At 38.8% G+C, this 144179-nt stretch overlaps 3 protein-coding genes across 6 annotated transcripts; 1 reads left to right on the plus strand and 2 right to left on the minus strand.

Moving 5' to 3' along the window:
• Positions 1–10948: 10948 nt before the first annotated feature.
• On the minus strand, positions 10949–45925 carry ATG3 (autophagy related 3). The gene is made up of 12 exons (XM_006074016.3): positions 45793–45925; positions 42881–42922; positions 38985–39034; positions 36034–36104; positions 24606–24713; positions 21866–21915; positions 19714–19795; positions 15692–15726; positions 15299–15454; positions 14512–14639; positions 12734–12802; positions 10949–11219 (listed from the first exon to the last, which is right to left on the minus strand). Exons 1-12 carry the CDS (start codon positions 45862–45864, stop codon positions 11138–11140), a joined length of 945 nt encoding a protein of 314 aa, XP_006074078.1. The 5' UTR covers positions 45865–45925; the 3' UTR covers positions 10949–11137.
• A 545-nt stretch (positions 45926–46470) lies between these two features.
• On the plus strand, positions 46471–67318 carry SLC35A5 (solute carrier family 35 member A5). 4 transcript variants are annotated; one of them, XM_006074013.4, is made up of 7 exons: positions 46471–46611; positions 47444–47589; positions 52420–52518; positions 53851–53984; positions 56879–56946; positions 63225–64005; positions 65641–67318. In XM_006074013.4, the coding sequence occupies exons 2-7, from the start codon at positions 47463–47465 to the stop codon at positions 65707–65709; spliced, it is 1278 nt and encodes a 425-aa protein (XP_006074075.3). In that variant the 5' UTR covers positions 46471–46611; positions 47444–47462; the 3' UTR covers positions 65710–67318. The 4 variants fall into 4 exon arrangements, with proteins under 4 accessions (XP_006074075.3, XP_025139823.3, XP_006074076.3 ...); XM_025284038.3 differs by lacking the exon at positions 46471–46611 and adding an exon at positions 46712–46863 and having other exon boundaries at positions 53854–53984; XM_006074014.4 differs by lacking the exon at positions 46471–46611 and adding an exon at positions 46713–46863.
• Positions 67319–80105: 12787 nt separating this feature from the next.
• Positions 80106–115782, minus strand: CCDC80 (coiled-coil domain containing 80). The gene is made up of 8 exons (XM_006074017.4): positions 114964–115782; positions 112649–114549; positions 104549–104705; positions 93618–93754; positions 91734–91882; positions 83856–83959; positions 81331–81411; positions 80106–80611 (listed from the first exon to the last, which is right to left on the minus strand). Exons 2-8 carry the CDS (start codon positions 114536–114538, stop codon positions 80265–80267), a joined length of 2865 nt encoding a protein of 954 aa, XP_006074079.4. The 5' UTR covers positions 114539–114549; positions 114964–115782; the 3' UTR covers positions 80106–80264.
• Between the last annotated feature and the right edge of the window lie 28397 nt (positions 115783–144179).

Consider the following 144179-nt stretch of genomic DNA (forward strand, 5'->3'; position numbering starts at 1 on the left):
TGGATAACCCTATAGCTAACATATTCAATGAGAAAAAGCTGAAAGTTTTTCTTGTAAAATCAGGAACAGAACAAGGATGCCCATTATCCCCAGTGATAAAATTCAATAGCAAAAAAAAAAAAAAAAAAAAAAAAACAAAAAAACACCCACAATCCAATTAAAAAATGAGCAAAGTACTTGAACAGATATTTTTTCTAAAGAAGACATCCAAATGGCTAAAAGGTACATAAAAAGATACTCAGCATCACTAATTATCAGGGAAATGCAAATCAAAACCACAATGAGGTATCATCTCACATTTGTTAGGGTGGCTATTATGAAAAAGACCAGTGGTAACAAATAATGGCAAAGTTATGAAGAAAAGGAAACACTCATACATGTGTTGTTGGGGAATGTAAACTGGTACAGTCACTATGGAAAACTGTATGGAAATTCCTCAATAAATTAAATTGAACTACCACATGATCCAGCAATCCCATTTCTTGGTATATATCCAAAGGAAGTAAAATCATTATTTCAAGGAGTTATCTGTACTCACATGTTATTCACAATAGCCAAGATTGTGAACCCAGGTATCCTTCAAAGGATGCAGATAAAGAAAATGTGATGTATATATACACTGGGACATTATTCAGCCTTAAGAAAATAGGAAGTCCTGTCGTTTACAACAACATGGATTAAAAAGGGCATTTCACCAGAAATAAGCTAGATAGAAGACAAATACTTCATGTTACCCTTTATATTTAGAAACTTAAAAAAAAAAAAAAAAGGCTAGAAACAGAGTTAATATTGATCATGCCTATATAAGGAACAGTAATCCCAACAGTATGGTGTTTGGAGATCTTCCAGGTTGGCAAATATACCCACTCTGAGAGGATGATGCACCCCAACTCCACAGCAACAGAAGCTTCTGTACCGGGGCTTTTCCAGACCTCACTCCTCAGCTAGCTGCTCATGTGTGCTCTTCATCATATCCTTTAGAAACTGAGTAGAAAGTTGATTTCCAGGGGCTGAGAGAAAATGGGAGGGAACAGGCAGGTGAAAGGATGTTTATTTATTTATTTTTATATGTGTATGCTTTTTTTTTTTTAATATTGTATTGGTTTTGCCATACATCAAAATGAATCCGCCACAGGTATACATGTGTTCCTCATCCTGAGCCCTCCTCCCTCCTGCCTCCCCATACCATCTCCCCAGGTCGTCCCAGTGCACCAGCCCCAAGCATCCAGTATCATGCATCGAACCTGGACTGGCAACTCATTTCATATATGATATTATACATGTTTCAATGCCATTCTCCCAAATCATCCCACCCTCTCCCTCTCCCACAGAGTCCAAAAGACTGTTCTATACATCAGTGTCTCTTTTGCTGTCTCGTACACAGGGTTATTGTTACTATCTTTCCAAATTCCATATATATGCGTTAGTATACTGTATTGGTGTTTTTCTTCCTGGCTTACTTCACTCCGTATAATAGGCTCCAGTTTCATCCACCTCATTAGAACTGATTCAAATGTATTCTTTTTAATGGCTGAGTAATACTCCATTGTGTATATGTACCTCAGCTTTCTTGTCCATTCATCTGCTGATGGACATCTAGGTTGCTTCCATGTCCTGGCTATTATAAACAGTGCTGTGATGAACACTGGGGTACACGTGTCTCTTTCAATTCTGGTTTCCTCAATGTGTATGCCCAGCAGTGGGATTGCTGGGTCATAAAGCAGTTCTATTTCCAGTTTTTTAAGGAATCTCCACACTGTTCTCCATAGTGGCTGTACTAGTTTGCATTCCCTCCAACATTGTAAGAGGGTTCCCTTTTCTCCACACCCTCTTCCAGCATTTATTGCTGGTAGACTTTTGGATCACAGCCATTCTGACTGGCGTGAAATGGTACCTCATTGTGGTTTTGATTTGCATTTCTCTGATAATGAGTGATGTTGAGCATCTTTTCATGTGTTTGTTAGCCATCTGTATGTCTTCTTTGGAGAAATGTCTATTTAGTTCTTTGGCCCATTTTTTGATTGGGTCATTTATTTTTCTGGAATTGAGCTGTAGGAGTTGCTTGTATATTTTTGAGATTAGTTGTTTGTCTGTTGCTTCATTTGCTATTATTTTCTCCCATTCTGAAGGCTGTCTTTTCACCTTGCCTATAGTTTCCTTTGTTGTGCAGAAGCTTTTAAGTTTAATTAGGTCCCATTTGTTTATTTTTGCTTTTATTTCCAATATTCTGGGAGGTGGGTCATAGAGGATCCTGCTGTGGTGTATGTTGGAGAGTGTTTTGCCTGTTCTCCTCTAGGAGTTTTATAGTTTCTGGCTTTACATTCAGATCTTTAATCCATTTTGAGTTTATTTTTGTGTATGGTGTTAGAAAGTGTTCTAGTTTCATTCTTTTACAAGTGGTTGACCAGTTTTCCCAGCACCACTTGTTTAAGAGATTGTCTTTAATCCATTGTATATTCTTGCCTCCTTTGTCTAGGATAAGTTGTCCATATGTGCATGGACTTATCTGGGCTTTCTATTTTGTTCCATTGATCTATATTTCTGTCTTTGTGCCAGTACCATACTGTCTTGATGACTGTGGCTTTATAGTAGAGCCTGAAGTCAGGCAGGTTGATTCCTCCAGTTTCATTTTTCCTTCTCAAGATTGCTTTGGCTATTCGAGGTTTTTTGTATTTCCATACAAATTGTGAAATTATTTGTTCTAGCTCTGTGAAGAATACCATATATAGCTTGATAGGGATTGCATTGAATCTATAAATTGCTTTGGGTAGTATACTCATTTTCACTATATTGATTCTTCCAATCCATGAGCATGGTATATTTCTCCATCTATTAGTGTCCTCTTTGATTTCTTTCACCAGTGTTTTACAGTTTTCTATATATAGGTCTTTAGTTTCTTTAGGTAGATATATTCCAAAGTATTTTATTCTTTCCGTTGTAATGGTGAATAAAATTGTTTCCTTAATTTCTCTATTTTTTCATTATTAGTGTATAGGAATGCAAGGGATTTCTGTGTGTTAGTTTTATATCCTGAAACTTTACTATATTCATTGATTAGTTCTAGTAATTTTCTGGTGGAGTCTTTAGGGTTTTCTATGTAGAGGATCATGTCATCTGCAAACAGTGAGAGTTTTACTTCTTTTCCAATTTGGATTCCTTTTATTTCTTTTTCTGCTCTGATTGCTGTGGCCAAAACTTCCAAAACTATGTTGAATAGTAATGGTGAAAGTGGGCACCCTTGTCTTGTTCCTGACTTTAGAGGGAATGCTTTCAATTTTTCACCATTGAGGATAACGTGTGCTGTAGGTTTGTCATATATAGCTTTTATTATGTTGAGGTATGTTCCTTCTATTCCTGCTTTCTGGAGAGTTTTTATCATAAATGGATATTGAATTTTATCAAAGGCTTTCTCTGCATCTATTGAGATAACCATATGGTTTTTGTTTTTCAATTTGTTAATGTGGTGTATTACATTGATTGATTTGCGGATATTGAAGAATCCTTGCATCCCTGGGTTAAAGCCCACTTGGTCATAATGTATGATCTTTTTAATGTGTTGTTGGATTCTGATTGCTAGAATCTTGTTAAGGATTTTTTGCATCTATGTTCATCAGTGATATTGGCCTGTAGTTTTCTTTTTTTGTGTGGTATCTTTGTCAGGTTTTGGTATTAGGGTGATGATGACCTCATAGAATGAGTTTGGAAGTTTACCTTCCTCTGCAATTTTCTGGAAGAGTTTGAGCAGGATAGGTGTTAGCTCTTCTCTAAATTTTTGGTAGAATTCAGCTGTGAAGCCGTGTGGACCTGGGCTTTTGTTTGCTGGAAGATTTTTGATTACAGTTTCAATTTCCGTGTTTGTGATGGGTCTGTTAAGATTTTCTATTTCTTCCTGGTTGAGTTTTGGAAAGTTGTACTTTTCTAAGAATTTGTCCATTTCTTCCTCGTTGTCTATTTTATTGGCATATAATTGCTGATAGTAGTCTCTTATGATCCTTTGTATCTCTGTGTTGTCTGTTGTGATCTCTCCATTTTCATTTCTAAATTTATTGATTTGATTTTTCTCCCTTTGTTTCTTGATGAGTCTGGCTAATGGTTTGTCAATTTTATTTATCCTTTCAAAGAACCAGCTTTTGGCTTTGTTGATTTTTGCTATGGTCTCTTTTCTTTTGTATTTATTTCTGCCCTAATTTTTAAGATCTCTTTCCTTCTACTGACCCTGGGGTTCTTCATTTCTTCCTTTTCTAGTTGCTTTAGGCATAGAGTTAGGTTATTTATTTGACTTTTTTCTTGTTTCTTGAGGTATGCCTGTATTGCTATGAACTTTCCCCTTAGGACTGCTTTTACAGTGTCCCACAGGTTTTAGGTTGTTGTGTTTTCATTTTCATTCGTTTCTATGCAAATTTTGATTTCTTTTTTGATTTCTTCTGTGATTTGTTGGTTATTCAGCAGCGTGTTGTTCAGCCTCCATATGTTGGAATTTTTGAGTTTTTCTCCGTTAACTGAGATCTAATCTTACTGCATTGTGGTCAGAAAAGATGCTTGGAATGATTTCTATTTTTTTGAATTTACCAAGGCTAGATTTATGGCCCAGGATGTGATCTATCCTGGAGAAGGTTCCGTGTGTGCTTGAGAAAAAGGTGAAATTCATTGTTTTGGGATGAAATGTCCTATAGATATCAATTAGGTCTAACTGGTCTATTGTATCATTTAAAGTTTGTGTTTCCTTGTTAATTTTCTGTTTAGTTGATCTATCCATAGGTGTGAGTGGGGTATTAAAGTCTCCCACTATTATTGTGTTAATTTCTCCTTTCATACTTGTTAGCATTTCTTACATATTGCGGTGCTCCCGTGTTGGGTGCATATATATTTATAATTGTTATATCTTCTTCTTGGATTGATCCTTTGATCATTATGTAGTGACCTTGTCTCTTTTCACAGCCTTTGTTTTAAAGTCTATTTTATCTGATACGAGTATTGCTACTCCTGCTTTCTTTTGGTCTCTATTTACATGGAAAATCTTTTTCCAGCCCTTCACTTTCAGTCTGTATGTGTCCCCTGTTTTGAGGTGAGTCTCTTGTAGACAACATATATAGGGGTCTTGCTTTTGTATCCATTCAGCCATTCTTTGTCTTTTGGTTGGGGCATTCAACCCATTTACGTTTAAGATAATTATTGATAAGTATGATCCCATTGCCATTTATTGTTTTGGGTTCAAATTTATTCACCCTTTTTGTGTTTCCTGTCTAGAGAATATCCTTTAGTATTTGTTGGAGAGCTGGTTTGGTGGTGCAGAATTCTCTCAGCTTTTGCTTGTCTGTAAAGCTTTTGATTTCTCCTTCATATTTGAATGAGATCCTTGCTGGGTACAATAATCTGGGCTGTAGATTATTTTCTTTCATCACTTTAAGTATGTCTTGCCATTCCCTCCTGGCTTGAAGAGTTTCTATTGAAAGATCAGCTGTTATCCTTACAGGAATTCCCTTGTGTGTTATTTGTTTTTTCCCTTGCTGCTTTTAATATTTGTTCTTTGTGTTTGATCTTTGTTAATTTGATTAACATGTGTCTTGGGGTGTTTCACCTTGGGTTTTTCCTGTTTGGGACTCTCTGGGTTTCTTGGACTTGAGTGATTATTTCTTTCCCCATTTTCACCTATTATCTCCTCAAGTATTTTCTCATGGTCTTTCTTTTTGTCTTCTTCTTCTGGGACTCCTATGATTCGAATGTTGTAGCGTTTACTATTGTCCTGGAGGTCTCTGAGATTGTCCTCATTTCTTTTAATTCGTTTTTCTTTTTTCCTCTCTGATTCATTTATTTCTACCATTCTATCTTCTAATTCACTAATCCTATCTTCTGCCTGTTATTCTACTATTTGTTGCCTCCAGAGTGTTTTTGATCTCATTTATTGCATTATTCATTATATAGACTTTTTTATTTCTTCTAGGTCCTTGTTAAACCTTTCTTGCATCTTCTCAATCCTTGTCTCCAGGCTATTTATCTGTGATTCCATTTTAATTTCAAGATTTTGGATCAATTTCACTATCATTATTTGGAATTCTTTATCAGGTAGATTCCCTATCTCTTCCTCTTTGGTTTGGTGGGCATTTATCCTGTTCCTTTACCTGCTGGGTATTCCTCTGTCTCTTCATCTTATTTATATTGCTGAGTTTAGGGTGTCCTTTCTGTATTTGGGCAGTTTGTGGAGTTCTCTTTATTGTGGAGTTTCCTCGCTGTGTGTGGGTTTGTACAGGTGGCTTGTCAAGGTTTCTTGGTTAGGGAAGCTTGTGTTGGTGTTTTGGTGGGTGGAGCTGGATTTCTTCTCTCTCCTTTCGAAGGCAATGGGTTGCTTTTCTGGGTGCCTGATGTCCTCTGCCAGCATTCAGAAGTTGTTTTGTGGAATTTACTCAGCGTTTAAATGTTCTTTTGATGAATTTGTGGGGGGAAAAGTGGTCTCCCCGTCCTATTCCTCCGCCATCTTAGCTCCTCCTCCGAAAGGATATTTAAACTTTCAGTTATGAGTAAGGTATAAGGATCTAATTATAGTGTGGTAATTATAGTTGATAACACTGCACAACTGAAATTTAGGTAAGAAAATCGATTTTAAGCATCCTCATCAAAAAAAGTATGTGAAATGATGGATATGTTGTTTCAATTGTGAGAATACTTCACAAATTATTCATATATCAAATCATCACATAGTACACTTTAAAACAATTAAAAAATTAATCCATTCCCTTAATTCTGAAAGGTAGATATGAAGGACAGGGAAGACATCTAGTAACTGCAAGCAAACACTGAACAAACTGAATGCCTTGCTGTTTTTCAATAAACTAAGTGGTGAGGATCTCAAACATGAAGGATGCTAACCAGTATCATACACCTCCTTTCCCCATTAAAAAAGTGGTGAGGATCTCAAACATAAAGGATGCTAACCAGTATCATACACCTCCTTTCCCCATTAAAAAACAAAAACAAAAAACTAAGACAAAGACATGATTTTTGATAACTGCCATCTTCAGAATGCTTAAATGCTTAACCTTGTGCTCTTCTACTGCCCTCTGCTGGATGTGACCATTCTGTCATCAAAACTGCAAGTTCTAGAGTGGGGAGTTACTTATAATCACTATCATCACCACACTGGCAGCCCAGCAAAGAGGTCAAGCACTATGCTAAATGCTTTACATACATCATTTCCTTCAACCCTGCTAACAAGTCTATGGCTAGAAAATGCTATGCTCCCTTTGTAGGTGAGGAACCTGGATGTTCAGTGACAAGGGAACCAAACAACATCCCAGAACAGGACCATGGAATTAAAATATTGGCTTCAGAGACAGCTCTTAGCTACTTCCTGTTTTCTAAAATTCCATGGTATCAGCTGTACTGTGAGATAAATCTGGAAGGTATTATCTTTTACGACCAGTTGATAAAACTGTTAATAAAGCCTCTCAAAGTATCTTCCTCTAATTTTTCCCTCTTAAGCCCCAAAATTTATCAAAAAGGAAGTTCAAACTCAACTAAGAGCAACAGAGCGTGTTTCTTTCTGTAATCCATGAATCAATCTTCTACAATAAAACCTTGTGAGTTGCTGGTTTAATAGAGTTCCAGGCACCAGGACATGTCGTGGAAGTAGAAGACAGGACTCATTTTTTGAGCGATGTGAAATGTATCAGTGGGATGGGGTAGACAGAGGGCAAGAGGATGACCCAGTGTTTTGGCTCAGCAGCTGGGCAGGTAGTAGTGATGTCAAGTGGATAGAATTGAAAGTGAATGGGTTTTTATTGTTAGCATTTTGGTTATGGTAGGTGCTGTTTGGCAGTAAATATAAAACCAGGAGTTTTACTTTAGACGTATTTGAGATTAAATAGGAACAAAATAAAAATGAAACATAGAAGAAACTATAAAGGAAACAACTGAGACTTACTAATTTACAACTATGTTTAAGATCTAGCCAGGCTGTTTCATGTCTATCTATTATGTATTTAATGGCTGTACAGGACCTGGTATCTCAACCAATGATCATTTCCCAGATCACTTCCAACTCCTGTCACCAGAAACAAAACAGCAACAAGCATCCTCCTATATGTTCCCTATAATAATCAATATATGTTTATGTGTGTGTGTATATATATATATATATATATATATATATATACACACACACACACACACACACACACATAGGACTCTATCCTCAGTTCCTGACAATGTTCCTAAAATCCTTAAACTCCGAAGTGATAAGAGCACTAAGAACATCTGTTCTGTCAAGATAATTTTGAGTGGGCTCTTGGATTGGACTCATAACCAGAAAGACCAAGCCATGCTTAGAAGTGTAGAATTTTCAGTCCCACCTCCCCATCCTCCAGAGAGGGAAGAGGGCTAGAAACAGAGTTAATTATTGATCATGCCTATGTAAGGAACAATAATCCCAACAGTACGGTGTTTGGAGATCTTCCAGGTTGGCAAATACATTCACTCTGAGAGGGTGATGCACCCCAACCCCACAGCAACAGAAGCTTCTGAACCGGGACTTTTCCAGATCTCACTCTTCATCTAGCTGCTCATGTGTGCTCTTCATCATATCCTCTAGAAACTGATAAATGTTAAGTGTTTCCCTGAGTTCTGTTAGCCACTTCAGCAAAATTACTGAACCTGAGGAGACATACTTAATGTAACCACTTACTACCAGTTTCCTCTCTAAAATGGCTATACGACAAAGAAAACCACCGGCAAAACAGACAACCGACTAAATGGGAGAAAATATTTGCAAATAATGTGACTGATAAGGGGTTAATATTCAACATAAATTAATAACCTATGCAACTCATCATCAAAAATAAAATCTAATTTAAAACTGCACAGAACTGAATAGACATTTTTCCAAAGGAAAAGCAGATGGCCAACAGGCACATGAAAAGATGTAATATTGTATCTCACTACCATAAAAGAGGCAAGGAAAAAAATGCACAAACAGCTCAAAGAAATCTGGAGTTTACTTAATAGTATTGTATCAACATTAATTTCTTAGTTTTGCTAAGTGTATCACGGTTACGCAAGATATTAACATTAGAGGAAACTAGGTGAAGGATGTACAGGACTTGAAATTCTTCCAAAAATATAAAATTATTTCCAAAAAAAAGTTAGAAAAGAAAAAAAAACTATCATCATTTACTACTAAATATGCAAATCATTTAAGAATGACATGAAGCTAATATAAAAAATAAACTAGATGTGAGGGCTTATAAGACTGTCACACATCATCTGAATACCAATTCTAAGTTCATCAACAACTTCACTGTTCATCAAACCAACCCCATTTTTCTTGAATGCTAGAAACCTCAACTCATAAATAACACATTTATACCATTAACATTTACATTTTTATTTTGGGGTTGTCATTTCCTTCTCTGGGGGTATTCCCCACCCAGGGATTGAATCTGGGTCTCCTGCACTGCAGGTGGGATTCTTTACCAACTAAGCCACCAGGGAAACCCTATTTTATATACTAGGCACCCATACAAAGATTTCAATAGGAAAAAAAAGATCTGAAACTAATAAGGTTTGACCAACAAAATCATTTATGCCACCTAGTGGTGACTGAAATAAATGACTGTTAGCTTAAAATAAGATTTGAGAATATCTGTACTTACAATAAATAAGGCTTAACTGGGAGAAAACGTTGACAATGTGATAATACCTATTATTACATATCATTTAAAGGTATTAAAAAATAGGATATTTCAGTAAAATCAGTTGAGTGCTTAGTTGCTCAGTCATATCCGACTCTTTGCGACCCCATGGACTGCAGCCCACCAGGCTCCTCTGTCCATGGGGATTCCCCAAGCAAGAATACTGGAGTGGGTTGGCATGTTCTCCTCCAGGGGATCCTTCCAACCCAGGGATAAAATCCAGGTTTCCCACATTGCAAGCAGATTCTTTACCGTCTGAGCCACCAGGGAAGCCCAACATCAGCTGAAGATTAATTTAAAGAGTAACCTGGTGGCATACATGAGCAAGCAGGCTATTCAGTCATTATTTTCATTATGGAGATTTCCTTAAAACACAAAAACTGGGTTACAATTGGAAAAGGGGGGAAAAAAAAGGGGCACTGAAGGTAAAGAGAGTATTTTTGAATGATGAGGATAAAAAAAACAAACCTAGAAACTAAGGTTCCTTAAACGCAGTCAGCCACTCCTGGTATGTGCAGGGATGAAAAAAACAGGGACAAGGGCAATGAAGCGGTAACAAAGAGAATGTAAATGGAGTTCTCAAAGGGCCTGCGTTCTACTCCTTGGCTCTGTGAGTGTTCTTGCACACTTACCCTTTCTGAACTCCCAGACCCAGATCTATAAACTATACAACAAAGGGACTTCTTTAAACTTTAATATTAACTTAATTTTAATTAAATTCAATTGAAATGTTAATATTCTATCCCCTGGAGAAGGAAGTGGCAACCCATTCCAGTATTCTTGCCTGGGAAATCCCATGGACAGAGGAACCTGGTGGGCTATAGTCCATGGGGTCACAAAGAGTTGGATGGACAGAACTGAGCATGCACGTGTGCACTCGCACACACAGGCAATCACAATAAGAAAAATATTCTTGAATCAAGAATTACTCTGGAAGTATTAACTTAACAAAATAAGCACTTAATTTCCTGGCATAAAGTTAGTACTTCATCTATGTTAACTATTAGCAGATAGGAGACTTAGGGAGATAGAGGGAAAACAAAAGGAACAAAGAGCAAGAGAAAAGAAGGGAGAGGGAGTCTAGCATGCAGTATTTTCTAGTCCCAGCTCTCACACACAAATACACATTTAAATACCTTCCTCATAAATGTGAACCAAAAATACTCTTATCATCATTCTGTATGATATATTTCTACACTTAAAGAATTATTATTTAAGAAAATGCTATTACCACCTTTTTGATAAGAAGCAAGAAAAACAGTCTCTTTACACTCATACACTCATTTTTATTAAACAAATAAGGCTGGTAGTGGAACATTTTTTATTTAATGCATAAACATAAGTCTCTTTATTAGAGAAATTGTACATATTGGTGAATATGGTCAATGGTCACATCTATGGGTTAATTCCTTAAAAATCAGAACCAATAATTAGGGTAGATTCTATACTCTCTGTTACATCGTGAAGTGTCTTGTGTAGTCATATTCTATTGTTGGAATGACAGCTTGTACAAATTTCAAGAAAATTAGAAGATACCTAAAGGTTTTTAGCTAAGGAAAATAGATTGGTAAATTCCGATTTAAGCTAACATTGTAATTATCCATTTTATTAAGCAGTAACGCCTCAGAAAATTTATAGAAGACAGAATCTTAAATCAAGTATATTAAAAAAAAAAAAACATTCATTCATGCAAGCTGGTGTCTATTCAACACAAGGCTCTCTACAACTTTAAGAATGCTTGACTTATCCCGATTTAATATTTGCATGTTAAGACTTCTTAAAGAGTACAAGTTCTTATCAGCCCATATATTTTAATATATAAGTAAGGACATTGTTGCACATATTTAAATGAGTGGGAAATGGCTTTTTTACTGCCTATAAGTTTTTTAGAGTATGTTAGAAAATGAGACAGTGTGAAGAATATAAAAATACTGAAGCAAAAGAACAAAAAATAGGTAAAAATCCTCTATAAGGACTGATTCTTGGTTAGTATAGGTACCTGCCATAGAATCTGCTATACTGGACTGTCTAACAAATTTCTGAATTTTTTTCCTATGTTCCACTGCACTTAGAAACATTAAGAGCTTAATTTTTAATTGATGACTCAATTAGAATTACATAGAGTCTTCCAAGTTGCTATATAGCTTCAAAAATAGAAATGAATACTCATATTATGCATAATAGGCTTTCAACAGTAAATCTGGTTTGGACCAAAAACTCCTGGTTGTTTCAATATCACACCAGCTCAGTGTTTCTCTGAGGGACACACATTCTGTTGGCAATGCTCATGTTATCTATAGTTCCAAGACAGTGGCAACCCCTCAGTCTACATCTAACAGTGAGTGGCATGAACCACTCATTTAAGCTGTTTGGTATTTAAACCACTGACTTTGGTTGCTTATCACAAATCCAGGCTATGGGCACGTGTATTTCAGGATCCAGTAGTTCACTTAATTCCTCTTGTCAACCCCAGAAAAATAAACGGGTGCTCATATCTGGAGAAAAATGAGAATACTGTATTTGAAGACTACCTGAAATAGAATTCATGTGCTTTTTACTTTTCTTCACTTCAGAGATCTCAGACAAAACCCAACTTTACTTTTTACCTGATAGGAAACTACACTTTTGATAACATGCTAAATTAGGAATATATCTTGAGGAAAAGATATTCATGTGTTATCCTCTAAATTCATAGGTTACTCGTCTTTCATCAACAGACTAAGTGTTTTGAGTTTCTTTCCCATCAAGAGTTAACAGTTATGAATTGCATACTCTCAGCCATTGCCTTCTGAACAAACAAAGGTACTTGGCAACCTGCTACCTAGAAGCACATATTGCTCTGAGGCTCTGTAACAAAGAAGAGTGAACTGGTTCACACAGGGATACCTGCTCAACAACTGAACCAGGCCAGAACTATCACAGTGCAACATTTTCCAAATAAAGACTCCCACTAAGATTTCCACATATGAGGGGCTAAATTTCTCAAAAAGGGGGAAAAAAATCCCAGAAGCACTTTGCCTCTAGTCACATACACAGACAGGTAAGGATACATATGAACACCAAGTTCTCCCCCTCCTTCTGCAACAGTCTCAATGATTTTCTTCATCACCTCAGCATGCCTAAATGCAAAAGAATAAATATTAGTATAGGTCAACTGGATCAAAATAGGAAAAGCAAGTTTTTGTTTGTGAAAATTTTTACTGTCAGTGATTTTAATATATAACAGTAATTATGCAAAATATTCTCCTCCCTACTCTCCAACAAGCCAGACTGTTGAGTCATGCAGACAATTTTACTGGGGGAGGGGCTAATTTTAAAAAGCTATGGTAGTCACAAAGGAACACAATGGAACTAGTTAGCTTTCCTATGATGGGGGCGGAAGTGGGGTAGGGCAGAAAATCAGAGAAAGGGAAATCATACCAGGGCACAACTGCAGAGCAAGGGCTTTCTGCTCTGAGAAATAAACAAGAATCCAACCAGACAAATTCAAAAAAGTTACATGAAAACGGTTGGTAAAAAACAACAACAAAAAAGAAGTATTTATAATGCTGTGATTTTGACTGCTTAAATATTTAATAGAGAATAAGCCACAACTCAGTTAAAGAAAAGCCAGTTGGTCAAAGTTCATATATATATTTTTTTCAGATAAAAATTATATGATTCTATTTAGAAAAAAATATTTTGCCTTTATATAAAGGATCTTTATCTAAAGTTTTCCACAAATCTTTTCATGGCCAACTGGTAAATCTCCTATGCTACATAAAACGGGGATATCAGAGTAATTACCTGAGCAAATTAACTAAGTAAAGGGCATCATACAGAAGAAATGAACTTTTATATGTATCCTGGCTTAAATAACACTACTTCAATCTCTGAATGCAACCTTCATGACAGAGGCAATCAACTTAGAAGATGAGAGTAAATGTACTGGCCCTGAGAATATGAAGACATAATCTGAAGCAGCCAATGGCAAGGCCTAAAATGCCTTGATTATGTATATAGACTCAGTTTCACTTTTTTAGCCCTGTGAAAACACACTGATACAAAGAAATACCAAATTAGAAAATGTACTTGATTTGGTAGGGTTGGAAACTTAACTGAAAAGTAGAGGAGAATAGAAATTTTGCACACATTTCCCTTCACTAACCAATAAAAGGAGATTAATAGGTCACCTAGAAAAAGCACAAAGTTAACTTTATATCGGAGAAGGCAATGGCACCCCACTCCAGTACTCTTGCCTGGAAAATTCCATGGATGGAGGAGCCTAGTAGGCTGCAGTCCATGGGGTTGCTAAGAGTCAGATATGACTGAGCGACTTCACTTTCACTTTTCACTTTCACGCATTGGAGAAGGAAATGGCAACCCACTCCAGTGTTCTTGCCTGGAGAATCCAGGGACGGGGGAGCCTGGTGGGCTGCTGTCTATGGGGCTGCACAGAGTCGGACATGACTGAAGCGACTTAGCAGCAGCAGCAGCAGTAACTTTATATTCCACATTCACAGAAAGATATCACAACAGAGCAAACCATTAGTATTTTTTAATCTAAAAAGAATCTTCCAAAATATTCTTGAGCTAATAAAAGGAGTAAAATCACAAAAATCTACACTGTAACACAACACACAAAGAACAAAAAAATATTCTTAATGAAATGAAACTTAGAAGAAATTGATAAATTTTTTTTTGGTCTTATATATTACTTAAACACAAAAACATTTCTAAGGAAGACAACAGAATTTTATTTATGAAGTAAATTTTTTTCTGTTCAGACACTGTTTATACAGACTCTCAAGTGGTAAATCCATGAAGTGTACACACACACAACACACACCTGCATGGGTGAACTGAACACATAGGAGGTGGTGGGAGATGAGGGTGATTTTCAATGGTCACTGTTTTCTTCACATGATCTTGACTGATGTCTTCATACATGTGCTCAACTGTTAAAGGCTGTCGTTGCTGAAACCATAAAAAATGCTTTGAAATTACTGTTTAAGAACTTTTAGGCCTAAACTTTAGTCTTTAAAAATATACTTTAGCCCCACCTTCCACATCACTTGCAATTTCAAATTCTATACTATTTAGAATCACCAGATCATTTGGGGCAAAGTACCAAGTAGGCAGGAAAGAGAGTCTGTCCATCAAGGCTATGTGACATCAGCTATCATCTAATACAGAAAAAAGTCCACAAAAAGGCAAGTTCAGAGCTATCAAAACATTTTATAACTTTATAACATCTTTTAGGCCTATTTGTTTTCCATTTATAGTCATTGGAATGACAAGTTAAAACAAGTTAATTTTATTTTAGTTTTCCTTTATTACAAACCAACTTCAATTTTCCTCACATTTCGAAGGGGTAAGCTCTAGGGACCAAGGAATAAACGTTAACAGATTATTTCTGTTTAATCCTTAAACAGATGTGAATGTGTTGTTTCACATTGAATAATTCCTCGTTTCTTCAAAATAAGAATTGAATTCAACATTAATCACAAAATTACAAAACAAATGATTCCTAAAACTTTAAAGGCCAAAATATATACCCATGGACTTATTGACAAAAGAATTCAACCCTCAAATTTTAAATATTTACACTAAAATAAATTTTTCTTTAGTTTTACCTCATCATAGCCGAACAACCATAGTCGTGGTGTCTGGTAATATTTATCATAAGTGATGTAAAGGTCATAAGTTCTGGTTTGCAAAATAGCATCCTCACCTCCAGCATCAGTTTTAGCTTTACAAGCTTCTACTATTTTCCTTGTATCTAGAGTAGCCTGGTAATAGTGGAGAAAAATTTACAACCATTAAAATCACTATGTGGTGTTTTGGCAAATCTTCCCATCCTATGTATTTTTTATTCAACAGCAGATATAACAAAATTCAAAGCTAAAATGTTACATGCTATAAACAATGTACACATAAAAAACTCATTTGATAGATCAAGATATTAGGAACACTAATCCCCAAGTTCACTCATTAAAAATTAACTAAAGAAAACTCGATTTACAAACCTCATCTGTTTCCAACAATCCACTCTCTTCATATTCTGTTATAAAAAGCAACAAAAGATTAATCAAGTTCAAAATAATTTCCTAAACCAAATTACATATTACTTCAGAGAATGCAAAACCTGGGTTTTTGCTTTAGTTTCGACTGAAGATATTGAATAAATGAGAGCTAATTCTATATTTCTAAAGAAGCAGATACTCTACCTAACAGTGCCAGAGAAAGTCAGCATACTTGAGGCTTGATCTATTACTAATACCAAGTGGCATGATAATACTACCGAGTCCTTGGTGACTCCATAGGGTACGCAAGGATATTTATATAACTGCATAAGACATGCTCGTTAAGGTCATCAGTGACTTCTACTTGCTGAACCCAGTGGTAAATTCCTGGTTTTCATCTTCAGTTCAGTTCAGTTGCTCAGTCGTGTCCGACTCTTTGCGACCCCATGAATCGCAGCACGCCAGGCCTCCCTGTCCATCACCAACTCCCGGAATTCACTCAGACTCACATCCATCGAGTCAGTGATGCCATCCAGCCATCTCATCCTCTGTCGTCCCCTTCTCCTCCTACCCCCAATCCCTTCCAGCATCAGGGTGTTTTTCAATGAGTCAACTCTTCGCCTCTTAAGAACATCCGGCGTAATTTATTTCTTCTTCCTTGCAATGTTTTCCTTCCTCAGCCTTTAAGATACTACATTTTCCTTGCTTTCCTCCCACCTCACTAACTTTTCCTTCACTATCTCCTATGCTGGTCCTGTTCAACATCTACAGTAACCGAAAGCTCAGTTTTTGGAACTTGCCTCTTCTTCATCCACACCAACTTCCTTAAAGATTTCATCTAGTCCTAATGACTTTAAATGCTGACGACTCTTGAATTTATTCCCTTACTGCAAACACTGATACCCAACTGTTTGTTTATGACTCGAATGAATGACTAGGGGGCAGCACAAGTATCACATGTCAAAAACTGAGCTCCTGACTTCCCCTCCAAAGCCATTCATTCCCCATCTGAATAACATCATTCTACACACTCAGGTCAAAAACCCTGGAGTCACACGTGACCACTCATGTCACATTCATTCCAGCAACAAATACTCTTTTGGCCCTACCCTCAAAATATCTAGAATATTCAGTTTCTCATCACCTCCAGTTACCACCTGAGCCCTTGTCACAGTCGTTTCTTGCCTAGATTATCAAAATAGACGCCTAACTGTTGTCCCAAACCCATTCAGTCTTTATTCTCAACACTGCAGTCATAGCCATCTTAAAATCTCATTCTGTTGTTCCTTTACTTAAAAAAACCCCAACAGCTTCTCATCTCAGAGTTAAAGCCAGGGCCCTACACCATCTGGTTCCCAGGTTACCTCTCTAACTCCATGCCTTATTACCCTCTCCCTCGCGCCTCTCTAAAAATAGGAGTCTCCTTGCAGTATTTATATAAGTCATATGTGTTCCCACTTCAGGGCCTTTGTACTCTTCCTCAGATAATCAAACAGTTTGTCCGCTTACTTGTCAGGCTATACTCAAAAGGCATATCCTCAGTGAGGTTTCCCTTAACCAACCTATTTAAAAATTACAACACTCATCCTACTACAAGACTCCCTATCTCTGCCTGCCTTTACTTTTCTCCCTAACACTTATAACCATCTGAGACAGTTTATGTTTTGCTTTATCTGTTGTTTTTGTCTGTGTCCCCTAAATCAAATATTAGCTCTCTGAGATCATGTCTACTGCTCTATCTCCACCACCAAATGTAGTATATAGACACTGTCTTACTCAATAAATATTTGCTGAAAAATGGATGAAAATTAACTGTTATATTAGGTACCAATGACACTTTTTAAGCAAAATTCCATATATAGCAATTCTTTCTTTAATTCTATCCAAGGGAAATGTAACAAACATACTAGAAGGTGGTCAGATATTTAAGGCAATTCTATAGCTTGAACTCTAAAAACTGTTCAGTTCAGTTCAATTGTTTAGTCATGTCCGACTCTTTGCGACCACATGCACTGCAGTACACCAGGTTTCCCTGTCCATCACCAACCCCCGAAGCTTGCTCAAGCTCGTGTCCATCAAGTTAGTGACACCATCCAACCATTTCATCCTCTTGTCATCCCCTTCCTCCTCCTGTCTTCAATCTTGCTTAGCATCAGGGTCTTTTCTTACGAGTCAGTTCTTCACCTCAGGTGGCCAAAGTATTGAAGTACTAAAACAGTACTTTATTCATAACGTTTCCTGCTCCAACTTAACAACTGTATACCATTCAGAGACAGAATCCAGAAATGAGCATTTGTGCAAGAAGGTGGTCTGACAACTATGAGACTTCCATGTGGAAATCAATCTAAACAAGTAGATCTGGGTTGGGGTTTAGTCATGGATGTCTTGAGTGTAGACATGGTATATGAGTTTCCTGCGATCAATTGTGGTTACAAGTAAACTCATCTGGATTTCTTCAATGAATAGAAGTATGCATGGAAATAAGGATAAAATTCTCACTAGAATCCAGGAACAGATATACAGCTAGGTTTCATGGAAGCTCAAAAGTAATTTAGGAAACAAAACTGAAAGGTACTTATTCTTTTTGAAAGGTACTTTTAAGTCAAAGGATTCCCTGGTGGCTCAGATGGTAAAAGAATCTTCTGGTAATGTGGGAGACCTGGGTTTGATCCCTGGGTTGGGAAGATGCCCTGGAGGAGGGCATGTAACGCACTTCAGTATTCTTGCCTGGAGAATCCCCGTGGACAGAGAAGCCTGGCAGGCTACAGTCCAACCCATGAGGTCACAAAGAGTCAGACACAACTCAGCAACTAACACTTTCACTTTTTAAGTGAAACTCTGGTTCATTAGGCTAAGCTGCCACTGCTTCTTCAGCAGACACCACTTGCCATCTCTACAGATACTATCTTCTACTTCTGCATTCTATCTCACTAAATTCTAGGTACTGGGGGGATTTGGCCACTTTACAGCCTCCAAAATGCCTGCCCTGTCATTTTTCATATTCTCTTCTTTTTTCCAACTGCTAACCCTCTCTCTGTACATATATATATTCATATTTAAACCCTCATAGAAAATCTAATGCATTTTACACACCATTCTTCCTGCCAGACTACAGTCTCCAATTACAGAAGTTACAAGAGTAGATAAAAATCTACCTGGGAGTGTAGGGAGTGAGCAGAAAAAGAGAGTGAAACACCATAAAATAGCAACATTTAACAGCTAAGCAGAAGTAAAAGAGCCTGGGAAGAAGACTTAGAAGAAACAGTCAAGAAAGGAGGAGGAAAATCCCATGTCATGAAAACCAAGGGAGGAAAAGGTTAACAGAATCAAATATACAGAGAAGGTAAGTACTATAAAGACAGATTGGGCTTAATAGAGCGGTTGTCCTGGTGACAGCAATTTCTTCCATCTACTTTTAAATATCTGAACATTTCATATTAAAGATTATCATGCTAATAAAATATGAAGTTTTCAATAGCCATATACTTTTAGACCTGTATTACTGTGTTCTGTTAGTACAATGGGTTTCAATCTCTTGTAACAATGATTTACTAACACATTAAGTCTCAACTCTCAACTGGCAATCCTAGGAAGGCACTTCCAATTCTTAGGAAGCAGTGGGAGGATTCAAAAGGCCCCATTAAGAATAACTATCATACGGTTTAAGTAGTAAGATGCTATCAAAAAGGAAAAAGAAAATACTAAATTCCTAAACAAATTTTCTTCTGTTCTGAAAGAATTTAGGAATTAGCTTAAGAATCTGTATCTTATGGCTATCTCCAGCATTAAATATTTATGATCAAAATTGATCCAGCAGAAATAATGCTATCAAGGCCATGCTCTGCGTAAAGTCCAAGAGCAAGGTAAGTTCTGCGCTGATTAAATTTAAACTAAACAAATCCTCTCTAGGCTGTTAAATGTTAAAATTCAGAACTCAATAAAGTAGAATTCTTAATCCATACCAATTACATATATTCTACAATCAATACTCTATTGTGATTAAAACAAATCCATAACACAAATACCTTCCATATCTGCAGCTTCTCCTTCGTCTTCCTCTTCCTCCTCCTCACATAAAGCTGAGCAATCTTGGAGTTTTACACTGTCCTTTGAAATTAATTAAATTTAAAGTCATTTAAATATGTTCATGAGTTCAAATACTGAGCACCCACATGCCACCACAGTGCTAACCACTGCAAAAGCAAGCATGATGAGATATTTCTTATACTCAAAAAACTCCTACTTCATATGATAAACCCATAAACCAATCATTAAAAACCATGTGCTAACCACTGTGACTGAAAAATACAAAAAGTATAGAAGCACCAGGAGTCATTTAAAAATTGTTGCCGGTTGCACTTCTGACAAAACAATATTTCTAGCTAACCAATTCACTAGTATTAGAAAGTCAGTTCAAAGTTAACTCTTACACTTAAAGGAGAGGAAAAAAAAAATATATATATATATTTATAAATCACAATACATTTATATGTTAATATTATTATAAATCAAATACTATCGTATTCTCTAATTTGACATTCCTGGTTGAATTAAGCAATTACAATTATTATAACACATAAGATTTTAGTTCAATTTCTTAACTATATCTGCGTCAAAATAACATAATGCTAACCAAAGACAAGCCTAATATAATATACAATTATCACTTTCACAAAATTAATATTCTAAAAATCTGAAGTCAATGTAGTAGGTCAAAAAACTGGACGTTTAGTTTCACCTAGTTTATAATTTTAATAGTATGTATTCTAAGCACTAAATTATAAAAAAAAATCATGTAAATTCTGTATTAAATAGGAAATGACAGGGAAGATAAATTCTAGTTGTAAATTATTCCAAGTACTCAACCATTAGTAAGACATGAGAATGCTAAGTGGGATACTAAGTACCATATTAACCATTATTAAGTTTATTAAAAATTCCTGAGAGGGTTTATCATAAACCTATCAAAACAATGGATCCACACTCTGCCATTTATTATTCCCAAAGTCTGATCCATACACATTAATCGCTGGAATAAACAAGAGCTTCTGAAGCAGCAAAGCCATTTATGTAATTTCTCCTTAGTCAAATTCTCCAAAAAGCAGAACTTCAAAAGGATGAATTCTCAGACTAATGAACTGAACCGTAATCCCTAGCAAGCATTAAATTGTACACTGGGAAGAAACCTTGTTTGGGTTTTTAACACCTTCTGTTAAGCCCCAGTAACAAATCCCAAAAGATCCAAGTGACAAAAACACACAAAGACGATGATCTTAAACTAGGAACTGCTGCAGCTGTTTCAGAAAGACAAAAAGAACGGTTACTCTGTCAAATATTCTATCCTCTAAGAGAATGGACTATTTAACAAAATAGTTAAGAAAATATAAAAGTGAAAGTGTTTTGCATTATTTTATATTATTTCATACAACTATATAAAAATATGAAGACAACTATAATCATTCTTTAGAAATGAAAAGCTAATATAGATAGTCTAAATTACTGAAAAGTTTCAAGCAGAAAATTTCTACCCAATTGTATATTTTTACCCTTCCTTCAAATAATCTATACAATATAACCCAACTGATTTAGCTTTCACTCATTCAAAACGTCATGATTTTGGATGCTATAAAGCTTCCTTTAAATTTTCAAAATGAAAAACAGAACAAAAAATAAGAATCCCTCAAATTAGCAGTAAATTAAGAAACTTCAGAGGAAATGAATAAACTGCTTAAAACAATGTTTAAACTACAAATTTAAACACGATATTTATATCAGCAATCTATTACAGTAATCAGCAAGTAAGTACATCCCCTCAAAAACCTCCACTTAGAGAATGTGTGGGACTTCTGTTTAAAAATAAAAAGCCATTTCTTGTAAACTGGCCTAGAAAGCTTCCCAAATAGTAAAAATTTATAGATTTTAACCAGTTACAGTCTCAAAAAATGTTTTTCTTAACCATTTGACAGAGTAAAGAAAAGAGAAGCTCTGGGAAACAGTAGTGTTTTGGTATACTGATGCAGAAAAATGAGAGGAAATAAAATAGCTGGAATTTAAAAGAGTTGATAATAAATACTGATAGTAAGAGTTTGCATATGAATGATATGAATAACCTCAAAATAAATACAAAAGCGAATAACTAGGTCACTGAATTTAAAAACATAACTAATTAACCATTACCTTGCTTTCCAGTGTAATCTCCTTAACTGCTTCAGTTATTCCTGCAATACCTGTTTAAAATTCAGCAGAAAATAACTAAAATTAAGTTGTAAAGATCTTCAATTTACCTGATTTGAGCAATATAAACACTTTTAACATTATCTAAATTCTCAAAATTCTCTGAAATGAGAAAGCAATGTTAGTAGCACTTTTACAAATGAACTCTAATGGGAATAAATAATCACAAAGGTACTTCTCAAAATTAAATAACTTTTAAAATATCAGTTTAATATTTTACCATAAATTATCCTAGCCTATCTTTCCTCATTTAGTATCCTTCATTTATTTTATTTACTTCCCTTGTGTGAGCCTAGCAAAATAAATATTCTCACAAAGTAAAGAGACTTATAGGGGTCATATAACCTGCAATGAAATTTTCTCAATAAGATAATGGTTATGTTAAATATGTTATTTGCTTCAGAGATCTAGGGCATCCAAAGGAAGTAATATTCACATCAGATTTATATAAGATTTTCTATTTTACTGCTTCTGTATTTTATATAGTCCTCACAAACACTGTTTTGTATGGTAGTCACGGTAATGGTTTCTCCCTATAAAGAAATGAAGTCTCCAGAGAAAGAAACTTGTATAAATCTCACAGTTACATGAAGAACCTGGGTTTCAAATCCACACCTGCTCTTCGGTTCAGTGCTCTGTCCACTGTACCTCATTAAACAGCTACCTTGGAAACCACTTATCTTAATGAAGGTGACATTAAGAAGATGGCAGGATCATAAGTCAGCTAAATAATATTTCTAATTCAAGATGTCCATCAGTGTTTTCAAATGATTCAACAAGGATGGGAAACAGTAAAGAAAAAAAAAAAACAAAAAACCCTAAACACAAAATATGCTTTGCTCCTTTGTTTATCTTCTGAAGCTTTGATATATCTGTTCAATATATCCAATCCAAAGAGTTACTTTCAAATAGAAAATGTCAGTCACAATCCATAGCTCGAGCATAAAGCTTTTATATCAAATTAGTTTTTCTAGAAATTATTTTATAATAGGTATGATTATTAACATAATGGATTTCTATTACAACTCACTAAGACTACTTCACAGAAACCAACAAAATAAACCTCTTCAATCCATCTAAATATAATGCAGTAGCATCCCATTAAATCAGACTCTCCTAAAAGGAGGACACATTGGAAAAGAAAAAGAAAGCTGAAAGGATTCTAATGAAGGTAACACTGTTCCAGTTGTGATGGTTAATCTCTTATGTCAACTTGGTAGGTTATTGTATCCCATAGTTTGATCAAACAGCAGTCTAAATGTTACTTCTGAAGGTTATTTTTCAAATGTGCTTAACATTTAAATCAGTATACTTAAAGAGTAAAGCAGATCACTCTCCATAATGTAGGTGAGCCTCATTCAATCAGCAGATGGTTAAGAAAAAGAGACTTAGTCTCTTAATAGACTTTTTTTCTTAAGGAAAAAAGACCGTCTCTAGAGGAATTAATTCTACTTCCAGACTGGCCTCAGACTCTAGCTGTATCAACTGACCATTACCAGTCTTCAGACTGCTGGCCAGCCTGTCCTTTACATTTCAGAATTGCTAGCTTCCACAATCATGTAAAAGGACTTCCCTAATGGCTTAGTGGGTGAAGAATCTGCCTGCAATGCAGGACACCCCAGTTTGATTCCTGGGTCAGGATGATCCCCTGGAGAAGGGACAGGCTACCCACTCTAGTATTCTTGGGCTACCCTGGTAGCTCAGACCGTAAAGAATCCACCTGCAATGTGGAGACCTGGTTCAATCCCTGGGTTGGGAAGATTCCCTGGAGGAAGGGATATCCGGCAACCCACTCCAGTATTCTGGCCTGGAGAATCCTCATGGACAGAGGAGCCTAGCAGGCTACAGTCCATGGGGTCTCAAAGGATTGGACACAACTGACTAAGGACAGCACAGCACAATCATTCCAACACCTGCTTATCTCTGTGATGAATGCCTTTGTAAATATGCACCTGGATTCTGGGACAGGGATTAAGGAATACAACTAGACAACTGAGAGGCTCATTAACTTAACATCAGAAACAGTGCTATAACCAGTGGCTCTACTCTATCAACAGGCAATTTCTTACAGACGTGCCATCCACATCTTCCAGTAATGAAGACAAAAACAGAAAAATGGAAAGATTTTGGGAAGATGCAGGGGAAAAAACATACAAAAAGTCTAACAGCACTATTCAGTTGAGGAAAAGGGATGATTTTGAAATTATTTTAAGAAGTTGTTCAAACTGCTATTTTCTCTAGGCCTTGACATAACAATATTCAACTCATTAAGGAACAAGAAAGCTTCAAGGAACTCAGGTCCTGAATCTGTTTCTGAATCATTTAAGGAAACAGATGGCAGTGTCCTTTACTCAGAGCAGAGGAAAAACGAACTGAAAGAGGTACTTTTTCCTGTGCAGATTATTTAGCCCTCTGACTACTGCAGTGAATCTCAACTGAGACCAATAATTTTGCCTTCATGGTATATTTGGCAGTGCGTAGTGGCAAGTAGCACAGTACTATAAAATGTGGCACACTCCAAAGGCATTTTTTCCTAATTTGTTCTCCAGCTTCTTTTCAGGTAAAAATCTTCTGGTACAAAACTATACCTTGTGTTGCTTTATTTTTTAAATCAAGGCTGTTATAAAAGATTGCAAAAGAGTTTAAAACAAATTAAACACATGCCATTCTATTCTCCTCTTACCTGTATTATGATAAGTATCTACCCATCCCCCATCGCCATCATCTTCTTCAATGATAGCTTCCAATTCATCTGAATATTCCATCTGTTTACACCGCTTGTAGCATGGAACTATAAAGAAATGCCAAGAGCAGTTACTAGGATATATTCTGCTTCCTGTAAATCCATTTTTAAAAGAGAGTTTATTCCATAAAATATATTCCTACTATCAAAATATTAAGTGAATATATTTTATTTCTAATAAGAGTATTTAAGAGTTACACTCAATCAACAGACATATAATTATTTGATGACACTTATCTTTCCCTAAATAGCTTTGTGAGAAGACAAGTAGAAAGGCTCTACTGAGAGTGTTCAAAGTATGCTCTACCTTTATGATCTGTGATTAGCAAACCTGAAGTCAGAGATGACATTGTTCAACCTCAGGCTAATGAATAACATATCATTTTAGTACTTTACTCTCAGAACATGGAGGCACTACTTGTCATACTCAGAGGTGGTAGAGGTGACCTCTGGTTTACAACGTTAAAGTAACTTTCAATATGAGCTTCATAATTTGTATTTAAGCTCCAGCTATTAATAATGGATAAACCAGTGTAAAGTTCACTAATCTGCTAAACTTTACTCTCTTACACAAATTGGTGCCAAGTTCTTCATATAGCATATGCTTCGATCAACAGGTATTATTCATATAAGCCTAAAACTGAAAAATTATAAGGTAAAAACATTACAATGTGGGGTCAACAAAATGCTATTAATCTCTTGATTTTTTTTAAAAACAAGCAAGATAGACATGACCAATCTAATCAAAAACTATACTGTAGGAAATAAAAAACTGATGTTTTGTACATATTTTGCCTTTCCTATAATGAGTAGAACACAAATCAATGCATTGTTATATGTCATTAGACTGTGACTGTAACAACCTTTTGATGTTGTTTTCAAATTAGCTTCATAATAACCTCATTAATTTCATAAATACTTGTTTCAGAAACACGTTTGTGCCTACAGGTAATCTTTCAATGATACAATGGATAATAAAACCTCTAGCTTTGAGATTTTAGATATCAAAAGCAGTATCAATTATACCTTCCATGAAAAACTTAGGTTTAAAAAAGACTTGATATTAAGTAGCTGAAAAGATAGTAATTATGAAGTCCACTTAAAAGGTCCAACAAGGGTGTCTTTTCACCTTGCTTATAGTTTCCTTTGTTGTGCAGAAGCTTTTAATTTTAATTAGGTCCCATTTATTTATTTTTGCTTTTATTTCCAATATTCTGAGAGGTGGGTCATAGAGGATCCTGTTGTGATTTATGTCAGAGAGTGTTTTGCCTATGTTCTCCTCTAGGAGTTTGTTTTTTTTTTTTTTTTTTTTTTTTTAATTTTATTTTTAAACTTTACATAATTGTATTAGTTTTGCCAAATATCAAAATGAATCCGCCTCAGGTATACATGTGTTCCCCATCCTGAACCCTCCTCCCTCCTCCCTCCCCATTCCATCCCTCTGGGTCCTCCCAGTGCACCAGCCCCAAGCATCCAGTATCATGCATCGAACCTGGACTGGCAACTCGTTTCATACATGATATTTTACATGTTTCAATGCCATTCTCCCAAATCTTCCCACCCTCTCCCTCTCTCACAGAGTCCAAAAGACTGTTCTATACATCAGTGTCTCTTTTGCTGTCTCGTACACAGGGTTATTGTTACCATCTTTCTAAATTCCATATATATGCGTTAGTATACTGTATTGATGTTTTTCTTTCTGGCTTACTTCAATCCGTATAATAGGCTCCAGTTTCATCCACCTCATTAGAACTGATTCAAATGTATTCTTTTTAATGGCTGAGTAATACTCCATTGTGTATATGTACCACAGCTTTCTTATCCATTCATCTGCTGATGGACATCTAGGTTGCTTCCATGTCCTGGCTTTATAGTTTCTGAAGGTCTTTTGTTTAGATCTTTAATCCATTTTGAGTTTATTTTTGTGTATGGTGAAAAGACAGCCTTCAGAATGGGAGAAAATAATAGCAAATGAAGCAACAGACAAAGAATTAATCTCAAAAACATACAAGAAACTCCTGTAGCTCAATTCCAGAAAAATAAATAACCCAATCAAAAAATGGACCAAAGAACAAAACAGACATTTCTCCAAAGAAGACATACAGATGGCTAACAAACACAGGAAAAGACGTTCAACATCACTCAATATCAGAGAAATGCAACTCAAAACCACAATGAGGTACCATCTCATGCCGGTCACAATGGAAGCTATCCAAAAGTCTACAAGCAATAAATGCTGGAGAAGATGTGGAGAAAAGGGAGCCCTCTTACACTGTTGGCGGGAATGCAAACTAGTACAGCCACTATGGAGAACAGTGTGGAGATTCCTTAAAAAACTGGAAATAGAACTGCCTTATGATCCAGCAATCCCACTGCTGGGCATACATACTGAGGGAACCAGAATTGAAAGAGACACGTGTACCCCAATGTTCATCGCAGCACTGTTTATAATAGCCAGGACATGGAAGCAACCTAGATGTCCATCAGCAGACGAATGGATAAGAAAGCTGAGGTACATATACACAATGGAGTATTACTCAGCCATTAAAAAGAATACATTTGAATCAGTTCTAATGAGGTGGATGAAACTGGAGCCTATTAATACAGAGTGAAGTAAGCCAGAAAGAAAAACACCAATACAGTATACTAACACATATATATGGAAGTTAGAAAGATGGTAACAATAACCCTGTATGCGAGACAACAAAAGAGACACAGATGTATAAAACAGGCTTTTGGACTCTGTGAGAGAGGGAGAGGGTGGGATGATTTGGGGGAATGGCATGGAAACATGTATAATATCATATAAGAAATGAATCGCCAGTCCAGGTTCGATGCATGATACAGGATGCTCGGGGCTGATGCACTGGGATGACCCAGAGGGATGGGATGGGAAGGGAGGTGGGTTCAGGATGGGTAACACATGTATACCCGTGGCTGATTCACGTCAATGTATGGCAAAACAAATATAATATTGTAAAGTAATTAACCTCCAATTAAAATAAATACATTAAAAAAAAAAGGTCCAACAAGGGGACTTCCTTGGCAGTCCTGCTGATATGACTCTGCACTTCCACTGGAGGCAGCATGGATTCAATCTCTGGCCAGGGAACTAAGATCCTGTATGCCATCGCAGTCAGTGCAGCACAAAAACCAAAAAAAAAAAAAAAAAAACACAGCCCAAGAAGAAGTCCAATTTTGCTTAGAGCCATTCTCATCATCAATCTATACTTTTTGGCAAAAAGAAATAACAAAATGGAGATAAAATCAAGTATGGAAAAAAACAGTCTACCATAGAAAATCCACAGGAAAAAAAAACTTTACCATAGGGAAAGGCTACCCTCCAGTATTCTGGCCTGGAGAATTCCATGGACTGTCCATGAGGTCACAAAGAGTCGGACATGACTGAATGACTTTGACTTTCATATAACATTCAGAATGTCATTAAATTTCCAACTTTCTGTCAGAGAGAAGCTAGAAGTACAACTTTAAGCACAAATTACAATCAGTAAGGAGGAGGAACAAGATGGCAGAGTAGCAGGTGGACGTGGAATACATCTCTCTCCACGGATACATCAGGAATATAGCTTCAGACACAGAAGTGCTTTTCTTCCAAGGAGCAAAAGCCTTTTAATTTCATGGCTGCAGTCATCATCTGCAGTGATTTTGGAGCCATTTAGGCTGTCACAAATCAGCTGTTTCCCCCTCAGCCTTAAATGTTTCTCCTGTGACTCAGACACCCCAATGTGGGGATCAGACCTCTGCTTCAGTTCCCCCACTGAGGGCAGAGGATGAGATGGTTGGATGGCATCACTGACTCAATGGACATGAGTGAGTAAACTCCGCAAGTTGGTGATGGATGGGGAGGCCTGGTGTGTTGCAGTCCTTTGGTCACAAAGAGTTGGATACGACCGAGCAACTGAACTGACTGACTGTAATGGAATGGGAATCAGACAGTCCTTGCTGCAGCCATACATAGCCTACACGGCGCAGTGGCTGGGAAATGGAGTTTAGGGATTGTGGAGCAATCCCAGGGTGAGGGCTGCTGTTGACTGTGGAGAGATGGACTGAGGGGATGTGAAGGAGTCTGTGGTGGGAAATGCCCATGGAGGAAAGCCGGGCAGCCAAGGAAGCAATGCAATACGGCTGAGTCATGTGTAGGGGGTAGAGCCATAATCATAATCTCTCTCCCCTGACACACCAGCATCAGCCCCTGAACAACAGAGAGGCTGGCCCATCAAATGTCTGATGCACTGAATTACAGAGTAGGACCCCACCCACGGTGCCCCTTTAAGTGCCTGATGCGCCGATCTACAGAGTAGGATCCCAGGCAGGGGGCCCCTCTATGTGCCTGATGCGCCAAACAACAGAGAAGGACCCCACACAAGGGAGCCCTGTAAGTGCCTATATGGGCAGAGCTACTACAGACAAAGACTGGCCAAATAGGCCTTCTGATCACCAGCTACAAAAGGCTCAAAAAAACCGATAGGGCCATAACTCCTGCGGCAGAGGTAGTCTGTGTCCTTGCACACTTGGCACCGCGAGGGTACCCGCACGCCAAGCAGCTGTGCTACCTTCATGCTCAACTCTCATTGGGGTAGAGCTGCCACAGGCAAAAAAAGTCGTGTCTATGCACACAGGGTCTCTTAGGTTGTGTCGAACTCTCTGCGACCCTGTGGACTGTGGCCTGCCAGCCTTCTCTGTCAGGGACGGGGGTTCTCCAGGCAAGAATACTGGAGCATATTGGCCTATGCTGCTGCTGCTGCTAAGTCGCTTCAGTCGTGTCTGACTCTGTGCGACCCCATAGAGGACAGTCCACCAGGCTCCTCTGTCCCTGGGATTCTCCAGGCAAGAACACTGGAGTGGGTTGCCATTTCCTTCTCCAATATTGGCCAATACTAGTTGCCAAACCCTTCTAGAGCACTATATTTCCTGCTGCCTGAGCCCCCAACTCCTCTGAGTACCTGGTGCTGCCAGAACCCCTGTGACTCAAGCAGCTGCACCACCTCCACACCTGGCCCTCACAGGGGCAGCCCTCCAGGGCAGCCTCAGGAGCAAACCCCAGTGGACAACCCATATCCAGAGGTGGAAATAAAACCATAATTGAAACCTGGGGCAGTGTCACTAAGGAAAAAGACCCAAAACACTCCTACCAGCTGTACAAGCTGCAGATTAAATCCACACAATCAACTAGGCAGATTTTGAGTCTGTGGAATATAAAAAAGGTCATTGAGAGCTCCCACAAAAGAAAACGCACGAGTTCTGATACCTGTGGACGCTGGAGGCAAGAACACGTACAAGGACCAGATTAGAATCTGAGCTGCCCTCACAGCAGGCCCAGAGATCAGCACAGCGTTAAAGGGCATCCTAGGGAGGCGAGGTGAACCGCGACTCCCAGTGAGGGAAAGTACTCTGACAGCAGTGACTCAAGAAAAACATTTATTCTTATGTTTTGACTTGTTCTGTAGATTCTTCTGGATTTCTCCCCCTCCCGCTGTTGTAGCTGTCAATTTTTATTGGCACTATGAAATCTAAGCTTTTGAGCCTTTTTTCCCCCTTCAGTCACATTTTTTATTGCTGTTATAAACCTCTGCCTCTATATTGGGCTTTTGCAGTTAGGTGAGTTCTTTTTTAATTTTAATTTTTTAAACCTATTATTATTTTTCTACATTTATTCCTCCGTTTGCTTTTCCTACTGTTCTTTCCCCCTTGCAGTTAACCTTTAATATATAAAATCTTCTTTATCTATGTCTATTTAACTTTGCATACCTATTTTTTCTTTCTTTTCCTTCTGTACTTTAGTCTCAACATATTTGTTAGTTTTCTACATATTTGTTAGTTTTCATTGCTTTCTATCCTAATTGGCACCTTGCTTTAGTTCTGTTTTCCAGTTTCTGCTTTATAAAGTTTTGTTCTGATAGATATAATTTTTGGTTCCCTTTGTTCACCAGGTCAATCTACTGTACTTTATTTTTGTTGGACTGTTTTGAATTTGCTTATGGGTGTATATATACATGTGTATATCCAGTCACACTTTTAATAGTCATTATAAACCTCTGCCTCTACATTGGGCCTTTGAAGTTTTGTGGAGTTTTCCTTTTCTTTCTTTTCTCTTTCTTCTTCTGTATTTTTTCTTTTCTCTATTTCATAATTATAATTTTCTTAAATCTGTTATACTTTCTACTTTTCTTCCTTTGTTTGCCTTTCCTACTGTTCTTTTCCCTTTGCAGTTAATCTTCAATGTATATAAATCGTCTTCATCTACCTCTATTTAACATTGCATAGCTACTCTCTTTCCTGTCTTTCTTTCCTCTCAACGTATTTGTTACTATTATTTTCATTGCTTTATTCCCAACTGGCACCTTGCTTTAGTTTTGTTTTCCAGTTTGTGCTTTAGCTAGTGTTGTTCTTAACTGGTACATATAACCTTTGATTTCCCAAGTTCACTGGGTCAATCTGTTGTACTTTATTTTGTTGGACTGTTTTGACTTTGCTCATGGGTATATATGTATGTGAGTATATACCATTATTTTAAGTATTATTTGCCTGATTTTATAACTGCCATTTGTCTGAGGTTCATCTTTGGTTTCTCATCTTGGATATTTGTTCTAATCTCACTTAATGCCATAACAAACCACTTGTGCAATCTTCTCTCCTGACCAGATCAAATCCTGAGCCTTTGGAGTGGGAGCACTGACTCCAAGACCCTAGATTACCAGAGAACTAACCCTAGGGAGTATCAAATAGTGAGAACTCCCATAAAGGAAATCATCTGAATACAAGACCCAGCATCACCCAACCACCAGTAGCACCCTGTGCAGGACGCCTCATCTCAACAAACAAAACAAAAATACAGTCATCAGCAGACAGGATTATCACTTCACTCAGCCTTGTACATCAGAGGAATAACAAATAAACAAACACTCAGCACAAATCTCACCCTATAAGAAGCTTATACAAACCACTAGACCAACCTTAGAGGGCAGAAACCAAAAGGAAGAAAGAATTCAACCTTGAAGCATGGGAAAGAGAGACCTCAAACACAGTAAGTTAAAAAAAAAAGAAAGAAACAGCAGAGAAATGCTACACAAATGAAGGAACAAACCAGAAACACAGAAGTACAAATAAATGAAGAGAAAATAGGCAAACTACCTGAAAAGAATTCAGAATAATGATAGTAAGATGACCAAAAACCTTGGAAACAAAATGGAAAAAACGCAAGAATCAACTAACAAAGACCTAGAATTAAAGAAGAAACATACAGAGACAAACAACACAATTACTGAAATTGAAAATACTCTAGAAGGAATCAATGGCAGAATATCTGAAGCAGAAGAATGAATCAGTGAGCTGGAAGATAAAATGGTGGAAATAACTTTTGAAGGGCAAAATAAAATAGAAAGAATGAGAAGAACTGAAGACAGTCTCAGAGACCTCTGGGACCATATCACATGTACAAACATTCGAATTACAGGGGTCCCAGAAGAGAAAAAGAAAGGGTATGAGAAAATTTTTGAAGAAATTATAGTTGAAAATTTTCCCAACATGGAAAAGGAAGTAATCAAGTCCAAGAGGTACAAAGAATCCCATACAGGATAAACCCAAGGAGAAACACACCAAGACACATACTAATCAAATTAACAAAGACTAGACACAAAGAAAGAATACTTAAAGCAGCAAGGGAGAAGCAACAAGTAATATACGAGGGAAACCCCATACGTTTAACAGCTGATCTTTCAGCAGAAACTGCAGGCCAGAAGGAATGGCAGGATATATTTAAAGCAATGAGAGGAACATCTACAACCAAGATTACTGTACCTGGCAAGGACCTCATTCAAAATTGATGGAGAAATAAAAAGCTTTTCAGACAAGCAAAAGTTAAGAGAATTCAGTACCAACAACCAGCTTTACAACAAATGTTCAAAGGATTTATACAGTCAAGGAACACAAGAGAAGAAAAAAGATCTACAAGATCAACCCCAAACAGTTAAGAAAATGGCAATAGGAACATACATATCAATAATTACTTTAAATGTAAATGGATTAAATGCTCCAACCAAAAGACACAGATGGCGGAATGGATACAAAAACAAGACCCATATACAGGCTGTCTACAAGAAACCCACTTCAGACCTAAGGACACATATAGACTGAAAGTGAGAGAATGGAAAAATACATTCCATGCAAATGGGAAGTAAAAGAAAGCTGGAGTAGCAATTCTCATATCAGACAAAATAGACCTTAAAATAAAGCGATAAGGAAGGACACTACATAATGATCAAAAGATCAATCTAAAAGGAAGACATAACAATTCTAAAAATCTATGCACCCAACATAGGAACACCTCAATATGTAAGATAAATACTAACAAACATAAAAGGAGAAACTGACAGTAACACAATAATAGTAGGATACTTTAACACCCCACTCACACCAATAGACAGATCATTAAAACAGAAAATTAGTAAGGAAACACAAGTCTTAAATGATACATTAGATGAGATGGACCTCAATGATATCTTCAGGACATTCCATCCAAATGCAGAAGAATACACCTTCCTCTCAAGTGCACAAGGAACATTCTCCAGGATAGACCACATCTTGGGTCACAAATCAAACCTCAGTAAATTTAAGAAAATTGAAATCATATCAAGCATCTTCTCCAACCACAATGCTATGAAACTAGATATCAATTACAAGAAAAAAAGTGTAAGAAACACAAACACATGGAGATTAAACAACACATTTCTAAATAACCAACATGTTCCTGAAGAAATTAAAAGGGAAACCAAAATATTTCTAGAAACAAATGACAATGAAAACACAACTCAAAACCTAGGGGATGCAGCAAAAGCAGTTCTAAGAGGGAAGTTTATAGCAATACAATCCTACCTCAAGAAACACAAAAAACCAAACAGACAACCTAACTTTACACCTAGAACAACTGAAAACAGTAAAACAACCGAAAACAGAAGAACAAAAAACCCCCAAAATTAGTAGAAGGAAAGAAATCATAAAGATCCCAGCAGAAATAAATGACAAAGAAATGAAAGAAATAACAGTAAAGATTAATAAAACTAAAAGCTGGTTCTTTGAGAAGATAAACAAAATTGACAAACCTTTAGCCAGACTCATCCAGAACAAAAGAGAGAAGAATCAAATCAACAAAATTACAAATGAAAAAGAAGTTACAACACACAATGAAGAAATACAAAGGACTATGAGAGATTATTATGAACAATTATATGGCAATAAAATGGATAGCCTGGAAGAAATGGACAGGTTCTTAGAAAAGTTCAATCTTCCAAGACTGAACCAGGAAGAAATAGAAATTATGAACCCAATTGCAAGCACTGAAATTGAAGCTGTGATCAAAAATCTCACAAAAAACAAAAGCCCGGGACCAGATGGCTTCACAGGAGAATTCTATCAAACATTCAGAGACGAGCTAATGCCTCTTCTTCTAAAACTCTTTCAAAAAATTGCAGAGGAAGGACACTTCCAAACTCACTCTACAGGGCCACCATCATCCTGATACCAAAACTAGGCAAAGACAACACGAAAAGAGAAAACTACAGGCCAATATCACTGATGAACAGAGATGCAAAAATCCTCAACAAAATTTTAGCAAACAATTCAGCAACACACCAAAAAGCTCATACACCATGATCAAGTTGGGTTTATTCCAGGAATGCAAGGATTCTTCAATACACGCAAATCACTCAATGTGATACACCACATTAACAAATTTAAAGATAAAAACCGTATCATCATCTCAATAGATGCAGAAAAAGCCTTTGACACAAAATTCAGCACCCATTTATGATTAAAACTCTTCAAAAAATGGGCACAGAAGGAACCTACCTCAACACAGTAAAGGCCATATATGATAAGCCTACAGCAAACATTATGCTCAATAGTGAAAAACTGAAAGCTTTCCCCCTAAGATCAGGAACAAGATAAGTGTCCACTTTCGTCACTACTATTCAACATGGTTCTGGAATTCCTAACTAAAGCAGTCAGAGAAGGAAAAGAAATAAAAGGAATCCTGATCAGAAAAGAAGTAAAGCTGTCACTGTTTGCAGATGACATGATACTATACATAGAAAACCCTAAAGACAGTATCAGAAAATTACTAGAGCTAATCAGTGAATTTAACAAAGTTGCAGGATACAAAATCAATACACAGAAATCACTTGCATTTCTATATACTAACATGAAAAATGAGAAAGAAAAATTAAAGAGTCAATCCATTCAGCACTGCAACAAAAAGAATTAAAATATTTAGGAATAAACTTACCTAAGGAGACAAAAAAAAATGTACACAGAAAATTATAAGATGCTGATGAAAAGAACCCAATCAAAAAGAGGGAAAAAGACCTAAACAGATGTTTCTCCAAAGAAGACATACAGATGACTAACAAACACATGAAAAGATGCTCAACATCACTCATTATTAGAGAAATGCAAATCAAAACCACAATGAGATATCTCCTCACACCAGTCAGAATGGCCATCATCAAAAAGTCTACAAACAATAAATGCTGGAGAGGGTGTGGAGAAAAGGGAATGCTCTTGCACTGTTGGTGAGAATGTAAACTGATACAGCCACTATGGAAGACAGTAAGGAGATTCCTTAAAAAACTAGGAATAAAACCACCATATGACCCCGCAATCCCACTCCTAGGCATATACCGAGGAAACCAGGGTTGAAAAAGCCACATGTATCCCACTGTTCACTGCAGCACTATTTACAATACCTAGAACATGGAAGCAAGCCCATCAACAGATGAATGGATAAAGCTGCGGTACATATACACAATGGAATATTACTCAGCCATAAAAGGAATGCATTTGAGTCGGTTCTGATGAGGTGGATGACCCTAGAAACTATTATACAGAGTGTAGTGAGTCAGAAAGAAAAAGATAAATATCATATTCTAACACACATATAAGGAATCTAGAAAAATGGTTCTGAAGAATTAATTTACAGAGCAGCAATGGAGAAACAGACATACAGAATAGATTTATGGACATGGGGAGAGGGGAGGAGAGGGTGAGATGTATGGAAAGAGTAACATGGAAACTTACATTACCATATATAAAACAGATAGCCAATGGGAATCTGCTGTATGGCTCAGGAACTCAAATAGGGGCTCTGTATAAACCTAGAGGGGTGGGATGGGGAGGGAGATTCAAAAGGGAGGGGATATATGTATACCTATGGCTGATTCATGTGGTGGTTTAACAGAAAACAACAAAATTCTGTAAAGCAATTATCCTTCAATAAAAAAGTAAATTAAAAAAAAAGCTTAGTAAGTAGTAAGGTGTTTTTTTTTTTTAATTATATATACAACATAATTCTTACCATTTTTGGTGACCAAAAATTGTTTGCCTGATGGTAGGTAAGCCTTCACTTTCAATTCTTCCCCTGTAGCCCTTTAAAAAGAGTGAAAAACACCAAAATACAAAAAATATTTTAAAAGGCAAAAACAGAAAATATCACATGTTAATCTCAACACCACACAACCCACACCCCTGAGAAAACTATTTTAGGATTGCTTTGGGAAGGATCCAAAAAGTGATGTATCTTGCGGCAATGAAGAGCATAGCAATAATATAAGTGAAATATATTTAAGTGAAATGTATTAAGAGACTGCAGACAGACCAAGAGAATTTAGATTAAATTAAAAAAATAATAATATGGAACTATATTAAGCAACTATTATGTCTTCCTTGAAACAAAAATAATCTGAACCAGATTTTTAAAGTAGGGCTGAACATAAGACCAAGAGGAGGCAGAAAAATAGCTGCATGATGTTGCATAACAAAGTAGGTAGTTGACAAAATTCACATTCATACTCCTGTATTAAAACTGGAACTCAGAGATAAGATGCTTTGAATCACCAGATGATAATGCTGAGAATAATAATGACAGAAATAAACAATAAAACCTTTTATTGAGTGCTTCCTGGTAGCTCAGTTGATGAAGAATCTGTCTTTTGCAGTGCAAAAGACCTAGGTTTGATCCCTGGGTTAGGAAGATCCCCTGGAGAAGGAAATGGCAACCCACTCCACTATCCTTGCCTGGAAAATCCCATGGACAGAGGAGCCTGGTGGGCTGCAGTTCATGGGGCTGCAAATAGTCCAGCAGGACTGAGCAACTATATTTCTATTAAGTACAGGATCTAGAACTCCAAAATGCATTATTTTCATATAATCCCCAGAAATCTAAGAAGTGAATAATATTAATAGCCCCAGTTTATACATTAAACAAAAGCTTAAAGAAGTCACCTTGCCCACAGTCACAAAACCAGAAGGTATAAAGAAGCAAGGATCAAGTTACTCTGGGGCTCCTGCTCTTGAAGACTGCACCCTCTGTGGGTCAGAGCCAGGCATAACATCTCTGATTTGGGGGGCTACTCTGGAATATCTCACTAAGAAATTTCTTCAAAGATTATTCTGAGTTGACTCTTACTAGAACTGGTCAGAGCTGGGGTAGCATGTGGTATCTGTCACAAATATAAATTATTTGGAGTTCTGTTGCCTTAAGCTTCCATCTAAACTTCAAATCATAGATTTGAGCATAAGATAAAGCTAGGAAATGCCCCCCAAAAATCTGTCAGGCTTCTAGGATTTTTTAGACCATTCCCAAGTGTCAAACTCAACAATGAAACAGTAATGCCTGAAGTTCTGAGGGAAGATGATGTAATACAGTCATGATGGCACCTGTAAACATGAACATATAGCACAGAAATGGTTGGCTTCTAGCACAGATTTAAAATAAATTGTTCCTCTAGCCCCAACAGTTCAGTCAGAAGCATAAACACTGGAGTGTGATATAACTGAGTTCTAAGTTACAATAAAATTATTTCAACCATCATAATTCATGAAGTGGGAACTATAAATACTATCTGCTAAATGATGATTCTGTCCATGGATATCAACCCTTAAAACAATATCATAAATTATATAATTAGACAATTAAGGACTGCAACAATCAAATCTGAATAAAGAAAATGTATATCTATCACATATGTATTGAAGAAAATCCTTTAGTTCTTTCCCTGCAAAATGACTTATTATTTTAAATGTTATACACCTATTTGACTTGAAATATATATTGATATACTGTAGATCAGAATGTAACTAAATACAGTTTTAACAATTTAGAAGGTGGGGAAAAGTCTAAATCTGAGAGCTTCTATGATATGAACACAATTTAAAATATGGAACAGAAATATACACAGGAAAGACAAGACATAAAAGTAAATGAACCTGACATTTCAGCCTTTCTTGGTACACAGGAAACAATGTTCGAGAAGTAAAACTATTTTGGATGTGTTAAAATATAAAAATTAAAGGTAACAGAACAGGCCACAGATGAAAGAGCTCCAACTATGATTTTAAATAGTTTACTTAAGCTCTTTAGAAAACATTATCAATTAGAACCTTGTTAATCCTAAAATCCCTGCTCCCCAATCAAAACTCTACCTTTCAACTACAACTGAAAAAGTGTCACTGGGGAAAAAAAAAATGTAACAAGTTGAACCACTCATATCCAAATAAGATAATAATTCCAAACAGTTCTAGCCTAAATAAAATAGTGTGCCAGTATTGGGATCACTTCTTCAGCTACTGCCAGGTGGCTTTATCATAAGTACTCAAAGTAATGAAACTAAATTTATTATTATTCAGATATTTTAAAGATACATTATAAGAACTGCTAAGTTGCTTAAATTATTTATAATTAAAAGAAAAGTTAATGAGAAAAACAAAAATTAGAAAAGTCTGTTACAGATAGATTTCCAATCAAGACTTTATTTGGTATGATGAATCTCTCAACTTTTGAGCTAAAATTCCTAAAATTGGGGAGAAACTTGAACTTCAAAGAAGTTCTTACGGTAAAGAAACACGAGAATCTGAAAAATTCTGTTATCTATTAATGTCATAAAAAATTCAATACTTTTTAATTTGAAAAATAATCAAAATTATTAAACTTTTGAAAATATTTTTTAAAGACCTACCACAAGAACTGACCTAAACACTATTAAAGGAAGGGAATACTGGCAAAGGAAGGCACTGATCTCAAAAATGTCCATCTCTTGTGTTAGCACAGCAAAACAAAACAGGTGTAATGTTCAATTTTTCTTTAGTTATTTCACTTTGAGTAATACTGGGGCACTATTTAAAAGAACAATCTACAAGAGGAAAATTAAACTGGTTATTCTAATTTTCACGCACCAATCTATTTGTAAACTGCCATAATCATGAAGTCATACCTTTTATGAACTTTTTTCTTCAATCAAGAGTACTTACCATTGCCATGTTGGACAGTGGTGGACTAAGTGATCTCCAGCTGCCACAAACTATTCAAGATTTAGAAGAAATATGAAAAAAAGGAAAAAAGAAAAACTGAACATCACTGAATGTAAGGTGGCAGAATACCAAAGGGATCATCTTGTGTAATCTTGTTACAAAATAGTCAGTTAAAATGTAAACAGCACCAACATGCTCTACAGCCTGAAGATTTATTTTTGAATATGTATTAAAACTACAAATTTTAACACTCAAAAAAGTCCAAATTAATCTTGGTAGAGAAAATATTGAGTGCTACTAATTTTTTATTCAATTTTAATCACCGGATGAGATAATGCCAAATGCATACAGCATCATGAAATGAATAAAAGTAATACAACAGTATTTTAAAACACCAAAACCACTTTATGGGTGAATAAAATGGAGAGATTCTTGCTAACAGTTGAAAACTCAATGAAGATCTTTGAAAAAATTACCAAATAAACACAGTTCTATGATGAAAGAATAGTTTATTACCTCATAGTGTACAGTTTTTCTTCCTCATTTTTAAAAAAAATTTAAGTATCATAATTTTGAAAGCTTTTTCACACTGTTAAAGCAATCATTAATAAAAGAGAGAAATGTACTGCCAACCAATGGGGAAAAGTTAGAAGCTTTTGAATTGAATTGGAAAACAACATGACAATTAAGAAATTGAATCCTAACAAATCTTGGACTTTCTGGTCAGGCTGAATATTGTACAAGTTTTTGTTTTTCTTCAAAAATGAAAAACAGACTCAGGAAGAAATAGTTTAACCTTCTGAAAATTTCCATTATACGTGAGCATGGACTGATCTTAATTGCAAGACAGAAATTCTGCTTATTCTTAAAAGCATAAAATGAGTCTGTTAAGCATATCTGCAGTGTCCTGACTCAAGCAATACGCACACTTTCCCAATTCTATTTCACAACAACAGTTCTAACTTAAAATCATGTAGTGTTCATGTTTATCACATAGCAAAAAAATTACATTATCTTTAATCTTCTAATGCCTTTCTGCGAAAAGTATATATATGTGTGATATCCTATTTTAATTTGAGAGTAAAACTTAAGAATTCTGTGAGTAACTTCTAAGAAGATAGATTAACAAGATTTAACAACATACTCTCAACAGCAACTTTACAAAATGTTTCTACTCTTTTATTTAAAGAATTTATTGACTATTTAAAGTGATTAGGTAAAGACAAAAACCCAAATGAAAGCAATACTCTCTTCCCCAAGTTTTATGCATTTTGGGTCACTGCAACCAGATGCTACGTAACAACTCTGTGGTTATCAGGAATTAATTCATCACTAACACAAAAGTATTAACAAAATGCAAGCAAAACAAAGAATTAAAAATTTTAAAATTCTTTAATAATATTGCTTTGAGGTCACAAGACTCTAGTATTTATTCCCTAGCACCTCTGGTGACATCTATTGAAAAAATAACAAAAACACTGTAAGATAAGGAAAACTATAAAAGAACATAGCACCACAATGATATTTAGCATATGGTACTCTTGCTCTCGTTAGCGGTGGCCATTATTTTTATTACGTGCTTCCTATGTTCAAATGAAAGACTCAAATTTCTAAATTCTCAGTACTGCTTACTCTTAATGATTAAACACTGGATAACTCTAACAAGATGGAATTAATGTGAACATTCTGATAAGCAGCTTTATTCTTCACGCTATCCTTTATTACTAGTACTCTACTTACTCAAGCCATATACATGTTGTACAATAAAGTATTTTTAGTCCAAAAAGTACCATATTAGTGCTTGTCCCTTGTTTTAAACACAATACTTCCACATCTCTCAATGAAAACAAAAAGACAGCTAAATGCTGACAGCCAGAAGCCCAGAAACAGTAAGAGGAAACAACTGAACAGATCAAATCAGTATAGTATTTCCATCAAACCAGTCAATCCTAAACGAAATCAATCCTGAATATTCATTGGAAGGACTGATGCTGAAACTCCAATACTCTGGCCACCTGAGCAAAGAGCTGACTCATTGAAAAAGACCCCGATGTTGGGAAAGATTGAGGGGAGGAAGAGGAGGGGGTGGCAGAGAATGAGATGGTTAGGTAACACCATTGACTCAATGGACATGAGTTTGAGCAAACTCTAGGAGACAGTAAAGGACAGGGAAGCCTGGAATGCTGGAGTTTATGGAGTTACAAAGAGCTGGACACGACTTAGCAACTGAACAACGACAAAGCATTTTATGTCTTCTGATCTTCTTCCTTCTTCTTCCTCTAGGCTCATTCTAAACTACATCCTATAATTGTGCTCTATTCTCAATCCAGGATTATGTGGTTGGTACCCAACTGAGCTAGTTTTTGCTGTGCATTTGTTTAAAAAGGGGGAAATTTATAACTCACTTCATGATACAATTAAGTGCATTGTAGGATTAGTAGCTGTTTTAAAACAGCTTAATCCTATTCAATAACCACAGGCTTGCATCTCTAACTCCAGCTATCCATTCATCAATGTCACTTTCACATAGAGGAGATAAAGCCAAAAAATATAAGAAAAACAGCATACATTCATCTCTGCTCTTTATTTCAGACACTGAGTTTTAAGCCTCATGTCTAAATTATACCTGGCAAGAACATTAATACTATCCTTAAGCTCAAAACTTAGTTTTACTTGGCATTCAAGGTATTAAACTTATGATGTCTAAGGCAGACAGGTCCTTTAGAGAATGTCAAGACAAAACTCATCTTGAAATGAGGAAACATGAGGCCTGTGCCTAGATAGCTTGATTTGTCCAAGTCAGAATAGGAGACATAAGAGAAATGGGTCCAGAAGGCAGGTCTTCCAGGTTTTGTCAGTACCACTATGTGTTTTCACTAAAAATAAAGACAATTTTAGATATAACTGTTGGTTCAGCACACCATTCTTTGAACTTAAAAGGATTTGGGACTGAAGAGATTGCATCACAATTGAAAACTAAAAAATCAGTTAATTCTTTGACTTCAGGTCTTGAAATTTACAACATGATCATGTAACATAGCTCATTTCAAAATGTTTCTTTCAAAACAGTGAGTTAACTTCCATTGCCAATGACTGGTACTTTTAATGAGAGCTAAAGGTGAAGCTTAAATTATTTGCCATTCATCAACAATAAAAAATAAATGTGATGTAACTGTAACTACTCATAAAACTGGAGTCCAAAAGGATTTTTAGACCAGTATTTATTTCTCTGAAGACAACAAAATAAATTATCTAAAGAAAAAAGAAAACTTTTATTATATAGGCTTCATGAACATGCAAAATGATTCCTCAAAACATAATTCTATGTTAAAAGGTCAATAAAATACAATTGGTCTATAAAAGAGCCATGAGTTTCAGTATTAAGCAGATATTATTGTTTGGCTAGTAGAAAAAGTGAAAGAATGGTGAAAAAAATCAGTGTTAACTATGTAGCAATAAAATATGTAAGCTGAATACTGATAGAAAACTTAATATCCAAGCATCAAGCCAAAGTTTCCAAATGGAAAGCCATGAATACTCATGTTTGGGGTAGAATCAAGACACAACAAATAACAGAGTCCAATGCACAGCTCAATATAATACAAATATGATTGAAGAATAAATGACTACAGGAGTCTTTTCCATTTCTTCTCCCACCCTCATTTTTAAATAAAGAGGAACTATAGAAAAGTTTGAGAAATGACAAACTGGGAGGGAAGTTACACATTCTTTTATGGGAAGTAGAAATCCTTACAAGATTGCTAATACAGTCGACAGGATCTAATTTTACTCAAATCAAGATTAAATTTCAAGATGTTTTCTTATAATGCAAAAAAAGTCACCCAGTTTTCTGTAACTGTAGAATATAACAGCTTTATAATATCTTCAATACTCACCTCTTCTGGGGTGATAACTCCTGTTTCCTTAAACTTTGATTCCTAAAGAGAGTAAAAAGAACAACAGTATTACACTGTCTCACTTTCAATTGAACAAACATTTGTGGGCAACTATTTGCCTGGCACCCATCTAGGTAATGGAATGACAAAAAAAGAATCTGTCACTGGTACCCTACCTCAGGATTATGTAGCAGAGGAAACGGACATGAAAATAGTTAAAATACAGTGTGATCAATGTTACATTAGAGCAAAGCTCTTTGGAAAAACATTCAAAGGTTTATACAAACACTAAACCTCAAAATAATTTTGTAAAATGGCCAAATATCATTATTTTACAAGTAAAAATATCTTAAGATGTTTAGACATCTTACAATTCAGCCAATGTCTCACTGAAATTGAGTAATATTAGAAACCAAATCTAGAAGTCCTAAACCATTTAATACTTTCCCATTGTTTTCATCTCCATCAAGATAGAATACACTATACTCTCCCTAAAGCAAGGATGTTACTAACCAAATTTTTCTAAAGTTTAAGTTTTACGTAAGATTTTATGGTAGAAATCTACAAAAACAAAGATCCATTTATGAACATTACTGATTCAAAAAATACCAAATAATATATACTAGGCACTATTTGTGTAATAGGGACATAGAGTGAATAAAATACACCAAATGCATCCTTGTCTTCATAAGAAGTTTAAACTCTAGTGCAGGGAGAAAAGTCAAATGGTAATCAATACCAGGAAGAAAAATAAGGCAGACAGGATACTAGCGGGGGTGGAAAGAGAGAGATGGTTATTTCAAATAGGATGGTGAGGGAACAAAGACTTCACTGCTGGGTGCCTATACAGTAGAGACCTTAAGAAAAAGAAACAGCCAAATGTTGAAGAGCATTTCAGAGCAAATGCAAAACCCAAGGCAAGAGAGTTCTTTTTTTGTTTGTTTTTGAGAGCTCTTGATAGATAATATAGAGGTTAGACTGGTTTTTAAGCAAAAGTGAGCAAGAGTGAGATAGGACCCTTTATCAAACCAGTATGGGCTTCCCTGGCAGCTCAGTGTTAAAAGAATCTGCCTGCCAATGCAGGAGACTCCAGTTCAACCCCTAGGTCAGCAAGATTGCCTGTAGTAGAAAATGGCAACCCACTCCAGTATTCTTGCCTGAGAAATCCCACAGACAGAAGAGCCTGGTAGGCTACAGGCCATGGGGTCACAAAACTGTCAGAAGCAACTGTGCGACTAAACACCACCCACAAAACAAGTATAGGCTTGAAGCTCCCTGTAGAGACTTTGGCTTTCACTATACATATGCCTTTCAAACCACGATTTTTCTTAACTTTTACTTCCTAAGAGAAATCATTCTATCTTTCCCAGAAATTTAGTTTTTTCTCCTTGCCTTCCCATGTCTAGTAGGAAACTATCAACACAAGAATTAGTTTTGTAAACAGGGAAGTTTGCACAGGGAAGAATAAGAAGAGGGTCATTAATTCTTTTTTCCTTATTACTAAAACTACGTACTAAGAAGTTGACATTTTTTCAGTTTGGTGAACAAGTAGAACGCTTCCTAAAAACATAATATTTTGTTGTAAGTTCAGTAAAATACAACTGGTCAATAAAATAGCAGTTTCATGTTTAAGAGGTCTTTTACTCTTGCTCCTCTCTCCCTGAAACTAAAAAGTTTTAATAAGCATGTATTATTTAAATGCTGTATACCTAGACATGTTTCTGAAGAGATGGCATAATATGCATAAGAATCACTTGATTTAAATGTCAAAATCATTTTCAATTTCAATAGACTGAATAATCTTAATTAGGATGCGTTTCACACTTAACAAATATAGGCATAGCAAGTGTTGGAGTTCTCATTTATAAATTTTTTTTAAACTTGGCCCAAAAAGGTACAATTTTAAACAATTCTTAGAAATAAGTATTTGAAAACACAGGATTAACATTTCCCATTGTCCTGAAAAGGCAGTAAAGTAAAATTTTAAAATACCAGAGTAACTTCCTGAATAAAGAGGAACCATTTCCAAGGGTATTTCATCCCCACACTAAGAAATGTAAAATTTTAATTTAAAACTTACAGAAAAAAACACTTAATCAAGAAATTCTTATTCATTTATTTTTCATCATTGCTCGCTTTTCAGAAAGGAAAAATAAAGTTACAATAACAAAAAAATTACCCTGAAAGAGTTATAAAAGAAAAACTCGAATGCACTTCGAGAAATTTGTCTTTGAAAATAAGAAATCAGTCACCGGTTTAATAGGTAATATGTCACAATTGTTACTTTTAAAATGCTGTTATTGCCAATGTAAAATAAAATTATGTATTTAGAATGGTCAGGTTGCTCACGTCCAAGATGAACTAGTTGCAGCTATTTCAAAACCTGAAAAAGGGGGGCTTTGCCTGTAAACTGGGTTCAAAGATACTGAAAAAAAATGTTGCAAATTTCACCTTGTTCTTTTGAAATCTAACAAAGCTGCGACCTCATTCACAACTATTTCAAACTCCTAATTATGAGACATACTATGAAATTTGAAAGGAAAAAAGTGACATGTCATTTTAGTATCAAACACTGATTTAAGATAAGCAAATAATCCTTCTTTTAAAAGTTCAAAAGATTTCCGATGTTAAGATTTAACGTTCTCAAACCCACCTAGCTGCGGACCACCTTCCAACCCAAGGTACCTCGAGGAGCTGAGTTCCGACGGGAGTAGACAAGAGTACAGACTCACGGAGCGTCGCTCCGAGAACAGAGTAAGACCGCGGTAGGGGGCTGCCCCTTTCCCGCGTACCGCCCTCACCAGCTGGCTACACCGCTACCCGCCGGACACCACAGTGACACCCCGGCGCCAGGTCCTCGGTCCCTGCAGAGCCAAGCGTGTGCCTGCCAGCCCCTCGTACGGCCGGCTTACCTTGAGGACCGGGGTCAGGTACTCAGCCACTTCCAGTGCCTTTCCCTTCACCGTGTTAATCACATTCTGCATCCTGGGGCCGGAGGGGCGGCCGGCCCCGCGAAGGAGTGGAAAGGGCAGCCGGGACAGGGAACGAGAGTCAGAAAATGTCCCCGCTGCGGCCGATTCGCCTCAGCACCCGGCCGGCGGCACCCGAGGGGACGGGTCGCGACGGGACGGACGGGACGAGGGGGAGGGGCGGCCGGCGTGGCGCGCGAGGGCAGGGCGCGCGCTCCTCTCGCCCCAGGCAGCGCGCCACAGGCCCGGCCCAGCTATCACCTGGCCGCGAGGGAGGGCGACGGGGCCGAGTTAGCGGGGAGAAGCGGGCGCACGCGCACCCCTCGCCCTCTGGGGAGCTGTCTTCACCAAGCTTCACTCGCGCCCCTTCCGGCTTCCGCTTCTTCCTCTCACTCTCTCGCCGTAGCTCCGCCGCCACCTGGGCCTCACGTGACACAGGACTCTTCCCGACACGTGACGCGAGAAAGGCCGCGCTGGGGCGGGATCGGGTCGCTTCTCCCCTCCCTCCGGAAGCGTAACACTGAGCGCGCCTGCGCAATGGGCGGCAGGTCCGGTCATTCCCCATCGGACCGTTATTGTGCTTTTTGTTCCGGAATAGGAGGGTCTTGTCCAGAGGCCTATTCGCCTTTCTTTTCCTCTCATAGCTCCCTCGCCTATGGACCCTAAAAGCTGCCGCTGCTGCTGCTGTTGCCGAGCGAGGCAGTTATTGTCTCAGCTCTAGGATGTGCGTTCTCCCACTAGAAGCTCTTCGAAGGGACCGAGGTAACCGCGCCCCCCGCGCCCGGGGCAAAGAATTGCGCCTGCGTTTGACTGGAGGGCGCGGCAGACCAGATCCGTCTTGCGCATGTGTGACAAGAAGGCGTTCCTAGATGCTGGAGAGAAACTTGTCCTTACCGAGGAGGGGAGATATCTCTTTGGCCTCTGTAGGCTTAGGCCCGCTTGGGTTGTGGGTGTTGGCATTTTCAACCCGTCTCCCATTAGTTTCCCAGGTCCTGTGCGCTGTCTTTATACTAGGTTCGTTTGGGCAAGTTAATTATCCGGCCTAGAGTTTATTAGCCTTAATATATCTAAAGGCCTTAGAGTCATTAATGCAAGTCTTCTACTTTCAACAGTAATTCAGTATAAATTAACAGCAGTGTTTCGGATATTTTCATTTGGTCTTTATGGCAACGAAATCTTACCCAGCAAGCGCTTTTTCATTCTATGGAAAGACGCTACTGAGGAGAAAAATACAAATCTGAAATTATCTTCTAGAGCAAAGTTGCTCATAAGAATGAAAGTTAAAGCATTCTTTTTCTGCAGAATTCTGCAGTCCTAAAGTGTCCTTCTAAATTGTGCAGGTTAGAGGACAGCACTTCTAACCTGGCTCTTGTCTTTCCTGTCTAAGGAGTTCCCCCCTCCTATCAGAGATTTGATAAATTGACTTTCATTTCCTTTCCCCTGGTTTCTCTTGTACTCCTCAACTTTTGGTTTAGGTATAGCCATAGCTAGACATCTAAAAAAATTCCTTTTCTGTTCTTCACAAATAAGTGGTACTTGTATTATGCTTAATCTGCCAGCATGGTTGCTCATTGAACTTATTATTCTCTTTAAGGGAATTAAAAAACAGTGGAATGGAAAGCAATTGTGGTCATCCCATGTTAAGCACCTCGTCAGCAATGTATACATTCCTGCTGGGGGCCATATTCATTACTTTAAGCTCAAGTCGCATCCTACTGGTAAAATATTCAGCTAATGAAGGTAAGTTAAGATTTGGAATATGTATGGATCACTTCCATCTAACTGCACATTTTCTTGTTTTTAGTTTCCTTGTGTATAAAATGGGAATAATACCCTTAAAAGTTGGCCACCATCTGGTGGCTCAGATGGTAAAAAAATCTGCCTGCAAGGTGGGAGACCCCAGTTCAGTCCCTAGGTGGTGAAGAGTCCCTGGAGAGGAGAATGGCAACCCACTCCAGTGTTCTTGCCTGGAGAATTCCATAGACAAAGGAACCCGGTGGGCCACAATCCAGGGCTACAGTCCATGAGGTCACAAAGAGTCTGACAGGACTGACTTCACTTTCATCTTTAAAAGCCCTCTGCTTCATGTAAATGATAAAACATGTTTAAATATGATTCTTTACTCTTGCATTCCTTACCAAGAAAAATTTTTGATGCTGAGTAAAATTTTTGTCAGTTAAATACAGATCAAAACTTTTGCAGAACAGATCATAACATCTGACTGTTGCTTCAGTCAGCAGGTGTTTCTGAGCCTATAGCAATATATAACTTATTTTGAAATAGACAGGAGATATATTTGGTCACCTGGCATTTGTAAGGTACTATTTTAATTACATTATCAGTGGAACAGTACAGGTTATTAGTTTTGGTAAATACGTACTCAAGAAATCTTTTATTATTCCTGATGTAAAATTTTATATTTTAAGTTTAATTCACACTGAGCTAAATGTTAGTATTAAGGTTCAAAATGCATAAGATGTAGACCTTATTCTTAAGAATTCACAGCTTATTAGTAGAGAAAATATATATAAATGCATCCAGAAAATACAGTATAATTGCAGTTCTATACCAAAGATGCAGAGGTAGTTTAGAGTAGAAGGTGATATATTCTGTCTGAGAGAGCGTGATGTGGACTACAAAGAGATCAGGGAACACTTCCCTGGTAAGGTGACGGTTGACCTACAAGAAGACAAGGTGGGCAAAGGTATTCAAAACAGAAGCAGCAGCCTGTAAAAATGGACAGATGTATCAAGAAGCGGGATGGATTGTGAGAATATGTCATTCAGAATTACTGAGAAAAAATTTTAAGGACTTGGAGGAGGGGAGGAACGAGTGCTTGGCTAGAGAGGGCAGTAATGATCACATAGTTGATCACACAGGCCGTGCTAAGGATCTGACACTTTATTCTCTAGGCTGTAGATTCTGGGGAACAGGGAGTACTTGGAGAACTGTAAACAGCTGGGTAAAATGAGAAAGACTGTTACAATAAATGGCTGAAGACAAGACTAAAGGAAAAGAGAAGTAGCCAGTTGGGGAGTTATTACAAATTCGAGCCACAGATGATGAAAACTAATGAAGGATTTTAAAGTAGGAGTAGAGCAAAGAGGATAGATTCAAGAAATATTCTAAACATAGAAAACACAGGACTTGAAAATTCGCTGGTAGTCTGGTGGTTAGGACTCCACTTTCTCACTGACAGAGGGCCCTGGTTCAATCCCTGGTTGAGGGAACTAAGATCCTACAAGCAGTATGGTGTGACCAAAAAAAAGACAGGACTTGGAGAGTGTATTAAATGTGGAGACTGAAGGAGATGGAAGTATTGGATAGCTCACTCAGAGGTTTCTGGTTTAGATGCCCAGTAGATAATGATGCTCCCAACTGAGATGGAGACCAAGGAGGAAGAGGAAATTGGACAGAGCTCATAGAGATTAAAATTTTAGTTCTTGTACCTCACATGAGGCCAGGAGCTGTGTCGTGCAGTGTCTAGCACTTCACACATGTCAAGGAACTGCCAGTTTAGTGAATAAATAGAAGATAGTTCTTCGTGTGGATATATTTAGTGAGCATTAAATGTTCGAGAATACAGACTTGGAAACATTAATGTTAAATTAACATTTAAAACTAGATGAGAAGAGGGCTCATTCAGGGTAAGCACTCAGAATGAGAAAATAAGAGCCAAGGATAGAAATCTGAGGAATGCCAACGGTTAACAGGCATGTGAATACTCAGAAGGACCTTAAGAAGGAATTAGAAAGATGAGAGAACTAAATGCACATGACTTGTAGAAGGGAGTTTGAAGACCAGGGGGAGAATTGCAATATCAGGATGAGATAAGGATTAAAACCTGCCCTTTGGAATTACTAATTAGAAGGTATAATCTCAGGGACTAGATAGTTGGAGTACTGAGGTGGGATCAGAAATCAGACTGTTTGGGGACAAGCTCTGAGTGAAAAGTGGGTATAATGGAGGGTTTTTTTAAGTTGGTAATCTTGAGCATATTTGTAGGAGAGGAGAAGAAGGCAATTAATAGAAAGACAAAAAAGATACACTGAAGCCAGAGGAAATACTTACTGTAACAAAGCTCCTGAAGAGCAGGGAAGGTTTTAATGGGGAGAATGGATGAGGCCATGGCTGTCCTCTCTGGGACTGAAGAGAAACGAGTAAGGATGAGTGTGGTGTAGACAAGATTGTGAGTGTGGGCAGAAGGTGAGTGGAATGATACTGTGGCATGATTTGGAATCAGCCATGAGAGAAATGCAAGGGAAAAAACAAAACACAAGAATGAGTTAAAGAGCAGTGACAAGAGTTTGAAAGTTGTGGTCTGAGGCCCTCCATTTTTGTGTGTGCATGTATGCTCATGTATATCATGCCAGAGAATAATACAAGTATTGTTGGAGGATAATAGAATGTGATTTCAGTCTAGCTTTGAGCTCAGAAAGGGAGGAAAAGATGTCCTTAGCTAAGCTTTTAATGATGGACGAAGTTTAAGAAGCAGTTAAGTAAGTACCTGTAGTACGTAACACTTAACTGCCAGGCATAGGAAGATGACTAACATGGTCCCTGTCTTATTAGAAGCTTACATTTTAAGAGTAAGACATACAACATAAAAAATAAACATAATACAGTGTTATAAGCACTGTTAAAAGATTTATAGGTAGTTACCCGAAAACTAGGTTCATCTCTTGATGGGTGTTGAACCAAAAGATACAACCAGGCCAAAGGTCAGGAGAAGAAAGGATTTATTACTTGTAGCAAGTAAGGAGAACATCTGAGAGCTTTCCCAAAGCAGTGTCTCCCCAAACAGCAAAATTGAGGAAGTTTTAAGTTAAGCTGCATTTTATGAAGGGGCTTGGGTTATTGACAGAATCCAGACTGTAGCTGACTGAAGTTGCGAGGGGCAGAAAAGATCAACATCGCCATCCCTTAGGTTCTGGTTGATCTGGTGGTTGAACACTGCAGTGTCATCTTTACCATTGAAACTGAACTGGGAGTCTTTATAACCGATATGGTCGAATATCTTATGAACTGATATCTTTACTGATATCTTTATAACTGATATGGTCGAATATCTTATGAACTGTTATCTTTACAACAGTAAAGTTGTAACAGTAAAACAGTAAAACTGACTGTTATCAGTCAGTTTTCTTGACTGATAACAGTTTATTCCTACATTCTTTTGTTTCCATAAGATTCTTAATTACTGAGACCTGTTCAGAGATAAGCATTGTGGCCAAGTTTAGGTCACAGATGACTTAAGCTAAAAATGGCATCTCATGTCAAGAGAGCCATGCCTGTTCTCTTTCTCCAGGGACCCCCAACTTCATCTGCTTACAGTAGTGCTACAGGATTGGAGAAGAATAAAGGATTGATTATGCATGAGTTGAGAAGGTCAGGGAAAACCACAGAAAAGAGGAAGAAAGGATGTTCTGGGGAGAAAGAATGTTGAGTTGGCTTTTTTCCTTTCTACTTGGCCAGTTTGGTTTTTTCATATAACAACCAAGGGAAACAAAGCAAATATTTTTTTTTAAATGCATTTCTCAAAATAGTACTGGATAAAATTTATGTTTGTCCTTGGTAAAATTATCGAACAAGTTGTTTGTAAGCATTTGGTAAAAAGAAGTAACAGCTAAGTCAATATATACTAACAAAATCTCATTTCCTAATTAGATTGACTTGTAAGTTGGGACATCTCTTCCTAATGTGTCAGTGGGTTTGGATGTGTCTGAGAGCATGTTTGTCCACTCCAGAGCCCTGGGCCAGTTGCCTCTTGCCTCAGGCTGCTTTCTTCTTGTTATCTCAACATCTGTTTGTCCCAAAGTGCCTAACAAATAATGTTTTCCATGTGGACCATGATATGAAACAGATAGGAAACCTCTGAGTTAGGGAATATCACAGAATGTATGTTGGTTTAAGCAAGGCACATAAGACACATAAGAGGAACCGTGAGCTGGGTAATAGTTCAACTACGTAAGTTGATAGCTGGTTGATGAGTCAGGCCCTGATTGTTAAGTAATAGTCCATTTAGAAGGTGGTCTCTAACACCATACCACAAAGCTTTCTTTGCTGGTAGCCCTAGCCCCTCAGCACATTTTTCAACAACTTGAATGAAAACATGAGCGATGTAGTTCTCAATTTCAAGGATAATAAAATACTGACTGAGGTAGGGCTAACTAACACATTAGGTGCATTGACTCAAACATCGGAAAGAACAAAGCCAACTGGATGAAATTTAATGTAACCAGTATTAAAATCTAACTATTAAGTTTAGAAACAACTCTAAATTATTAACTATTAGTATATGTAAGCATTATATGGGTTTCCCTGGTGGCTCAGTGGTAAAGAATCTGCCTGCCAACACAGGACATGCAGGTTCAATCCCTGGAAGATTCCCCTGGAGAACGAAATGGCAACCGACTCCAGTATTCTTGCCTGGGAAATCCCATGGATAGAGGAGCCTGGCAGGCTATAGTCCATGGAATCACAAAAGGATCAGACACAACTGGGCAGCTAAACAACAACAAACATATAGACCAAAATTTATAGTTAAAAAATATTTCTGTTTTGTTTCAGAGAACAAATATGATTATCTTCCAACTACTGTGAATGTGTGCTCAGAACTGGTAAAGCTGGTTTTCTGTGTGCTTGTGTCATTCTGGGTTTTAAAGAAAGGTGAGTCTTGACATGGTACTGTATAACTGGTTAAAAATCAGAGAATCAAAAAATTTTAGAACTGAGAGGAACATTTTATGTCAGTTAGCCTAGCCCATTAATTGTATATATGAGGATGCTAAGATACAAATAGAAGTATGATTACCCATGTTTGGCAGGTAAGGAACGGGCTCAAACAGAAAGTGTGAGGTGGTGCTGGGTATGAGGGGGCAGAGCCCCAACTGTCCTAGCATCCTGTCCACTGCTCTGCCTCTTGACTTGTTCCTGTGGTGTGTCCCATAGGGAGTTAGTTTGTATTCAAGTTCAGGATCATCTAAATCGCTGCTGTCTAACTTGATATGTAGCATACTGGACAGCAGTCCTCATTTCCTTTAGGGGAGGCGGCATACCACTTTGAAGTCAGAAAGACTATATTCTGGGGCAGATTATTTTACTTTTCTGAGTTCCAGTTTCATTAGCTATCAAATAAGGGTACTAATCCTTCCTCACATCTAAAGTAAGTAGCCTTTTGTGGCTATTAATTCTCCAGTTATTGAACCTTACCTCTCTACTACTTTGGTCTGCCTTCCCACATCAGGTAAACAGAGAACTTTAGACTGCCAAAGGCTTGCCCCGAAAGATGTCTTTTCATTTTCTAAAGTTTCAGTCTGTGCAACGTTTCTAGTTGGTAGAATACATTTCTTATCTCATAAAATTTATGCATTATTTACTAGGGCTTAAATTTAAATTGACTTCTATCTTTTCGTTTTATTTTACATTCTCTGTTACAGTACCTTCCTAAGTTTTTGGAAACCTAGAGATAGCATAATAACTCATACTAGGATGAGTAAAAGTTAATTTTATCTACTCCTGTCTATTTAAGTTTTAGTTAATATCTCCCTTTTGTGATTCCCTCCCCCTCCTCGAGGACCCTCACACAGCCTGGCAGGGTAAAAAAATTCCAGCACAAGTGATTGATTTTTCTTTCCACTTAAAAATTTTAACTTGTTGATCTCTTTTGGCTTTATGCTCAGAGTAGTAAGAGAAACTGTAAAGGTATCCTGAGTTGCATTCTTCAGTGATACATCTATCTCAGGTTAGCAGAAATTAAGAAAATCATAATTCCTTAAGGTGTTGCTGATACCAGTGATGGGCACAGTGGTGGGGTGAAGAAAGACAGTAATGAAATCCTGTGTTGTCCTTGATTTCTCAAGACTAATAGTCACTTATGAAAGCAAATTTGTTAAGCCTCTTTTAAAGAATTGTTGTCAGGAGTCAATATAAGTTACTTTCTCTAAAAGTATGTGCATTCTTATCAAGGTCATATATTTATTGCTGTATTTCTTTCTCCAGAAGATCATCAAAATAGAAAGTTGAGATGTGGTTCCTGGAAGGAATTCTTTAATTTCATGAAGTGGTCCATTCCTGCCTTTCTTTATTTCCTGGATAATTTGATTGTCTTCTATGTCCTTTCCTATCTTCAGCCTGTAAGTAAATAAAGACAAAGAAAAGAGCACTGAAAAGACAAGAGAAATGAATCCCAGAACTAACCTTTTTCTCTTTTTTAATTGTTTTCCTTACCTTTGTTAGTTTCTCATTGCCTCACTGGCCTTCCTGAGGTTTTACCAGAATCATCTGAGCACAGCCAATCCACTTGCCAGACTCTCCCACTGTGAAAGATAACTGTATTACACTGTGCTGACTGATCTGAAGGAGCTGCTTCCTGATCCCTGAATCTAGAGCCATCTCTGTCTGTGTAATCTTAACCTATCTGCCTATTTTCTGAGCCATCCTGTGGCCACGCACCTCTAATGCTAATCTCAATACCCAGGACCTCCAAGCTGATTCTGTTGTTCAACTCAGAAAATTATATTCTCAGTGTACCACTCTTATACTTGTTTTAATGTGGTTTATATGTATTCTATTGGTATGATTTTCTTTTTGTGTTAGTCCTGTCATTTAACCAACAAGTTGTTTAAGGGTAGAGATTCTATCCTCCCAACCTAAATGCTATCCATGACTGATAATACTAGAAATGCTTCTTATCTCTCCTGCATTCCCTGTGCCAATTTAGAGAGCCCCTAGTAATCAGAATTAAACTTTGGTCTTCTGCTTTTGGAGTAGGAAGTGGCAACCCACTCCAGTATTCTTTGCCTGGAGAATTTCATAGAGGAGCCTGACGGGCTACAGTGCATGGGGTCTCAAACAGACATGACTGAGTGATTAGCACATACTTCTGCTTTTACTTATTATTCATTTGGAATCACATGTATTTTTTTCCTCTCTATAATTTTATTTTATAAAATGAAAGTTTCTGTTGCTGCATTTAACAAAATGTGTTTTAAAGAGCAAATTCATTCATTTTGATTATAAGTAGGATTTCTGTTGACACTAATCCTGTGTTTGAAGCCTCTTTGCTGCTGCTAGGTCGCTTCAGTAGTGTCTGACTCTGTGCGACCCCATAGATGGCAGCCCACTAGGCTCCCCCATCCCTGGGATTCTCCAGGCAAGAACACTGGAGTGGGTTGCCATTTCCTTCTCCAATGCATGAAAGTGAAAAGTGAAAGTGAAGTCTCTCAGTCATGTCTGACCCTTAGCGACTCCATGGACTGCAGCCCACCAGGCTCCTCCGTCCATGGGATTTTCCAGGCAAGAGTACTGGAGTGGAAGCCTCTTTAGGTATAGCCAAGTCAGTTTGAGCGTGGGGTGAAAAGGAGGGTTCAAGAAGGCACGGAGGTAGAGAATAGGAGTTTGATTCTTTTGCACAGTTTAGAAGATTAGAACCAGGCAAAACCAAACTGCTCAATAAAAATAGAATAATGTTACCATACTAGCCCAAAGGCAAGGACCTGGGCCAGAGGAGCACCTGAAATTCCTTCACCTGTGGTCCATTTTATTAGTAAGTTCATTGCATCTAAACTGTGTCCTCTTCTAAATTCTTTCACTTTTTTTTTCAGATCTGAGAATTCCTGTACCCAACGACATAATTTTTCACATTCAACAAGTATATGTTTGTTGTGTTTCGTTGGTATCTAACAGACTAGCTCTAAATTTATACCACTTTGCTAAATCCCCAGTACTGAAGCAAGATTGCAGCTTCCTGTTGTTACAACTTATTGCTTTGCTCTTCCTTCCTGATCACTTACAACCACAGATACTACAAAATAAATCCCTTGGCATTCATATTCTGTGTATTGCTGTGCCCAAGCCTAGTGGAAAAGAATTAGAGATGCATGGCAGTTTGAGGGCAAAGAGCTCTGATATTTTGTTTATTCTGTACTACTGCCTGGACAGAGTGGAAACAGTGCCCCAGGCCAGCGGGCTGTTTCATTGTGGACCTTTGCACTGCTATTACTGTGACTGATCAGAGCAACCACTTTCCAGCTTACCAGCCACGTACTTTTCTCATCTCCTCTTACTCGTCTCCTAACCAGGGGTTCGCAAGCATTCATCTACAGAGAAAACCTGAAAATAATGGTTCCCATAAAAATGGAATGGAAAAAGAGCAATGTTGATTTCTTGGAGTTTTTGCTAGTTTTTATTGGATTTACTCATTTCTCTCATTCAGCTGTATATTAGTCATGTTTACTGGTTGTATAGATTGTGGAAACTCTTTAGGGTTTAATCAATGTAAAGTGACAGGAGGAAGGCAGTAGGACTTGTTTTTAAAAATAAATAACATTGTCAGATCCAGTTATGAGGATAGTGATAAATTTCATACTTTCTGGGCCAAAATATACGTATATTCAGATTAATATTCTAATATGTGCAATTTGACTAAATTCAGAGAAACAAACCTTTATAAAAATCTGGCTAGCACCTTTCTAATTTTTTCCCATTGTTCAGAACAATGGGAATAAATCCAAAGGACTGTCAAGTATGAGTTTGGTAATGAATCACTGATACTGAATCACTATAGTTCAACCAAGTAAACTGTAAAACCTATACCTCTGTCTTCCTAATGTATAAATGAGCCTAACAGTACTTGCCTTTTCTCTATACCCACAGAATCAGCGTTAAGACTATATAACTCTCTTTGAGAGCTTGAAAAAGTATGCTTTATAGTCATGGTAACCATTATTTCTGGACTTAAACCTTTAGAGTTTATAAGTATTTCCAGATCTGTTCATACAGATAATTACTCAGGCATTTGCTGAATTTCAACACATTTTCAAAGCCTGTACAATGATTTGATCATATCTGCATAAATTCAACCAGCAATAAAAATAGAATTTAATCCTCTAGTGAAGTAGTTGCCCTAATAACCCCTCTGGGTTTTGACCAAAAAGCTTTTTTTGTCAGGTGAACTTGCACCAAGCTGGGAGATTTCTGAGGTCAGTGCTTTGTTTGGATTGTAACTCTATCTTCTCTTTCTTTCTAGGCCATGGCTGTTATCTTCTCAAATTTTAGCATTATAACAACAGCTCTCCTATTCAGGATAGTGCTGAAGTAAGTAACTTGTTGTGAAAGCATATATCATACTTTAAAGTGGCACCACCCTGTTTCAGATGATATACCCTCTGAATCCCAAGGCCAGGATTTTATTGCTAATTGGCTTTGTGTATTGGGCAGGTTGTCTAACCCATCTGGAAAGCAGCTGCGATTCACTGTTTGAAATGTTTTTCCTTAGCATCTCAAAAAAAGAGACAAATGACTAGATTTTAATTATTTTAATTTGTAGTGCCAGATTTTCAACAAAGAATTCATTAGCTTTTTTTTTTTTTTTTTTTTTAACAGAATCCCTGTACATTAATAGGGAACCAAGAAGTTCCTAAAATTAATATATTTGTTATTTAGAGTTTAGAGATGATAAAAAGTGACAAATTGTCTTTATTAAAGTCCTTGAGATAAGTATATTATTTAAGCTGTAACTGGCAGAGGATTTGCATCACATTTAAATAGTCTCTGCTGCAAAGCAAAGGCCAGAATGTCCTAAAGTGATACAGGATCTGGGTACTTAACTCTGGTTTAATTTGTTGTTTAATGATGGTGGTGATGATGGAAAATAAAATAACTTTTTGTTATATTTGTTGTGATTGTTTTACATTCACTTTCTGTTTTTAATTTCTTTCTCAGTGTACTGTGACAGAGTGTTTTCATAGTTGATGTGCACAGAAGGGTGAAAGGCTTGGTACATAGGTACTCAGCAGTTATTTGTGGAATCCCTTGATGCATTCAGTTTAGAAATTATATGATATTCTTGAAAGATTTTCTTTTACCTTGAGGAAGCATTCAGTTTAATGGTTGATGTAAGATATGGGGAAAAAAATGAACATAGCATTTCAACCAATTTAAATGTTAGAGTAACTGAAATTTGCTTTTTGATCACTTTCTTCATTTATGAATTGTGAGAATAATTCAGTCCAACTAGTAAGTAAAGAATGCTAATCCAAAAACATTTTATGGTCTTTAAAATCAGCATGAATGTCACTTAGTAGGATAAAAGTTGGCTTCTGAGGAGACATATGTAAGCAATTATATTTTTATATTGAGTCCTGTGATAAAATTGAGATTCATTTCCATAAAGGAAAAACTATTGGCTCTGACACACAAAAAGGTTCACTATTAGGGGAGCAATGGTTTCAAAAACATGCATTTTTTTGTTTTGTTTGAGGTTTTTTTTTACCTTTGAGTTAAAAAAAACGTTTTCTTCCTATGAAATGACAGTTTATGAATATGCATGGTGTTACTATGTAATGCATAAGTATTATGCAAAAATTACATTAATTTAAAACTGATTTTCCCAAAGAGAAGGTTAAAAGTTTGTTATTGCCTGGCTTGAGATTGGCCAGTAGCTCTAACTGTGCCCAGAGTTGGTTGGTTGTTTTTTTTAGTAACTCCAGAGCATGAGCAGGGCCATAGGCTGAGGTGAGGGCCACTTGGAAAAGCCCTGCCCAGGGTGCCCTGACTGCCATGTGGGCAGCTATGCAGGGAGGCTCTCCATCAGGCAGTGACCAGAAAACCCTAGGGCCTCCACAGGGCCTCTCTACCCTATTTTAACTTAATCCCATAAGGACCACTAATGGTAGGTGCAGTTAGACTGGGTCTGCCTGGAGCCCAGAACCACTAAGCATTTTGCAGCCTTTGGGCAGCTCCCCTTGGCTGCAGAGGAGGGAGTCTAGGTGAATAGGCTGGGGGCAGAGGGGCAAACAACATTATGAACTGTTGTTCAAACTTTTTTTTCATGTATTTTACCTTTTAATATTCAAAGCAGTAATATTGATTGTTAGGCATTTGTTTACTTTGTTGTTAGTATTTCTGTTTTTTTTTAAGCTTTATATTTTGTATTGGGGTATAGCCAATTAACAGTGTTACGATAGTTTCAGGTGAACAGCGAAGGGACTCAGCCATACATAGTATGTGTATCCATTCTTCCCCAAACATCTCTCCCATCCAGGCTATACAGTAGGTCCTTGTTGGTTATCCATTTTAAATATGGCAGTGTGTACATGTCCATCCCAAACTCCCTAGTATCCGTTCACTCCATCCTTTCCCTCTGCAACTGTAAGTTCATTCTCTAAGTTTGTGAATATCTCTTTGTTTTGAATACTTAGAAGTTACTTAATAAAGAAACAATAAATCACTCCATTTTTATTATTTCCAGGAGCTTTAATTTAGTTCCCAGAATGAGTCTTAGATTGAGTAATTCACAAATCAGCCCTGAAGTTACTTGAAATAGTAGAGCTGAAATATGATAATAAATCTAATAATGTATTTTATGGAAATACCTTTTAGGTATTACCTGTTAATACATTTTAAAATCAACTTTGTTCTGTTTTGATCTTTTTATTGGTGGTAATGTATGTTGCTTGATTTCCCCTATGTAACTTGATTTTTGTGACTCTCTGATGGTCTTTTGCAATAAAATTTTGACCTAAAAATAGTTTGAGTTTTATCCCACATTCTTAATTTGTTTGCCATAAATAACTCATTTAGAATATTGAACATCTTGTCTTATACTTGACTCTGGCAAAGCCATCAAATACCTTTCCCATACAGGTAAAGAGTATAAGGCTATACACGTAGAAAAAAAATAAGTCCGATGACTAATGCAGGAATATACTTGTAAGAATTTGAAAGTGAGAAAAAGAAAACTACCACTATCCAAATGTCTTATTCTAAATCCCATGTGAATGCATAGATTCCCTCCTTGAAGTATAATTAATGATTCAAGTGGAAATATGATGAGCATGCCTCAAAGCCCCATTGGTTTGCTCTTAAGGCTTGGCAGAGTTGTATACTTTTGTTTGCTAGGCTTTAGGGAATAATATTTCAACCTGAACATCGAGATTTGGGAACAGAACCAGGAACAGGACTTACTTTTACCTAAAGAATGTATATGAGTTTCTCTGATTTCTTCAAAGGGCAGGGAAAAAAATTATTAAAAAAACACATTTTGAAACTTCCATAGGTATGTTGGAAGTGTGGTAAACTTTACTTTCAGAAGTAGCAGGAAAAACAAAAGTGCCACTCGGTAATATAAGCATTTCCCCAAAACTATTCATTCCCATGATAAATATTTTTTATAATTTCTCATGATAAATATGTCCCTGGTCATCCTCTGTGCTAATTAGAAAGGTATGATGTATGGTTTTTTGAAAAAAGTATTTTTCCACTTATTTTCTTGCTCTGCCTTGGTTTACCACCAAATATGGTGTATATATGTATTGTGTGTATATGTATGTACATATATATACACACTTTAGAAAATTTAACTTAAGATATGTGAATTTCCATTCATCATTCCTTTGATGAAGAGCTAAGGCCTTTCCTTTATGTGTATCTGGGATTTGCTGATGGGAGTTCTTTGGCTTCCTTCTTGCTTGAACCTACCTTCATTATACATCATCCATGGTTTCCAGTTCCAATTTCTTTAAAGTGGAACAAGCCTTAAAAATATTTTCATAGTAGATTCTTTATTATTCATTCCCCAGTCTTAAAGCTCACCTGCACCTAATTCAAAGGCAGGTTTTTTTTTAAATCTTGTGATTTGCCTAAAGCTTTCAACTTAGTTTTCATAAAAATAGCAATCCTTTTCTTTCACACATAATTTATGGTTTCTATAGTCATTAAAATATATGATTAGAATAATGAGCTCACCTGGCAAAAACAAGTTTTGGAACTGACACTTGTTTTGAGCAAAAAGTTCACTTGGGAGGAGAGGCCCTCAGGTTCAGCAAGCAGCCTTCCAGTCAGAAGCGGTCAGCTCCACACATCAATCTGAATGTCTCTCAGAGCAGTGGAGAGGTCGGTTGAGTGTCTACTGTTGTTGCTCTGTTTCGAAGTTGTGTCCGACTCTGCAACCCCATGGACTGCATCACGCCAGTCTTCCCTGTCCTTCACTGTCTCCCTGAGTTTGCTCAAACTCATGTCCATTGAGTTGGTGATGCCATCCAACCATCTTATCCTCTGTTGCCCCCTTCTCCTCCTGCCCTCAATCTTTCCCAGCATCAGGGTCTTCTCCAGTTAGTCGGCTTTTTGCTCAGGTGAGGTGGCCAGAAGTATTGGAGCTTCAGCTTCTGCATAAGTCCATCCCCTAAACTGAGGAGGACTCTTCTGGGCATAATCAGTCATCATTTCTAAGAGTGCAGATTCTCAGCTCACTTTACAGAATAACTTAACTGTTATATTTTCTTTGCTGAAAATCTGTTTTCAGCCTAGTCCTTAGTAATTTTTAACCCCCAGAACATTCGTGAATGAGTTATTATTTGTAGCAGTTACCATTTAGCTTGTATAAGGCTTTACTTTCTTAGGTTTTTTTTTTCAGTGTCAATATTAGTGAAAATCTATAGCTTCTAAAGGACCTGTAGAGTATTATCATTGCCTCTTTTACCTTGATGCATAGTAATTGCTTGTATGATGATTCTTACAAATTAAGCACTTCATCTGTGTCTTTTCAATTTCCATCACATTAGCTTTCTACCACTGAAGGTGTGCCATTTGCACCTTCAGAAATGTAAGTGACTAGTTAACAGTTTCTGACCTCATGAAGTAGGACTATGCTAGTCCAATCACGAAGTGCTAGATCTGGTTATTTGAAAGTGTCTGCACAAGAAGACAAATGATATGATCAGATAGTGCTGCTTTTGAGACTGTGTAGTTAGCAGTTTCACAGCATGAAACTCTATGGAAGCATTGGTAAGATCAAACACTTATTCTCATATAGGCATGTTGGGTACTCAGAATTGTATTGATACATAAGAGGTGCATTGGTCCAGGAGGAGGACTTAAGAAAACCATGACTCGGACTGCTTCCTTGCTCTCATGAATAGATGACCTTAGGGAAGTCAGTTAACCTCTGAGAACCATTTCCTGCCCTAGAACAAACTGCCTGACCCATGGTAGATGCTCAACAAATGCTACAGAATTCTTCTAGTTCTCACTTGTTGCTTTACACATCTGCCTTTGTTTATGTTGCTCTATTCTTGGTATCCCTCTTCTTCATCTGACTGATCTTCAAACTTGAAGGTGTTGTCACCTCCAGAAGCATCCTTGGCTGTTCCCACCTGACTGCCATCCTCCTCTTTCCTTAGTCAATGTACATTCTTTTAGCCTTTGCATAGACTCTTGCCTCTGCCTGGATATATCACCAACTCTCTTTTCACATGACAAACTTCAGTTTATTTTTCATCTTTCAGCTTAAGTGTCATCTCCTCTTCAAAGCGATACCTGATTCTATTTACAGACTCAAGTGTTCCTTCCTCAGTGTAACCTAGTTGTTCTGTGTATCACATGTCACATGTTATATTGTCATCATTTAGGTATGACTCTCCCTATTAAAGTATAAATTCTTAGAGAATGGAGACCAAGTCTTTTTTCTCTTTGCAGAATGCCTGGCACATAGTTGCTACTCATTAAATGTCTGTTAAACTGAATTCAGAAAATGGAATAATAATCATTACATCCTCTTTTTCTCAAAATGTGTTTTTGGACAAAGTAAATAAATACTTTGTCGACTGAAACACTAAAAATATATATATATTTTAACTTGTCTTATCCAACAGTAGTTTGGGGGGTAATGCCTTATGATGAGGCCAAGGAACAGGGAGCTAGCTTCCTCCTTAAATCATTTCTGGATCATGAATACTTTTGAAAACTTGACAGAGCTTTGAAGGATCTCCTGGAGAGGGTGGGGAAGGCCAGAAATTCACCTATGTATTATAGAACCTTTGGCACAGACTGTAAGAATTCACAGAAAAGTTCATCACATTTTCTTCCAATTCATGGAAATTTGATTAAGAATTCCTGCTTTAATGTACTTTATTCCCAGATAAAAAGTGATTGTACCAAACAACTAAGATCAGCTCTCAAGGTAGAAAGGAGACTTGGTTAAACATAAAAGTTAGAAGGAAATTTACAATGTGAAGATCCCCTGAAGAAGGAAATGGCAATTCACTCCAGTAATTTTGCCTGGAAGATTCCATGGACAGAGGAGTCTAGGGGAGGTTGCAAAAGAGTCAGACGTGACTGAGTGACTAAACAGCAGCTAGGAGAAATGACTGGATGGCCTTAAGGGACAATTACTCTAAAAAGTGAATAAAAATAACAAGTTTAAGAAGCAGACTCACCCAACAGGTTTCCTTTGAGCTTGAATTGTAGAGAATGCTAGCAAAAATGATGTGGTTCAGGCAACCAAGTACTCAAGTAATTGAGTTTTCAATAGAAACAGTTGATGTGGGAGGGGAGAAAATGAGTAATTAAAAATCTCCTTTCTCATCTTTGAACAGGAGGCATCTAAACGGGATACAGTGGGCTTCCCTCCTGATTCTGTTTTTGTCTATTGTGGCCCTCACTTCTGGGACGGAGACCTCAGAGCATAGCCTGGCAGGACATGGATTTCATCATGACGCCCTCTTCAGCCCATCCAATTCCTGTCTTCTCTTCAGAAGTGAGTGTCCCAGGAAAGACAATTGCACAGCAAAGGAGTGGACATTTTCTGAAGCTCAGTGGAACACGACGGCCCGAGTTTTCAGTCACATCCGTCTTGGCTTGGGCCATGTTCTTATTATAGTCCAGTGTTTTATTTCTTCAATGGCCAATATCTATAATGAAAAGATACTGAAGGAAGGGAACCAACTCACCGAAAGCATTTTCGTACAGAACAGCAAACTCTATTTCTTTGGTGTTCTTTTTAATGGACTGACCCTGGGCCTTCAGAGCGGTAACCGTGATCAGATTAAGAATTGTGGGATTTTTTATGGGCACAATGCATTTTCAGTAGCCCTTATTTTTGTAACTGCATTGCAGGGCCTCTCGGTGGCCTTTATTCTGAAGTTCCTGGATAACATGTTCCATGTCTTGATGGCACAGGTCACCACTGTCGTCATCACAACGGTGTCTGTCTTGGTCTTTGACTTCAGGCCCTCCCTGGAGTTTTTCTTAGAAGCCCCATCAGTTCTTCTCTCAATACTTATTTACAATGCCAGCAATCCTCAAGGTGTGGAATACGTACCTAGGAAAGAAAGGATTCGAGATCTAAGTGGCACTCTTTGGGAGCGTTCCAGTGGGGTAAGTTTGTGAGGATGCTGCTGCTTCCCAAATTCAAAGCGTGGTTATACGAGAAAAGAAATAGATCAGGGCTGTTTTATCACAGGATATATCTGATCTCTGTGAGCTTAAAAAATCATTCAACATTTGCTGGACTTCTTGTGTGTAAGGGCTCATGATAGTACTGTCAGGGGTTGAAAAAAATTATAAATCAGAGTGTCAAGGGCCTTATCCATTAGCTGTATCATAGAATATTATAGAGTCATAGAGCCAGAGATGCTTCATAGGTTATCTTGTCTAGTCTCCATAGCTTTACAATGAAGAAACAGACTCTAAGAGGCTTACTGGGTGACAGATATTAAGTGAAAGAACTTGTAACAAACCCATGAGGTCTGACTCCTTATCCATTTATTATTCTTCTCACTCCACCATAGTTGAGGAAAAAAACTTCTTTGATAATAAAAGTTGATCTTCAACATTAGTAAGGCTTGTTAAATGTATCACTAAATTGAAAGCCTAGCTCTTTCCATTTCTTGGTAGTTACTCATAAACCAGAGGGTTCCTGAAGGACATGCCTTGTTTATCTCACTAAGAAGCTGGTCCCCAAAAGGATCTCTGCAGGTTGACCAAAACTGTTCTCTAGAAAAGTACATATGCAGTTATTCTGAATATTCTTCTAGGTGCTTATAATTGTTTTAGGAAGGCCTGCAATGGCACCCCACTCCAGTACTCTTGCCTGGAAAATCCCATGGATGGAGGAGCCTGGTGGGCTGCAGTCCATGGGGGTCGCGAAGAGTTGGACATGACTGAGCGACTTCACTTTCACTTTTCACTTTCATGCATTGGAGAAAGAAATGGCAACCCACTCCAGTGTTCTTGCCTGGAGAATCCCAGGGACGGGGGAGCGTGATGGGCTGCCATCTATGGGGTCGCACAGAGTCTGACACGACTGAAGTGACTTAGCAGTAGCAGTGATCTTTTGGAGGCTCAAGTTAGGAGTTAGATGTATGTTTGAATAAAACATGAAATAGAGTCCTCTATCTAGGTTTAAATTTACAGTTCTCATGAACACACAAGGTAGTTCGCACAATGAACATACTTCGTGTAATAGTTCATACAATGAACATTTTACTCTGAGAAAGTTAGCTTATTGCTTATTAGAGTTCGTGGCAGAACTTCCCTCATTAATGCCTCTGAAGTGATGATACGACAGATTCTTAAGATGGAAAAACTATAAGCCTGCTCTGATCTCAGTCAGAGTATAGATTTATAAATTATGTATTCTTTTCCAAAAGTCTAATAACATCGTTTGCCCTACTTTTTTAGGTAAAAGAAAATGAATTTAGCTAACACCTAGTTTATACCTATTTCTGCAACCTTTAGTCATTTCCCTTCAGGACCAGCAGAGGGCGCGCTTTACTTTGCTCTTGTTAACTTTGAAATTCAAATACTTAGAAGTGCATTCCAATTTTTATGATCTCATTATATGTCTAAAATTAACTTTCCAAGAATAAGTATTTCATTTCATTTAGCCAGATTATAGTTTAATTAAATAAGATCCATGATTTGTTAGTAAGGGTTCTCATTAGTAATCATTAAAAATGGAGCATTTCTAGTTTTGTCCTAATTAATTACTGTTTTCATGTTTCCTTTTAGGATGGAGAAGAACTGGAAAGACTTACCAAACCCAAGAGTGATATTGAATCAGATGAAGATACTTTCTAAGTGGTACCCAAATAGTTGGCAGCTATCACAAACATTCTCACTATGTGTGATAATTATCTTTTCACTTTGATAAACCAAGAACATTTCTAAAGCATAAAACTCTTTGCATATATCTAACCATTCCCAAAATAATTCCAACCAAAGCTTAGAGGACCTAAAGGCTAAAAAGTTCTAAGGAACTGACATAAGAGTAATAGTATGGAGACTGCATTAATGACGTGGTACTTAGTACATTGTGGGCTTACCAGGTGACACAGTGATAAAGAATCCATTACAGGAGATGCAGGAGATCCTAGGGCTGAGAAGATCCCAGGAGTAGGAAATGGCATCCTGCTCCAGTACTCTTGCCTGGACAGTTCTTGGGACAGAGGAGCCAGGTAGGCTATAGTTCATGGGGTCTCAAAGAGTCAGACACGACTGAGCACACACCCAAACACTTAGTAAGTCAAGATATATTTGCAGATTATTTTCCTCTTCCTCCATTCCAAAAAAAACTTGTGATAATCATGTTAGCTTTACCCTGTAAGTATACAAATAGAGATCAGTTTGCTAGATTTTCATAATTGTGTAGTTCTGCTCTGCATGCCATAGTCTTCCCTTTTTTATCATTAGAAATACCACTTAGGTTGTCCTTTGAATTTTGAGGTCACGGAGATAGTCATTTTGTAATTAAAAAGCAATGTGACTCTTTCTAAAAAATTTGCTTGAAGGCCACAACATTGATTTGAGAATAATGTAGTCTGTGCTAAATATTTTGCCAAAGAAACAAAATTTTCAACAAAAATCTCAGAATTTTAATTTTTAGGAATTTTCAGGGAATTTTAGTTTTAGTGATTATCCTTTGATGTTTTTCTATACAAAAAAGCTTCAATTTAGGTGAAAGTTGGTTTCCAGTCCTCAGTTATCACTTGTATTTTACATCAGTTAAGCCAGCTGTGATGGGTTTTTTCTCCACAGTTTGAGCATGTCACTTTTGGATTATTCTATTTCAGAGAACTAATAAGCTACTTTTATTAGTTATTAAATAGAAGTTATGATTATTATATGTGTTTATAGCATATTCTGTTCCTAAAGGTTAAGCCACTGGCTTCAGATCCTGCCAGACTGTTGGTAAGACTAGTGCCGAAGACTTCCTTTTAAAAGAGTCACTTTGCAAACAAATGACTTTTACTGAACTATGAATGGTGTTACTCTAAAAAGAGGAAGCCTAGTTATAAATAAAGCACTTTATAGTAACTTATTTCACACTTAAACTGCATGGTATTTTTAGAGGTATTTTTGCATGCATCCAATTGAATCTATGAGTTAGAAAAGTCAGGTGATAGGTAATTTAAAAATGAGGAAACAAATGATTTGCCCAAGACTGTACAGCTGGATGGCGATAGGACAAGAGCTGACTTTAGCTAATAGGCTTGTGTGTTTACAGAGTACTATACTGTAAATATGAGCTTTAAGGTATCATTTTCATACCGTTTGTATGTCTTTTTTCCCCCTAATTTTCATGTAGATAAATATAAGATGATGCTATTAATCCATCTGTGATAGCCAGAATAATATGAATGGCAAGAGTTGGTGGAAATTTATAAATAAAATAATTATTAAACCCTTACCTTGTGTTGCCACTTTGTCATATGAGGTGGAATACAGAGTATTTTTAATTTCAAAACTTTTAAAACTTTCTCTTTCAGGAGATCTTGATTTCTGAGAATAACAAAATTCTTACCTTAGTCATAGGTTTTCCATCAGAGTACTGTGAGCAGGAAGATTACCTTATTATGGCAGTTCACTTTAAAGGCAAAGAAAATCAGTTCTAGGAAGACCTCACTTTGAAGAAATATAGCATACAAAACATACTTATGAGACAGATAAAATTCCAACAATATTTGTGAAGGTATTGCCTACAGAATATATTAAATAGCAGATTCCACTAATTCATAGAGATTGGTTTTCTCATTCACAGTTACTTTTTTTCACCCTCCTTTTCAGGAAAGCATTGCTTGCCTAAAGTAAGGTTTACTTGTGCTAACTTACAAATTAGAAGGAAGGAGATGGAACTAAATAAAATATGAAGTTCTGATGTGGATGCACTGGAGTATAGTTGACGCAACACAGTTAACCTTCATGGGTCCACTTACATGCAGATTTTTTTTTTCCAATAAATACGGTACTATATGATCACTGGTTGAATCCTCAGATACATAACTGAAGAAATGAAGGGCAGTCTGTGGGACTTGAGCATCCTCAGCTTTTGGTATCCTCAGTGGGCCCTGGAACAAATCCCCTGCAGACGCCAAGGGACACCTGTACTTTGTGGGTGCTACTGTTTTAATAATAAGAGAATAATTCTCTTCATACCTTCGTAAGGTACGAAGTTTATAGATACCACATCCTATTGTCTTGGATGTTCCTGTATCAAGTGCATAATCTGAGAAGAACGAAGGTCATGTGGAAAAGGTAGACTTCTTTTCTGTTCGAAAGAACAAGTTAATGGCATAATGCTTATTCTTTCCTTATAAGAAGCCTATAGACCATCCCAAAGAATCCAAAGGAAAGCTACTAACAAATTCAGCAAAGTTGCTGGCTACAAGATCAACAAACAAAAATCAGTTGTATTGCTATACACCAGCAAAGAACAAACCAAAAAGTCAATTTAAAAAGCAGTTCCATTTACAACCACCCCTAAAAAATAACTAAATACCTAGAAATAAATCTACCCAAGGAGGTGAAATACATACAAAAAAACTATAAAACGTTGCTGAAAGAAATTAAAGACCTAAAAAAATTAAAAGTTATCCTGTGTTCATAGACAAGATTTAAATTAACATTGTTAAGATGTCAATATTATCCAAAGTGATCTGAAGATTCACTGTCATCTCAATAAATATTCTAACATCCTCTTTCAAAAAAAAAAAAAGAAGACTCTTCTAACAAATGGTACTTTCCAACAATGGAGAAGGCCCTAAAGAGTGATAGAGAGGAGTAGTAAACTCTCCATCACTGAAGTGTTAAGGAGAGATTCTATCAACTGGATGATTCAGAAGCGATTCTGTCATCGGTATCGTATAGAAGTTGGACTAAGTAATTTCCAAGGTCCCTTCCTATTTTTAGATACTCTTCTAAGCAGTTATGACCTACAACTAATGTGCTGAATCTGCTCTCTCCATAGTTTTTGAATAGTCTTTGGTTGGACCACAAGTATGTTCTGCAGTGAGCTGATTCCAGCTTTGTCACTGGTCCTAGGATCAAACTTCTATCCAGGAGTGCACCTAATCCCTAGGGGAAGCAGAGTGTGGCCATTGGTTGTAGAGGGAAAGATGGCTTAGACCCAGAATCCCAAATCCTTGGCCAGCTATGTCCTGCTGCCAGAGGTTTTCAAGGTCCATATGCAGAGGAGACTAAGGAAAGAGTTTCTTGTTTATAACTAAGGCTTTTTGTGCCTGAATCCTCATGGGGAAGCAACAGCTTGGAGCTGAGTTAGACCATGTGTGGCTGCAGGGAATCCTGCTCTTGTACAGGCCCAGCCTTGACCCAAAACATATCAGGTCCTCCTTGGCAACCTCTCCTTTTACTTAAGTCCTGATTTTTCTTGCAAACTCTTACCATTCTAGTATGGAGCGGAGGCGGAAAAAATCAAACCCAAAGGAAAAAGAGTTGTTTTCCTTCTCTAAAGCCTAGAGCAAACTTTCTGAAATTGAGTAATATATTTGTTGCTGTTGTTTAGTCACTAATCCGTGTCTGACTCTTTGTGACCCATGAACTGTAGCCCACCAGGCTCCTCCTCTCCATGGAGTTTTCCAGGCAAGAATACTAGAGTGGGTTGCCATTTCCTTCTCCAGTAGCTCTATCTGTCCCAGAGATCGAACCTTGGTCTCCTGCATTGGCAGGTGGATTCTTTACCACTGAGTCACCAGGGAAGCCCCTGATAATAAATATCCCTCCTTTAAAGGAAAAAAAAAAAAAAATCACAGATCTCGAGTTAGCCGTTTTCTACTTTACTATAAATGCCTACGAACATAAAGTAGCTTCTTGCCTATAGCTTTTATATGAAAACAGAACACTTAAAGAATAAAGCTATAAATTAACCAGTAAATTTTCAAGTAAAATAGTTTAGTGAGAAGGTGCTATTTTGCTCAGATGGACTTAATGATAAGCTCCTAACAGATCTGTGGAATTTCTGTCCTCACTTGCTGTTTTACTAGCTTCACGCTCCATCCTGTCTCTGCCAAGATAACTGAAACCTGCTGATAATGCTGGTAATGCATTTAATCCTGCTGTGATTTATCAATCCATGTCCCCAGCAATCCCATACGGATGTGGTGTGGGTCGAGCTGCCAACTCCCATTGCCCGCAATGCCCTGGAAAGATTTTTAAAAAGTCAGCTTTATGTGTTCCCTGAAGCTTTGAAAGAACGCACCAATAAAATCGCCTAGGCATGGCACTTTTTTGACAAGTACTTTTTTCCCCACAATGTTCTTTGTTTCATCTCATCCTCTTCTTGATTCACTCGATCATTTATATTTTAACCATCTAGGTTTTCAAATTTATTTGCATAGGGATTTATGAATCATTCTCATAATTCTTTTCATTTCCTTTTTTACTCTATTCTTTCTCATTTTTGACTTTGTGTTTGAATAGTGTCTCTTTTTAAAAAATAGGTCAATGAGCAGTTTCTAAGTAATTTTTACTTTATTAAAGTTTATTATGCCCTGCTTTGTTGTTTTTCCATCTTATCTACTTCAAATGCATTTATTTTCTTTCTTGCTTGTTAATGAACATGTTTATAACTAGTATAAAAATTCCCTGGAGTAAGTAGACTCTAGCCCAAACACTTTAAAATATAAAATTGTCATTATTTTTCTAATTCCGTTTTGAGTCAAGAGCAGTGTCATTGAGGATTTTATTCATACTTTTGTTAATTTCTAGTTTTTATACACTTGGAAGGTGAGATCTATAATCTTTCCATTGTTATTTGCATATTTTATTGAATTTTTTATTGTTGTTTGACTCATCCTTTGTGTAAAAACCTTTTTGAGAAAGTTGATACTGGTTTTATATTTTACACCAATTTGAAAGTTTCTTGTCATATTTTAGATTTATTCAACTTACACTTCTAGTCTGTTTCATTGCTAGTATTTTACATTTAAAAAAGCAAACTTCGAACTTTACATTTATAAAAATGTTTCAACCTCAAAATATGTTCATTGACTCCTTTCATTGAAAAATGTGGAACTTAGGTTATTGCATTTCCTTCCAACTCCCAATTTTTCTTAATAAGCTCTGAGAATTTTATCCAGGTCCACTATAGTGTATTTCATCTATTCTAGGACTCATATGTTTTCATATTACAATCTTTGAAGTTGGGGTGTGTTAAGCAATGGCATGTTAATATAGCTGCTGCCTCCTGGCAGTAAGGATGAAGTTGTCTTTGCTTGCACAAGCTGGCATTTGGCATGGGCATACAACTTCTTGATATTTCAGTCACCAAACCACTTAAAGACCATTTGAGGAGAGAATAAGTGTCCTGGTTGTTGTCTGAACACCTTTTGTGATACCTCCTGGTAAGATCAAGAACATGTCAACATCAAATTTTACAGAATGAGTGTCAATATCTTGGAAGAAGATCTTGGAGACAGCAAAGAAACTCTCTTAAAATACGTTAGCATCATCACATCTCTCAATGGTACAGGGAACTATCTGCCTGGAAAACCTCAGACATCGACAACTCTGAGCGTCAAGAAGTGATTCAAGAGATTCAGGCTGGAAGATGTTTTAGAAATAGTTTAATTTATTTAACTTGTAGTTTCCTTTTTTATGCAATCAGAAAATGCTACATGAGAAATACAAAGCCTTTAAGACTCTTTAAACAAGATAAAAAAGAACAATTTTAAATGACTGGAAAATAATATATTTAACTAACAGTTTTTCTTAGCATGACACAAAATGGTGGTCCCCCTTAGATTTGAGCTGTCCCGGAATGATGAAATTCGGAAGTTCTTTTTAAAATGTTTTATTATGTACCTTTCCTTTCAAGAATTAATAGTTTGCCTTCTAGTTTATAGTTCCAATTATCATAGCTAATTAAACTTTATTTGTTCATGACATAACTTGCTCATTCATGGCTTTTAAATGCCAATTCATCCCAAAAGCTGGGAGCTGTCTTAAAATAGATTTTTCTCTTCTGAGACTGTCTTTGATACACTTCCTGAGGTTTTTTATTTCTTTATTTTTTAGTGTCTAATAACTACTTACTAACTGGAATATTTTTCTAGTAATATTACTACTCAAAGAGGTTTTGCATTTTTATTACTTTCTATAACTAGTATAAATGATGGCTTATCTGAAAAATCATTCTTGGCACCTTTTTTTCATTAGAAATCTCTTTTTTTATCATTTAGTGTTGCTGAGAAGTTGTTTCCCTGCTATATTATATATGTATGTATTTCTGTATGTATATAGTCTTCCCAGCTGGCTTAGTGGTAAAAAAAAAAATCTGCCTGTCAATTCAGGAGACATGGGTTCGATCCCTGGATTGGGAAGATATATATGATAAATGCAAAGTCTTTAAGATTCTGGAGAAGTCTTAAAGAAGATCCCTTGGAGAAGGAAATGGCAACCCACTCCAGTATTCTTGCCTGGAAAATCCCATGGATAGAGAACCTAGTGGGCTACAGTCTATGAGTTGCAAAGAGTTGGACATGACTGAGGATACATGGATGGTCATACTATTTGTTTCCAAACTTAACATTTGAGTGTCCTTGCCCTGCTAAAGATTTCCCATGTTCATGTATTTGAAAGGACTCACCAGACTCCAGAGAGCACACTTACATAAGACTTTTGTGTAAGGCAAAGATATAGGTGCAGCAAAAAGAGTGCAGAAAGGAGAGTGCAGACATTGAGATTCAAGAGAGAACCCATGCCTAAACTCCCAGCGTCCTTATTGTACCAAGACTGCAGTGTCTCCAGCTGGAACTACCATCATTTATGGGAGGGATCCTGACTTTGGGAGAGCTCAAAGTAGAATTTCCCAGGATTTTTATGCCTCTCTAGCCATGCAATCAGGTTTGCATAATCTATTAGGCCAGTTGGAAACCCATCATTAAAGAAATTAACCCTGGGGATCCCCAGGGTAGATTCAAACTTAACATCGTAAATCTCACTGCCCTTAACTTGGCCAAGAGTAAAAAAAAACCAGACACCATAATGTCCCCAGAGATAAAGAGAGCTTTTCTAGTCTAACTGTAAACTAACTCCATCTTCCATATCTATACCCTTATCTCCAAACCTCCTTTTTCCAATTAGGAAGTTAGGGGAAGGGAAAGGCAGGACATAGCATGTCACTTATCTTTGGCCTCTCAGCCACAGCAGATTCTTGCCTGGGCCATAGACCACAAGTTATTTCTTGCGTTTCCTAGTGTTCAGTTTCCCTCAGGTGGGGATGGTAAGTAGGCACTGCTGCTGCTGCTGCTGCTAAGTCTCCAGTCGTGTCTGACTCCGTGCGACCCCATAGACAGCAGCCCACCAGACTCCTCCGTCCCTGGGATTCTCCAGGCAAGAACACTGGAGTGGGTTGCCATTTCCTTCTCCAATGCATGAAAGTGAAAAGTGAAAGTGAAGTCACTCAGTCGTGTCCGACTCTTCGCAACCCCATGGACTGCAGCCCACCAGGCTCCTCCATCCATGGGATTTTCCAGGCAAGAGTACTGGAGTGGGTTGCCATTGCCTTCTCTGGTAAGTAGGCACACATCACTCCAATTTCATGTTTTGAGATCAAAGCTATTCCCTAGTTCCAATCTTGAAGAAGTTTTCTTCTAATATAAATTCATAATTATTGTTCATTTTGGTTTATTTCAGGGAGTGTTTATGAATGAATTAATATTAGCACCACCATCTTTCCATGGACATCCAGACAACTTCTTAAATCTGGGAGAGGTAAGAAGTTCCCAGGAGTATAAGTGCCTGCACTGTGAGTATCCAAAAGCCATTGCCCATGGCGACAATGAAGTCAATATGAGGTACTTGTTCAAATCATGTGGAACCTGACAGGAAGAGCAGTGGAATAAATCTAGCCGCCAAAAGGTTGAAGAACTAACCAAAGAACTGCCATCACTTTTCTCTCCCTGGTCCTTTCCTCACACCTCTCCCCCCCATCATTGATTCTATATTTCTATATACTGTCTTGACAGTACATAGATATTCTCTACTAATCTGTACTGAGAGATGTCCTTCAGTTCTGTATTCCTGGTTTCTAGCAGAATACATAGAAAGTACCATAAATATAATAAATGTTAGATTCATCATGTAACTTGAGCGTAACCTGAAAATAGTATCTTGGATTAAGAACTGGAAAGACTAGATGGTTCTTTTTATACATCAAGGCTTTCAGCTATTTTTGACCAAATCTTGTCAAATATGGATATATTCCTGCCTCTGCCTACCCAGGTGGTGCTAGTGGTAAAGAATCCACCTGCTAGTACAGGAGATCAAAGAGACACAAGTTTGATTCCTGAATCTGAAAGATCCCCTGGAGTAGGAAATGGCAACCTACTCCAGTATTCTTGCCTGAAAAATTCCATGGACAGAGAGCTTTGAGGGCCACAGTCCATGGGTCACAAAGAGTTTGACACAACTGAGTGACTGAGCACACTGCCTACCTTGTTCTAATATAGCTCTCTGAAGAGTGCTCACAAGAAGAAGCAAGTCAAAGCTAGAAAAGAGGACTAAAGAAAGCAAACAGAATAACGGTGAAATCTGCAGGATGAATTTACTCTCTCTCCAACATTTTTAGGAAGAAAAGTGAGGCTTGCTTGCAGAGACTAGCAGTCTTTCAGAAATGGCTTGGCAAGCTGTTCCCTACTGCCTGCTGCTGCTGCTGCTGCTGCATCGCTTCAGTCGTGTCTGACTTTGTGCGACCCCATAGACCGCAGCCCACCAGTCTCCCCCGTCCCTGGGATTCTCCAGGCAAGAACGCTGGAGTAGGTTGCCATTTCCTTCTCCAACGCATGAAAGTGAAAAGTGAAAGTGAAGTCACTCAGTCGTGTCCGACTCTTAGCGACCCCATGGACTGCAGCCTACCAGGCTCCTCCATCCATGGGATTTTCCAGGCAAGAGTACTGGAGTGGGGTGCCATTGCCTTCTCCCTACTGCCTATCTTCAAGGAACTTGCCCTGTGTTGTAGATGTCCTTGGAAAGGGTGGGACTTCTAGCCTGTCAGTTACACCTAATCAGTTGTAGCCATCTGTTCATGAAAGCCAGAATGGTTCATGAGAGAAGGGGGAAGGAGAAAAAGGCCACGAGAGAGGAAAGGAATGCTTATGGTGGAGGAGAAAAGCCAGAGAAAATTTTGCCCAAGGTCAGTTTTGGATGTTTAAAATCATGCCACCCCTTTACAAGCAGCCTTCTTGGCATATGTATTAACCCATGGATTGAGGATGGAGGACCATTCTTTTGCTTTCTAGAAGGAAGCATAGTTAAAAACTCTAGAGTCTACCCAAGGGCTGCCTAGTTTTCCAAGCTTCAGGTGGTCCCCAAATTAGGAAATTTGTGTTGAAGAACAAGCATGTGCCTGTTGAAGGGACTCCTTAAAAGTTCAGGAAGCTCACAGACCTTGCCAGCCTGAATTCCTTGGAAGCTCAGGCCTGAAGGCAATGATAAGGATGCCAGTGTGTTAGAAGTGATGACGCCTTTGGATCTTGGCCGTAGCGGTGGGCTGTGCTGGGTGAATGCAGTGAAGTTGCTTAATACCTTCCCCATTCCCATAACAAAATTATGAAGTCTGGGTTCTCTGAGAATTTAACATTGATTGGATGATAGGAAATCTCTGAACTTTGCATTCTATTACCTAAAAGCCTATCTTACTTGGAGATGGGAAGCTAAGTCCTAGGGAAAGTAACAGATCAGGGCAAAGACCAGTAGCTGTCCCAAGTCCAGTGGCCTTTTTGAAGCACCTATCGAATTTTGTTACAACTGGCCCTTTGCCTCTCGTCACTTTTAGTGTAAGTGCCTGACAGCTTTTTTGATTGTAATGTAACTGCTTAACATTAAATTTTTGATTGTCAAGGCATCCATTTTCAAAGAATCCATCTCGAATAAGCATGTTGCCAGCTACACAGCTACCTAAAGATCCAGCAACCCCATGAAGCTCCCCTATTGGAGACCCCTGGGTCACCTACATAACTGACCCCCACTCTTATGTTTTAAATTCACCAATAAAGAGTAACCCACAAACCTCACCTCAACCCCAATACAGGCAGAACCCCAGGTCTTTGCTCTCCCTCCAGCCTTGCTGTGTATATATCCTCCAGGACCTCTGAGTAATAAACCTTTTTTTTTCCTTACAAAGTTTCCTGATGTTTGATGAAATAAAGTTCATATTTTATGGCAAGATGAGAAAAATTTAAACATAAAATCTTTCTTTGCCTATTTGGGCCTCCTCCCCCACCCCACCCTCTGTAGGGTGTACTGTGTGTGCGTCTGGATTAATCAGGCCTCCCTAGAAGATAACCTTCCTTCTTAACCCCATCAGGGGCTACTATGACCCATGACCTGCTACTCGCTCTGTACGTGTTGATCTGTAAACTGTCAAATGACACATAATTATCTGTCTCAAGAACTCATGTTAGCCTACTTTGATCTCTGGTGGGTGGAACAGACCTCAGAGCTTTCTGAAAGACCATCTCCCAGCTTATAATCCTCAGGTTGGCTCAAAGAGAAACTTCTATTTCTTTCTTAGATCAACTGTTGATTAGCTTTTCATCAACATAGTTGTTGCTGAGGTGCGTTTTGTGATCATGATACAAACCACAAAGGCCAGTCCACAACATTGGCTCCTACTGGAAAATGTCTGTGGGGGCAACCTCAAATATGCAGGCCCAGGTGAGTGCCCCGGGCATTGCTAGCTGATAGCATCACTATCGTCAGACTGAGACTAGAAGAAACACCACCTTTAACTTTGACTCTTGAATTCTTAGTAGCTAGTAACAGGTACAAAACCAAAGAAAATCTTGTACTCGGAGCTTTGCACCAACTCTGAGAGGACTGAAGAGAGGAGTTAGCATTTCACCTGAGTTGGAAGTTAAGAGTATGCACTGACCACACCCTCTATCTGCACACCCCCAACCACAGAGCAGCCACAGAGCAGAAAGGATTCCTCAGTAGGCAAAGGGGAATTAGTGATGGCACAGATATGGACAGAGGTTCTTTTCAAGAGGCTTCTCTTTTTCTGGAATCTCCACATACTGCTAAGTACTGAGATTATCCATCAGGGTCGGCCAAGGCCATCATTCACCCTGGCCCTGAGCTATTTTTATGCTCAAGGTTTCAGGAGTTGAGAAGGTGTGTGCTTCATTATCAACTATAATGTAGAGGATGAGACCAGCGGGCTCCACTGACTCTGCTGTGTCTGGGCCACCACTCTCTGTGGCAGGGGAAGAATCTCTCTGCTGAGTTAACATTCACCTTAGAGCCCTGGGCTTCCCTTGTGGCTAAGACAGTAAAGAATCTGCCTGCAATGTGGGAGACCTGGGTTTACTCCCTGGGTTGGGAAGATCCCCTGCAGAAGGGCATAGCTACCCACTCCAGTATTCTTGCCTGAAGAATTCCATGCACAGAGGAGCCTGGCAGTCTGCAGTCCATGGGATCGCAAAGAGTCAGACACGACTAAGCGACTAACCCTTTCATTTCACTTTTAGAGCCCTGGGACTTCTCTGATGAAAAACAGTTCTTGGAATTTCATGGAAGGGAATTACGGCAACTTGGATGAGGCAGTGTTCTTTTAAGTCTTTCAAATTTCCCTAACTCAGTTGGGTGCTTTTCTTTCAAAATACCGTAATTCCATAATCTTTCTCCAAAATTAGAATTTATTTGTATTTTACCTTTTTCATTGTTGTTGTTGCTGTTTGGGGAAGGAAATGTTTTTATTAAAAAAAAAAAATACCCAGACTTCCAACTACCAGATCTATAGCCCTAGAAAACAGAGATTCAGGTTACCTTATTCTTCAGCTCTCCCATTTGCTAAGATTTACTCTGTATTTTCCCAGACTCTAGGATTTAAGAACATTTACTAATAGCATCTTCCTCGAATGTGTCCCTTTGCTGAGCTGTGGCTTCTTTATTCTACAGTCCCCTAAATGATTACCCACGACTTCTTCACCCACTCATCAGAGCGAAGAACCATTCCAATGGACTGCTAAAGACCATCTCAGTGCCAGTGAAACCAGAAGAATGCTTGAAAAAGTAACCTCATGTTATGAAAAAGTGTTCTCTTTCTTCAGGTATAGGAGCTAGAACCTTAATAAAAGTATTCTATAAGCAACCTAGATGTCCATCAGCAGATGAATGGATAAGAAAGCTGTGGTACATATACACAATGGAGTATTACTCAGCCATTAAAAAGAATACATTTGAATCAGTTCTAATGAGGTGGATGAAACTGGAGCCTATTATACAGAGTGAAGTAAGCCAGAAAGAAAAACACCAATACAGTATACTAACGCATATATATGGAATTTAGAAAGATGGTAACAATAACCCTGTGTACGAGACAGCAAAAGAGCCACTGATGTATAGAACAGTCTTTTGGACTCTGTGGGAGAGGGGGAGGGTGGGATGATTTGGGAGAATGGCATTGAAACATGTATAATATCATGTATGAAACAAGTCGCCAGTCCAGGTTCGATGCACGATACTGGATGCTTGGGGCTGGTGCACTGGGACGACCCAGAGGGATGGTATGGGGAGGGAGGAGGGAGGAGGGTTCAGGATGGAGAACACGTGTATACCTGTGGCGGATTCATGTTGATATATGGCAAAACCAATACAATATTGTAAATTTAAAAAATAAAATTAAAAAAAAAGGAACAGAAGGAATAAAAAAAAGAAAATGTTTATTATTCCTATCTAGTTTCCTTGGGAGATGAAACTCCTTCATTATTGTATTTCCTGAAATTGAGACAATTTGGGCCCCTTACTTAGATATTGCCCCTATGTAATTTCAGAGGCAATAATAAAGAAATACATTTTTATTGGCAATTTTAAACTGTGGTTCACCTTGCCAACAATTTAAGAACAATGCACATCAGCCTGGTTCCTGCACTTGCCCTCCTCAAGCAGCTGGTACAGACTGTTCTAGCAAAGAGGAGGGAAGATGCCCACCATGGGAGGAGGGATGAACTGGAAGCATAATTTATACAATAAGAAAAGTATGCTCTGAAGTCACTTGTACTTTCTGAACTTAAGTTACCTGTAAAACAGGCAAGAATGAATGGTCTTTATGGAGAATAAGGGGCAAAAGAAATAATCCCTCAAGTTCATTTGAGGTAGAGATTCCACTTTTACTGTAATTATAAGAAAGTTCAGATGAAGTAAAAGACAGATTTGTGCAAATAGGCACAAATAAGTTAAATGCTAGTGGTATTCACATGTGACTTGAATGCAGTTATTAATATCTGGACTCACTAAATCAATAACCAATAATCAAGATTATTTGGAAAATCAATTTTAATAACAGTGACAAAAAAAATAAGCATCCCCATTACTGACAGAGGCTGGCACTGTCAGGATGCTAAAATCCAGGGACTCTGACTGCCTGCCTTCGGGCAAGCTCGAAGATATTACTTGGTCATTGTTTGCTGGTAAAAAGTAAAATAGTATAGAAGGAAGGAGGGGAAAGAGGGAGGGAAGAAGGGAGAATATTTAGTTTATATCACATATGTGAAAATGCTCTATTTCAAAGACAAGGATTATATTTTGCACTCCAGTTATAATTGTATCCACTGTAATTTAGGAACACTTTCCTTTGAAGAAAAAAAGAATGCCTGGAAATAATCTCCTTTGTAATTTTATTTTACAAGGTGCCAGTGTGTAATGGCCCATTAGCAAGTGTGCCCAGGAAGTCAAGTGTGAAGAGTCAAGGTTTCCCATGCTGGGAATTCCATGGTACCTGATGGAACTCTGAAAGTGTCACCTTTAGCTGCACAGCCAGTTCTGGAGGTGATTGAGGGTTTCCTTTCCCCTGACACTAAAGATAAGAGAAACAGGGCAGGAAGTAGCTATGGTAACAAAGTGGAGTTTGGTACTTGCCCTGGCTTTGGAAGTCAGTATCACTGGACTCCTCTGGTATCAAGCTTCAGGAAAGAAACTCACAGTATAAAGCAGAGCCATCTTAATCATTTTTAGACTGACATTTCAAAAAGGGTTAAGACGCTATCTGCTCTGTCTGTTCCATCTGCTCAGATGTTTATTTGAAAACATCTGTGCTATGATCTTTAACAATACTAGTTTTCACTTACCAATTAATACTTTTTAAAAAGTAAAACAGAGGTATAAATACTTATTCTCCAGTTAGAGAAGCAATTCTTTTGAACATCTTTATGATTTAAGGTCTCTTGACAACTCACGAGTAGGCAAAATGTTGCTATTTATTTAATCTTGGAAGAACACTGAAAGAAAAAGGCAGGGAGTGCAGGCAGTGTGGAAGAACTCTCCTTTATGTAGCTGGCCACATGTGACTTTAACAGTTGCAGGGGAAACTGGCTGGGGCTAAGGTTACATATTTCTGTTCAGTAAGGATATCCATGGTGGTAACTCTCATGATGACGGTAGTCATCCTGGTAACCATCCTGGTATCCTTGATGGTAACTATGGTAACCATAGCCCGCATACTCATCTTCTGGACAGCGCATCCCCAGTGACTGCTGAATGGCCATTTCCTGTCTCCGGAGTTGCATCGAATCAATTAAATCGTACACAATCACCATGGACCACATTGGGGAAGGATACCAGGATTTCACATTTCCATCTTTTCCAACTAGAAGCATGGAGAAGTACTCTGGGCTCACTTGGAAATAGTTGCGTATGTCTTTCACCAAATGGGCTGGTACGTCTTCTCGCTCCACAACAGAGCTCCCTAGAATAGGATTAGAAAAGTTGTTAGTGGATTAAAGAGGCAACACTCAGGAAAGCATCAAGTGAGAAGAAATCACTGTGAGAACAGAGAAAGGACCCAAGGATCTATTCTCTACAGCTTAAAAATCCAATTTAAGAACCTTGCTGGTCTTTCTACTAGCAATGAAATGTTCCTGCTATTCTACAACATAGATCACATTTTCAGGCAAATGTCTCTTTACAGAAGTGTTATAAAATATAAAACCAGTTCCTTTATTTAATCCTTGCAAGATCAACTGCCACATCAAGATCAACTCTGACATCCCTTGTTCACTGACATGGCAGGAAATATTTCATTTCTCATGCCTTATAAAACTACCACAAGAATTAAATGAGATAACATGGGTGAAAATGCTTTGTAAGCCAATAAAGCCCCATGCAGACACAAAAGAATTCCATATCTCTATTAAGAAATGAATATCTTTGCTGTCACTTGTGAATGGTTTTTTGATAAAAACAACATGAGTGCTTATGCTCCCCTTCCCAGTCTTATACACACATTCTGTGTATACATACATTCTCACACCCATACACACACACACATGCATGGGGCACACACCAGGAGGGAGCATTTAGTGACCTTTCTTCAACTGAGGGTACATCCACTGCTTACATATGAATTAATATAACTTAACTGAACTTATCAGTAGTTGATACTCTTTTAAAGTAACAAAACTTTACCATTAATCGGGAACAGTTCTAAAACGCCCCCTACTTCCTCTCCAACACCTAAAAGCTTCAGAACCGTTATGTGGCGCAGACCTGAGAGAAAAAAGAAAGCCATAGAATCTGTAGTAAGTCTTTTGCTTCCAAAGACCGGATATCTGACAATTAAAATCTCAAGTTTTAAAAGAGTATAAAGCATAACCTGATTAGGTAAAATAAGTCATTAAAATTTTTTTTCCAAAAAAATGCATTTAAACATTTATAAAATCTTGAAAAGAGACTAATTGCAGATTTTAGGATTAATAACAGGGTCAAATGTGGTTTAGTTTTGTTTTTGCAGATTGGAAAAGGATTTGCTCTTAAACTGTGATTCTCACTCTATTAAATGACAAAACAAAAATGAAGCCATTGGAACTTTAAAATATCTGAGATGATCTAAGTTGGTCAGTGTTCTGGAAAAAAGTCATGGCTGATGTTATAACAGCTTACATGGATAATTTAATTTTCTCTCAAAGAAAAGACTACAGAGCGAGCCAATGTGATTGTTGAAGAAATTGTTCTGGCTTCCTCAAACGAAAGTTTGTCTGCTCAGTGGGCGGGTTTTTATCCCTTTTTTAGAAGACTCAAAGGGGTGGCACTGAGGGAGGCACAGCTTGCTTCCCGCCCACCCTCAGCTCAAGTTTCAGGAAAGGAAAGAAGGTCACGCCGTGATAGCTTGCTGGAATTCTTTTGAAGATGAAGCCCTTATGAAAAGATTCAGGAGAAAGAACATAGGAAGGCAAGGGGGCTGTAGAGTCATCCTATTTAGAGTTCATGGTTTTAGACAAAATCTGAGCCTAGTCACAGTAGTAACTTGGAACTATTAATAATAAATATGATCGTTGACAGTTTTGATTGTCCAGGAGAGAAAACTAAAAGCCACCACGGAGGGCTCTTTGAAAGAAGAGCTGAAATTCAGGCAAAATGCTATTCCAAAAAAATTTTATGGGCTTTACTCTTCTCTCAGAGAAGTGAAGCATTTCTGTTCTGCATGTTAAGTCACGTTTTCAAAAGGGAAGATCATGAATTTAATTATCCCTTTAAAACATGACTTGTTCACATTTCCTATCTACTACAAGAGTTTGACTTAGACTCTTTGTGTAGTGATTCAAAATGAAACATCACCTAATAGCTGCTGCAAAGATGTCTTTAGAAAATTAGCAAGCCATGATCTTATTTATATATTCATATCATGGAGGGTCATTAACTGCTCTAAGAACTTCTGTCTTACCCACCACTGTTAGTGGCTATTAATAATTTAAAGTATGCCTAAAAATACTGGTGCAATCAAATCTTCCTTACATATGTTGATATAAATTTTTAAAGCATTAATCTTGATAATAAGAGTATAAATAAACATTTACAAATTTTCTAATTATCCTTACTGTTATAAGCTTGTTTTCTGCCTTTTTTTGTTATTATTTTACATCTTAAAACTGAAATGTATTTATTATTTATAGGTACCTGGTCATAGCAAGGACCCAGTCTCTGTTAATGTTTTACAAAACTTATACAACCACCCCTCCCTTTTATAAATCAAACACAGTTTTATAGCTAATAAATGATTCTTCTTCCTAATAGAAATATCAAAATAATGTGGATTCATCTATGTTCCAATTATGAAGTTTTAAATATGTGGCCACTAGCTACTTTCCACCTCTGTACTGACTCTCAAAAATTCTTCCTCTGCAGAGGTGTATCTTAAATAAAATTTTTGTAGTGATTCCAACTTTTGAAATTACCATTATCTCTCTGGTTCAACACTGAACTTATTAATAATGTTCTATGTATTGTGCATTTCCTTTCTATATGTACTTATTCAGAATAGTATTTGCCCTTTCTGACCACTAGAATAATAATGTTTGGTAAAGAAAGCATACATTAGTTTTCAAAACACTGAGCAATTCACTGCAAATAATGATAGTAATAATAAACAGCATTTCTCTTTGACCTACTTGTCTTAAAGCATAAGGCACTGTTTAACAAATCTTGCTGTCTTCCCAATACTTAGTTAGAGATCAAAATCCTTTCAAAGGGACCGGTAATATAGTACAGTGAGGTTCAATTCATTAATTAATTCTCAAAGCCATTCCTGTCTTACAAAAAATACTTAAATCTATGGAAAACTACTCAGTGTTGGTACCTAATTATTACCTAAGTAATTGATGATATCTGAGTTTTATGATCTTGAGACAAATTTTTTAAAAGCAAATAAGAAGACACATAATACAGATCACTGTAAGTAAAGCAGCAGGTATTTTCAAACATTTCAATAAAAAACCTGAGAGGGCAGAATATTGAAAAAAGAAAAAAGAAAAACAGACCCCAGTTGACTAAGATTCCAGTCTGAAAGCAACTTTATCCTCACTATAACTGAGTAAGTGTCTGGGAATCTACAGTCTGGGCTGGGGAATATTTGGATGACCTAAGCTTCTGTGTTCCATTTTAGACCAGGAAGAGGGTGGTATGGGAAAGCAGTGATGACGAGGCTTCCCACTCACCAAAATTGCATGCCTGGCCACTGAGGGCAGAGAGCTGCTGTGAATAGGCCCAGTCTTCATCATTAGGGGCCGAGATCACCAGCAACCGCCTCCTCCAACGGAACCTGGAAAAGAAGTAGAAGACCACAATTACGGCTTCAAACAATAGAGGCCAGTGTGAAAAAGCAGAGTAACGTTGACTGTCACTTTTTTCCTGTGTCTCAAATAAAAAAACAGTAACCTTAGAAATATTTTGTAGCTCCTCAAAGCCTAACATTAAACTGTATTACCACATTTCGTGCACTATTTCCTTTATAACTTCATGGTCTGCCTATTGTAGCATTTGCGTGATGTGTCAGGCATGAGTCTGGTCACCATGCCTGATGAGGTCACTTAGGGAGAGAAGAAATTCTCAGATACAATGAAAAATAGCTGAAATTGTTTGTCAGATTATAGCAACAGAAATAAAGGAATTAGAAAATAACTGAAGAAAACTGAAGTTCTGGTTGAATTCCCTCCGGTTTGGCAGGGGTGGTGGTGGTGGTGGTGGTGAATATGGACAGGAAATAGTATAGAAAAAAAAAAGAACTGAATTTTAAGTAGATGGCAGTGACAGTAAGAAGGAAAATAGAAAAGTGTCTTAAAGGGTCAAGCAAGGTTCCTGGAAAAATAAAGCTCTATGTACCTTCCTCAGTAGCCAGTGGTTCTTCCAGAGGCAAATGCTAGTTCTAAGATGTACCCTATCATCACAGTAAGAACCATCACTTATAGAGTACCCCTAAGAAGTAGAATGGAGCTAAACCTACAGTCATAGGATTTTAGAATATATAGTGAACTTCTTCCTGTTCTTATAGTTCCAACACAGTTGGGCAGTGGAAAGAGCTTTTGTCTTGTAGCCGAGAAACTTGATCTATATTTTCTCACTGCTACATTTTTTGGGTTCCTTGAGCATGTCACTCTATTCATCTAAGTCATAGTTTTTCCTTAGCTTTAGAATCAAAAAGAGCATTGCCTCAAAGAGGTGTTATAAGAATTAAACTCTAGGGACTTCCCTGGTGGTCCTATGGCTAAGACTCCACACCCCCAATGCAGGGACCTGGGTTTGATCCCTGGTCAGGGAACTAGATCCCACGTGCCACAGCTAAGAGTCCACATGCCGTAACTATACATTCAGAGTACTGCAACTAAGACCCAGGCAGGCAAATGAGTAAATATTTTGTTTTAAAAAAGAATTAAACTCAGAAATCCATCAATGTAAGTTATCCATGTGTTGGCATAGATAGTGACAGCATCTTAGTCTGCAGGCTTTAGATTTAGAACTTTGTCTGACAGATGGATAATGTCCATTGTCCATTAACAGATCTTGGACATTATCTATCATGATGCCATATGATAATCGATTTAATCCTCATGTTTGTATATCATTTCACAGCTCGCTTTCACCTGCACAACACACATTCCTCACTGAAGGGCTTCTCTGGTGGCTCAGTGGTAAAGAATTGGCCTGCCAATATAGGAGGCATGGGTTCTATCCCTGATCCAGGAAGATCCCACGTCCTCCAAGAAACTGAGTCCATGCACCACAACTGTTGAGCCTGTGCTCTAGAGCCTGGGAACCAAAACTCCTGAGTCCACATGCCCTAGAGCCCATGCTCCCCAACAACAGGAGCCACTGCCATGAGAAGCCCATGCACCACAGCTAAAGAGTAGTCTGTGCAGCAACGAAGACCCAGCACAGCCAAAAATAAATACGTAAATAAATAATAATTTAAAAACAAAAACCATCCATTCCTCATTGGAGTTCATCGAGGGCATGGCTTGCTTTCCCCATTTTGCAGATAAAAAACAAGGTTTAGAGAAGTGAAGTGACTTGCCTAACCAGTAAATCTAAGAGGTGGTACCAAAATTCAGATTTCTCTAACTCCTGGTCCAGTGCTTTCCCTGGTCTACCCCCTCAGAGGAGCTAATGCTTGTGGGCACTGTCAGGGTCCCTCAGGGGATATGAAGGAGAGAGGGTGTGCATCCAGAGAGAGGCTGAGTGCAGTTGTCTGATAGTCCACCTTCACTGGAGAAAGGGCCTTTGCTTTCTGCCTTCAGTGTTGCTGACTGCAGGGTGTCAGTGCACTCAAGGAGCCAGAAGCCAGTTGATTATATTCATGGCTTCTCTCCCGGTGCCCCTTCTAGCCTCTCAGTGAACAGGAGAGTTTTCAATCCCAAAGAAAATGGCCTCTTGGGGGAATAGTGGTTTGGGTGAATGAGAGAAAATGATAGTCTGATGAAATACAACCTCTGAATGGACGCCTTAGCAAGACTCGCCAAGAGTTGCTTGCTGTGACATTACGTTAGCTTCCTCCGCTTGTTTTTCTCAAAGGGAAAGAAAAACTTATATCTCCACTGAGGATAGAAGATGAATGTATCTGGCACAAAGGAGGGGAGAGGAGAGTCTGAGACTGTCCGAGCTTTCCTGGGAAAGGGAACAGGACTGTTGTTGGATCACAGAAGATGGTCTCCTGTGCTTTCCCTGGTTCCTTAGGAGGCCTGCCAGACCAGCATCCCCCACCCCCACCCCTTCCCAGCCAGCACCCACACCAGGCCAGCTTTTCTGGCCCCCATACAGAGCTGCAGGTATCCTGGAGGGAGCTATTTTGGGTGAGGTCTATTTTGGCTTGTTTACCTGTGTGCACCACTGAATGCTGTCGGATTAGAGAAGGCTGGGATCTGAGGCTTGTGGCAGACACAATGGAGAGAGGGTCGTTTCCCCTAAGTGGTGATTCTTTATCCCACAGACCTTCATTTTAAGATCCAAGGCCCCAGCTCCCAGCCCTAAAGGAACAACTGTTAATAGAACTACTTCTGTGGAAGTAAGAAGAGATGTGAATGTGGCCCAGATCCTTACTTTGACAAATTGTTTTTTTGTCACTTTAGTGTCGGTAAATAAAAACTACAAGCTATGCATGTATTTGCTTTTCTTAGCTGGCATTCCCAAATTAGTGTGCATGTGCCTACTCTTTGGGGCTTCTGTCTTAGAGAAAGATAATTATAGCCTGAACCAGATGAGTGTCACTAAAGACTAAACTGGCTTCAGAGTCTGGTCAGCTGAAACCAGGCTGTGTAGACCCGCCAGCGCAGCAAATTTGAAGGAAAATTCCCATTTGGATACTAGTTTATTTATAGAGCTGTTATATAGAAAAGAAAGAAAAAAATTCAGTTCTCTTTGCTTGGGTTTCAGTTCTGAAATGTGTTTATTAAGTCTCCTCTTTAGATTTAAGGGACTAGATCTGATAGAGTGCCTGATGAACTATGGATGGAGATTCGTGACATTGTACAGGAGATAGCGATCAAGACCATCCCCATGGAAAAGAAATGCAAAAAAACAAAATGGCTGTCTGGGGAGGCCTTACAAATAGCTGAGAAAAGAACAGAAGCGAAAAGCAAAGGAGAAAAGGAAAGATATAAGCATCTGAATGCAGAGTTCCAAAGAATAGCAAGAAGAGATAGGAAAGCTTTCCTCAGCGATCAATGCAAAGAAATAGAGGAAAACAACAGAATGGGAAAGACTAGAGATCTCTTCAAGAAAATTAGAGATACCAAGGGAACATATCAACCAAAGATGGGCTCGATAAAGGACAGAATTGGTCTGGACCTAACAGAAGCAGAAGATATTAAGAAGAGATGGCAAGAATACACAGAAGAACTGTACCAAAAAGATCTTCACGACTCAGATAATCACGATGGTGTGATCACTCACCTAGAGCCAGATATCCTGGAATGTGAAGTCAAGTGGGCCTTAGAAAGCATCACTATGAACAAAGCTAGTGGAAGTGATGGAATTCCAGTTGAGCTATTTCAAATCCTGAAAGATGATGCTGTGAAAGTGCTGCACTCAATATGCCAGCAAATTTGGAAAACTCAGCAGTGGCCACAGGACTGGAAAATGTCAGTTTTCATTCCAATCCCAAAGAAAGGCAATGCCAAAGAATGCTCAAACTACCGCACAATTGCACTCATCTCACACGCTAGCAAAGTAATGCTCAAAATTCTCCAACCCAGGCTTCAGCAATACGTGAACCAGGAACTTCCAGATGTTCAAGCTGGTTTTAGAAAAGGCAGAGGAACCAGAGATCAAATTGCCAACATCCGCTGGATCATGGAAAAAGCAAGAGAGTTCCAGAAAAGCATCTATTTCTGCTTTATTGACTATGCCAAAGCCTTTGACTGTGTGGATCACAATAAATTCTGAAAGAGATGGGAATACCAGACCACCTGACGTGCCTCTTGAGAAATCTGTATGCTGGTCAGGAAGCAACAGTTAGAACTGGACATGGAACAACAGACTGGTTCCAAATAGGAAAAGGAGTACATCAAGGCTGTACATTGTCACCCTGCTTATTTAACTTACATGCAGAGTACATCAGGAGAAATGCTGGGCTGGAAGAAACACAAGCTGGAATCAAGATTGCCGGGAGAAATACCAATAACCTCAGATATGCAGATGATATCACCCTTATGGCAGAAAGTGAAGAGAAACTAAAAAGCCTCTTGATGAAGGTGAAAGAGGAGAGTGAAAAAGTTGGCTTAAAGCTCAACATTCAGAAAACTAAGATCATGGCATCTGGTCCCATCACTTCATGGCAAATAAATGGGGAAACAGTGGAAACAGTGTCAGACTTTATTTTTTGAGGCTCCAAAATCACTGCAGATGGTGATTACAGCCATGAAATTAAAAGATGCTTACTCCTTGGAAGGAAAGTTATGACCAACCTAGACAGCATATTGAAAAGCAGAGACATTACTTTGCCAACAAAGGTTCGTCTAGTCAAGGCTATGGTTTTTCCAGTGGTCATGTATGGTTGTGAGAGTTGCACTGTGAAGAAAGCTGGGCACCGAAGAATTGATGCTTTTGAACTGTGGTGTTGGAGAAGACTCTTGAGAGTCCCTTTGACTGCAAAGAGATCCAACCAGTCCATCCTAAAGGAGATCAGTCCTGGGTGTTCATTGGAAGGACTGATGATGAAGCTGAAACTCCAATACTTTGGCCACCTGATGTGAAGAGTTGACTCATTGGAAAAGACCCTGATGCTGGGAGGGATTGGGTGCAGGAGGAGAAGGGGATGACAGAGGATGAGATGGCTGGATGGCATCACTGACTCGATGGACATGGGTTTGGGTAGACTCCACGAGTTGGTGATGGACAGGGAGGTCTGGCGTGCTGCGGTTCATGGGGTCACAAAGAGTTGGACACGACTGAGTGACTGAACTGAACTGACCTGAACTGAACTGAATACTACTAATAACCAATGTTTATTAATTACTTGCTTTGTGCTAAGTTCTAGGCTAATATTACCTTTAGTATTGAATTTACCTTTCATAATGATCTTAAGAATAGATAAACTTATTATCTCCATTTTGCAAATGAAAAAACTAAAGCCCAAAGAGATTAAGCAGTAAGTCCAAGGTCACACAGCTGATAAGTGAAACCAGGAATCAACTTCAGGGCTGTCTTAATCATGCCTTTAAGTAATATACTATTCCACTTTAATTTTTAAGATCAATGATAATTATCAGCACAATGATTCCATGAGTTGTGACCATAAGTCATAGATAGCCATAGGACATCTAAATTATAATCATAGGCCATTCTGAATATCCATAAGAAATGTATACTCCTGAAACAGCAGTGAATATCAGAACTTGTAGCCTTTTACACTGGAAGGAAAATACATTTGCTTATGTGTTGTAGGACCCCATCTAGTTCAAAAGACTTTAGATGCAAAATATGTATAATTTCTTAAGAATAAAAAAAATGCAAATGCAAATCAGCGATCAACTTGAACGAGCATTACAAGCTTTGTGAGTGAACAAAAGTGAGATAATGCCAGCTTTTCCTTTGAAGTTTTGAAACCCGTGACATTGTGATTACAAAAAGAACCTCTGCCCGGAAATGGCACGAATAATTCATCATAATGTCTGGAACTGCAGGTCTCATGGCTGGCCTAAATCCTGATTTTAAAATAATATCAATGAGCTAGATGATAACTGTCGGCTTTACAGATCAGGCTATCTGAGTTTAATGGGTTGGTTCAATGGGTATACATCTTTCAGTCCTGGAAGATTTAGAATTAAGAAGAGGAAGTTTGGAAAGAATCAAAATTATAGTAATAATATATTTTTATAAGAAGGATCCTGATTTTCTTTATGAATTTATGTTCTTGTGAAACTTAAGAGTATCTGGCTTGAAATGATAGCCTTGAAACTCCAAACTAGTAAGTGTGATTGAGTACGTGGTTTAGTGGTTTAGTTGTATGGTTTTAGGTTGAAATCTTACTAAGCATATACAGTTACTGGAACATTTGAGAAAACTTCACTGTATTTACAACATTAACTTATTAAATTTACTGATCATTTAAATACTCAGAAAGATTGTGCTTATTTCAAGCAATTGAAAGAAATATGGTAAATGTAAAATGACTGTTTTGACACCCAAAACTCTGTCTCCAAGATTTGATTCGGCACCGGTGCAAAGAGGCCGAGCTTTCAGCATTATTGACACTAACTCAGTGATGAAAGGTACTTGATCTCCATTAGCCTCAGTGGTCCCCATTAGTGTGAGAATAGTTACAGTATTTAGATCATGGGATTGTTGTGAAACAACAGGAGGGAAGATGAAGTGCTTGGCACAAAAGGTGATTATGGCAACACTGGAGTGGAGGTAGGGCTACTTGCTTTTGTTATTCTCATGGGTGACAGATTTTTAAGGCAGGTTAATTGGAAGCATAGGGACAATATATCTGCTGCTGCTGCTGCTGCTAAGTCACTTCAATTGTGTCTGACTCTGTGAGATCCCATAGACGGCAGCCCACCAGGCTCCCCCATCCCTGGGAATCTCCAGGCAAGAACACTGGAGTGGGTTGCCATTTCCTTCTCCAATGCATGAAAGTGAAAAGTGAAAGTGAAGTCACTCAGTTGTGTCCGACCCCCAGCGACCCCATGGACTGCAGCCTTCCAGGCTCCTCCGTCCATGGGATTTTCCAGGCAAGAGCACTGGAGTGGGGTGCCATTGCCTTCTCCAGACAACATATCTAGAAAATTATAAACTGAAAACTTGGATGAATGGTGAGTCCTATGCTCTTTACACATCATGATGTTATTTCCTAAGAGACCCAAGCTTCCCGAATCTAGAGGAATTCAGATTATCTATTTCCTAATCATAGAATTTTTGCTGCTGTAGGTGAAATTTCTGCATCCCTGCACCCCTTAAAGTCCCAAATATCTGTAGAATTTTCGTCCATCATGGGAGAAGGGATGAAGAAGGGAAAAAGTAGAGTGATTTTTTAAAAAACACTTTTTTGTGCATGTACCGGAGTTTCCCTACAAGGGTTTTCAACAAACCACACTCCCCAAGGGATCAGGCATCTGGGTCAAGAGAATTTCTCCTTTTAAGGTCTTAGTGGAACATCTGTTCTCTGCAGAGTTAGAAGGAAGCAGAAAATCAAGCAGTGTTCCAAATCCCATTTGGAACTAGAAAGGCCCCAATAAGTATAAGTACAATATACAAAGCCCCCCAAATTGACTGAATGAATTAACCCTCACAGAAGGTCAGAAGTATGTATCAGTGTCCCAAAAAAAAAAAAAGCAGAAGAGAAAGAAAAGACTTATCCAAAGCCACCAAATCGACACTCAAGCTTGGATCTGATCCCAGCCAGCCTTGCAGCCAGAGCCACTTCCAACAGGACAAAATAAGCCTACCGGGCAGAGTGCTGTGAAGCACAGACACTTCCCCTTCTCACAGGGAAGGTCACCCTGCACAGACACGTCTGCTTTGTGTTTCTCTGGGGTTTTCATTAGCTCACTCAGAACGCTCTCCTGCCTTCTTCCTCAGTGTCTCCAAAGGAGATGTACCTGGATAGGAAGTTTTCCAGTGACTGCTTCTTGTCTTCCTTGCAAATGATGCCGTCCTTCTTCTGCTTTTCCATGTCTTTGATTCGGGACTGGAAAGTATCGATCAAATCGAACACAGACTTCATTGCTATAGGCACCTCATAATATTGCTGTTGAAGGAAAAGTAAGAAGTATATAATGCATTAAAGGTGTTTCTTCCCTCTGTCCAGAGGGTGGAGAGCCTGGGAGAATTCATGGGAGCTCTGGGGAAAACAGCCTGGAGGGCTCATTCGTTTATAAACTCTCTCCTGCAATAGTACCTCTGCTGATGTTTTGAGGTTCTGAATCCATGAAACAACTGCCTTTACCTTGCATGAGGATTTCTTCTTAACTCTTTTTATTGGAAAGGGTCCATGCCTTCTTCACCACACATATCCTAGATTTACTTCCCTAACCTGGTTCCTGTTCATTACACAACTGGGAAGTCAGAAACTCTGTACCTAACACAAAGAAATCAAATGCAGGAACATTTAAGAGTATCTGACCTCAGTAATAAGGGTAATTTTCCACCAGAAGGATGCCTGCTCTGTGGTCATCAGGAATCTACATGGGACGCCCTTAGTGGTCCAGGGTTAATTAAGACTCCATGCTGCCAATGCAGGGGCTATGGGTTTGATCCTTGCTGGGGGAAGATTACACATGCCTTGTGGCACAACCAAAAAAGTAAATAAACAAATGAATAAACAATCTATATAAACTCTTTGTGATTCCCAGGGACTATTTTATTGAGTGAGCATTAATTAAAATTAAGTCATGTTTGCTAATGTATTCCCAGAAAAAAATTTTGGAAATCTAAGTTAAAAGATAATGAAATTTAGTTTCCTGCCTCAAAGCTGTCTGGACTTAGAACAGCAACCTGAAATGGATTTGGGAGCTGGCTGAGTGTAATCAGCGTAAGCTAGAGAGAGAAGTCTGGACATGGCTTGGAGCTGTGCCCTCAATGGGACTTTAGTAAATCATGAAATGTGTAAGCTGGCAGACACCTTAGGGATCATCTAGTCCAACCTTTCACTTTAGAGGTGGCAAAACACAAAAGCAGAATGAATTATTGAAGGAATCTCTCTCTAGATCCAGAAAAATACTTCAGGCTGAACCAGGTATTCTAATAGCCCAGGCAGCCTTTTTCCTAAGGATTTTCATGTAAGCATGGACTCTGGAGCCAATCTGTGTGCATATGAAGTCTAACATTAACTGGGTGAAGTTAGGCAAGTTACTTAACGACTCTAGATTCCTGGCCTCTTTGGAACAAAGATAATACTTGTTATTTCTCTTAGAGGTTTGAGATGAGAATTGTAAACATTTGAGGTGAGTGCTTGGCATAATGAAAGAACTCAATAAAGTTAGTTATTATTTTTATTATTATGACTACATGGCATAATTTTTCATGGTTCAGAACTTTTGTCCCTATCATAGGAAGAAATTGGGTGTAAATCCCTACCGTCTTGCCCATGCTGAATCAGAAGATAAATTTCCAGGTTCTTCCAAAATATGCCTATATTAAATCTGAGTTTTCTTAAAACAGAAGCTAAATGCTCTTCATTTTTTTATCACCAGGGTCTGACACATCATAGCTATTCAACAAGTGTCTGGTGAATGCATGACTTTAATGTTACAGAAGAATTTAGTCTGAGTCAAGTAACTGAGCTACAGGGGGTCATCCAATCCAATATTTTCCATAGACCACAAATTCTAGAGGACAGTGGTAACTACATGGACCATTTCCAAACTTTCCCATTTATGAAATAATTTGTGCTCAGTCATATGTGTAATAGACTCACTGATCCCCCCAAAATGAGTTTCTCTCTTAAGGAATGGCACTGCACTATCCCAAACAGGAACCCATACCTTGACTCTGAGGTCCACGTCCGTGAGCACCATAAAGAAATCATTGTAGGTCATTCCATACTCCTTCCTCAGCTCGCTGATGAGATGCTGGTCTACCAAGTCCTCATCATCCACGACTCGCATAGGTTTCTCATTGTCTTATTAAGGCAAATGAAATGTGAATAAATATGGATGTGACCAGAAATCAGTGGGAACCAAAGGGTGGAGGATCTGAGCCTCCATCCCAAGTTAATCAGAACTGCTTTCATTAGTTGCACACATTCAAATAGTACTTTGTTTGAACTAATGTTTCCAAAGTGAACAAATATAGAAACAAATAAATAAATAAGCTCATTTTGAAAGTCACTCTTCCAAAGATGATCAAACCCCATCTCTGCCCACCCTGGTTATAGTGAATCAGAAGGAGCAATGTTAGAATGAAGCTACTGAGTCATTCCTGGAAGAAGATTGCCAACTCAATCTGGGGATGAGTCATTATTGTGACTTACCAGGGAAACAGACCCAGATTCTTTGGTTAAGCTTTATTTCACTTAAAATTTTATTTTAGTTTTAGCTATTTATTTAAGTCTAAAATTGGTGTGTTCCTTCCTTTTATTAGAGCATTTTTTGGGGACACAGTGAACTGCGTCATTGCTATGCGTGTGTATGTTAGTCACTCGGTCGTGTCCGACTCTATGAAACCCCATGGACTGTGGCCAGCCAGGCTCCTCTGATCATGGAATTCTCCAGTCATTGCCATAGAGAAAAATAAAAAGCCTATGTTCAAATCTGGCCATTTGACTCCAAAAAATCAAGCTATTCATAAGATAAATTTTGTAAGTGAATACAAGGTTAAGTAAAATGTTACCCAATTTATAGAAGTTCTTAATATTATATATATATATATATATTTTTCAAATATCAAGCCTGAAAACTATTATAATTCAAAGTGGGTCCTGCAGGTGCCACTGGGTTAATGGGAAGTATGAACACAACAAACTATTAATACCATGCCTGGAAAACACTTTGGAAGTAATAGAAGGGCTTATTTACTTCTTTCCTCCCATACAGGTCACAGTGCTTCCCTCAACCTTATTAAATGTTTTTATTGGTAGAATAATCCCCTGTATTTAAAAAAAATTTACAAATGTTAAAGTTTGCAAATATGTAATAATAAATCTATTACAGAAGGAAATTTATTGGTTATTATCAACACTATTACCCAATGAATAGTACTACAGTAGAAAAAAACACAATTTTGTAGCCACAAAGGTTATGTAGCCAAGTATCACAGACTATTCTGCTTTTATTGATATAAAGGGGACAATTATAATTTAGGTATTACTTTGGTTTACTTGATTAAGATTGTTGAAAGTATATAAAGAAGAAGCTTGATTCTCCCAAGTAGATCATAATGAGAAGGGAAAGAATACTATCATTAATAAAATATGTTAATTTAAAAGAATTGTTAGGTTCTTCATGCTGTTGGTTTTTGTTTAGTTTATCTGTTGTATAAAAATAGCAACTTGAAGAATAAAATATGAAGTATGATGTTGCTGCTGCTGCTGCTAGGTCGCTTCAGTCGTGTCCAACTCTGTGCGACCCCATAGATGGCAGCCCACCAGGCTCCCCCGTCCCTGGGATTCTCCAGGCAAGAACACTGGAGTGGGTTGCCATTTCCTTCTCCAATGCATGAAAGTGAAAAGTGAAAGTGAAGTCACTAAGTCGTGTCTGACTCTTCGAGACCCCTTGGACTGCAGCCTTCCAGGCTCCTCCATCCATGGGGTTTTCCAGGTAAGAGTACTGGAGTGGGGTGCCATTGCCTTCTCCGAAGTATGATGGTATTCTTGGTTAAAAGGAAATAAAGCAAAAGAAAATACATCCATATGGAAATATATATAGGAAAAAGTCCAGAAAGACATAGAGCTAATAATAATAGTTGTCTCTGGGGAGGAAGAAGAGGTGAGGTAGAAACTTTGACTTTACATGAGTTTACTTTACATGAGCCTATATTATTTAAATTTTAACAAGGAGCATATTTTATTTTGTGATTAATAATATTAATATCGGAGAAGACAATGGCACCCCACTCTAATACTCTTGCCTGGAAAATCCCACGGATGGAGGAGCCTGGTGGGCTGCAGTCCATGGGGTCACTAAGAGTCAGACACGACTGAGGACTTCACTTTCACTTTTCACTTTCATGCATTGGAGACGGAAATGGCAACCTACTCCAGTGTTCTTGCCTGGGGAATCCCAGGGATGGGGGAGTCTGGTGGGCTGCCGTCTATGAGGTCGCACAGAATCAGACACGACTGAAGCAACTTAGCAGTAGCAGCAGCATGATGATGAAGGAAATCATTAAAAAACTGATTTGTAAGCATCTTTAACAACTAATGTTCTGATTTCAACACTGCACAAATCAGATTTTATCTTGAACCTAGGAACTGCTATTTTTAATCCTCAACATACATTCATTTTTGCTTTTGTTCATTTGGAACTTCTTATTAAATTCATCCAGATTCTGCCAAAGCTCTCTAGTCTTCATCAAGGGTGACAGCGTTTAAAAGCAAACATTCCTTAGAATACATCCTATAAATTGTCCACATGGTCCCAATCCAGCTAAAATGATTCATAGATCCAAGCCCATTTTGTGGGATTTGGTCATTTCACACAATCTGCCCCTGGACCTAAGATTTTTGAGGAGAGACAGCAGGGAGAGTGAGCTCTGCTGTGTGCTGATGAGGACTGGCCCTATAAATGAAGCACTTGCCTAGTTTCTCACCCTTTAAGAACTCCAACTCCAAAAAGTCAGTGGTTAAATTCAGGTAGTAGTAAATTTCTTCATATATTTGTTTTTCCATGTCTGACTACAGACAGCAATGACACTGCAGAAAAATTCAGCTTCAAAGGCAACTTATTAAACACCAACTGTATGCCAGGCATTGTGTCTAAAGCCTCCATCTGTGACTGCTGCTTTTCTGTGATACCCATGGTTTCTCCTCCTCCTCCTTCTCATCCCTAAATTCAGGCCATTCCTCCAGTGTCCTGGGACAACTTCAGCTCTCTGTTTGCTTCAGGAGCTCCAAATCTGCTCTGGCAGTTTTTCAAAGTAGGATTCACTGTATACCTTCATCATGAACACCTGGAGTGCATGTAAAATTACAATCCTTGGACCCAGATCTACCTGGCTCATGGCCCCAGGAGCACCAATCAGTTGTCTCAGGGCCAGGAACTGGACAATTAGGAAATACCCTACAGCTCCAAGCCTAACCAGCTGTTCACCAGCTCACCTTGTGTTTCCCATGGAAACCCCAATAATAACCGTGGTCTAGGCTCTCTCTTCACTCTGGCTTCTGCTTCCTGACCAAAACTTGGTGTTCCTCCCATGACCTTGTGAGGTGTGGTGCAGTTTCCTCTTTGGGTAATGAATGAGTAATATATTCCATTTTCCTTTGACATTCTGACTTTGCTGCACCACCAGACCTTAATAAACCCTGTCCTGAAGTAATGCACAATGTAAATAAAACATACTTATAAGGCACTTAAAATATAATTATCCTATTCAAGAAGTCAATATAGACCAAAAATCTCTTGGTTGCATTTTGGGTAAATCTGGAGGTAAAGACTCCAGCAGAGGCTGAATTGTTTTTAGTTGATAATGGATAAATTTAACTAACTTTGTTGTCAATTTGCTTGTTCCCTCCTGTTTTACTCTGAGTGAGTTGTTTCCCTGCCTAGCACCCAGTTGTGGGATGAGTGAGTGACTGAATTGAATGAGTATGTGGGACTAGCCTGGCCATTTCTCATCTCAAAGCTGAAGCTCGCATTTGGTCCCTAGAAAGGACAATTTGTCTTATCCATGAAGACTGTGTCCTGTCAGGGGCTTTTCTGTCCTACAGACTGACTACTAAACCTAAGAAGTTATTTGAAATTTATTTGAAAAATATGTTTAGAAATCTTTAGTGACTTCACTTAATTTACCAAATTAAGTTTGAATTCTCTCTCCTGGTATTTGAAATTCTCTAAAATTGGGTGCAAATCTACATTTCTAGACCTCTCTTCCCATCTCTCTGCCACTCAACTTTCTGCTCTAGACCAAATTTAACTGCAAATCAGAATCACTTGAGAAACACTTTTAAAACAAACTCCTGAACTCCACCCCCAAACTGAATCAGTATCTTATGAGGAATACCTATAAATTGAGATTAAAAAGACCAACAACCCAATAGAGAAATAAGCAAAGGACACTAAAAACAAAATATAAAGTTGCCTGAAACATATGAAAAAAATCTTCAATCACATTTATAAAAAGAGAAATGCAACCCAATACTATACCACACTAAGATACCATTTTTCACATACAGCATTAGCTAAAAACATTCACAATTCTGATCATACATTCTGTTGAAGATGTTTGGAGATATGGACATTCTTACACATTTCTGGTGGTTTTGCAATATCATACAACTCACACGGAGAGAAATTTGGTGATATCTACCAAAGCTAGATATACTTTCCATTTGACCCAACAATCTTACTTCTCAGAATCTATTGTAAAGAAATACCCACATACATAGAGTGATATGTGTACAAGGTTAATTCTGAAATTGTTTATAATAACAGTATACTGAAAGCAATCCAAATGTTCCTCAACAAGGGGAGTGGTTAAATAAACTATAGTAGAATCTCAGAATGGCTTAATAAAGAATGAGAAAGATCTCTGTGTACTCATTAGAAAAGATCTCTGGGAAATACACTTAGGTGAAAAAAAATGCAAAACAGATATATAATATACTATTATTTGTACCAGAGATCAAATTACCAATATCAGCTGGATCATAGAAAAACCAAGAGAATTTCAGAAAAACATCTACTCTGCTTCACTGACTATGCTAAAGTCTTTGATTGTGTGGATCATAACAAATTGTGGAAAATTCTTCAAGAGATGGGAATCCCAGACCACCTTACCTGTCTCCTGAGAAATCTGTATGCAGGTCAAGAATTAACAGTTAGAATCAGACATGGAACAACAGATTGGTTCCAAATTGGGAGAGGAGTATCTTAAGGCTGTATATTGTCACCTGCTTATTTAACTTATGTGCAAAGTACATCATGCAAAATGCCAGCCTGGATGAATCACAAGCTGGAATCAAGATTGCCCAGAGAAATATCAATAACCTCAGATATGTAGATGACACTACCCTTATGGCAGAAAGCAAAGAGGATCTAAAGAGCCTCTTGATGAAAGTGAAAGAGGAGAGTGAAAAAGTTGGCTTAAAACTCAACATTAGAAAAAATTAAGACCATGGCATCTGGTCCCATCACTTCATGGCAAATAGATGGGGAAATAATGGAAACAGTGACAGACCTTATTTTCTTGGGCTCCAAAATCACTGCAGATGGTGACTGCAGCCATGAAATTAAAAGACGCTTGCTCCTTGGAAGAAAAGCTATGACAAACCTAGACAGCATATTAAAAAACAGAGACATTACTTTGCCAACAAAGGTCCGTCTAGTCAAAGTTATGGTTTTTCCAGTAGTCATGTATGGATGGACCATAAAGAAAGCTGAGTGCCAAGGAATTGATGCTTTTGAACTGTGGTGTTGGAGAAGACTCTTGAGAGTCCCTTGGACTCCAAGGAGATCAAACCAGTCAATTCTAAAGGAAATCAGTACTGAATATTCATTGAAAGAATTGATGCTAAAGTTGAAGCTCTAATACTTTGGTCACCTGATGTGAAGAACTGACTCATAAGAAAAGACCCCGATGCTGGGCAAGATTGAAGGCAGGAGGAGAAGGAAACGACAGAGGATGACATGGTTGGATGGCCTCACCAACTCGAGGGACATGAGTCTGAGAAAGTTCTGGGAACTGGTGATGGACAGGGAAGCCTGGCATGCTGCAGACCCTTTGGAGCAAAGGGTCGATTTTTCAGATGCTTCTGTGGGGTCACAAAGAGTTGGACATGACTGAGCGACTGAACTGAACTAATTGTTTGTATAAAAAGAAGGGAAAAAGAATAAGGAACTACTGGGTAGCACAGGGAACTGTATTCAATGTTCTGTAATAATCTGTAACAGAAAAGAATCGGAAAAAGAGTTTATAATTATATATACACGAATCACTTCGCTATACACCTGGAACTAATACAACATTGTAAATCAGCTATATTTAAAAAAAAAAAAAGATTTTTCCTATTCAAGGTAATAAAACACTTTTCTGTTTAAAAAAGAGAGAGAAGGGGAATATAGGTATCTATATTGATTTGTGTTTGCATAAAGAAGCCATTAAACGGATCAACAAGGAATCATAAATATTACTGTGGGAGCAGAGAATAATAAGGGTCAAGAATGGGTGTAAGACTTGTCTGTTAATGCCTTTTTATATAGTGTTGACTTTGGAATTCAAAAAATGTATTATCTGTTTAAAAAACTGAATAAAAACAAAAAGTACTTTTGATAGAGTCATCATCTATCAAAAAAATCTGCTCAGTTTCAAGGCTCCTCCTTTAAATCCACTCCCTTTTCAAAACTCTGTGATACATACAATACTGTGATAACTGCAACTGGAAGAGCTTGTCCCTCCACCACATTCTTCAAGCACTTGTTTTATACACTTGACTTATCAGGTACTTTTAACCCCTTGCTTGTCAGGGGTTGATCTTGACAGCGATAAGCTCGATGTTAGAGGCAGTGCCATGGGTGATGACACAAGTTAGGGGACAGAGTGATAATCAAAACCTGAATTAACAGAGAGGGACACCAAAGGCATTGTTTGGAAGTCTGATCACTCGCCCAGCCTTGTCTCCTAGCACAGAGTGGCAGGTCTAGAGAAGGCAGCTGCTAGGCATTGTCACCACTGAAGAAGGGAGAATTGGGACAAAGGGTCAATTTTTCAGATGCTTCTGTGGGGAAGCAGCATTTCTGCCTTGTTATGGATCCAGATGGTTGTGAGGTTTTCCATAAAGGACAATTCTCAACAGGATCAAAGACAGAGTATTATAGGCTGAAATGGATTCTATCAGACTCAGGTATAAAAGTTACTCCAGAGACTCACCTAGAAATTCCCTACTCATATGAATAAGGAATCAGTACTGCCTCTCCTTGTTGCCACATTCCACTTCCACCAACTCTTCCTCCTTCCTTTTTTCCTTCCTTTAGAAGAAGCTATCAAAAAATTGCCTTTCCCCCTGCAAAAATGTCCTATGTTTTAGCTCTTAAAGTTTAGTGATCAATACCAGTGTCAAAAATATTTTTCACCTATATATTTTGCTAAGCATATAAATACACATATATGAAAGAAAGTGAAAGTGAAGTCACTCAGTCCTGTCCGACTCTTTGTGACCCCATGGATTGTAGCCTATCAGGCTCCTCCGTCCATGGGATTTCCCAGGCAAGAGTGCTGGAGTGGATTGCCATTTCCTTCTCCGGGGATCTTCCAACCCAGGAATCGAACCCAGGTCTCCCACATTGCAAGCAGACACTTTACCGTCTGAGCCACCAGGGAAGCACCTATACGTATATACATGCCCACTATGTTTTCCTCCCTCTTCTCTTTTCATTCTGTAATAAAATGCCTTTAGCCAGCAACTCCTTCCCACCTGACAAACTTCCTCTATAATCCATCCTCTTAGCATAGACACCAATATTCCTATCTCAAATTGATATTTTAAATATCTCTGATAATTAAGAATGCCTTTATGTGTTAGGTCACTCTATCTTTTATCTTTAAATTTTTTTTTCTTTATTTTTAATTTATGTGTGTGTATGTATGTTAGGTCATTCTAAACCCTCACGTTTAATATACTCTGGACTGCCAAAACCAGATAGGCTTCTTCTGCATTGGAATTTGCTTAAGAATGAATAACTTTCATTAGGCTAATGACTGAAATCTTAACTCTTCCTGGTGTTTGTAGGTCCATCACCTATAATTCAAATACATTTAGCAAGATGGACCAGCTGGTGAGTACAGCCCACACTGTAGCTGGATGTGGGCCTTTGTTTTTAAGGCCCCATAAAAGTCTGGAAGAGTAGAGAGTGCTTGATTTATTTTTAAGGAAAGTAAGGCCATCTGATAGATTTCCAACTGAAAATCGGTCAAGGCTGGAGATTGGTTTACTGAGACCATGGCGCATGCCAACTTCTATTTTCTCATGGCTGACTCCCAGTCTTGGCTGAATGCACTACAGCCTTTCCCATAAGGGTAACCTGGGACATGACACAAGGAGAGACAGGCCTTCCAGGAATTAGATGAGGAACAAAATCAAAGGTCCCCCAAATCATGTCCAAGCTGCCATTCAATGAGTGGCAAACACCCAAATCACAATACCTGACTTCCAATAAGGCAGAAAAGAAAATCTTCATCCTCTACAGTTCATATTCAATCCAGATGTCTAAAAGACAGCAGGATTCATGCTAACATGTTGCCAAGGCAGCACCAGATGTTTGTAACAGTTAGGACCATGCACAGGTTGAGGTGGAAGACATAATGATTTTTCCAAACTTCTCTGAAATAAGGATCGAGAATTCTTTGTGTGAGTTGATGGGTGACACATTTGACACCAGGAGCACCTGGTGGAGGAAGCCTTTCATCACTAGCCAGCAAGTCTCTGTACTGGATTGTATGCCTACTTCCTCTCAAGACATCTGGATTATAATGAAGCTCACTGGCTCCTGCTACTATTTGACAATACTGGAAGCCAAAGGTTGACTCCCAGTTAAGCACCAAATATGTGGCTTATTAGTCTCCAGGGCTTCAGTTTTGTCACCGACAGGATTAATGCAGCCTGACCCTGAGGAGCAGCTGTGAGGATTCCTTGTTAATGAGCAGAAAGCAATTACAAGTATTTTTCAATTATAGTGCTCTAGGCCCTCTGACAGCTCATTGACCACAGTAACAGCATTAAATCCTCATCATCACCTATGAAAGGCATATAACCATGTTCTAAGCTGAGACTTAGGAAGTAACTTGCTCAAGATGATGATAAAGATGATAAAAAGCTCAGTCGTGTCCGACTTTTTGCGACCCCATGGACTGCAGCCTGCCAGGCTCCTCTGTCCAAGGGATTTTCGAGGCAAGAATACTGGAGTGGGTTACCATTAACTTGCTCAAGGTTACATGCAAATACATTGTGACTGTGGATTTGAACCTCTTTGACTCTAGAACCTCTTTTGGGTCTTTTGCCTGTATGGTTATTGGTTGTTGTTGGTAAGGACACTCTCTCTTTTTATTCTCCTTGAAAAACATATGCATTGTAAGGAATAAATGTCCCCAAATCAATCACTGTTCCACTAATGACTTATGTTAAGACATTGGAAAAGTGAAGCTGCTCAGTCGTGTCTGACTCTTTGTGACCCCATGGACTATAGCCTGCCAGGCTCCTCCATCCATGGGATTCTCCAGGTAAGCATCCTGGAGTGGGTTGCCATTTCCTTCTCCAGGGGAATCTTCCTGGCCCAGGGATAGAACCCAGGTCTCCTGCATTGCAGGCAGCCTACCATCTGAGCCACCAGGGGCTCCTAAGACATTAGAAAGGATGCTATTTATTTTCCTTTTGAACTATCTCAGGGAAAAATGAGCTAATAAAAATAGAGAATGCACAGCTGAAACTTCATACCCAAATAAATTAGGGAGACCTGCTGGCTAACATTGTACCTATAGTAAACAATACTGTATTGCACACTTAAAAATTAGTTGAGGATAGATCTCACGCAAAGTGTCTTTACAAAAGTAAAAAAATATATATGATTTAGAAAGCTAGACTATGTTAAAAATCAACTGACATTATCATGACTTAATTCAATGATATGTGTTCATAGCACTAAGAGTATATGACAGAAAAATCCATGAAGTAACATATTATATTTAATGAAGTTAAATGTTAATTAATGGAGGGACTTCCCTGGTGATATAATGGTTAAGATCCTGTACTTCCACAGGAGAGGGCAAGGGTTCGATCCCTGGTAGGTGAAGTAAGATTCCCACATGCCGCGGTAAGGCCCCCCACTCCCTCACAAACTGCTAACTAATGGGAAAAAGTATGTTTTATGTGCTTTCAGACAAAATATATTTTATGAAAAATATGCAGGATATGCAAATGACACAAAAAGGATTTTCATTACAGTTGAAATAACAGTAAACAAAAGTAATTACGTAAGAAAGAAAGATTTTTGTTTTTAAATAAAGCTCTAGAGACGTAATAGTTATAAAAGAAACTGGGTGGGTCAGATCTGGGGCTTCTGACCATGAGGCATAACTGCTCACAGTAAATTTGCCGTGTTCCCACAAGAACCGCGGCGAGTTAGACCTTAGCTGCCCAACACTGAGTTGTATGCCTCACATCATCATTAATATGAAAAACTGTGAAACCTCTACATTCAGCCAAATTCTTCTGCTTTCCAAAAGGACGTGGGCGCCGTTCAGTCCGTATTTCCAGTGACTTTTCATTTAGTTTCACAGCTTCTCTCAGCCCCTGCTCACTCTCCCCAAGCCTGGCCAGAGTCAAGGACTCTGAAGGATGTGCAGGACCCCATTTATGAGGGAGTTACCTACAGCATAGAGGCTGAAGGAGGATCAGATGGTGCTGCTCACAGGCAAGAAGACTTAGGATACAGAAGAAAGTGTCAGAATACCTCTCTGGCTATTCTATATCAGAACACCTCCCCCACCCTGCCCCACTGAATTACTTCTCTCCTTGTCCTCCATCTTACTGACTTTCAAACTGTAGACTGTTTGCATATTTTTTCATTTTAGTGTCCAAAACTTAAGCCAGAACCATCCAGGACAGTTATATAAGTAGTTAGGCAGACTGACCTTTGTTACCACAAGAAAATAGCCCTCTGGAAACCCAAGTTTTCCTTTTGATTCCCCACCGACCTCTCCCATAAGGCATGCCCCACCTTAGCTAAGAGAAAACCAGTAATATAATCATTAAGTTGTTTCAGAGAACCTAGCTGGAAGTGGTCGATTTTCATGGTGCTGTTGCTGACAGGGCCAAAGATGGTGATCACGGAGACTTTCCTGGTGGCCATCTTGCAGAAACTTTCCAGATACTCATCTCGCTGCTGCACATACATGCTGTTTTCAGCCTTGGGAGCAGTGATCAGCTGGAGGAGGGCAAAAGCAAGCAAAACAATTAACTCACAGTGATAGTTTCACACTGAGGGAAAAGTCAAAGGGATGATCTAGACTACAGGGTTGATGGTGACTGGCAGGATGTGTGTGTTAGTCACTCAGTCATGTACAACTCTTTGTGACCCTACAGACTGTAGCCCACCAAGCTCCCGTGTCCATGGAATTCTCCAGGCAAGAATACTGGAGTAGGTTGCCATTCCTAAACTAGACTGACATGTAAACTGGATCATTTTGTTGGATAGTTAGCATAATTAAAGCCAAAAGAGACCATTTGGAAAGGCCTTTTTAAAAAAATGATTCCAGACAGTTTAGAGTTTCTACTCACTTCCACTATCATTTGCCTTCATTATCAGTCTCCATGTATCTTGGTTTTCTCATTTATGAACTCTGCACAGGAATACTTCTTTCACAAGGCCGTTTGTTGTAGGCATTATACAACACTTGGCATGCAATAATTGTCCAATAAATACTATCTCTCTCCCTTTATTTTGATCTTCATTGCCTTAATTGGCTGCTCAGACACTCGTGAATTCGGTGGCTACCACCATTATTTCACATCTTACAGGGCTGAGTTTCATAGCCAGGTCTTGGGCACTATGAAACACTCCACGGCTTAGAATTTTCATTAGGTAAAATTCAGAGAATTTTTAGAAATGCCCTTTGGCCCAGTTCTGTCTCAGAACATAATCACTGTCACACTGGGCCTGCAGCTCGTGGTGGATGTCTGTGATGCTGAAACCCTTCAAGAAGATGAATTTTTCTCTTTCTGTTCAGTCTTCTTTCCAATTCAAACCTGGCATTTTTCACCTAGCCCCTGTGTCTCTCTCACTCAATTTGACCCCTTCACTTCCCCTGAGGAAAAAGAAGACAGAGCAATAAAAAGAGATGCTTTAGTCACCAGATATCTGGGAAAACACTGACTTCACTATTTTGGATAAAATGAGGATACTCTTTTTTTTCAAGGTTCCTCTTGAACTCTCTCCCTAAGAATGCCTCACTGCTGTAATCTAGCCAGATTATAAAAGCCTTCCTACTATGGTGATTATTTTTGTTGCCTTTTCCTGAGTCTTCTCCAGTTTTACTAGCTTCTTCCTGAGCAGAAACCAGGATCGTGTAGCACGTCTGACGAATGTGTGGGCATGTGCTGTTTGCCCTGAGGTGGAAGGACATGAAATTTTATTCTGATGATGACTAGATTTTTTTTTTTATCTCTTTAACCCTAAACAGCTTAATCGGCTGATGTCTGCAAAAAACACAGTTTAGTCATCCTATGCAGGCTTCTCATTAGCTCAGAGGCCAACCTCTAGACCAGGGATTGAATTGGACCATGAGAGAGTTCCCCCATCTATACACTTCCTTTCATTTGACCAATTTATCAAGCACTGTTCTACTTTAAAAAAAAAGTGCTTAAAAAAAGTTAGTCCCGTCTAACCTTACAAAATATTCCTGAAATTTGTGGCTATTAGCTTGGCATTTTGCAGAAGGGAAGTCTCACCATGTTGTTAAACTCTTTATCAAATACTTTATCAAGATAGTAATAAATCTGGTCCCAGGTCATTTTGCTGTTTATTTTGCTCTGTCCAAAATGTATTTATTGTGGCCTGCAGGCGTTCCCTTCGAAGAATTCTCTGTACTTGACAAAAATACTATCCTTCATGGAAATCAAAATGAGTTCAATAGCTTTTGAGTAGAACATCAACAAAGATTTTTCCATGATGAGGCTTTTGTTTATGTTTTCTCAGATTGTTATTTATTTTAAGAAGACATGATTTCATCTATTTTTGATTTTGTGTTTATGTACTTTTTCAGATGGACAGGGTGGGTAGGAAATGCTTGGTTTAGAAATATAATTCCCCAAGAGGAAAAATAATAAAATTTTCCCTTAATTTATTCATTGATTCACATTTAGCCTTAAAAAAGATTTAAGGAGGCTATAGAAAGATACATTGATGGTATTTTTGCTTTGTTAGTTTTTTAATTAGCTACACGGCATTTGAAAATATTTCTTTAGTTTTTATGGTAGTCCACATCCAGGTGTTTTGTTTTCAGTTGGTATATTTTAGTCTTTTATTTTTGGCTTTTCTTTGCTCATAGATACACTATTTTGAAATACATAAAATGACTATTTAAGTGAGAACACAAAATAGTAAAAAAAAAAAAAAAAAAAAATGAAAGTAACATGTCCTGGTAATGATTTTGGACTCCCTGACCTAAAGGAAGGATGAAAGAAAGTAAAAACGTTAGTTGCTCAGTTCTGCCAGACTCTTTGAGACCCCATGGCTGTAGTCCGCCAGGCTCCTCTTTTCATGGAATTCTCCAGACAAGAATACTGGAGTGGGCGGCCATGCCCTTCTCCAGGGGATCTTACCAACCCAGGGGTTGAACCCAGTCTCCTGCACTGCAGGCAGGTTCTTCACTGTCTGAGCCACCAGGGAAGCCCCAAAGGAAGGATAGGCTCATATTTAGAATATATGCTAGATGATTAATAACTACCTGGCTCTGAAACTTCAGATCCATGCATAGACTCCATTCCGTTCATGGACCCTTACAGTCCACAGACAGATCATGTTATAACAGGACTTTAAGAGTTCTCAAAGCCCCTTCTGGTCTCTTTCTTCCCCTTGTGCATAACAGAATTTCAGAGAATATACAACCATACCAAACCTTATCCTGCCAGGCAGCTTCTCCCATGTATCTCTGAACATAGTAGCCTTAGGCTGGGGATACCCAGTGGGAACTGCACTTAAATAAGTAGAGGGCTCTGAAGTTTACTTTCACCTCAAGCCCTTTGCCCAGGGAAGCCTTAACCCACCTGGGAGGTGACATTCATTTAGCATGACTCACTTCCTAGATTCTAGCTCTCCACAACCTGGCCTCAGGCTCTCTCCTGCTAAACTTTCCTCCTATTCCTCCCTTATGTGACCTCTTCACCCTGTAGCTGGACTGGGCTAATTTATGAAATGAGAGGAATCTGAGGGGCACAGAGAAAGGGTGGCTGTAGTCAAAATCCGAAGACCTGCATTTTTGTCCTAGTTCAACCCCTGGCTACTCTGTAGCCTCAACAAAGCCTTTTAACCTTCTAAACCTTGGTTTTCTCACCTTTGGAACAACTTCCCTATGAACTCATAAAATAGTGAGAATCAAGCGTACATATTAGTATATATATTATATAAATATATACAGGCTATGTACACCAAAGCATCATAGATGTATGCTGCCTCTGAATAATTCACTCACATTCCTTCCTTTACCTTCACCCATGTCACCCTTCTCACCCAGAATCGCCTCCCCTCCCTTCCACCTTATCAGAATCTGAGTCATTCTTCAAATGCAGCATCCTCCTTAAAGTCTCATCTATTCCACAACGATCACTTTCTCCTTTTAATTACTGTTCTTCTTATCTGCATGGCTTACCTGGAATTTATGTATTTCCTTGATTTACCATTTTGTTTTATGCTTATGTCACATCTCCATAACTACAGTACCAATTCATCAAGGCACTGAAGCCCCAGCCCCACTACTGCCTAGTAGGCAGTAGGAGCACAGTGCTCCTCAGGTTACATCAATCACTCCTGCTAGAGGTGTGGTTCCCTGCTAGATGCAGCCCACACACCATTGGTAAAGACACTCTCCTTTACATTCAATCTGCTCCTTGAGTTTGCAGCACACAAAGTGCTGCAAAGTGAAGGAGGCTGATCATCCGAACATATTTCAATGACTCTTTCCCTGTGTATTGACATCTATGTCCCATTCATTTTCTAGCATGGCAGTACTTCAAACAGTGTTTAAAATGGTAACCATTTCCAGTCTCCTCTTTTTAAAAAGAGCATTTTAGAAGACTGAAGAGACTGAGCACAGAACTTCCCAGTAAACATTATTGTCTGGCACTTGGCCTCTTTCTAGTCTGGTGGTGATAAATCAGGGCATGTATCATGAAGCTAGAATTGTGTTGTTCTTTTTTATGTTTCTGTTCCAACTTTCTAACTGGCATGTTGGCACAAGGAGCCTCAGACTATAAGGAAGCTAGTTTGCATAAGTAAAGGGTGCAAATGGGAGTGGGAAGATGCTGGGGGGAGGATATTTTAAGTCAGCTTACTCCAAGTACTGTGTTAAGCTCAAAACATTAGACTTTTACAGGATTCTGAGAAAAGGCATTCCAGCTGGTAGTCTGCCTCAGTAAATAGGAGGTTTATATTCTTTTCTAAAATTAAACCAAGTAAGTAGATTATTGTCCCAATATCCAAATTTCTGTAGTAAGGTTAAAAGTACTAACATACTTGAATTACAGGAGATCCAATCTCCAAAGACTATTTGAACTTGGATCTGTGTATTTCAGCGTGATGAGGCTTCTTGTTCATTGACAAACAGGTCAATGGGCGCAGAGCACAGCATGATGACTTTTCAGCTATACCCCACATATTCCAATGTTTCCATGATAAAAGACTCATCCATATTCTCAATTTTGTCATCCCCAGACCAGCATCAATCAGTCTGAGGGATTAGATTAACTGGGATTCAATCTATTGTTCTCCACTTGACTAGGTGGAAAGCCAGTGAGTTGAGGTACAAAGAACTAGCTGGGTATTAAAGGCGGAAACTCTACATTGTTGCTCAGCACAAAATGTTGACAATTGGTATATCTTACTGTTTTTCTGAGTAATTCAAGATTGAAAAGGAATTTTAAAACGTTTGTATTACTACCAGGTTCATTTCTCAGTTTCTGGTTCCCTTTATGGCACAAGCCCACAGTAAGCTCACATCCCTGGAAAGGCAGAACAGGGAAGTGATTGACCCTGAGTTTAAAATCAAACATATCTCAGTTTTAATTCTGGCTTTGTCATGTATTGGCTATACACCTTGGGACATTTCTCAATCTGTCTAAGCTTCTGTAAATGGAGTTAATTAGTCCTTCCTCATGGGATTGTTGTGAAAATTAATCCACAGTCTCTGCAAAGCACCTTGCAGGATGTGCCCCTGTTGGTTGACAGGCTGAGAGACAGAAGGTTTGGAGGTGTGATCTCTGACCTAGCTCTACCTGTAGCTCCTCTGAAGACCACTAGGATGCTATTCATCCAACTATAACCTGTACCATCACTGCCAGTGTTTCTTTAAGTAGTTAAGTATTAAAGAAGGATATAAATAAATGCAAAGGACTAGGTTATTGTCACTGAGCACCAGGTTACTGAAAATCTGGAAAGATAAGCTAAAAGGCCTGCACAATTTCTTGGAATGCAAATCTCACTTCAGTTTGAGCAAACTGGGTTAGGTTGAGGCCAGTTGGTGGGGGCTATGTTGTCATCTGTACTTTAATAGCTTGGAGGCTGCTATGCTTTAATGAATATTAATTAAATCACTGAAACTTCCTGAATAACATCAGCCATGTTTGACAGGAAAAATGAATGGAAAAGAGATAAGCGGCACCAGCAAAATCTTTCTCCCAGAGACACTGGTCTCCTCTCTGTCTGGTTAAAGATTCCTCTCCATCTTTTGACTTTCCGTTGCATTTATTTTATAATGTCTTTTCTAATCCATTTTTATTTTCGACATTATTAGCTCTTCAGAGAACACAGTTCTGATACGATCGTCAGCCAGGCACACATGGGACTGAAATGTGAAGTTAAAATGCCTCCTGTTGGTATTTTCTTTCTAATAACAATCCTGGATCTTGGTCCAACCCCAAAGAGCAACACTGCCATGAGCAAGCCCATCTGGTTTCTGTTTTGCCTTACATGACATCAGCAGAAGCTGTTGTCTGAGTTTTCATTCGCTAGAAATTTATGATCAGGGATACTGTTAAAAGCAGAAAAGACCCAGCCGGGCTTTCAAATCCCTGACTAAGGGAGTGGAAAGAAATGAAAGGCATGACTAATATCGGGGATATAGTATGAAAACCCCTTTCTTCTGACTCATGAGCTAGAGGCAGTGGAAGTATTTGCCAGATGGGTGCACAATTACAATCCGGACATTTTACCCATGATTATTTCCCCCCTGGTTAAAACCTGACCATGCCAAAGTTCCAGGTACTCAGAAAGAGAGCAACAGAAAATGCTACTGATGATTTCTCATACCCCAAAGAGAGCAGTTTGCCTCCAACAGTTCTGTACCAGGTAGAATTCTACTCTAAAATCAGTGATTCTTCTGCTTTTGGCTGGAACATTCCCATTCAAACCTGTGTACTCTGGCAATAACCAAATAGTTGTTAAACTATTCTAATAGTCAGCCTATCCTCTGCTAACCTAAGTTTATATAGTTACTTTAAGGTTCTGGTTAGAAACGAGTACCAATATACAAAATATATATAACAAGACATACATACACACATGAATCTGTAGAATCAATCAAAATTTAGGTTTTGTTCTATTACAAAGATACTAGATGGAACAGCTAAGAGAATTTGGGGACAAGCCCCATCCATGATAACTATCACAAGGGATTCTGCTCTGAATAACATTTCAAAATGAGCACATTGAACTTTTTGAAACCCCTAAAAGATAAATGGGCACCAGAGTCACTTTGCTCAGATCATTAATCCAAATTTAGTTAGAAAAATGAAAAGACTCTCTAAGAGATGCCTTGAGAGATGAGCATCTATCTCTTTTGGCTGTGGGAACGCAGGGCATGGAGTCACCTTGTGTCTGCAGCAGGATAGATGCTGTCCTCACTGGCATGAGGCAGCTCCCTCCCAGCAAGCTAGCTGAGAGAATTATTCCTGACTCAGGTTACCCAGCATTAACTTACAGATCTATTTCTCTGAATTAACTACATCATGCCCTTTTCCTCCTAGTCAGCCTAGATTAAAATGCAGCATTAAGAAGCTCGGGGCAAAATCTTAGAAGGGCACTAAAATAAGGGCAAGGAGACACTGAGAAAAGATGAATCATTCCCATCAGTGGTAAAAATTTCCCATACATTTAAGATGATGCTTATTCTTGCCCAAAGCCCTCTTGGGTCTGACTAGATTCTGGTGTCATTCTTTGGATGGTGGCAAGGAATGGCCAAAAGAGTTACTGAGATGGACCTGGGACTTGCTGAGCACCCAGGGCACTCAGAACCACAGGCAAAGTAGAAATAGGGCCTCATGTCTCTTTTTTCACACACACACACACACACACACACACACACATTCTAGTAGAAACTGACATGACATCTTGACTCCAAATTCAGATATGCCTCTAAGGGATCAGAAAATGGAGCAATTAACCCAGCTTCCACACTTCATTCGTTTTGCTTCTTACTGGTAGTCGGGCAGTTGTGGGGGAGGCAGGCTTTAGGAGAAAAATTTTAGCTAGCTGGTTTTAAAAATATATTTGTGGGGCCAGACAAACAAGGACCCTTCCCCACTACCAGTCATACCCACTCCCCAACCAGGCTGCTACACTTTCCCCTTTGAGTCTCCCAATTGTTGATATAGACCTAACTGTTGATATAGACCTGCTATTTTCCCATACACATGCTTCTAGTTTTTAAGCTCATGCAGAAAGAAATCCTTTTCCTAAATTGTGACTGCCATCAATGCATTCCATTTTATTAATTCTTTTATTCTTCTTTGAACTTGGCAGAAGGGAGCTGTATCTAGAACTGTCCCGTGGAAGAGAGCTGTAAGAGGGGGATGGGTCTGGTGGGTTTGGAAGAAGTTGAGCACAGAAGCAGCTGAGTGCTTCCCTGGGCTCATGGCTAAGAACCCCCAGTCACCGACTGCTTAGGGCCATGGGTCTATGTGGATAGAGGACAGAATATCTAAGTCAAAAGGAGCTACTGGCCTGGCTGTCCTTCTTTGACAAACCTCCTGATCTTCCTGACAGATTACCTGTTTAGCCATAGCCTGCTATCCAATAATGTGATTTTAGAAAAATAACACTCCAAGTCCTAACACTGCCACAGCCTACAGAACAATACCAAGGAGAAGATTACTTACAAGCAGCCTTCGTTTGCCTTCAAAGGGCCCCAGTAGGTCGGTCACCAGCTTCCTGGGATTCTGAGTGAAGGGTTTTGTGGGTTTCAGGTGGCCATCCTGCTCTGTCCTCCCCACTTTTTTCTTCTTGTTCTTCTCTTTCTCCTGCCTGCTCTTTTTCTCAGCCTTGTCCTTCTTCACTTGCTTTTCACTCTTGAGTAACTTGTCTGCTTTCTCACTCTTCACCTTTTTTTTCTTCTCCTTCTCGGGTTTCTCAAGTTTTTCGTGCTTTTTAGACTCCTTCGCTTTTTTGGGGGGCATATTTCCCCCCTGCAACTCTTCCTCCAGCTGAGAGGTGGTCGGCCGGCTGAGGTCATACTTATCCTCATACTCATTGCTAAGAATTTTGTCCTGGGCTTTCTTTTTGGGAGGTTTCCCCTTTGCTGGCTTGTGAGGACTTGGCACCACATTGGGGTCCCGGGGGCCATGCTCCCGCCTGTCTGTGCGGTTGTCCCGGAAACGGCCCGCGCCGGCCCTGGTGCTGGGCTCGGAGATGGCGATGGAAGGGGCAGCTGTGAAGACCTCGAAGCTGGTGGCCTTGCTGGGCCTCCTAGTGGTCGGCGGCCTCTCCCTGGGCTGCTCCTTCCTGGGCGGAGGGTAGAGATTCTCGGAGGCCACCGGCCCCTTGGCAGTGGTCACCTCGACCATTGCGGGGGGCCTGTGGGGGGCCGAAGAAAGGTGCACTCGGGGGGTCCAGGGCCTCTGGGTGGTCGGAAAGGCCGTGGTGGTTGTGGGTCTTGCAGCTGCTGTCGCCACCCGAGACGTGGCCCGCGTCACTGTTGTGACCGGAGCTGGAGGCAGCGTGGTGGTCCGTGGGGTTGGAGGAGGTCGGGGAGGGGCCCCCGCAGTAGTGGCCGGTTTTCTCATCACCTTCACCCGACTCTCTCTGGTGGGTGGCACTTGGGCTCTCCTCTGCTCCTCTTTCCTCTTCTCACTGCCCAGGCCTGGCCTTCCTGCCTCTCCACCATTGTTCCCCTCCTCTACCACCTGGCCCTCGACTCCAGAGGCCTTACATTTTTGCACAAAACCCTTCTGCCTGATCTTCTCTATCCTGCGGATGGGGCCCTGGTCGATGATCTCATACATGGCCTCCAACCTGACCGGGTAAGGGTAGCGTTCCTCCACCTGCAGGGTCTTCTTCAACAGCACCATGCCGAACTTGCCCTTCTCCAGCTTCAAGAAGCTCATCAGCTTTGGGATGAGGCTGGGGTCCAAGGGCTGCTCCAGGACACGGCCCTCACTGGTGATCCTTCGCACCTTGCCTCCTTCCTCGCCTGCCTGGTGGAACAGCACGATCTGCTGGATGTGCCTCTCAGCCAGCTCACAATACACGTCGTCCTTCAGCAGGCTCATCATGAGCCGGTAGTAGCCTTCCGAGGCGTGTGGGGCCGAGATGACCCATACCCTGTTTTTCCCTGCAAAGCTGGCAAGGATGTTGGGGGAGCTGGACCCAGACGGGAAGCGCAACATTCTTGACCGAGCTGAGGACCCCTCATCTCGGACCATCTCTCGGGGAGAGCTCCGAGCTCCTGGGCTCTGCTGAGTTCTTACTGGGGCCCCATGGATGCCCAGCGAGGCTGGCGGTGTGGTGGCATGAGCTACTCTCAATACCGGTATGCTCCTCCTTCTTTGGAGAGGCTGAAGGTTTGGTTCTTCCAGAGTGGTTCTCTCAATTCCCTGAGACCTCCCCGTGTGCCTCAGTAACCGAGCTGGCCTTCTGTTGACGGCGGAAACCAGAGGCACTTTCTGCCCTCCGCGGCTCCTTCTATTCATGGTCTGCCCGTGGGGCTCTGATCCACACACCAGCCACAATGCCAGCAGCATAGTAAAACTGGGTCCCATTCTCCATGTCATTGTGCAGTCCTCTTTGGGGAGACAGCAGGGTCAAAACACAGAAAGGGGAGGGCAGAGGAAAAAAAAAAAGAAAATCATTTAATTGCAAACAGAGCTGGGCATTATCTCTTTATCTATCTTTGCCAAGGAGAGGGGGAAGGGGTAGTTGGAGAAGAAGAAGGAGGGAGGTCAGAGAATGGAAAATCGGATGAGATCCTGTTGCTTTTAAGTCCCTGTAATTTGTCAGTGCTTAGCAGAGACAGTTTACATTAAGCAGGAAACTCAAATCAGTTCCCCATTCAGCATGCTTGCACTGTTTCAACTGTCTGATGCTCCAGAGAAAATGCACACTGAGCATATTAATTATGACAACATTCCTATTTCATTTCTTCAAATAAATGACAAAGAAACAAACACAGTAAAGACAGGCAGGATTACACACTTACATAGTGGCTCATGGAGATGGAATGCAGAGGTTTTAAAAAGCAATCTGAAGTGTGCTCCCAGGACAGTTCCTAGATGAAATACTTTTCCTCCCAATTCTCTTTCTCCTTTGCTAGGCTGGCCGATACAAAGGGGTGTGCTGCAGCCCCAGCTCCCAGAGCCGCACACAGACCACCGCCTGTCCGGTCCTGAGGGCTGAACTTTCTTCTTTTCTTTCTGGCTGTGCTTTTTTACCTTCTTGACAAGTAGAATGAGGTGAAAGGAGCTGTCCTTTTAAGTCTTTGCATCTCCATTTGTCTGCAGCTTCTGCTCGGGCTGTGTGTCTGCGAATGCCAATCCCCCCCGGCCGGCTGACAGCGCTGGACGCCCCTTAAAGTGGAGTCCCAGCTATTTCTAAATCTCACTCTTTCTCCTTTTCGAGTTCCAGGATCCTTCTTATCACTCTTTCCCCCACAGTCTGGCTTAGTCTCTTTGTTTCCGAGCGTAGAAGCACTGGGATTAATATGTTTTCCAGGCCGAGGGAAAACACAGGAATGTGATGTTGAAAAGGACTTTTTTCTTTTCCTTACGCTTCTCTCCTCCCTTTATTTCTTCCCACCTTTTCTCTCCTCTCTTCCTTCTCCTTTTTCTTCTTCCTCTTGCCTGGATTCAGTCCCAGAAATGCCAGGACAACCTCAGTTTTGATCCAAACCAAACTCAAACAACAGCAGCCACTGGAAATCAAGGAAACTTCACTAAGAATTTAACAGATCAGCAAAACACCGCCTCCTTCCCATTTCAGCATGGTGAGCGGTGAGCCTGGACTGGGAGGGAGAGAAGGGGCTGTTCTTTGGGTGGGGGTGTTGAAACACTGAACATCATCATAAATCACTTTGGAACAGGATGGCTGAGAACTTAACCCCTTCCCTACTGAGTCATCAGGACACTGTCCCTTCCTGTCTGTACACACACTGTGCTTGGGAAAGGAAAAATTCTCAGATTTCTACATCTGACTGCTTGGTTTTCCAGAGACAGATAGTCATTTGGGTCAGAGTGCTTGGCTGTACATATACAGACAGTATATATATATTTATAGTTCTATGAATATATTTTTATCTCTTTCTCTCTGCTTCATGTGTTTCATTTGAGGTTGGAAATGCCGATGGAAAACATGGCTGGGTTGTTTTTATTTTATGCTAATTGGGGATCATATTACTGTATTCTTATTCCTAGTTTCTCCTTGGCATGAAAGGAAGCTGGTAAAAGGTTAGAAATGCAAGCAATGGCTGCTGTTCCCCTGAGACTGTGGTCAGCCATTACACAGGGAAAGGCCACTACGACCTCCAATTCTGAGCTCTGGCTGTCGTAGGCTAAGAGCTTCCTCAGAGGGCACGAGTGTATGTACATGTGTGTGTGTGTGTCTGTGTGTATGTGTGTGTGTGTTGCAATATCTTGCACTCCAGAGGCTTCCAGTATCCAGAGGGCTTTAAACAATCCTTAGAAATAGCTATATTGGAGATACTGAAGCAGCTCTGTGGATCCACCTCACAGATCTGCCATGAGGAATCAGCTTTTAGCAGGGAAGGAAGGTGCCTCGGGTTATACAGATATTTCTTCCAGCCTCTCCAAGTGCATTCAGTCAGTATTAACTGCCCCAGACAGTGGCGAATCAGTGTTTTCAGGAGGCCTCTTGTAAGCTAGATCATGTTAATGTCTACCCTCTCTGGATAAAACCTGGTCCCTGGGTGTTCCTTTTCATCAGCATCATCTCTGACTGGTTATTTACTTTTCCTTCACATGAGCTCCCGGCACTGAATTGAAGATCTGTGGAGGGTTGAGTGTCAGGTTGTCAGTCCACAGCATGAAGACCTGGGGGGTGCCAAGGAGGAAGGGCCTTCTGTGGAGCTTTTCTGTTCTGGCCTTCTGTAAGTCCAGAACAAACATGGGCTTCAGGCAGAGACCTTCTGTCCCCTGAAGACAGAGATTTCCTTTCATGGAATTCACCTGTTAAGGTGATCAAATGCCTAGTGGTGAACTGCACAGTCCTAGATGTGACTTCCTTTCTCACATCATAATGTGTTCTACACAATCCCTTGCTGAGCCTCCTCTCTTCCTTCCTTTCTCTTCCTTTTGTCTTCTCTCTGCTAATAATAACTACCATTTATTGAGCATTTTCAAATGAGGCTCTGGGCTTGGCACTTTCATATATGCTTTTATTTAACCCTCAAAGCATCCCAAAGAGACAGGTGGGCTCATCCCCCATTTGCAGATGGGCAACCTGAGACTGAATGAATTTAAGTAATTGCTCACTGTCACACAAATGCTAAGAAGGGGCCCTGAAATTTGAACCCAGATGTAGAACTGTCTACAAAGCATTGGGTTATCCTGCCTCTTCCCCCTTTCATTTTCTTCCCACACCTTCTCTTTCTTCTTTTCCTTCAATTTGCTTTTGTTTCCTATATTCATAGAAAAGTCTCATTAATTTGTTCAACCAGAGAGCTTATAGTTTTAGAGTCCTACTTTCTAAAATAATTGTGGAGAAGTACTTTTTGCCTTTCTTAATAGGTCCTTAACATTCAGTTCAGTTCAGTCGCTCAGTTGTATCCGACTCTTTGTGACCCCATAAATTGCAGCAAGCCAGGCCTCCCTGTCCATCACCAGCTCCTGGATCCTACTCAAACTCATGTCCATCATGTCGGTGATGCCAGCCAACCATCTCATCCTCTGTTGTCCCCTTCTCCTCCTGCCCTCAATCCCTCCTAGCATCAGGGTCTTTTCAAATGAGTCAGCTCTTTGCATCAGGTGGCCAAAGTATTGGAGTTTCAGCTTTAACATCAGTCCTTCCAGTGAACACCCAGGACTCATCTCCTTTAGGATGGACTGGTTGGATCTCCTTGCAGTCCAAGGGATTCTCAAGAGTCTTCTCCAACACCACAGTTCAAAAGCATCAATTCTTCAGCCCTCAGCTTTCTTTATAGTCCAACTCTCACATCCACACATGACCACTGGAAAAACCATAGCCTTGACTAGACAGACCTTTGTTGGCAAAGTAATGTCTCTGCTTTTTAATATGCTGTCTGCTGCTGCTGCTGTCACTTCAATCGTGTCCGACTCTGTGTGACCCCATAGATGGCAGTCCACCAGGCTCCGCTGTCCCTGGGATTCTCCAGGCAAGATCACTGGAGTGGGTTGCCATTTCCTTCTCCAGTGCATGAAAGTGAAACGTGAAAGTGAAGTTGCTCAGTCATGTCCGACTCTTAGCGACCCCATGGACTGCTGCCCACCAGACTCCTCTGTCCATGGGATTTTCCAGGCAAGAGTACTGGAGTGGGGTGCCATTGCCTTCTCCGAATATGCTATCTAGGTTTGTCATAACTTTCCTTCCAAGGAGTAAGCGTCTTTTAATTTCGTGGCTGCAATCACCATCTACAGTGATTTTGGAGCTCAGAAAAATACAGTCAGCCATTGTTTCTACTGTTTCCCATCTATTTGCCATGAAGTGATGGGACCAGATGCCATGATCTTCGTTTTCTGAATGTTGAGCTTTAAGCCAACTTTTTCACTCTCCTCTTTCACTTTCATCAAGAGTCTCTTTAGTTCTTCTTCACTTTCTGCCATAAGGGTGGTGTCATCTGCATATCTGAGGTTATTGATATTTCTCCCAGCAATCTTGATTCCAGCTTGTGCTTCATCCAGCCCAGTGTTTCTCATGATGTACTCTGCATATAAGTTAAATAAGCAGGGTGACAATATACAGCCTTGACGTACTCCTTTTCCTATTTGGAAGCAGTCTGTTGTTCCATGTCCAGTTCTAACTGTTGCTTCCTGACCTGCATACAGGCTTCTCAAGAGACAGTTCAGGTGGTCTGGTATTCCTATATCTTTCAGAATTCAGGTCCTTAACATATTTTATCCTTTTTCTTTAATATCCCATGGCTTCTAGAAGCCTCCCAACGGTGTGCACAACATTCTTCACCTATGCAATGTGTAGAGTTGAAACAAAACCACTTTAGATTTATTTGACCTGTACTTAACCTTAAGGGGAAGCCAGCCCAACCCTGAGCTGTGTCTTCCGGACTCAGGCTTTCTTCTCTTCCCTTCGCGTCTATGAGCTTCTGCCACTAGATGGCGCGCTAAACACATATGCGGGAGAGGTACGCTCCAGGGACTCCCCAATGCCCCATACCCCACAGCCACCCCACAGACACACTGGCAATGTGCAGCTTCTCCTGCCTGTTCAGAATTTTTCAGGCTCAAAACCTAAAGCCTTTTCTGAGACCTCAGAAAAGCCTGCAAGGCAAGTTCTGGGAGCACAGGTCTGATAAGAGCTGTTAACCTGTACTCCTTTCTGGAAAAGCCCTTAATGATACAGGATTTGTAATAAATCAATTTCTAGTCCATGATTTAAGAGATCCATCTCCTACCTAGATCTGTCCATTTTTTTTCTGTAACCTAAAAAAGAAACACTAATGGCAGATAAAAAAAGGGAAAGAAAGGAGAGAGGTGGGGGGATTGATGTTGAGTCAGAGAAAGGTAAAAAGAAAAAAAATTCAAAACTAGATTTTAGAAATGCTAATTCACTGACAAGACCCTGCCTGACACTGGTAGCACAGTGATTTGGAAGGAGGGAAGGAAAGAAGAAGCAAAACAGATTTGCTTTAGAGACTCTGGGATGGGGGTGATTATTTGATGAAAATGTAAGTGGAAGGAGGCTTCCAGAAGAGGATGCACTACCTGATGGGAACCAAGGCTTCAGTGACCTCAGACCAAGACTCAGCAAGATATCCTTTCCCAGGCACCCGAGAGAAACTTTGATTTCTAGCCTAGTTGGTTCCCTACACCGAGTAACACCTGATGGACCTTACCGACTAGATTCAGTGTATTATTCCATTGCCTGAAAAAACCATTTGCTTAAGAGGAAACCAGAAAAAAATTAAAGAAGAAAAAAACCTGTAAACTCTTCAGTGTGGTCTTGAAGGGAAACCACCTCTCCCACTCTGTGATAACCTATACCCTCAGCAGGAAGAATAACAGAGCCATTTTTTCACATTTTTGTGACAGAGACACAAAACAATATTCACACTGAGGGTAATGCTGTGTGCTTTTCCTTTCCATTTGTAACTCTAACTAGTGTTCAGTCTTCAGCCACATTTATGTCTTTATGAATGAAAATGAACCCTTCTCCTTCTCAGGATTCACATTTTTTTGTATTTGTAGGACATTCTTTGTAGTATTCTTTAGTTTGTGTAGGACAAACTAAAGAAAAAAAATGGCAAAGTCAAGGGGAAAGCCCACAATGACCATGAACTTAGCCCAGAGAAATTTTGAGAAAGGGTAATCCCCACAAAGAAACACTCTGAAACCATCTCTGAAATGTCAATAAGCTCCAGGTTTAATCTGAAGTTAGGTATACATACACTTCCTTAAAAAATAAATGGTGGCCAAAACTATTGGGAAGAATAGTTTTAATTTTTTAAAAAATTCACTTAGTTTTGATTACTTTCAGAGATTTTGTGGGCGGGGCGGGGCCTTGAAGACTTTTATTTTCCAGATGGGAAGTTGTTTAATTAAGAAAATGTTGAAGTCTTAATTAGAGAAAATTGAAAGGTTCCTCCCCCGCCCCCCGCCCCCCCCCCCCCACCACAGTAGAGATTAAGGAACTTTGTGAATGACTTAATGGCTCTTTTAAAATCTTTAATGCTTACATTTTATATCTTTAACCACTCAACTTGATGCTTGAAGGTTTAGTTGTGAATTGGGAGGGGGTGAACTATACTGAGTTCAAGGTTAACTATTGGCTATTTAATGCATACAAAAGTTTATTTCAATCAGGTTTCAAGAGGACAATTCTGAATATGTTGCTCTCCATGCCTTTAGGTATAGCCCAGTAAAGAGCAGTGATCCAATATCTTTCTCCCTTCTTTCAACCTTTCTCTCAAATGTTTGTCAAGAGTGCAGACTTCATACCAAGAATGAGAGAGTACCAGGCAGTCTCTTCTCCTAAGGAGCCCACAGCCCATTGGAGAAGATAAACAAGTATTAGTCAATTATACTGTCTGCAGCAGTACTGCCAACTTTCTCTTCATGTACAAATTCAGTGCGTGACTATGGCTTCATTCCTATTGAAGACTTTGCCTCTTTGATTCACGGGGCAGGCTTTATCGTGAAAGAGGCTTCCCATGGCAGCCACTATGTGGCACCCAGAAAACTTGCCTGGTTTATTCCATCAGTTCTAAAGTCCACTAGAGTCTACAAGAGTTCAAGATACTCTGTCTGGAAGGCTGTGCTGGATTGCCTGACAGGTCTTTAATTCTCATTGCCCCAGTTCCCATCTTGGCTCCGTCTCTGGCATCTGCCCTGCTAGGATTGCCCTGTCTCTCACTCATTTCTCCGTACTGACCTGGCACTTCAGGTTTCAGTCATCACTCAGGACATCACCTTACTCATATGAGAAGGGGTTGACCATGAGGATGGCAATTCATTCATTCAACATTTATTCAATGCCAGGCATTGTTCTAGTCACTGGGGATACAGCAACAAACACTCCCTGATTTCATGGAGCTTCTGTGCCAATAATAGAAATCAGACAAGAATATATGAATAAATATACAAATCTAGACATATGCTTGAAAGAGATTTTTAAGAGTGAAGGGAGTGAAAGGTGATGAAGAGAAGGAGGCCATTTTTTATTGGGTTGGCCAAAAGGTTCATTTGGTTAATGAATACATTGCTCAATAAAGTTCTTGGTGAAAATGAAAATTGTATTCAGTTCATTCTGCAACATGCAGGCCCTGTAACTATCTCTTCCACAGTTTCACCAGAAACTCCAATAGGAATCTCTTTCCTTTCTCTAAGAAGATATTCAGTAGAGCATCACTTTTCTGAACTTTCCGTCCTTATAATATGGATTCTTGTCCTTCCAAGCAGATCTTTAATCTTCTGAGAACATAGAATAGCCTTACATTTATTTTGCATCATTCCTAACACCCTGGAGATAGTTAAGGGGAAAAGTATTATAAATCTATACCAATCAAATGCAGTTATAAGAAGCAATGACAAGATACCAGAACACAACCCAAGTACAACATAACACTTTAAAGAAGGAAAGAAAAGAAAAAAAAAATCCACTGTTAATGAACCAGAGCATTTCTTTATCTTGATTAAATAATAATATTAGAAACAAAAGATGTAGCACTGTAAACCATTAAAATTAAACCCTATACTTGTATTGAGTTGTGAAATTGTGACATTGAGGCATAACATTTTATGTAACAATATAAATCTCTTATTCATTCATTTATTTGAAAATCACTTATAGAGCACCTTTTATGTATTGGGCTTTATTTCAGTATTGGGAATACAGCAATAGACAGAAGACTCTCCTCTCATAGAACTTACATTCTGTTAGTGAGAGGTAAGCACTCTAAAGAAAAGCAATGAAGGGAAAAGCAATAGTGAATGAAGAAAGGTACCATTTAAGATGGGGTGGTCAGACATGCTCAGGGGCTCATTTCATCAAAGTGGTTTTATGCTGTATGTCAAAGAATCAGGCATGCCTTCAATGTCGATCATCGATTCTTCAACCTTTGATGCTGGAGTTGAGTTTTAGTCATATTCTCTAGGAGCTAAGTCTGTTGAATGAGGTGGATGATCAAATTTATAATTCTGGTTGGGGTCAAAATAATAAAAGACCATGAAGTAACAAGTTTCTGGCACAATTCACTAACTGGCTTTGGAGGAAATATGAAAAAGGAATTTTAAAAATTCTCTGAATGTCTGGCATAGAATAAGGTCTTATTATGTGTTTCAATGAATGAATAATTGGTACATCATTATCTACAGTCTCCCAAGATGACTACATTGAAATCAATGATATTAATTTGAACTCTAGTTTTTTTTTAAGTCACATTCATTTGTGACTTAAAATCACATTTCAAAAATCTCTGTTTAAAAATGGTATTGTTCTAACTTAAATGCTTTTAACCAAAATCTGTTACAAAAATTCCAGAATGAAGTTCAAATATAAAGTGGTCTTCAAAGCAAGTTAAAAAGCTCAAAGTAGAATTCCTTCTGAATATGTTAACAGGTAACATTCCAAAGTTTTAAATAATATTTTTACTTAAAAGTTAAGTGTGGGAAATAAAAATATGTGGTCCCCTTTACAAATAATTTGTGATGGTGGATTTTGGCAGAATCCTTGGCATTAACTATTGGGAAAATTCAGTCAGCACAAATAAATGTTAGTGAGTAACTGCATCAAAATGAGAGGAGCAGCTTAGATTGAAAAAAATTCCTGATTAGAGAACTGTTTCCATGTTTGGAGATTTCACTCATTCATTGGATAAGATTTGTTTTGCCTTTGAGAAAAGAGCACAAAATTTGCAGCCAAACAAACCTGAGACTGGAGTCCTCATTTCACTGTTCACTAGCTGTGTGACATGGGCAAGGTGTCACCCTCTCTGAACTATTTTGCAGTTTCTTCATCTACAAAAATGTGAATATTTTTTTAAATAAAAATAATAGGCTTCAAGTTTTTCTAAAGATGATTTTATTAGAGTGCTTCATGGTTCAGATAATAGCAAATTTACTGCTAACTGCTGTAAGTGACAGGAACTTTGTCAGCTCACACCAATAAAACATCCTGAAGTATGGGAAGATTATTGGTTGATTTGCTTCAAAAGTTCTAAGTCTTTTTTTATTTATTGTGGTAAAATACCCACAACTCTTGGCATTTCAGTGATTTTAAGTGTAGAGTTTGACAGCATTAACTACATTCATGTTGTTATGCAACCATCACCATTGTCCACCTGCTAAACTTCCCAAATTGAACTTCTGTACTTATTAAACAATAACTACTTGTTCCTCCTTTTTCTCAGTCCCAGGTAACCACAATTCTACTTTCTGTCTCTATGAATCTGTCTCTATTGAGAATGGCTATTTTTAATGTATGAAATATGGCTAATACCGGCTCAGTGGTGGGAGAAATGGTGTTCACATCAGAGCAGTCATAAACTCAGACTTCCAGCCTAAGGCAAAAGGCAAGTGAAACAACATGGGAAGGAGCTAAAGGGCCAGACAGAGGTGCTAAGCATCAAACATAAAGAAGAATGACTATGCATTGGATGGAGATTCACTTATTACGCATTTTGTGCCAATCTGTCATGAAATCAGAAGCCAGAGCAGTGTTTACACTTTGTGTCTTCTGTTGGCTCTCATTTCTAAGACTGTAATAGTCTTTCAACTGGTTTTCTGGCCACCAGACGCATCCTTTCCAATCCATCCTCCAAATGATTGTCACTCTCATTGTCTTCGAACACTGATGCTTCATTCCTGCTGCAAATTCCTCAATGGTAAGCAGAGAACTTCAGAGAAGGAAAGCTCAAAGTCCCCTGGCCTAGAAGTGAGATGGCAAAGTTGACATTGATGCTAGCAGCAACGATGGAAACCTGGTGATGCTGCGAAGCTGGATTAAGTTGAAAGGAGGAATGAGATGGTATGCCTACAATGTTATACCCAAGTGGGGATCGGCACCCTGAGCTTGCCTCCTGCAAAGAAGATTTTGAACTTTAATCAACAGATGAATATGGTGTAGAAGATGCCTTGAGGAACAAGAAAAATGTGTGGACTCAAAGCCATGTTCTTCAAGAAAAAACTACTTGATAGTTTGAGTATTAGCAGCACTGAATTCACTGGAACTATCCAACCCTCTAGAGATACATCTCACAGGGTACATTGAAAAAAGAACACCACCATATTTGAAGGAAAAGCGGAGCCCAGAGCCTCTGTTTCCAATTAAAGAGCAGCTCATTTGTATGATTTGGAAATTGAAGAGCACTGATTTCATTAATTATGGGTCTTAACAACTTGGCTATTAGAAAATTTGCCTGAGTGTAAACTTGGAATAAGATGAAAAGAATTTATTTTCACCACGGTGGACCTAAATTAACCCAGTTATATTTGAAACTTAGAAAAAGGAAAAAGGCAGAAAAAAAAGATTGTGGTTTTAATTTTATTTGTATAAATAAAATAATTTATGTTATTTTTAAAAGAAAGATTGTGACTTTATTTTTAATTTAAGATCTATCAAGATAGAAGAACATTGTAATGTATATGCACTATTCATGGTGAGCTAGTATGTCTAAATTTTCAAGATTTCTGTATATGATTATAAACAGAAATATAGCATCAAGCAATATTTTAAATCCAGAATTATCTTTAAGAAGTTTTTTAAATGTTTACTTATTTTTAAAATTTTTTATTTTTTTAAACTATGAAAGTTTGATAACACATTTACAGGAGACTTGAAAAATACACAAGGTTACATATAGCTCCACACTATGTATTATAATTATTTTTAAGTAAATTAAAAAGTTTAGTAGGAATTTTGATATCAAACTCTCAAAAATTAACAGGATGAATATATTGAGAAATAGAAGGATATGGTAGACCTGAAAAGCTGAACTGAAAAGACCTGAACTGTGAACCAATTCAACATAATTAAGATTTATACAATTTTCACACAACAATAGGATAAAAATTCTATTCTAGTTCCCACAGACTATAAACTAGGAGACACTGGAACACATCCAAGGACATAAAACAATGTGCACAGATTTCATGGTCTAAAGGTATTGAAATCGTACAGTCTTCTTCGCTTATCCCTGTGAAATTATGTTAGAAATCAATATCGAAAGATATTTGAAAACAACGCACATATTTTCAAGTGCAATGTGACATTTGCCAAAAGAAATCTTTGACTTAGTCATCAAAATAATATTTATTTATTTATTTATTTATTTGGCTGCTCTGGGTCTTAGTTGCGACACACCTTATCTCTAGTTGTGGCAAGCAAACTCTCAGTTGCAGCAAATGGGATCTAGTTCCCCACCTGACCAGGGATTGAACCTAGGCCCCTTGCATTGGGAGCAAGGAATCAAAGCCACTGGACCATCAGAGAAGTCCCTTAAGAAGTATTTTACTTGTAAAATAAACATTTTATTATGTGTAGATGAACGATATTCACCAGTTTATTGAAAGGACACCAGTACTTAGTGAGATATTTGAAATTACCTGTTTCACCGATATTCATAGTGACAATCTGATGCTTAAAAGAACGAATTTCTTTCTTATGTTTTCAACTGCAGTGGAGCCAGTTAAAATGTTCACCCAACTATTCAAACTCGATTTACCTCAATGGAAAAATAACCCAATTGATCTTTGTTCCTCCCTTTTCCCCGCTGTGTTTTTCCAGCATCCTGACAGCTGTACTTACATGTGCTCAAATACTAGATAACATTTCAGCTTGCTAAGAAAAATATGTTATAAATATCAGAGCTGTTCAAAGATGAAGAAAGATGCGTGGGGAAGCAGGAAACTCCCTGTTGGAGAAGATGTTAAAATAGGGATTCCTTAGCAGAGAATTTAAGCATTAGGTGAGTTGCTAACTCAGGTGAAAGTTTAGCCTTAAAGATTGTAGGAGTCTATGGTTACTATGATTACTATATGTGAATTGATGAATTTCTCTGGATTCTTTATGAAAAAAAATTTACATGAACTAGATTATCAGAGTTTTCATCTAAAGGCACAAAGTAGAGAAGAAAGCGTCATCATAACAGAAATATTTACTAGCAGATTGTCCACTTACAAAGTTAATTTCCAAACATTTTTTATCCATGTAACAACTTTGCCATCAATTAACAACTTTATCTAGCTATAAATGGTGAACAATTGCTGAAATTACATGCAGAGATATTAACAAATAGAAATGACAAGAGAAAGTCAACAAGAATGAAAATATGATTGGAATCTCAAGTGAAAGTTTACAGATGACAGTAAGTCTTTCAGAATATCACTTAAGCCATTGAATAAGCTTAAAAATGTGATCCTCATAGGAGCCATGCTGTAAAAGTCCAACCGTGAAGTGATGAATACTAGGTCATGTTACATAGTCTTGTGGGAAAATCTTACTCTCCCCCAAATCAAAAGGTGAGTGTAGGGAGTTCCCTGGTGGCACAGTGGTTAGGATTCTGGGCTTTTACTGGGGGGAACTGAGAACCCACAAACTGTGTGGTGTGGCAAAAAAAAAAAGAAAAAAGAAAAGAAAAACAAAAGAATTTAGTGTGCATTTGCAATTATAACTCAATTTGTTAAGTTCAAAACAAACTTCTTATTTTCCTATCAGATTTCAAGATAAGGTTGCAAACAAACTTTAAATTATTTGCTATGACAGTACCTGTTGTGATAGATTGACTTTAATGGCTTTTTCTCAGGATTAAATTTTTGTTGAGTAACACAAACCTTCTGTACTCTCACAAAGAGCCCCTCTAAATGATCTGAAAACAAACATGTAAAACAAGATGCATTGTACTAATAATTTTTAATAAATTATTTAAACAAATCCACAGAAAAAATAGCCAATGTATGTCAACTTCAAAGAAAAAGTCTAAGCCTGTTCTGTCTGAAAATTCTTTGGAAATTGAAGATGCATGCATGCATCCTAAGTTGCTTCAGTCATGTCCAACTCTTTGCAACCCTATGGACTATAACCTCCAGGATCCTCTGTCCATGGGATTCTCCAGGCAAGAATATAGGAGTGGGTTGCTATGCCCTCCTCCAGGGGAATCTTCCTGACCCAGGGATCAAACTCAGGTCTCTTATGTTTCCTGCATTGGCCATGGATTCTTTATCACTAGTGTCACCTGGGAAATTTAAGATAATTCCATTAATTATTTACACTGAAAATAGTTTATTCAAGGCCTGAAGCATCCCCTCAGATGTCAGTCGTTTAATGCAATTATGCATGACTATGGGTCATATTTTTAGGTGATTCAGCATATCTACACTCAGATATGTGAAAGTACTGCACTCAATATGCCAACAAATTTGGAAAACTCAGCAGTGGCCACAGGACTGGAAAAGGTCAGGTTTCATTCCAATCCCAAAGAAAGGCAATGCCAAAGAATGCTCAAACTACTGCACAATTGCACTCATCTCACACGCTAGCAAAGTAATGATCAAAATTCTCCAAGCCAGGCTTCAACAGTACATGAACCATGAACTTCCAGATGTTCAAGCTGGTTTTAGAAAAGGCAGAGGAACCAGAGATCAAATTGCCAACATCCGATGGATCATTGAAAAAGCAAGAGAGTTCCAGAAAAACATCTATTTCTACTTTATTGACTGTGCCAAAGCCTTTGACTGTGAGGATCACAACAAACTGTGGAAAATTCTTAAAGAGATGGGAATACCAGACCACCTGACCTGCCTACTGAGAAATCTGTATGCAGGTCAGGAAGCAACAGTTAGAACTGGACATGGAACAACAGACTGGCTCCAAATCAGGAAAGGAGTACATCAAGGCTGTATATTGTCACCCTGCTTATTTAACTTATATGCAGAATACATCATGCAAAATGCCAGGCAGGATGAATCACAAGCTGGAATCAAGATTGCTGGGAGAAATATCAATAACCTTAGATACACAGATGACACCATTCTAATGGCAGAAAGTGAAGAAGAACTAAAGAGCCTCTTGATGAAAGTGAAAGAGGAGAGTGAAAAGTTGGCTTAAAGCTCAACATTCAGAAAACTAAGATCATGGCATCTGGTCCCATCACTTCATGGCAAATACATGGGGAAACAATGGAAATAGTGAGAGACTTTATTTTTGGGGGCTCCAATATCACTGCAGATGGTGACTGCAGCCATGAAATTAAAAGATGCTTGCTCCTTGGAATAAAAGTTATGACCAACCTGGACAGCATATTAAAAAGCAGAGACATTACTTTGCCAACAAAAGTCTGTCTAGTCAAAGCTATGGTTTTTCCAGTAGTCATGTATGGATGTGAGAGTTGGACTATAAAGAAAGCTGAACACCAAAGAATTGAAGATTTTGAACTGCGGTGTTGGAGAAGACTCTTGAGAGTCCCTTGGACTGCAAGGAGATCTAACCAGTCAATCTTAAAGGATATCAGTCCTGAATATTCTTTTGAAGGACTGATGCTGAAGCTGAAACTCCAGTACTTTGGCCACCTGATGCGAAGAACTGACTCATTTGAAAAGACCCTGATGCTGGGAAAGATTGAAGGCGGGAGGAGAAGGGGACGACAGAGGATGAGATGGTTGGATGGCATCACCGACTCAATGGACATGAGTCTGAGCAAGCTCCAGGAGTTGGTGAAGGACAGGGAAGCCTGGTGTGATGCAATCCATGGGGTCAAAAAGAGTCAGACACCAGGTTCGATGCACGATACTGGATGCTTGGGGCTGGTGCACTGGGACGACCCAGAGGGATGGAATGGGGAGGGAGGAGGGAGGAGGGTTCAGGATGGGGAACACATGTACACCTGTGGCGGATTCATTTTGATATTTGGCAAATCTAATACAGTTATGTAAAGTTTAAAAATAAAATAAAAAAAAAAAAAAAAAAAAAAAAAAAGAGTCAGACACGACTGAGTGACTGAACTGAACTGAAGGTCTTTCCCACCTCTGCCTCTGACCTCTGCTCCTTGACCCTGTCTTGGCCTCTTGATCTACCTCTAGTGTTTTGGGGTCCAGTATCAGTCTGAGTGCCTTCTAGAGTTAATTTCTGCTCCCACAATCCTCACATGTATGTTGACCTAAATAAAGAGGTAAACTGAGTCAAACTCAAAAAATGAGTTTGCTTGGAAATAGCAAAATAATTGCAATTGGGATATGCAAATTGCAACAAGCTACAGGTGAGTCAAGTGAGGCTGTGTTATAGGCAGTGGATGTTGAGGTGAGAGTTCAGTTAGAGTCAGTTAAAATAAAAAACAAGTGAGAGGACTTCCCTGGTATTACAGTGGATAAGAATCCATGTGCCAATGCAGAGGCACCGGTTTGATGTCTGGTGCAGGAAGATTCCACATGCCACAGAGCAAATAAGCCCATGCGCTATGACTACTGAAGCCTGCAAGCTCTAGGGCCTATGAGCCACAATTGCTGAACCCTAAGCTGCAATTACTGAAGCTCTCAAGTCTAGAGCCTGTGCTCCACGAGAGAAGCCTCAGCAATAAGAAGACTGTGTACTGCAATGAAGAGTAGCTCACCACAACGAAAGAAAGCCCTAGCATAGCAACGAAGACCCAGCACAACCAAAAATAAATACATAAAAATAACTTCTAAAACAAACGAAAAACAAACGAAGATCAGCCTTGAAAACTTTCTGAGCAGACAAAATCAGTCTAGCCACACAAAGCTCAATTCAACCCACTTTGTGAGATTCGGCATGACCTGACTCATCTCTCATTTGTGCTTTTGACAAAACTTCTTAAGGTTGTTATGCGACAACCTCTGACCAACCCCCATCATATCAGAAAATTCTGACACCATCAATTCTCTGTAAATCAGGGGTTTATTGTAATTAGACTCTTAATCCTTATGTTTTGTCTTCCTTGAGGGCATGTGTGTGAGATTTTCTTTATATTTTCCAGTTCTAGTTTAGATTAAATTCTTCTATGGGTATTACCTAGGGTTCTTAAAGTAAATATATCTCTACGCCAGAGTTCCATCTTAACAGTAAATTATTAAGATAGACTGTTTTAGCCAGTCAAAATTTCTAGTTTACTGGAAGCCAATTTGGTTCCTCCCTAGTCACAGAATAATGCCCTGGAGAGAGTTAGGAAGGTCAGAAATCCTGGCACTGAAGTGGATGTTTAGGTCTTCTCCTAATTGAGCTAGGAAGACTTTGGAGGAAGATTCAGATAAGACAGAGCCTCAAATGTAGACAAGAGCCCAAAGATCAATCCAAACAGCATTTCTTGACCTTTCTGGTACCTTCCTTTCTCTTTACAGAACTCATGATCTCACATGATGACCATAAATACATTGGCTTTGGGGCCAAGGCAGCACAGTGCAATTTTGGAAGAAGGACCCTAAGGTAGCATTCTCGATGGCAGTTTTTCACTTATTTGCTCATCACTGCAAGAAAGGACTTAACCTCTGGCTGCCTCCCTTTACAGTATTACATAATCCATTCTTCGCTGAGGGCCCAACCCTAGTTGCTGGTTGCTTAATTGGATGAAGAGAATTTTAAATATTGGACTTTAAAATTTTTAAAGGCATATCTGTGTGGCTTCATGTCATTTCCCTCTATGTTGGTAAATTCATTCCAAATGTGTTTATTTAACATGATTACTTTTACATGAAGTAATAGGATAAAGTCTTCAACCACCTATCTTGCTCCTACTTAGTTCTCCTTGTTTTAGGAATAGGAAACCCAGTCCCCTGTTTCCCCTGGCTCTAAATAAGCCCAGAGCAATCCCTGAAAGCTCCTCTGTGGGACATACCAAGACAGTGTCTCACACTCTGTGGAGTTCATCATGGAAACGAGACGTAGATTAGAAATATGTAGACCCTTCTCTGTGTCTGTCTTCCAGACACCCTGTGAGGGCTGGCAAAAGTGTTCTTATTCTCCAAATATTCACTGGCAATGAATTTGTGTAATAAAATTATGTTTGGGGTTTGTAGTTGGTTCTTTTAAATGAACATCTGTTATTCTCTTTCAGTCGAAAGTTTCTGAACACTGGGCAGGGCAACTTGGCTTCCTCCACCACCTCTGCAGAGTGACAAATGGAACCTGTTGGCTGTCAGCTGCCTGTTGATTGGTTGACCAGTCATCATTGTCTCCCACAGCTGTTTTGCCTCTGAGAGGTTGGAGTGTGGGGAGGGAGGAAGTCAGGGTCAGCTTGTTCTGTGCATGTAGCCCATGGGAGTTCCAGGAGTAGGAATATTTCATTAAACTGCTCTGATCAGCCATTATTGGATGATGTGTGGGTGAAGCAGGCAGAGGATTTGTATTTTTTGGAATGGTGGGTCATAGCAATTTTGTTTTCAGAGCAATTGTTTTTACCTCTTGGTGTCTCTCTTCCCTTTGTCTATGGTACAGATTTTAAATAATGTGACCTGTGCAAGGCAAATGAGAGATGTAATTACAGAGTGCTTTATTTTCACCAAACACATATGTGCTTTGGATCTACCTTATGAGTTCCAGAGTATTCAGAAAAGGAAGCTTATTTTCTTTATGCTTCAGCACCAGCAAATATTGGGTTGGCCCAAAAGTTCATTCGGGTTTTTCCATTACATCTTATGGAAAACCTGAACGAATTTATTGGCCATTGGCCAACCCAATTCAAAAATACTTCAAGTTCCCCAGACCACTCCAACTGTGCTAGCTTCAGGACTCTGGCTTTCAAGAGGACCAACAGAGAAGACCTCAAAAACTGTTTCCCCAAAGCCTTAAGTAAAATCCTAGCAGCCGTGGTAAAGATCCATTTGATACACTGTTGGTGTTTCTCTTCCCTATGTCTATGGTACAGATTTTAGGTAATGTGGTCTGTGCTAAGTCAAATGAGAGATGTCATTACAAAGAGTGCTTCATTCGTATACATTTGACATACTGTTGTAGGATGATTACTCTTCCAACTCACAGCTCCAGTCATTTTACCGTCTTACTTAAACTCCGTTAATAGCTTGCAGCCGTCAACAATACAAGTTACACACTTTCACCCTGCATTTAGAGTCTGCTAGGATCTGATCTCGGAGAAGGAAATGGCAACCCACTCCAGGACTCTTGCCTGGAAAATCCCATGGATGGAGGAGCCTGGTGGGCTGCAGTCCATGGGGTCGCTAAGGGTCCGACATAACTGAGCGACTTCACTGTCACTTTTCACTTTCATGCATTGGAGAAGGAAATGGCAACCCACTCCAGTGTTCTTGCCTGGAGAATCCCAGGCATGGGGGAGCCTGGTGGGCTATCGTCTATGGGGTCACACAGAGTCAGACACGACTGAATTGACTTAGCAGCAGCAGCAGCAGGATCTGATCTCAAACTTCTTGTCCAATTTATTCTTGCCAACTACTGCCATTAGCACCTTCATTTTTTATATATAATTTTTTAAAATTATTTTTATTGGAGTATAGTAATTTACAATATTGTGTTAATTTTTCTTGTACAGCAAAGTGAATCAGCTATATGTTTACATTTATCTCCTTTCTTTTGGGATTTCTTTCCCATTTAGGTCACCACAGAGCATTGAGTAGAGTTCCCTGTGCTATACAGTAGGTTCTTGCTAGTTATCTATTTTATACATAGTAGTGTATATATGTCAATCCAAATCTCCCAATTCATCCCATCCCCTCTTCTCCCCTTAGTATCCTTATCCATATGTTTGTTCTCCATGTCCGTCTCTATTTTTGTTTGGCAGATAAGATCACCTATACCATTTTTCTGGATTCTGCATATATGCATGAATATACAATATTTGTTTTTCCCTTTCTGACCTACTTCATTCTGTATGACAGTCTCTAGGTCCATCCATATCTCTGCAAATGGCACAATTTTATTCTTTTTTGGCTGAGTAATGTTCTACTGCACGTATGTTCCACATCTTCTTTATTCATTCCTCTGTTGATGGACATTTAGGTTGCTTCCCTGTCCTGGTTATTGTAATTAGTGCTGCAATGAATACTGGGTGCATGTATCTTTTTGAATTATGGTTTTCTCTAGCTATATGCCCAGACTGGGATTGTTGAATCATATGGTAGGTCCATTTTTAGTTTTTTAAGGCACCTCCATACTGTTCCCTGTAGCGCCTTCTTCAATCTAGTCAAAATGTACTACATACTGTTTCTTTGTTGCCCCTTGATGATCTCCTTCTATACTTTGTTTATTCTTCTGGCTGATCTCCTCAAGACCATGTGGCCCCTGTCAAGTCCAAATGCACCTGCTGCACAGAGTCTTCCCAGCTGAGTCCACTTCTGCCACTTCCAAATGTCCAGTGACTCATCCTTCCCTCTCTCAAAGCTCCTTGAGTACTGTATGTCTGGACAACTGGCTCCAAGTGCCCAGTTGTCCTACCTCCCTCCACAGGAGCAGGAAGAACCTGCATCCAGCTATTCTTTCTACTTTCCCTAGGGCCTTGCAATTACTACATACTTGATCATTTTTCATTACAAATATAGCAATAGAGATTTGTAGAAAGCTTTAAAGTTTACTTAATTGATTCACTTTACAAAGTTGATTCACTTAATTCATTGAATTTTATCAGTGAAAGTAGAAAGCACAGGTGTTCCCTTTACTATAAATGAGGAGAAGGGAAAGAGAATTAATTTTTAGTCAGAATTAACTTTTACCTATTTATCAAACTATTTATGACCTTCTTAATGTCTGCCTCTTCTGCCATATTTTTAAGCTCCATGAGAGCTGAATCATGACTGTTTTTTCACTGTTGTATTTCCAATGCCTGACACATTGCTGGATGTAGTGTAAAAGCTCATTGAACATAGCTGAATGAATGAATGAGTGATTATGAGACAAGCAGTGGGCTAAATGTTCTATATGAACTATTTTACTCTCAGGGCAGGCATCATCTGTATCTCACAGGCAAGGAAATTAAGTCTCCAAGGCACACAGAGTTTATGTGTTAGCTAGAATTGAAACCCAGATCGAATGATTATAGATATTATGCATTTATCATCACACCATCAGCGACTTTAAGTTATCTTTCTTCTGTTGTTGTCATTTTTTCCCCTTTAATTGTTTTATAATTCTATTTTTAAAAAAATAAATTTCAAGAATTACTTTAACTCTTAAACATTTAGCTCTGTTAATTACAAACAGTTACAAAATACTGGATAGTATATTAGTCACTATTGCCAAATTCAACAGTATCATTGAGGGTACATGAGAGTGCATCCTTGAAAGGGAGGAAACAATTTTTTACAGATTTCTCTGTCTCTGCAGTTTTCTGCTTTTGAACTAAAAATGAAATATAATTAAATTCCTATCACAATTTATTTTCTCCTAAGTGATCTAGAGGAATATGCAGAGTTACATTTTGATAGTTGTCACTGAAGAAAGGAAATGAACATATAATGAGCAATCTCTTCATGCCAGGACTTTGTTTAGGGCAATTCTTGATGAGGTAAGTATTAGTATCTCCTTTATTTTATGAAGAAAGACAGTATTGCTTATATTTCTATGCACAGTTTATTTTCATATCTATTCAAATAAAAGATTGAATTTATCATTGAATTGTCCAACTATCCTGCTTTCTCTCTGTTTAAAATTTGGTGAAATATTTTCTTCTGATTAAACAACATTTTTCATACTTAAAGTCAAAAGGGGAAGCTTGAAATTTGTATTTTTTTCAGTGTTCTTTCATAGCGTTTTAATACTGTGGTTAAGTCATTGGGCTCAAAATTTTGTGTTTGATTAAGACAAGCATGCAGAAATGGAATTAAGTAATGTCTGATGATAATGATGATGATGACAATGATTTAATGTGTTTTTTTTCTTTTTGTCATAAGATCTACATATTTCTCTTTAACTTCTCAACATACATTTGAGAAGCCAAGTCTAAAACTACTTGCTTTGAAAGGTAAACTATTTCAACATTATTTCTAAGAGAGAATTGAGTCTATTTATATTTTACAAATCTGTGTTAATCTACCTTTACTATCTAATTTGCATCTTTAATATTTAGTATGTGTCCCGAGTAAACCAGAATTGAAAGAGACACATGTATCCCTCATTGCAGCACTGTTTACAATAGCCAGGACATGGAAGAAATCTAGATGTCCATTGGCAGACAAATGGATAAGAAAGCTATGGTACATATACACAATGGAATATTACTCAGCTATTAAAAATAATGCATTTGAATCAGTTCTAATGAGGTGGATGAAACTAGAGCCTATTATACAGAGTGAAGTAAGTCAGAAAGAAAAACACCAGTAAGGTATACTAATGCATATATATGGAATTTAGAAAGATGGTAACAATGACCCTATATGCGAGACAGCAAAAGAGACACAGATGTAAAAAACAGTCTTTTGGACTCTGTGGGAGAAGGCAAGGATGGATGATTTGAGAGAATAGCATTGAAACATGTATATTATCATATGAGAAATAGATTGTCAGTCCAGATTCAATGCATGAGACAGGGTGCTCAGGGCTGGTGCACTGGGATGATCCAGAGGGATGGGATCAGGAGGGAGGTGGGAAGGGGGTTCAGGATGGGGAACATATGTACACCCATGGCTGATTCATGTCAATGTATGGCAAAAACCACTACAATATTGTAAAGTAATTAGCTTCCAATTAAAATAAATAAATTAATTAAAAAATATTTAGTATGTGTCTTTAGTCACAGAAACTAAATGTGTTCTGCTCTGCTTTTGTGCAGACCTTAATTACTAAACTGCTGGTAAGCAGTTAGTTTTCACAAAGTATATTTGATCAAAAGACTATAAAGGCAAAGCTTTATTCTCTGACACCAGTCCCATGAGCCTGGTTGGCTTCCATAGCATGTTCTTATCATCGTGATACGGATTTAAGAAAAACTTTTAGAAACATGGCAGATTAGCAGCATCTAATCATTCCTGGATGGAGCCTATTCTCAAAGGCAATCCAAAACTGACATTACAGAGAATCTTTTGTAGAAATTTCTATTTTCGTGGTTATTCTTGCAGTGCAAAATGTTTATATGAACTGAAATTCTTCAAAGTGACTATTGAAAGGATATCATCTCATGTCTTCTTACTAATGTCTTCATGGTCTCACCTCAAATTTATGGACCTTTTATATTCAGGGATCCTTGAAAGAAACATCTGCAAAGGGAATTTGGGACATTGAAATGCCAACTGTAAAAAAATAAAAATGTACCTTCTAAATAGAGTTTTCTAAATGATTGCCTCAATTAAATAGAAACAAACATTCCTTTTCTAATGGTAGGAAAGTAGTCTTTTCTTTGATGGGCCCCTATATCCGCACACATAACTGCAGAGCTCCAGGTCAGTTCTGCAGAGTTCCCAGGTCCAGAGTGATAAACATCCTTCAAGAACAATCAGGGAAGGGAAGGTCCTTGCAAGTGCCTCTAGAGCCCTGTCCATTATCTTGCTGTCTCTGCCTGCGTGTGATAAGCACCATTTCCCTTCCTTACTGTTGTCTTTAGGACCGCTCAGGATTTATAACTGTCATACACTTAGATGTTAACTGTCATTTCTTGGCCATCAAGTTTAATGTCATTCCACTTCAGTTGCCTGGTTCTGGTCTTTGTAGAGTTCTGACCTACTTTGTCCTTACTGCCTATTTGTAAACTTCTGTAGTCCCCCATTTCCACTGGAATTTCCCACTGTAATAGCTACTTAATGCCTCCTCCCACTCAAAGCGGGTATAACCCAAGGTGACTGACCCAGAGGAAGTTCATCCTTCAGGTTTTGACAAGATATACCCAGTGAGTGTGAGTCTTCCCTGATGACTCAGTGGTAAAGAATGGAGATGGAGGTTCAGTCCCTGGGTAGGGAAGATTCTCTGGAGAAGGAAATGGCAACCCACTCCAGTATTCTTGTCTGGGAAATCCCATGGATCAAAGAGCCTGGTGGGCTACAGTTCATGGCATTTAAAAAGAGTTGGACAAGACTTAGTGACTAAACAACAACACAGTGAGTGTGTATTATAATAAATGCAGATAATGATTTTTGAAGTTAGTAGTCGTCTAACTAGGGCTTCCCTAGTGGCTTAGATGGTAAAGAATCTGCCTGCAATGCAGGAGACCTGGGCCAGCCTATACTGCTTATACATATAATTTATTTTATTTTCCCTAGGACTCTACTTGGATGTGTTGTCGAACATGGGGGAAAGTAGGAGGTAAATGTGGACAGAGGATTTGACATTCATTGTAGCTGCAACCTGTAGGGATGATTCTCTAGAGAACCAGGTGGATGAGAAGCAATTCTTCTAGAAGTTGAAACAGTTCTAGATTACATGTTGAATTGTCTACCACTTTACCAAAGACACAGTAAAATACATAAATGTTATTTTTCTTCCTTAATTCTAAATGAATGTATGTGTGTATATGTCTGTGTGCATGTATAATTCTGAGTATGTTAACACTTCTGATTTTCTCATAAAAACTAAATGAAATTTCAATTTTATTATTATTTTTTTTACTTTAGTGATTAACCACAGGAAATCCTAAGGTCTGAGTCCCTGGGTCTGTGTTCAGTTTTAACTCTAGGTTCACCAGTTCTTTATTTCTAAAGGCAAATTCTCCAGTAACTGAGTCCTAGAAAGAAAAGTCTGTACACTTGAGACTAACACCCATTGTAAATCAACTATCCTCCAATAAAATTAAATATATATATATGTATATTTGCAAAGTTGAAATAAAAGTTCTCACACAATTGGAGCCAAAAATTCCTGTTTGGAAACAAATAGTATGACCATGCATGTGTGCTCACTTGTGTCCGACCCCAAGGACTGTAGGCCTCAAGGCTCCTCTTGCCATGAGATTCTCCAGGCGAGAACACTGGAGTGGGTTGCTGTTTCCTTCTCCAGGGGATCTTCCCAGCTGAGGGATCGAACCCATGTCTCTTGTATCTCCTGCATTGGCAGGTGAATTCTTTACCAGGTGGGGTCAGAATGGGGTTTTTAAATATCATTTTACCCCCACTGACTTCTTTTCAAATAAAATTTAAATTAATCAATATGCCATTGAGGCATATTGAGGGCTTTCTGCTTCCTGGGGGGCTACAGGGCCAGACAAGACAGCTCAGCCTGGACCAAGGGAAGAAGCAGAGCGGGGGTACTGGCCACAAATTTTCTGATAGTCAGAGATGGTGACAGCTGGTCTGGGATGCTCAGACAGAAATATCTAGAACACTAATTTGATAAATCTGAAGATAGACTGTGTTGATTCATATCCACTTTATAACTTTAGGTGTACTCATAATTTTTCCTCATGATTTTCTAGGAAAAGAAATGATCACACAGTTTAATTGTCTTATTTTCTAGTCTTTCTTCAATGTTCTTTCTTAATTTTTAAAAAAGTATCTTAACCTTTAGTCACCTCGTAACTGTCTTCATTTTGAGATAATTTTGTCTTTTTCTTCCATTTCTTTCCTGAATTCAATCAATACTCATTTCATTTCTTTCTGACGGTTGTTCGGTTTTTTTTTTTTTGGTCCACTTTTGTTTTGAATTTTTAATTTTTGATTCATCCCAAATACTGGTAAGCAAAGCTTGCAGGAGACATCAGGGGGTGGGGATGGGGGATTTTGTCGGGTAGCTGTGGAAGCCAGGGCCACACAGAATATTTGCAAAGGCATTCAGTCAGGTACAAACCTGGCTTACTTGTGGAAAAGCACCGAAGCTACTACGGGTCTTCCCAGGTGGTGCAGTGGTAAAGAACCCACCTGCCAATGCAAGAGACACAAGTTTGATCCCTGGATCAGGAAGAGTTTGGAGTAGGAAATGGCAAACCACTCCAGTATTCTTGCCTAGAAAATCCCATGGACAGAGGAGCCTGGCAGGCTGCAGTCCATGGGGTCGCAAAGAGTTGGACGCAACTGGGTAACTGAGCATGCACGCACTGAAGCCAGCATGGGTGAAGCAAGGGAATAACAAGATCATGCTTTTTAAGTATTAAAAGTTTTATCTTCATAGCAACACTATGAGCAAGATAGGATTATTAGCTTCATGTTACAGATAAGGAAGTGAGATAAAGAACCGTTAAGTTATTCACTCAAAGACACACAGAAAATAGAGCCAGGGTTTGAATCTGTGTAATCTGTGGAAAGAGGAGGAGGAGGAGAAACAGGAGGTAAGGGGGTGCCCCACCACGGAAGGTCTTGCAGAGGACTTCTGGGACTCTGGTTTTTACTGTGAGTGAGGCGGGACACCATGGGAAGATTTCAGTCAATGGAGTAACATATTTTGATTTACACTGCAAAAGGATCTGCCTGGCTGACGGGTATAAAACAGACTGCAAACAATAGTGCCTGCTAAGAAGCTGTTAAAATAAATATGGCTGAGGTTACTGGATCACCTGATAATCATGAAATCTGATTTTTTATGTAAAATCTATTTTTTTTTTAAAGTTGACAACCAATTCAGACCTTTCTGTACATTGTGACAGCTGATCTAAGGACATGACTGCTGACCTCTCTGCCCTGTACACACATCTCTGCTCTTGCACGAGGGGCTCTGTGGCCTGTACCTGCTCTTTACTTGAAAAGGGATGTGCCACAAGTGAATCAGCTTAGTCATCGCTGAAGTGAGGGGGCGACCTAGCAAAGAAGAGGCGTAGCAAAACTGTCCCCTGGGGGATTTCACTTCCCTTACAGTGTTTATTCTGCTCCCCCACCTCACCCTGGATGGACCTTCTGAGAGAGGCCCCCGGTGCTTTCTCTTCCTCCTGGTCTACCCCTTGCCCTTCCACATGCAATTTCAGAGAGGGAGTGGCTGAGGCGACCCAGACTGGTGTTTGAGATCATCTCAGTTCTTTTTTTCCCACCTGTGGAGACTCAAGATCCTGAGTTACAAACTTCCCCCCTGCCAGTGCTGCCTTCACATTGATAACTATGTTTTGCCAGCCTACATGAGGTAGCTGTACAAAGCTTGTGGGGAGAGAAGCATGCAAGGATTTGTATTTCTACTTTTTTAATTGGAGTTTAGTTGCTTTACAATGTTTGTGTTAGTTTCTGCTGTACAGCATGGCGAATCAACTTACATGTACATATATCCCCTCTTTGTCACCACAGAGCATGGAGTTCCCTGTGCTATATAGTAGGTTCTCATTAATTATCTATTTTGTACATAGTAGCAGTGTACATATGTGAATCGAATCTCCCAATTCAGCCCTCCCCCTTTGGTATCCATATGTTTGTTCTCCATGTCTGTGTCTTTATTTCTGCTTTGCAGATAGGTTCATCTGTACCGTTTTCCTAGATTCCACATATATATATATATTAATATATGATATTTGTTCTTTTTCTGACTTCATTCTGTATGACAGTTTCTAGGTCCATCCATATCTCTGCAAATGGCACGATTTTGTGTTTGTTTGTTTGTTTGTTTTGGTTTGAGTAATATTCTATTGTATATATGTTCCGCATCTTCTTTATCCATTCCTCTGTTGATGGATATTTAGGTTGCTTCCATATCCTGGTTATTGTAAACAGTGCTGCAATGGACATTGGGGTGCATGTGTCTTTTGTAATTATGATTTTCTCTGTGTATATTTCCGGGAGTCAAATTGCTGGGTCATACGGTAGGTCTATTTTTAGTTTTTAAGGAACCTCCATATTATTCACAGTAGGAGCCTTTTTATCTCCTCCAGACAGAATCAAATAAACTAATGCAGATGAGCCCATTAGCCACTAGGGTATAACCGGTATTGGTCTAAGAAGATCTCCGTGGGATTCCTGAGGGGTCTAAGAGCTGAGGTTCTATTTAGAAGGAAAGTCCTTGTCTGTTCTCCATGCATTTCTTTTTGATATGGTCACAAAAACTACACATAGATTCACCTTAGGAAGTCTGCCACAAGCTTGGAGACTTCATCTTCTCAGCAGCTGATGTGAGAGTTCCTAAGGTAGAAATGATGGGCTTTGATAGGCTTGTGAGGAGGCTGAAAGTCATGGTCTAGATTTTAAATGGGCTTCCTAGGTGGCAATAGTGGTAAAGAACCCACCTGCCAATGCAGAAGACATAAGAGACACGAGTTAGGTCCCTGGATAGGGAAAATCTCCTGGAGGAGGGCATGGCAATTCACTCCATATTCTTGCCTGGAGAATCCCATGGACAGAGGAGTCTAGCAGGCTATGGTCCATAATATGACACAACTGAAGCAACTTAGCATGCACCATGCACAGGTTTTAAGTAGAGAAGGAAATTTTTAAAAAGACTGGGACCAAGTCCTATAGGACGAACATGAAGTGTGACAGGAGACTGGCTGGGGAAGGGGAGAGGGATTTAGAGAAGTTCGTGCTGCCTGAGGTGGAGGAATTGAGTAAATGCTGTGCACTGGGGGGTGAGCCCCTTTCCCATGAATTCCCAGATCTTCGTGAAAACTAAAAACAAAATTCTGGCTATTCTTAGCATGATAGAATTCTTGTGAGAACTGGTGAAGTGCCTTGAGCATCAAGGCTGGACTGGGGCAGGAACAGTCAACGTGCACAACCCAGGGGAAGAGTCAAATTCTAGGCTAAGGTATTTTACACAGGCACTGATATGAGCCGGGTGGACCCTTGCAGGACAGCTGTGCAGACACATCTGGATGCTTCCTGCACCTCATTCCATCCTTCTCCCTGGCTCCCTGGAGGTCTCTCTCCTAATCCTAATATTTCTATCTCAAGCCAGTAAGCTCAGTTCCCGGAGAAGGCAATGGCACCCCACTCCAGTACTCTTGCCTGGAAAATCCCATGGATGAAGGAGCCTGGTAGGCTCCAGTCCATGGGGCTGCGAAGAGTTTGCTGCAGCAGCAGCAAGCTCAGTTCCCAAATATTTGAGACTTTTTTCTGAGAGGTGGTCAAGCGTGAACATAGTGGAGAAGTTCAGTCCGGATTGAGATCCTGGCTTGGCTAGTTTTAGCAGCAAGTCCTTGTTGGAGTCTATCCATGCCTCAGTTTCTCCAACTATAAAACGTTATATTCAGGTTACCAATCTCATAGGGATATTGTGAGTATTAAACAAGCTGACACATGTAAAGTGCTTAAAATTAGGCCTTGTTCATGGTAAGCCTTCACTAAAGTAGACCTGTTTATTATTACTTAATACTGGAAAGAATAAGGTAGTTTAGCCACAATACCAAACTTTTATTTTTTTGATCACTGAAATTTCTTTGAAGTTTCAAACTAGTCATAATTCTGTTATTTAAAAATTTTTGATTTTGAGGTATAATTGACATGATAATCTGCACATATATAAAGTAGGCAATCTGATAAATTTTGAATATATATATGTATAATGTATGAGGTTATATACACCGATGAAACCATCATCAAAATCAAGAAAGTGGACATATACATTCATCCCAAAAAGTTTCCTTGTGGTCCTTAATTAGTCTCCTTCCAAGCCTCCATGCTCTCCTCTACTCCCTGTTACCAATGAACAATTGCTTTTGTTGCTGTCACCGCAGATATTTTTTTTTTGCACTTTCAGAATTTTATATAAATAGAATCATTTGTGCTCTTTGAGTGTTTTCTTTCACTCAGAAGGATTATTTTAATATCCTTCCACATTGCAGTATGTATCAGTAGTTCATTCCTCTTTATTGCTAAGTGGTGTTCTGTTGTATAGATACACTTTAATTTACTTATTCATCTGTGGCTAGAAAATTGGGTTGTTTCTAGGTTTCTACTACAAAATAGTTGCTATGAGTACATGCATGAACCTTTTGGTGTGAACCTTATGGTTTTTGTTTCTTTTATGTAAATACCTAAGAGGAGAAACAGCTAGATCATAAATACGTTTTTACTTTTTAAGAAGCTGCTAAACTGCTTTCCAAAGTAGTTTTGTCAGTTTTATAGTCCCATCAGCAGTTTCTCATCCATGTTATATATTGTCAGTCTTTTTCATTTTAGTCCTCCTAACAGAAGTATAGTGTTAGCTCATTGTGACTTGATTTGCATTTCCTTAATGACTAACAATGCTGAGTGCCTTATTATTTACATATTCGTTATCTATCTTTTTTGATGAAGGGAAATGTCTGCTCAAGTACTTTGCCCATTTTTAAAAATTGGATAATTGGCTTTCATATTATTGATTTTTAAGAATTATTTATATATTCTGGATACAGTGATTTTTTCAGATATATGCTTTGCAAATATCTCAAGTCTTCAGCTTGACTTTTCATTCTCTTAACAGTGCTTTTTATTTTCTTTTATCTTTAATGAAAAATAAATTTTTTTTCTTCCTTTGGCCATGCCCCATGGCATGTGGGATCTAGTTCCCTGACTAGGGATTAAACTTGTGCCCACTCCTGCAGTGGAAGCTCAGATTCTTAACCACTATACCACCAGGAAAGTTTCTTAATAGTGTTTTTGAAAGAGTAGAAATTTAAAATTTTTCATTAACCCCAATTAATTTGTTTTCTTTATAGATAGTGGTTTTGGTGTTGGACAGAAGAAAATTTTGCCTAACCAAAGTTTTATTTTATGTTTTATACAGTTTTATAGCTTTGATTTTACAGTTAGGTCTATGATCCATATTGAGTTAATTTTTCATATGTTATGAGACAGATCAGACTTCTTTTTTTTGCATAAAGATATCCAATTATTACAGCATGGTTTGTTTTTATTTTGTAGCTTGTTAATACAGTTAATTATATTGATTGATTTTTGAATATTAAGTCAACACTACACTCATGGGATAAACACAACTTTCTCATATTATATTATCCCTTTTACATATTTTTGGATCATATAGCTAAATTTTTGT

This window comes from Bubalus bubalis, chromosome 1 (genome assembly GCF_019923935.1).
Source record: "Bubalus bubalis isolate 160015118507 breed Murrah chromosome 1, NDDB_SH_1, whole genome shotgun sequence".
NCBI lineage: Eukaryota > Metazoa > Chordata > Mammalia > Artiodactyla > Bovidae > Bubalus > Bubalus bubalis.

Bases quoted from the DNA above. Each gene is read 5' to 3' on its own strand.
- ATG3 (XM_006074016.3), bottom strand. From the start codon at position 45,864: ATGCAGAATGTGATTAACACGGTGAAGGGAAAGGCACTGGAAGTGGCT. The intron at 24,714-36,033 runs GTAAGAATTATG...ATTTCTTTATAG, and splicing joins ATTTTTGGTCACCAAAAATG to TTCCATGCTACAAGCGGTGT. The intron at 21,916-24,605 runs GTAAGAGGAGAA...AATTTTAAACAG, and splicing joins AGATACTTATCATAATACAG to GTATTGCAGGAATAACTGAA.
- SLC35A5 (XM_006074013.4), top strand. From the start codon at position 47,463: ATGGAAAGCAATTGTGGTCATCCCATGTTAAGCACCTCGTCAGCAATG. The intron at 52,519-53,850 runs GTGAGTCTTGAC...TTCTTTCTCCAG, and splicing joins ATTCTGGGTTTTAAAGAAAG to AAGATCATCAAAATAGAAAG. The intron at 64,006-65,640 runs GTAAGTTTGTGA...GTTTCCTTTTAG, and splicing joins TTTGGGAGCGTTCCAGTGGG to GATGGAGAAGAACTGGAAAG.
- CCDC80 (XM_006074017.4), bottom strand. From the start codon at position 114,538: ATGACATGGAGAATGGGACCCAGTTTTACTATGCTGCTGGCATTGTGG. The intron at 104,706-112,648 runs GTAAGTAATCTT...GCCCTCCTCCAG, and splicing joins AAGGCAAACGAAGGCTGCTT to CTGATCACTGCTCCCAAGGC. The intron at 83,960-91,733 runs GTACATCTCCTT...CTTCTTTTCCAG, and splicing joins CTGGAAAACTTCCTATCCAG to GTTCCGTTGGAGGAGGCGGT.